Genomic DNA, 142,551 nt, shown 5'->3' with positions numbered 1-142,551 from the left:
AAATAAAAGACTCGTGAGTATGATAACCAAAATAATTAAAAATAACCTTGAGAAAGCCATCTTCTTTTTTCTTCGAAAAATTTGATGATGAATAATTTTTAGAGAAGAAGAGAAAGTTGGAGTGATGGAATGTGTTTGTGAGATCATATTTATAGGGCAAAAAATAGCCGTTGTTTACCATTTATGACCGTTGGGGTACAAAAAAAAAATAAATAAAGGTATGTATTTGTATAATTTTATGATAATAATATGATATATATAATATTAGACGTGTTTAAATAATTATGTATATCATATCATAATATTATAATGAGTGTCATAATTTATTTTGTTTAAAAACCTTATAGGCTTTTATACTTGTCGTATCCCTTACCGGGAGTGTGGGATGTCGTCTTAACATCCTCCCAGGATTTATAACAAGTTTATGAAAAATTTATTTTTATTATTTCTAATAATAACATTATATTGTATATTAAATAAATACACAATAAATAAATAACAGTAAAATAAATATAATTATTTTTGTTACCTTTTTCTTCTGTTTGGAGCTTGGAAAAGTATGTAGGACTTTTAGAGCTTCGTGCTGATAACGTGTTGTGAAAAAGTAAAAATTTATGGTAAAAAGTAAAAATCTCAAACTCTCAAAATTTACCAAACTACACACTTTATAATATTTTTCTCTATACTCAATTGTGATTTTCTTCACAAATGAGAGATCTATTTATAGGAAATCTTTACAAATAATCCAAAAATAAAATACATCATTACCTACATCATCACACACTAATTTTCAATATTTACAACTCTTATTTTCAATATTCAAATATTCAACATTCAAATATTCAACATTCAAATATTCAATACTCACATTTTAAATATATTTTTCAACAATTACGAGATTATTATACTGATACTCCAATCCATTTTATTATTTTTTGTGTAATGTTACGAAAGTAGCCTTACTTAAATATTTGATCACACACACATCTCTGTTGTGATTCACTAGTGGGTAATGCAAAAAAGATTTCGGTTTAGGTAGGAAATGTGTGTAAATATTTTTAAAAAAGACAAAAACTTGTGTGAGACGGTCTCACGGTTCGTATTTTGTGAGACATATATCTTATTTAGGTCATCTATGAAAAAGTATAACTTTTTATGCTAAGAGTGTTACTTTTTATTGTGAATATCGATAGGATAGACTCGTCTCACAGATAAATATTCGTGAGATCGTCTCACAAAAGAACTACTTTTTAAAAAATATTATTAATTTATAAAAAAATACATAATTATTTTTAAAAAATATTTGTTTTTTTGTGCAGAGAAGATCGCGAAAGTTGAAAAGCTTATGATAATGTAATTAGTGACGTTAATAGTGAGGTCAGATTGAGTCATCATTTCTTTTATTTTCTTTTTATTTTATTTTTTGCAAGGAGTCGTGGTTGCTTTGAGTTCTAACCTATTCCTAAACTAGTGTGTGCCATCATTATGTTAAGATTTATTGGAGCACATCACACGCACACATAACATATATATATATATATATATATATATACATACATATATATACTCATGACGTGTGTTCTATAAAAAAAATTGGAGAATACAATATCGGGCTTAGGTACATGTTTCTTTTGTTTACATCGATCATGAGTATGTTATAACAAGATCGAATGTAGGATAATAATCTTCATCGATTCGGATTAGGATCTCTTTCATCCATCATTTATGACTTATATCAAGAGACGGATATGAAGATTGTAACAAAGTTAACAGTATGATTGATCATAACTAAATATAAAATTTTATTATTGCCTTTGAGTTGTATTATGGACTCTGCTTGTCTGCCCTAAAGGTTGCCCACTTTTCATCCATTTCCGTTTCATCTTTCTCACTTTTTTTCACACAGTACAAAGTGTGATATTCGTCTGTTCCCTCGACATCATTGGATTGCACGAGACCACATTTTAAACTTGGTAGGATCCGTGCAGCTTTAATTGATATATCAGTATCCACTGGCTATGAGGTGTGGGTCTGCCCTACTGGCTATTGGTTTTCATAAACACCAGTTGCGCCGTGATTTGGGGAATATATCTCGTAAATGTTATATTTTACTATATATAAAAATGTGACTTTTATGCTTCTATCTTAAATCTTACAAGTTTGAATCTAATAAAGAAAAATCAGTGCCGTTGTCATTTTTTTAAATCCCCAAAAGATAACTTTTTTTGCATGAAAAATTAAATTTATTTGAAAATTTTTAAAAGAAAGTTATAAAAAATCAGAAAATTTTAAATTAGCTTTTTAATTTTACAAATTTAGTTTCCAAATTTTTTTTAACAAAAATATGTATAAAAAACGAAAAAATTATCGACTATATAAACACGCAGCGTGTGGATGCACGCAGAGAGTCACTAGATTGTGCCATATTATTAAGATAGTATAGATATACAGGAGATGCAACTGCTCAATGTGATAAAAGCGTCTCTATATGCAATTGCTAGTTGTCCCATTTCGGACAACATCAATGGATATTTTCAGCATGTCTTTGGATCCATTCATGGTGTGCGCCACACCGACGCAACCTTTTGATAACCTGTCGGTGCTTACAAATTCCTCAACATATTGTTCTTTTGAAACAATTTCTATTAGGGTTCATCCCACTATCTAGACTTAAACGGGTTTAAGTTCGTTAAATAATTAATGTTATGATTAGAAATATGCTGAAAGATGATGAATGAATAAACACTTCGTAATATTTTGTGAGCGACTTGTCAAATCAAGCTGAGTTAGTAGCTCAAGTTCAATTCTTGATCAGACAAGGTAATACAAGCAACTAAAATTGTTTAAAAGTGCAGAAGAAGCTTGTGGTACAAAGTGAAGTTATAATATACTTGAAGCAATAAACTATAAGAATGGATAATCTTAAAAGTAAATAGAGCCGATAATTTGTTTGGGGAAATTCGAAGATAAAGCTTTTGCATCTCCTTTTATTCTGTTTCAAGAAGAACTCTAGTGTAGAATATTTGATGGATACAAACCATTGTACAAACTCACTTCAGTTCGGCGTAGCACTTATGTTGAGTTGTAACTCCAAGCAACTCTTCAACAACCGCAACTTGTCCACAAACAAACTTTTGACATTTTACAAAAGATACACAACTCAAATAAGTTTAATACAAAAGATTGAGTGTGAAACATTAAGATGCAAAAAATATCCTGAAATGATCTGATAAGAATTTGTACTTCGTGCAATAAGATCGATATAATATCTATTGAAAGAGATGCTTAGAATGCTTCAAAAATGCTCGAATACATAAAAGTGTTGTTTCAGTAGTCCAAGCACTCTGAAGCTTTGGTCTCTTTATTGATGTTGGTTCCAACATTAATAAATGTATAAAGTACTTACGAGATTATTCTGGTAATTTTCTCTTTAATTGACCCAATATAAGAAGAAGAGGAAGAAGTTTACTCAAGTAGTATAAAGAAAACCAATTGAAGAAAAGGAACAAGAACGACAAGAACAAAGCATATGGAAAAAACAACACTTGCTCCGGCTCAAACAAGACATCCGCCATTACCAACAGATATAACATATCCGGCAGAGATTAGAGAAAAAAGATGAGCAACCACGCATAGCCAACACATATTATACATTATATAATGCATGCACGTGTTGTATGTTTTTACAGTCGGTTTATTTTATAAAATATTTTGTTAAAAAAACTATAAAAAATATTCGCACACCCTCAAATACCGAGTGCTTAATAATGTCGATCAAGATTTCGGCTAGGTAGATCAACAATCCTCTACTGTTCATTTTAAGCGACCCTTAGAAACACAGATTTGTTAAGGGTAAAGACTTGCTAATTTGATAGTTCAGATTTTCAATTATTTTGAAAATTCATCGAAAATTTGATTGTCCATCAAATTATTAATGATAAAAAAATCAAAAACCAAAATGAGCCAGTAAAATCTTTATTATTATATCATACTTGAGTATCTCATATTAACCACTTTGGTATGCAATGCGAAGCCAAAGTTTATTTCTCAGTCTTACCCTCCATAATTTATGTTACATTATGGTGTGAGCTTATTTATAATATTCATATATCTCTCTTCATCTTCTTCTCATTTTTTCTCAACTTTTTTCTCTATTTTATCTCAAAGCCCACATATTTTTTCCTATCTACACTACAAGAAAAACGCCCAACGACAACGGTGAAAAACCATTGTCGTAACCCTTTTAAAACTGTTGTTAAAAGCTGTGCTGTTAAAAGAGACGCTCAAACAAACACAACGGTTAAAAAGCGTTGTCTTTGCCTGAAAAGACAACAGTTTTTCGCCGTTGTCTTTGACCGCATCATTTAACAACACAGCTTTTTACAACGGTTTGAAAAGACCTACGATAACGGTGAAAAACCGTTGTCTTTTTTCATAAAAAAAACAAAAAAATAATGATAAAATTTATTTTATATTTTTCAGTATTATAAATCATTCAAAATTCGAAATAAAATTTAATATAAAATTTTTATAAATTATTATAAATCACTACATGTTCAAAATTCGAATCATAATTATATGTACATTAAAAAATAGATCTATACATTAATCTTGATAAACTTGGAATCTTCACTTTAACATATATTATCACCCGACTCGAGCTACTACTAAACTGTAAATTATTCAACAAAAACACAAAATCATTAACACAATGCAAGTAAATATAATGTTGAATTTTCTCGAGACAAACATGCTTTGCTATGTTTCTATAACATGGCATGTCGAAGGAACGAACCTGAGCAGGAATTAATAATATTCATATCTCGAGACAAAGATATTTATTTTTTCAAATAATTAAATTATGTGAATAAAGGAAAATCATGTGCGATGGTTACTGGTATCGAACAATGTTTGTGGTTTTTGTCAAATTATTAATAATATTCATATCTCTCTCCATCTTCTTCCAAGTTTTTATCCAAAATCTCTCTATTTTATCTCTAATTTCACTTCTTTCTTTTTTTTCTCTTTTATGGTTTTATTTAAAATATTTATTTTATTCATATCTCTCTCCATCTTTCTTCCCCCTCTACTCTCACATTAAGCAAGTGGATCCCCTTAATTATGTGGGGTTTTCGCTATTAAATAATACATTTATTAATGTATTGAATTAAAATTAAGATTCATGTCCTTGTTCAATAATCTTTTTTAAAAAAAATAGAGATTATATTGAAATTAAAAACTTTAGAGATTTTTTTAATAAAATGTCAACTATTACATAAAACAAGGGATATATTTAAGCATAAAACAACCATAATGTCAAAGTTTAGTTAATATAAAAGGCTCGTACTTAATAATGATTGTGAGACGATCTCACATATCTTTATTCGTCATACGTGTTAACTATATCCATATTTACACTAAAAAGTAGTATTATTGGAATAAAAATTTATAATTTTTCATAAGTGAACCAAATAGAATATATGTCTTACAAAATTGATCCGTGAGACCGTCTCACAGTTATTTTTTTGAATAATGAATGAGTTACATGAAAAATCATCTTTAAAATTAAACAAATAATTTCTTAACTTCAGTGCACTCTAGTTGGATTATCCGCAAGTGCAGTTTTGGTGTCGGATATATTATTTGTGCATAGATAATGTATATAAGTTTCATCAATCAAAGTAATTCATCAATTATATATTTGGATTCTACTCCTATAATAGAAAATTTTCACAAAGCACCCTAATCATCTTGTTGCCTGGATATGGTTTTTTGTAAGATCGATCGATTGTCGCTTTACTAAAAGTAATAGCTGATGGTATTAATTGTGCAACTCAAATCTTTTAAATTTTACAGCATTCAAAACATCACGTTTCGATTGCTCTAACAAATAAAGACAATAATTGCACTCAATGATTTTGATTCTCAAGTTAATCAAAATTAGTTTTAAATGAAATATTTTTACTTCTTTATTTTTTGTTTTTGCATATTTAGTATGTATATTACCATATCATTGATATAATAATGAATATTACTAACATGATATAGAACATTTATATATATCTGAAGTCATGTTACCCAAAAAATTCTGATCTAAATATTCAAAAAAGAATTATTTCACTATGACTATTTTTTTATCGTTTAAACGGAATCCGTAAAAAATATATTTAACACGGATTAATAATTACAATTGTGCACTTGAGGATAATTTTCATATATAATTTTCCGATATGAACCACGACTTTATTCAAATAAATTGGTTTTAACCATTCGGGTTAATCAAACACGATGCAATGATGAAGACAATTTGTTAACGATCGTGCACACACTTACGTATAATATAATATACGAATATTTGTATTATCTATATATATTGCTAAATTTTTAATTTTAAAACTAAATACATATAATAAATCATTTGCTTTAATTTATTGGTGTGACATGAAGCAGTTTTTATTTACTATTATTATTATTTTTATTTTTCAAGGGCAGTTTTCTTTTTTGCCCATTACACGAAGAAAATAATTTAAAAATATATTTTTCCTATATTCATTTTTTTATCAAACAAAATGTAAATTAATTGAAAAAAGATTTGTATTTTCAATTTTTGAAATGGCCTTACCAAATTTTACCTTAATTAAAATTAAAATCCCCCAATTGTATATCATTTTAAGGGATTTTAAACACTATTAATTTTTACACAAGAAAGCTTCCTAATTTTTTTAGGATATCAGCGAAATTTTATTGTAATTAATGATGATAAAGACTAAAGAGTAATAACTAAAAAAGAACAAATGTAAATCTCAAAAAAGTGGATAAAGAATGACGGGATGACTTGCTCTTCCTTATTCAATTTGTTATCTAGGTGTAAATCACTTATTGCTAAAAAAATGAGAGATCAACATTAAGTACATTTACATGGAACAAAACGAGCAGGTGATTTTTGGCTTTTGAGGCATTGAACTATGATAGAGGCACGCGAACTATTCGATCCCCCTCCGGCTAGGTTGCAAGAGATTATGTGTAATTCTCGGTCGTCCCTATACCCATGAGATATGGTATATATTTTTATTGTTTACTTTTTTAATACGATCGATATATATATATATATATATATATATATTATTAGTATAAATTACCTTTATTCCATAATATGAGTTATGTTTTGACAATATTGATCATGAACGTGAATTAAAGAAACCGAATGAGAAAAGATGTGTTATATATGTCTTATAGGAGACAAACATATATGTATATGATTGACATTGAATATGAGATATTGATGAGGAAATGGTGAACAGAAGTGCTGAATATGAAAGCAGTGTATGAATTGATGTGAATGGATGATTGAAGGGAAGAAAATAATATGATAGTAGTTACGTGTTTTAGTATAATAATTTGGATATTGATCCAAATGATATTAGACTACTTTCATTAAAAAGATAAGATATATTGATACAACTTGTATATTGACCACTTTTGCAGATTCAAAAACTAAATTGAAGGTTTAGGACAGATAATGGCGTGCTAGGCGGTTTTGGACGACCACCCCAGCACCCCTTAATTATTTCAGCACTTGTAGGACAACAAGGGTCGCGCTAAGGAGGTGAAAAAAACCACCCCGGCTCCCCTTAACATGAAAAACACGATTTTGGATGCTTATATGCAAGTCATATTTTCCCAAACTCATAAACACGACAAGGACACCAGGGTTCTTCTATTTCTTCATTTATTCCCATCAACTCAAGCATTTTCATCTCTAATTGAACTAGATACTTCATCTACACAGAAATTGGATCTCAAGTATGTAATTTCTGTCTTAATCCTATTTGGTTATATGATGTAGGTGCGAAGATAACTTGAATTAGGTTTGAGGTTGTGATAATATTGTTATTGATGGTTTATTCCATGGAATTGCAGCTTAGAAACATCGTTTAATCGCTTCAATCCATGTTCTTCAAGTAGGGTAAGTGAATCTTGATCAAATTTCAATATCTATAGTTCATAAGTTAACAAAGCAAGTACACACTACACAACCCCCCTCCTACCCAGTCTACTTTTTTGTTCTAAGCAGGTGGATCCCCTTAATTGTGGGATTGCATTAATTAATAATACATTTATTGATGTATTTAATCATAATTAAGATGGTCTGATTTCCATGTTAAACCACCTTTAAATAAAAACAAATAGTTCCTTAATTTCAGAGCACTCGACTTATATTTACCCATAAGCGCCAACTAGCTAGGTGTTTGGAAACATGTTTACCTGCATCTAATCGATTAAAACGTTGATCTAATGCTATAAATTTGATCAGTTCTATCGTTGCCCAAGTTCTCAATTCCTACCGGACAAGTTAACAATGTCTACACAAATATTTCGGTAATATCTATCGTCATATCAGTCTAAATTTTTAGACAAGAAATAATTTATGGCACAAAGATTATGTTTAAGTAAGCAGATTACGGAGATTTTATGTAGCCCGACTCAGAGGATGGTTTTGAAATATTTTTTTTCCCCTATCTTTGTTCCTCCATATATAGGTTTTGATGACTGATTTAGTAAGTGTTTCTATGTATATAGATAATTATTCTTTTTTAAATAAGAAATTTAGTTTATATTTATAAATTCTTAGTTTCATAAATTTAAAAGATTAAATTAAATTATTTCATCGACTATATCATAGGGTCCATACTTTATATATGAGATACAGCTTAAAAGATCCCTCATAGAATCATATACTTAATACTTAGGTGTAAAATTGTCATTTAATTTGCATGACATTTATTGTTGCCTCCAAGAAATGTCAATAAAGTTATATTTTTATATTCGTTTTGGGAAATGATTATGAAAAATATTTCATTTTAAATTATTTTGTTAATACTTTATTCCATATATTCATTTATGGAATTTAACTCTATATTCTTTGTGCAGGAAAAATTGATATATGGCCGATTTAATAAGATGTGTTTATTATTCTAATAATATGTTTAAGATGAACATTTATCAATACAGTCAACTATAATCACTTTAACGAAATACACTTTACAATATCGCATGCTTCACTCTGTGTGATATTTCTGATCTCTCGTGTTATGTATTCATTAACTCGGCGTCAAAAAAATTATTTTTAATATAAAATATTAGGTATTACTAACCTAGTTATTTAATATGTAAAAAGGGACGATAGAAAGTAGAAATCATAATATTTAGTCAGCTTTTAATAAATTATAGTCTTTTAATGTCTATATTTGAATTCATGCTATCGTATCCAAAAGACCATACTGCTTGGTAGTCAACTTTTAAAAATAAAATAAAATAAAATGTTTGCGTAAAATTAATAACCTTTTTTTTTAGTTGCGGCGCCAAACGATTCCCCAAACCTCGCCGGGGATTGCTCCAGGAATCGGTACTTCAGAGTCGCTAGTTATTGTTTGTTATATTATTTGTAAATTATGTTTGTCTTGATTTATTCGTAATTACCATTTAACACAGAGCTATATCTCATTCAAATCAGCAGGAGAAAATTCTAAAAGTCGTTCCGTAGGTTGGTGAAGACATGATTTTGATAATGTAATTAGTCGAAATATGATTTTTTAGTATGATATATTAGTTTTACTTTCGTTTTATTGCTGACGTAATGCTGGATATTGCAAATTTGAAACCAAATTTTGATTTTGTAAGTCAGCTTTAATATTGATTGACAAAAATTTGTGTGAGACGGTCTCACGGGTCGTATTTTGTTAGATGGATCTCTTATCTGAGTCATCCATGAAAAAGTATTACTTTTTATTGTAAATATCGGTAGGGTTGACTCGTCTCACAAATAAAGATTCGTGAGATCATCTCAGAAAAAACCTACTCTGATTGATTTTAATCATTTAATGAGCCGAATTTCAGTCTCAGTAAAATAGATTTGCTTCTTTTCCAATTTTTAGCCAATTTTCTTTTGAACATTTTTTTTACCATAATATTAATATGACGATAGACATCCAATCAAAATTTGATGTGAATTCGTTAATATATGACGTAATATCAATATTAATACGAAAAAATGATTAAAATTACAAAATAAACAAATTTATTGTATTAAAAATGAAATTTGACTAACCAAACCGTTAGAAACAAATTACAAGAAAATTATTTTTATAATCATATATCAAGAAATATTGATTCAAATATATATTAGGTCAGGTTTAAATAAATCCAATCCTAGTTGTATAAAAAAGTATTTTCTGAATTTTAAATTTTGTGAAAGAATCCAAAACAATTATAAAGCTATGAAGCGTAAGACAATATGGTTGAAGATTACATTAATTTAAGCTCTTTTAATTCAATGGTTTAATCATGACACTAATCATGATTACATTATCTTCACCATTCAAACTTTCGACTGTATAATCATTTCTACTCAGATGAACAAATCCATGGTTCCATCATACCTTCGCTTCTCGTTGTAACGTTCTCCGTACCCTTTTCGGGCTGAAGAATCGACGGAGAATCAGAGTAGTTTATGTTCGAATTCCCTGGAAATGATCCGTAGTCTCCATTGACAAGTCCCGTTTGATCTTGATGATCATTACCGTCAGCTGGACTCGATGCTTTGTTCCGATCATTTCTTGGCGCATTTTGATTGGAGGAGATGAGATTTTGGAGGGCGGATACGTGATTTACATGGCCTAAACCTGCACCAAATTCATCCAAGCTTCCCATTTTGATGTTACAGCTATGATCATTTGATGGGAATTCGAGAGGTTTTATGCCATGGAGAAAGGAACCGGAGAAGGGAAATTTGGCGTTGGATTGGAGGAGAGAATTTAGAACGGGGTTCGAAATGTTGTAAAGATTTGAAGTTTGTGGAAATGGTAGTTGAATTGAAGGTGAGGTAATGGTGGATGAAGGTTCAGTCAACAGTGGGGAGGAAGATGGAGCAGAAATAGGGAAGGAAGGCGTTGAGTGGACTTTCTGAGGGAAGGGACGGCGGAGATATGACGGCGGAAGGGCTGAAAAATCGAGTCTGTTTCTTGAAAGTGGACTGCTAAACGGCGGTGCTGGAATCCCGGTGAATTCTTGGACCATGGCTCTGAAATTGGTGGTGTCTGTGGTCAGCACGGTGGTAGGAGCCCGCCTCGAGGCTCTCGATCTCTTCTTTGGATTACGCGCCGCCGCCGGCGGAGGCACATGATGTGCTGCGAAGCCGGAGTTGTCCACCTGGAAAGGAGAGCTCATGAAGGCGGTGGAGTAGGCGGAAATCGGGTCGGATCTTGGCCAGGACATGCTTGGATGTAGAAGAGATGGCGGGGTGGGGTCCGGGTAGCCGGAAATCGGGTCGAACAACGTTGGGCTAGGGAGGAGGCCAGCGTGGGGCACTGTTACTGTAGGATGAATGTTCATGAAGGCGGAGATGGAGTCTTCCGCGGCGGCGCGTGAGTCGTACTCTTCATCTCCACCGCTTGAAGACTGCAGGCTCCCACTGTTGTCCGAATCCATTCTTCTTCTTTTCTCTTCCTTTACCTCCTTTTTTTACTGAGAGAAGATGGGGACAAAAAAAAGCACCATTAATCAAACAAAAAGTTAAAGAATGGGAATAAACAAATAAATTTGCGCTCCATCAAGTAAAGATTTGTGAAGAAAAACATTAGAGGCGAAGCTGCCAAGAAATCAAAAAAGTTTTCAGAAAATACCCATGAATTTAAAGCTATGATCTGCAAACAAAATGAGCTTGGGTGTTTGATCATGAGCTGATATATTCTGAGTTAATAGATCCAAGGTGGAGTCGCCATGAAAGGGGGAACTGTGTTTTGAGAGAGATACAGTGCTTCCAAGTCGAAAGAAAAGAATGGAGGAGCCATCTATTATATACAACAGTTGACCAACTGCATATTTTTTATTTTTATTTTGGCTTAAAATATGGGTATTCAAAATTTCGTATGCATGGTTGATTTCAAGATTTCAAATTTGGATTGTTTTCTTTTCTTTCTTCTTTATAAAAAGTTTTTTTTTTGTATTTATTATGTAAAAAATGATGGGAACAAATGAACTTTAATTTTTTTCATATACTTTATCAAATATCAGTTTTAATTTTAGGCAAAAACTTGTGTGAAACGATCTCACGAGTCGTATTTTGTGAGACGGATCTCTTATTTGGATTATCCATGAAAAAGTATTAATTTTTATGCTAAAAATATTACTTTTTATTGTGAATATCGGTATGGTTGACCCGTCTCACATATAAAGATTCGTGAGACTGTCTCACAAGAGACATACTCTTAGTTTTATATATTTCACTTTTATCGGTATTTTTTGTCGTTTTTCGTCGAAAGTACATGTATTAGATTCATATAATCATCCTATTGATACAAAATCAACGTCACATAAAAAAAATAGTGTATCAAAACTGAAATTTGACAAAATACATTATCAAAATAATAATTTTAAAAAAAAGATCCGAAAAAATAACAAAATATAAATACAATGTATAATCTAAAACTTTAAATTGGATGTCGGGCTGTAACAGATCGAATCAAACTGAATTTCAATAAAATCTTAATGCTAAACTAAGCCTATTCAAACTCGAATACTTATATGGTTTTGGCTAGAACTAAATATTAATATTAGGTTAAACTATGTCGTATTATAAAAAATTTCAGATATGAATTGTTTGAAAAACTTGCGAAACTTTACACCACAAACTGGTTGGAAAGTTCGATTCATTTACACTCCAGATTGATCGGAAGGTTTTCAAGACTTCAAATTTAAGTAGACGAATTTCTAGCAATCATGAACCATGTAAGAATGTTGGAATATCGGTTTTCTCGTATCTAAATTGTAGCGAAAGTTTTAAATTTTATTTTGACAATCAAAATATTTGGACACTCGTATGATTTAAATTGAATAAGCATTCATTAGATGTTTAATAATATACATTTAGTTATATTTGTCACTTGGCACCAACTACACCGGTATTGACAGAATAGCTCTCTTTGTAAATCCGTACGTACGTTCTTCAAGTCTCCTTTCTTCAATCTCCTAATCCGGTCCACGACTGGAAGATTAGTTCCTCTTCAAAATTGCACTAGTAATTTTGAAGAGCTTTTAACGTACGAGAAAAATTCAAAACACAGCCAAAAACTTGATGTCTTTGAGTTGGCCGAATTTTGAGAGAAAATTAGAGAGGATTTTTCGAAAATTTGAGCTTGAATGGAGGTTAGGGTTAATCACCTCCTTTTCTTAATTGTGTATGTTTGACCTAATTTTCATAAAAATAAATTTAGCTTTCATAATTAACATTAGTAGGCTTGATTAATTAATTAGACTAGTCCAACTAGTTTAATTAATTAATCAAACTCCATTAAGACCTTTAATTATTTATTATGCTGTATTTGTACTCCTACAAGCCCATCAAGCATAACTCTCACTGTATATTTAATTTAATATTTAGTAAACTCAACTTTTGAGTTTAATTGAATTTATAAATTCAAATTCTTAAATTTACTGTCTCATAAATTCAACTCATTGAATTTATTATCTCAAAATTTAATTATCATAAATTCAACTCATTAAATTTACTATATCATAATTTTATATAAATTCAATTGAATTTATTCTCTCAACGGGAACAAATGATCCAGTACTTGTGTGACCCTCAATGGTTAAGGGATACGGCTAGCCGTGGGTTCACAATTCTTTGTGATTCGGGACAATTTCCTTTCTTCAGTATTACTCTAATTTGCTCACATTTCATGCACCAACATTTAATCATGAGAATTTCATAAACCATTTTCTGATTAAACTCATCGAATCATGGTAAGAGCGTCTAGTAGCATCACCTCAGGATTCCCTAGGTATCATTGATAGTGCTTGCAAAAACCAATCGATCATGATTAACGTATAGTGTGGTCACTTCATCTCATATATCACGATCGAATTTGCAACCATTGGTTCATCGAGGATTGCATATTAATTCGATAGCTATGCGATACAATCACGAAACATTCATAATGTCGTCGTATGCACAACTAGAGAACTTTTTCCCTAATTTACATCTCACATTCTGGCCAGATATTTCATGTATTATTATTTCGTTAGATTATATAGGATATCCACACCCGTAGGTGAGCGGTGAATTCCCGACTACAATGCACTGGCTCCTACACATTTCGCAATTGCACCCAACCTCGCCACCTTGTGACCCCCGCGGAGTTGATAAATAGTTCAAAACACAATCCTAGTATGTGGAGCCTCGGTGTTGTCTTTGGTCGTAAGGACTAATCATGTACAATCACAACCACAGAATTTTTCCTCTCAATGAATAATAACCACTTATAAAGTCCGAGAGAAGATTTTTCGGTACAATCATCGTTAATTACCCATCTGCACGATCGGACATCTCTATGCCCTTACCATTAAAACACGGTACACAACATCACAAATACTAGTCTCAAGCTCAAGCGGCCTTTATCCTTATTTTAGGTGTCTGAATCATTTAGGTACGGATTTAGAATACACAGTGTTTACAAATGAGTTTCAAGATCGAATTACGATTTATTTGTATTAAAATATAATCAATGACTTGATTTATGCTGATTGCATATGTATACAGATAAAATAAAATGAAACAATATAAAGTAAAATTATATTAAAATAAATATTGTTTATTTCACTTGAGTCAATAAATTCTCCAGCCAAACGTTGACTTGCAAGTCATCTATTCTAACAAAGAACACATTTTGTGCATATCAATTTAAATATTTAATATACAAAATGTTTTTTTTAAATAGAAGACAATAAATTTTCCATATACAATTAAAATTACAAATTCAAGTTTTTTCCTAATGATATTTTATTGTCATATTTTGTCAAAAGGAAGATAATATAAAAGATATAAAAAGAGATTAAAAAAATTAATAATAAATTTACATTTTTTTGTGGGGGTTAGCCTAATTAGAGATATATTGATAGTTGGAAGGTATAAAAGGAAAATAAAGCTAACATCACTTTTCTACGTACAATACCGAAGCTTGCATTTAATTCTCCAAAAAAGTATATAATACAAAAAGTAAATGTCATTTTCACAAGTCAAATATTTAAAGTAATTTATTGATTTATTTATTTCTGTTGAACGTTGAAAATATATATGCTTTGTTTACGTAAAGTTTGTGCTTGCAGCACGCATATAATATATTAATACCATAATATTTTTGAATTTAATACCATATAATATATTAATACATATATATATATATATATATATGTATGTATAAATATACATTACAATGTTAATTTTCTTATTGATAGGGCGAAGGGTTGTTCGTCTCCCGTTTGCCATGTCCATGGTATTCCAGTTCCCATGAGTATGTAGTGTTTTCTCTAAAAAAATTTATAAATTAATAATGTTGGGATCAAGAAATTTTATTAATTAGATAAATATTAATTAATCAAAAAATTAATAATGTATTATTTTAAATAGTTTTTTATTCAATAAACATAAATTGATTGACACAAAAAAGCATTATACTACATCAATGCATGCATCATAATTAATTTAAAATTAATTATCATACATATTTGAAAAAAAATACTAATTGTTTTTATTAATTCAATAATATTCATTATTGATTAATCGGATATAATTTACCGTATAAACAAAAAAATAATATAATTAAATTTCATGAAAACAAATAATATAATTATATTTTATTAAATCTTCTTAGTTATGTTTGTAATTTTAGATAATTATTAATTTATGATATTTAAAGACCATAGTTTTATACGTAGGTCTTTCAAAAAATTATTATTTATTAATTTATCAAAATTATTAATTTAACACACTGACCAAGTCGGGACCAAGAAAAAATTTATTTTAGAAAAATTATTACTTTATAAAAAAATTTAATGCACGTTGTTCTAATGGAAATAAGGGAAGGTCTAAGATATTTGGAATTCGACTTCTCGTCGGCCCACGAAACAAGATATAACTGTCTCTCAACTAAAAAATGTTCGTTCTTAATTTATTGTTTTATCAAAAACTATATAATTATTGATAACATACAACTTTAATCTTTCGTAACACATGAGTCACAACACCATGTATTAATCTCTCAAACAGCGACTTCAATTTTTTTTATCAATAAAAATTTAGATTTATATTTTTCTCTCAGCGTGTTTATCTTTTTAAAAAGAAAAAAAAAATTCAAAAGCCCTCCTCCCTTTTGTTAAAACATGTGATCCGAAGTGTAAGATCATGGGTTTTTTTTTAGTGAAATGAAGATTATTTCTGGAAGGAAAACCTACTCTGGAAAACATGGAGAAGAAACAATGGCTGTTCGTTTCCCTTCAAGCATCCATATAGCAACCGAAACCATTAGCCTAAACTCAAGCAAGCAGCCGAAGAACGAAACAAAGAAGACGAACAACACTCTGGTTCAGCCCGCGAATTGGAATCAATGGATATTCATTCTTTTTTTTATCCTTCCTACTCTAAACATCATTTTGCACCTATGAGGGATCCTATAGCATTGAAACAAACTAGAAACATGGAAAATGCAGCCTTTTATCATGAGTATTTTTTTGGTCCTTCTTCTTCCTAAATTCGACCTAAATGTATTACCTTTAATATTTAAAAAAAAAAAAAAACAATAGAAATTAACATAGTAAAGTCATGCGAGGCAGATCTGCTAGCTGCAGCAAGAACGGCTGAGAATGAATATGACTCTAATATGTCAACTTTATTTTGCTTTGGTTTCAAAACATGGACTCCAATAACTGGATTAAAATACATTAAAATGGTGTCATTGATACATGAAATATGGTCCGAAACAGCTTACGGTTAGGTGTCCAATTTGTGGCCGTAAAAAATCATGCAATCAAATTTGTAAATGTCATTTTGAACCTGTTTGTATGAGATTAATTAAGCCATTTCGAGAATAATTGGATGATTGCGGATTTATGAAAATTCGAGAATGAAAACATCAGGTTGAAAACCATTAGAAATCGCAGAGATTGGAGACATAAAAATTTGGATTTATATCCATCGGATGATATCCTTATTTGACTCAAACTAATTCACCTTGTTAGAATCGGTCCATAAGTTTTAAGTTTTTCAGATCTACTCTGGCAAAAGAGTTTCATCGGTTCTTGTTCAAAAACCAGCTAGGCTTAAGTCTCGAAGAACAGATTCAAACTTATCGAAAGAACCAACGTATCTATTTAGAGAGACGCCAAAGAAGACTCGTTGATCCTGAGAAAGCTGCTTCAATTTATAGAGCATTAAATTTTGATGTGAAGAAAGAAAATGACAGATAAATAAATCTGTCCTGAACACTCATCCGTTCCAAGCTTCAAAGACCAAACTGGTCAGGAAGAACAATAAACACAGAGGTCAAAGCTCGCAAAATTTCTCAGAAAATCTATAAAATGCTCAAATCACCAAATTTTTAAGGTACTTTATGTATTTGCAGCCAAATACTCCTGTTCTTTTCAACTTTTATTGTAAAACTACTGACTTGAACGTTATAGTGTCTTCATACGGCAACCTCGACACCACTCGGGTAATAACCCAAAAAGATCCGTCTTCGGACTTGTTCGAGTATTAGCCGAACATTCGGATCTCCACTTACTATTCAAATTTTCTTTATTCATGGTAATATCATTATTTGACTACATCGGTATTTAAGGTAATCAAAACAACTCTACCATGAATTTGGATTCTAATTTAAATACACTTAAAACACAAATTAGTTTATAAAGCTTGGAACCAAGTAGATTCAATTATTTTTTAGCTTAAAATCTACTATATAATAAAATACCGAAAAGCATCCGGCTTCACTCAATTTTGTACACCTCTAATTGTTGTAATCAAATGCTCTATTCTATACTGAAACATGATGTATTTTTTATTCTACTATACAAATACACGTAGCTATAACAACTTTAATTGTATTTAGGGCTTGCTTATCCCAATTTTTGTGGTTAATATTTACCACTTTAAAAAGGTAATTACTAAACAAATTACACTCTTATTTTTATTTTTCGGTTGTCCCAAATATATAGTTCAGTTTTATATATTTATTAGTTTTTTTTGTGTTTTATATAGAGTAGATATCTTGTGAGACGGTCTCACGAATCTTTATATGTGAGACGGGTCAACCTTACTGATATTCACAATAAAAAGTAATATTCTTAGCACAAAAATGAATAATTTTTCATAGATGACCTAAATAAGATATATGTCTCGCAAAATACGACATGTGAGACCGTCTCACACAAGTTTTTGTCATATATCTATTAACAAAGTTTTAGAAAACGTGATACTATTTTTTGAATAAATTAAATAAAAACAACTTCAGAAATTTATATGTAAATTTTATTTTTTTATGATTTTCTTAATTTATAAATATATATATCAAATCTATCTATTAGAAAGAAATGATTAATTCTTATTCCAAATTTCTACAAAATTAAAAAAAAATAGATTTTTTATGCAGACGATTTTAGGGATTTTTATTCGTGAGATACGTCAAATTTATTTATATTTTTAATAAAAATTATTATTTTTTATATAAAAATTAATATATTTTTCGTTCGTGAACAAACTTCACCGGTAACCGATGCTTCGTATGACAGGTATGGTATAGGCGTGGTTACCAATTGCACATAATTATTTACGCAACTTTGACCAAGTCAAAAGAAAGCACTGGTAAAGCGAATAACTAGCTAGGCTTATAATGAAAGACCTATACAAGAATCTGCTGCCTCTCACTTAATTGTATGAAAAAGAAAAATCATTGCCTTCACCCTCGTACAAATTATCTGACTCTATTTGGCAGCCAAATCATATAATTTTTACACTAAATATAAAATTCATTTAAAAAATTCTATATTTATTTGAAATAATTTATTTTTAAATCAAATATTTACTGATCATTAACATGTTTCCATGTCACTTGTATGTTCCATTAACCTAAAATAATGTAAAATAAAAATAAAAAATGTGCTATTACAATAGCATTTCCATAGTATACAACACTGTTTATGCTATTTTTTACGATCGATTCGGGTAAACACCGATCGTATTTTGGTGGCGTGGCATTTTCTATGTCACACTTTTCTTATTTTAGTATAACAGTTTTCTCGAATCGCTCTAACGAGACTTCTTATAAAGGTGTTTTAATAATTTAATTTGACCCTCCTAAATAACCCTTCTAAAAGCTTTCTTTTTTGTATTGTATGTCATCATTGCCACGTCAGCACCGCATCGGTGTCATATCGTAAAAATGACTAAAATCGTAAAAAGAAAATGAAGATAGAAACTAATTAAGACTGAAATTTGACCAAAACTGTAAAATGGTGAATATACCAGGCTAAATTTCGGGGAACCGATCCATTGTTCCTAACAATTTAGTAGCCGCTGCTTTCTCTAAAGCTGGTTTTACTAGATCTTATAACCTGAAATTTCTACCCAAAGGTTTTCTGGTTATAATTCTCTCATGTGAATCTGACTATGCTCTCCTCTGGTCCAAGAGAATCCAAACCAATCGCAACTTTTTTCCTTCTATTTATATTTTTGCCATGCTTTACAACCTAACTTGTCCAATATATAATGAAAGAAAACGATGCATGCATTGAAGGAAGCTATTTAGAGATTGATGGATCTGTTCAACAACACAACAATGGCGAGAACCAAAAAATTAATGTTTATTAATATCCCATTAATGTATATCAAACTCGCAGAATATTCAACGGGGGAAATTAATTATTATTCCTTTAATATGTATCTCTCTCGCAGAAAATTCAATGGGGTTGATGATATATTTGGATGCTGATGTTACACTGGTTTAAGATTCTTTAATCAGGTACCTTCGCGTACGTCTTGCTTTCTTCGGCGTCACAAGCTGAGATCGGCGAATAAATCGTCGACTTCTGAGAGGAATTTCGAAGGAAGACGCATGTTGTAATTATGGCTAGGGTTGCTGCATTGTTTAATTCGAGGAAAAATAGACTCAAACCGCACACTTTTCATAAGACAAATCCGTCAATTCTTAGAGTAGATCTCTTGTGAGAAGAAGGTCTCACGAATCTTTATCTGTAAGACGGGTCAATCCTACCATTATTCACAATAAAAAGTAATATTTTTTCATGGATGACCCAAATAAGATATTCGTTTGATAAAATACGATCCGTGACACCGTCTCACACAAGTTTTTGCCCGTTTCTTATCGTCACAGATAACATGGACCTTTATTAGACCAAATTGAAAACCCGGATACCTGGGATGTCGAAGACTCATTTCTAGATATATTGTTTACATGTAAACATGCGGATACAAAAACTAACATAGATTAAAAAAATTATATATGTTACAATGTAATAATTCTCATGTTATGAGATCGATTGATATATGACGTCTAGGTTGTTTTACGGTTGAAAAAATCGAATTTGCATTGTTATCATTAGTTATAATTATTGATAAAACGGTTCGCGTACTAGTTTACTTTTAACTAATTAAGCTTAAATCAATTTATGGAAATCTAACTATTGACTTTCAATAATATTTTTTCTATCAAGTACTCTTCACCCTTTTAGAATAAAAAATATTGATATGAGGAATATAAATGAAATTTTTAAACTTACGTTTGTATTATTTTAAAATTGATATTGAGATTAATTTTAGTAGAATATAAATAAAATTATTAAATAAAAGATTCAAAAGGATAAACTACTGGCCATCTTTAGTCACAAGTGTTGAAGAAAATTTTGGGGTAGTCATTATTATTCTTAATTCATTCTTACCAAATCCACAAGCAATGCAATAAAAGCGGGATTTTTTTTATTAATTTAAAAACAATAATAAATTTCAAAATCATGTTAGGTGGTGGAGTTCTGTAAAACTATCTCAAAACTGCGTCCTCCATCAATGGCAGCGGATGTCGCAGAATTTCCAGCGTCTATTTTCATCGTTATCGGATGCTGGAAAATTTTTTTTTTTTTGGCAATTTTAATTTTTCTACTAGGACTTGAGAGTTATCCCTTATTTAATTTAATGGGACTTGATGTCACATAAAGATCACTAATTTGAAAGATAAATAGTATTAAATATTAAACCGATCAACTATATATATATATATATATATTTAAAATATTAGTTAAATTAACTTTCTAAAAAATTCTTGAATTTATTTAAATATGTGTCGGTGTAGTTTTCGAAAAAACAAAGAAAAATATATTGTGTCGCCAATGTCGGTCCATTTATTTTATTTTTACTATTAATATGATTAATAAAAAAAATACTATTATTACTAGTGAAAAAATATTCCAAGTTTTTTAAATAGAAATAATAAAGTGACAGATTATTATTATTATTCCAAATATTATTATTGTTTTTCACAAAAAATTCAAGAATTTTGCATATAGAAAATTAAGATATTTGAAAACTTTCTCATGCATAATTTTAAAATTATTCAATGTTGGGTGCAATAATCGTTCATACTGAGTAGATCAATCGAAATGTGATGTTTGTGATATGTTCGGTTTAAAAGATTTAAGTTGCGTCTTTTGGAAAAACGGCAAGCGCTCGGTCCTATAGTTAATATCAGAGTCAAAGTTACGAGTTCGATTATCATTGATTGGAAGAAGTGCAATTATTGGAAGGAGGATTTTTGGGTACAATAATTGTCCCTACTGAGTAGAGCAATCAAAACTTGACGTTTGTACTGCTGTGCGATTTAAAATATCTGAATTGCACCGTTACCACTAGGTTATAACTTTTGGCAAAGTGTCACGGTGCTACATTCAATATCTATCCATTTATTGTTATTATTATCATTATAAATATTATTATCTTTTTATTTTTTCTAAAACTAAACAAATGCATAAAATGTAGTAATATTTTTAATGAATGACCCAAATAAAATATTTATCTCATAAAATTGATCATTGGGACAATATTATATAAATTTTTATGCTTTTGATATGTGATCTCAAATTTCATTTTATTAAATAATTGGTGTGGCCTCAAAATCTTCAGCATCCACTTCTACCAACAGAGAACGCTTGGTGGCCGCCTAAGGTGGTGGACATTCAATATCTACCGTTATCTAGTTGTTTCATAATTTTTATGTTGCGAGGAAGTCTCTTGTGAGACGATCTCACAAATCTTTATCTGTGAGACGGGTCAACTCTACTGATATTCACCATAAAAAGTAATATTTTTTCATGGATAACTCAAATAAGATATTTCTCTCACAAAATACGACACGTGAGACCGTCTCATACAAGTTTTTGCCCCCTTTCTAATTATATGTAATATGAAAATTTATTCTTATCATAAGAAATGATGTTACGAAGATAGTGCTGGTTTTATTAAATAGGAAATTTTTTTCATTAAATTTTCCTATTTTTGGTTTTGGTCTACTAAGTTTTAAAAGTTTGATTTTGATATACAAGTTTTTAAATTCAATTATTTTTGTCCAATTGACAACATTGGTAGTTCTGGATGGCACATACAAATTTTTCGGTTTCAAATCGACACTCCGATAATAAAATATGACTGAAGGCAAAAAAAATACCAAAGTTATCAAAGACTGGATTGGAACATGTGAGTGTACTCAAATATGAAATGAAGAAGACACTAGGAAAACATAAACAATGAGTTTGGCATTCCTAGCGATCAACCACAGTCAAAATTCAGGGAGCCTCCGGCACTATAGAAACATGCATGTGATCTTAGCTCTTGCATAAACTTTAAAGATTTGTTCCTAAATGGCAGATGCTAAGATATTCTTGAATTTTTTGCCTTAAATACCGCACATTACTCTGCTTTTTACTCATTTACTTTTTCCTGTGAATGGAAAGCAATTTGAAAATGTTCAGAAAATCATCCATCTTGTTATCGGTTGTCTTTTCTTCAACAAAATCAGACCCAAGTGTTGCAACTTGATAGAGATGGCAAGAGAAGCCAAATTTATAGGGTTAACACTAGAAGGCCGAAGACCCAATTCGGGGTTAGAGAAGTCATTAATATTCAAATTCACTAGGTTGGGGGAAAAGGAAGAGAAAAGATGAGATTTTCTGTAATTTTCCTGGTTAATTTAGTTTTAAAATTATCGTATTCCGTAGAATCTATTTTATAAGTTGAACATAATTCATCTTTGTTCGCTACTAAACCAAGAAAATTATTTTGTTCGTAAGCTTGAGAAGAGAACAACCGACAACTAGCATATCCATGGTTCTGGTCCCTTTTGGAAATAATTGATCGTATTTATAGCCACCGTCGTTCCTTTACTTGGAACTCTGGGCACTCTCCGATCTCTCGGACTCCAATATGTTATGATGATGAAGAAGAAGATGTTGGGATTCATGATCATAGAAGTTGGAACAAATCTTTACTTTTGGAACATTCATTGTGATAGAAAATCTCTTTGGATCAAGTGGATTCACCATGTCCACTTATCGAGATGCAACGTTTGGACTTGGACCGTGAAACATTCTGACTCTCCTCTGATTAAGAGAATACTTTTGATTAGAGATGAAATTTTGGTGAAAGTTGGTTCTCACTCTCACGCGGCAGTCACTCTAGATTCTTTGTTCTTGAACGTCTACCCTGCTTATCAGTATTTCAGACCTACCAGACAAAAAGTACCATGGGCTTCTGTTGTCTGGCGCTCCTATATTTTGCCCAAGCATGCCTTCACGCTATGGTTACATGCGCATGGACGCCTTGCCACTCGGGACGCTATAGTTCTCAATCATCAAGAATGGAGCTAATCAAACCATACAAGAAAGATTATTAATAACATGTAAATTACAGGCATCAACTTGTTCACAACATCACACTATTTGACTTGATACACAATAACAAAAAGTTCAAACAGAAAACTAAAATTAAAACAAAAACCATAGAGACCTCATTCGAGCAACAAAATTAACACTATACAACAGGGTGGCTCCACATATGTAACGGTTGTATTTACCAGTACATGATATCACTACATACCAAAGGAAACATCTGAAACAACCTTTGCACCTCTGCTTTTGGCTATGCAGAGTCCAACATGATGCATTATAGCCTATAATGATACAGAAGAACAATAATAAGCATTCACCAGTAACAGTAATATCTCATTGGGAAAGGAGAGTATGTTGTTATAATATCGAGAATCGAGATTATATATGTTCAATATGTCGGGTGAATCAAAATATTACCCTCTGAAACTTGACTAAATGTGTTCATATAATATAAAGCATAATGTATACCAAGTGTTTGTAATACCCAACATGTGTATTGTGCTTCAATATATTCACAAAGAAAGTATTCAAAATTCATTAAGTCGATGGTTTAGTCACATCAAACAATTAACATTTACTTGTTTAATGAAACCAAACCAGGAGATAATCTTTGTTGGTGCAAGCATAGAATGAGAAAATAAATCCAAAAAAGTGAAGATGAAATGCAGTAGATACCAACAAGAGATCAAAAACATCAATAGTCTTAAGCGAGGGGCAACCTTGCTTTACCTAACTTAACATTGACATGCCCTACGTAAAATATATTATGTTTCTGCTGCCAAGTAAACCTTTATAACTTACAAAACATTGTATTTTACCAACATGTATCTGATCTCATGCCAGAATTGACACAGATCTTGCTATTTTGCTTTCTTGTGGGAATCCATAGTGATAGCGACATCTTATGACCTCCCATACAACATATCACCAAATTAATTCTTTCCTGGGTATCTTTTCCCCTAACATTTTGTTTGCCAAAGTTAAGAATCAACTAGACCATAGGAACTCGACCATGTCATCAAGTGTATCAATGAACAATCAAATAATCAAAGATAAGAGAACCAGCAAGGATTAAATCACACTACTAATCTTCCACCCATTCAGAATGTCTCACCTGAGGGTGAGCTGTGGCAACTTTCATATTTCTGGCAACATGTACTGGAAAATCAAAAGTAGCACAACCATGTGAATACACAATTACATCCTCCAGTGGAGAAAGCAGTCCATGGTTTCGAGCAGACAAAGCTGAGCAGACAAAATCAAGAACACAAATATCTGTGCAAATACCTACAACCAAAATCTTAAGAAAGAAAAGAGTAGTGAGAAATGCATATGCCACACTGAGATTAATATATCATATAATCAAGTGATTAGAAATTCCTTTTGTAATGCCAATCACCGATACAAAATGGTTATAACTGTGGTAAATTTACAAGTCAAATCTTTCAAATAGAACAACAACCAAAACTATCATATATCATTGTAAGCATATAGACATTGGATTTAGCAATGGGGTGTAGCAAGACTTACAGCTTTGATTTTATTGGCTTTCACCCAATCAACAAAGACATTGGAACCATCTTTTTCCAATGAACCGATAAATCCATCAATACAATCCTTGTTCCGGATTGTTACATTTGGTTGGTTTTCCAACCACTGCAATTCTGCAAACCATAAAAATAGATTGTTGAAAGGGGAAAAAAAACCCTCCCATGACATAGCAAGAAAAACATAGAAAATAATAGTACCGGGAACCAATTTCGCCTCCTCTGTTCCAGCTAGACAGTGAGGAGGATAAGGCGGCTCCGGAACATCTGGATGATGACTATCAAGCAAAGCATATACAGGCCATTTATTTTCACAGAACACCTTTGCAAGTTTCACAGATTCATCAACCATCTCAGAAATTTGTTTATTCGGTGCTGGAGGAGCCTGTACAATTTAAGATTCAAATAGAAGAATCCCAAAATAAAGTTCATAGACAATCGTACGCCAGATCGTTAAACAAGATAAACATAAACGAAGGTTGTCCTTAAATTACACGAATGATCCTAAACTTTAAATCCACTGTACTCCGCCGTAAATTTGACTCATAAAGTTTCATGACACACAACAATCAAGAACTTATAAGTTCGGCCCATAAAATTGAAAAACAAAAATTATTTAAATGCTGCTAAAAATCATTCTTGTTCTGAAATCATGGTTGGGAACTCCAGAAAAAAAAAACCCGTCAACACAATCAAAAAGATGTGTTAAAAATGACAACAAAATCACCAAAAAACACATGCAAACAAAGATTGAACTTCAAGGGGGGTATGTGGGTTGAAAGGGATAGTTACCAGAGAGCCAGAACCGACGGTGCAGAAGCCATTAATGATGTCAACGAGTACCAAACCGGTCTTATTTTCACCGGAGAGACGAAAAGACTCCTGCTCCAGCGGAAGCTCAGATTTCAACAAATCAACTGCGTGCGAAGAAACCATGATTTGCTCCTTGTTAATTTCTTTGCGCTACAACTACTGAAATTTCTTTTTTAATCTCGAAAGAAAGATTCCATCCAACAACTTTGACTTTTAATTGGGACTCAGATCTTTTGCTTTAGTATATTATATGATAAAATATTCAGTATAATTAGCTGAATCATATGATATGTTTTTTTGTGGAAGATACTTCAAGATCGTGGCTTGTGGGGGCCAACTTTGTTTGTTGTCCGTACGCAAAACTAGCCCACCTCCGAAGACTTGACTGAACACACTAAAATTTTTTCAGAAAAATACAAAATTAACACCACACAAATGCCAAAATATGACATAGAAATACCAAACTCTTTTTCCTTTTGTTTGGTCAAAAAAGATAGATCAAAAACAAAATTCGAGACGAATAAAGTTTTATGTTTTAACAGAAAGAATAAAAGACAGAAGCTTTGGTACGGATCAACAAAATTTATCAACTATTCAAGAAATTGAACAAACCATATGATCAAACACATTAGAAGTCAAAGAAAACAAAATGACACAAATTTCAAGTAATTCATAGGTATAATTTAACAATTTCGACAAAACTAAATGGCAGAAGAATTGAAGATTTCTTCTTGTAAAATCAAAGAAAAGTAAATATTCATTCATCGGTCATGAATGATCCAATACATTGAGATATATATAGAAGATGATGCAAAACTCGAAGTTTTATGATGGAATATATAATTGAGATATGGAAGAACTCAAAAAATAAAAAAAAACAAACATTTTTTCAACAGAATCCTTTACTTTCAATAAAAACACAATGAAGAAAGATTTGAATAAAAAGTAATTAAGCCTTACCTTCCATGACGTCGCACCCCTGTACAACTTGGGAGATCGGAATGTAGATTGAGAAAGCAAAACTTAAAATTTAGAACGTGTAGTGGTTCGCATTCCACTTAGGGAAGTGGAGCCTAGGGTTGGGCGCGAGTCAGGTTTTTGGGTTCAGATATATGAAATTTCGGGTACCCAATATGTCGGGTAGTAAATTTTACTACTCGACACCAACCCGATCATGTCGAATATCCGAAATGATCGGGTATTTTCGGTACTCGAAAAAAAAATTAATTTTTTTATTTTTTTTTGAAAAAATATATATATTTTCACATTTCACAAAAAATCACGTCATTATATCGAGTATGGCTAGTCATTATATCATATTATAACTAGTAAATTACAAAACACATGTATTTTTCATATTTCACAAAATATCATGTCATTATATCATTTTATGATTAATCATTTGTCATTATATCGGGTCATGACTAGCCACAAAAAAAATATATGTATTTTTTAAATGAATAGACGGATAGACCCATAAATTTTTTTTAAAAAAAAATTCGGGTATCGGTAAAATACCCGAATCCGAACCCGAACCCGAAAATTATTTTCGGGTATCAGGTACTCGACAAACCCATTTTTTTTTTAAAAAAAATACCCGACTCGATTGGGTCGGATCAGGTACACGATACCCGAAAATAAACGCCTACCCCTAGTGGAGCCTGTTGTTCCAGTTTCATTAATATTTGGCGAGAATGTTATAAATATTTATGTAATTTGAAAAACAATTAATTCTTTAAAAATAGAAAAAAATCGAAAAACATATTTTTGCAACGATCGCGATAGCCGTGAAATCCTTGTTGCAATCACCGCTTAAAAAAAAACGATGATATAGTTACACAACCATTTTAGACTAGAACTTTGTCGTGGCAGTTGTCGTTCTCTGACCGCAATCCAAACCAATCGTGTAATAATATTTGTGATGGAATTTGATGGGATTTATTAGAATTCGAAATCTAATTTTAACAGTTGATAGAATGATATTTTAAAATATTTGATTTTTTTGTAAAATTGAAAGGATTTTATGAGATTTGAGTTAGAATGACAAAATAAAATTATAGTCTCACTTTTTGAAATTCATAAATATTATTTTCCCAAAATTTATACAATCAATTCACACGCTTTATCCTATACATGAGAAAAGGAACCAAGTAAAAATATTTTTATGTTTAAAAATTCTGTGAATTATTTTTAAAAATAATATATGGGTATTAAATTTTATTAATATATAACATATTTTAAAAAATAAGTAAAATAAAATTTTATAATAACAAACAATATTATTTTTAACTATCAAATTCAATACTATAACATTTACCAAACACCGAAATAGATTTCTAAATCTACAAAAATCCAATTTTAAATCCAAATCTAATTTTTATTCCTCCAAAAATAGTTTTGTTGAGAGGGAACGGATTGGGAAATTATTTCCCGTGTAAACATAATTAATTTATTTGATTTTGGGTCATATCAGTTGGGATATGTAAATGAGTGGGAACACATTTTTTTTTTTTTTTGGGGAGAAGAAACTAATATTGAAGGGAAAGTTTTCTGAAAGAAAGATTCTGGGAGGGGACGAAATGAAAAACCTAACTTTTGGTAAGTTATCATAGGATATGTTGCACTAAAACAAAATAGGAACATACAGTAAGTTGATGTTAGAATTGAATTTTACTTTTTAAGACAAATTTGTTTCACACACGGTATTTATTGAACATGAAAATTACGACTCATGTCTTATGATAATATCACTCCAAATCACAAGATCAAGCGAATGAAATATGATTTTGAACTCTCTCGAGTGTATAACAAAAATAGACTAAAAAATATGAACATGATATTGTTATTATGATATATGCACTTTTCGGCGAGTTCTATGTATGCCGCCAAAAATAAGAAGGAATTATGGCAACAGGTTGGGGAATCTCAATCGAATCTAGGAGAGTCTCAACTTCCTGAACGATAGGAACATTCTGATGGAATTTATGTTCGACATAATAGATTGAAAATCAATGACGATGATACCAAAAAATTTTATGTACTAAAGATTCTGTTTGGTAAACAAAAATTACTCAGTGATTATTGATATAAGATGATCCGAGTAGAACTTCCTGGTTGGGAATGGACCAAGCTGAATCATGTGCGGATGAACAAAATTAGAGGATGTCGAAAGTTTTTCCGGTGTAACTCCTCTGATACTTAATAAGTCCGGATAACAAAGTTAAATGTGCAAGAATTTATCAAGTGCATGTGTAAGCAATGAGTGAAGGAATTAAATTGTAGAAACCACACTATATTTATAGAGTTGAGACTAGATACTTTTCATGGAAAGAACTCTAGCAATACAAGTTTTTCATATGTAAAATAACTCTGGGATGGTAAGTTTCCTAAAATATAACATTTGATGTGATTTTACCTTATATTAGATAATTTATACATTTGAATGACATATCCCCTTATCACGAATGATTTGATTCAAGAGTTTTATATGGAAAAGACTTTACTTGCTTGAATTCGGCTCGACGTACCTTCATTTCGACTGCTCGGACAGTAGCCTTTCGATCGAAAGGTTCCTTCGGAGAACAAGGTAGCTCAGATTCTACTTGGGCCTTTACTCAGGCCTGTCGCATTAACTTTATGCCCATAACCTAACCTATATGAGCAGGCTCGAGTATCCGATGACTCGTACTCAAGTCGGACACATTATGACACGGGTCAGATAGAATTTATGGGGGTATCAAGCGGGATGCTGGTCATGGCCCCGTTCCAGCTGGATATGCACAAGTTTAAAACATGAATATGGAAGAAGCAAGTGCAACGAAACTGGATAATACATTTGAGACCATGTCTGATGCTATTTTTGCTTGTACGAGAGCTTTCATGGAAAACCAGAACAATTCTAAGAAAGAGAATCAATAGACAAATAAAAAGGAGGAGAGTCAGGGAAGTAACCAATCCAAATATCATGACCAGAGATCAGAGAGTTCTCAGACTGGTGATCCAAACCGTCCAATGATTATACTCGTACTCCCTAGTCTATAGCGAAATGTTCACACTGCCGCATAGAAGAGAAGGGATTTTTGGACAAGTTATTTCATGTTAAAATATATTATAATAATTTTTATTAATCAAGTCGAGTTAGATATTAATATTACAAAATTGTTCTCAGTATTAGTTTTTGTACAAATCAAAATAGAGATAAAATAAATGAATTGCAATATTTTGCATAAATAAAGATATATTCTCTCTAAGAATATCCGCTGTATATAGGTGTATAATTTCAATTGCGATAGAATTACTACTTTTCAATACGATAAATCGACGTATATTCCCGAAATATCTGAAATAAATTTTTTAATATAACTAACGATTTTAGGTTTTTAGTTATATGAAATAATTATTTGAAAAAAAAAGTATTGCTAATCGTGAACAACCCATTTAATTTTTTTAGTTATTTATGATGTTTTGAGGAAATTATCAGTAATCCTAACTTCGAAAGCAAAAAATAAAATAAAACCATGTCGTCACCCAAAGTTTAGAATACACATATTTCTTTGCGACAATGACCAATAAGCATTCGTGTAAAAATCCCAGAAAATTAATGGGCCAAAATTTGAAATCCTAACCCGAGTTTTATAATATGAAATAATGCAAACCTTTTCCATGAATCTTTTTTATCCTAAAATGACGGCCCATGGTTTTGCATCGATCGTTGCTGCATGTTGCTTACTCTTTTCTAAGAGTTTATGTGCGACATTTGTTTCGTTAGAAGATAAGAGAATATGGTTGATCATATACTCGTTAGAGCGATCAATTCTTATGCTAGTCTTTATATTCCTTCACATTTCTAACTTTATTTATGATGTTTTGCTTCGTGATTGTAGTGACTCCGTTTTTATTTAATTGAGATTTGAGAAAGGTCCTCCTAAGGGTGGGAACAATTAGGGTTTTTCGGGTTTACGAGTTTTTTTTAATTATCATTATTATTATTATTATTATTATTCCCGAATAATGAACCCAAAATAATTTGGGTATCCGATTATTCGGGTTCTGGTTAGGTTTGGTTCAGGGATTATTCGATTTTTAAGAGAAAATATATTAAATTTAAATATATAGTTTTAAAATTAAAAAATTATCATAAACTAAAATATATCTATTACTACATATTTGATTAATTAATTAATAATGTTATCTATAAAAAATAAAAATAAAAAAACGGGTCCGATCGAGTAGGAAATCACAATCCTGACCTAATATACACAAGAATTAATATGAGACCGTTTCACACGTCAAATTTGAGTGACGAATCAAGTACATGTCCCAACCCATGTAAAAAAAATATAATTTTTCACTTTATGTATAAACCGAAACGATGAACCTCACGAATATAGATTCGTGAGACATACTTCCTAACATATTTATATAGAACTCATATCCCGATTTTTTTACCGGTCAGATTCGGTCTTGGTCTGAACCCAAACCTGAATGGTCATCCCTAGGTCCTATGCCAAGAAGAAGCTTCATAAATCATACCAAAATGAATCTAATTCAATTTCAATATATTAATTAGGGTTGTACAAATAATGAGTCTAGAATTGAGTACTCTTCTAGAAATTTGAAACAGTTATTAAATAATTATGATAAAAAATTGTGGGTCTTATTCGATATACCGTGGATAATGCTGGATCTTTATTTTGACTAAACAAATAAAACAATTTTTTTTTAAAAAAAAAATTAGATTTTACGAAGATTTCATGTGCATCAAACGCCTCGTGACAAAAATTATTAAAAGCAAACAAAAAAGGACAAATAATCGTATCTAATGAAAGATATTGTCCAATATTTATATTATATATATATATATATATATTCTCAAATTATTATTTTCCAAAAAAAGAAAAGAAATAAAGATAGAAAATAATGGAGACTCCCTTAATTTCAATCAAAATTGCCACTAGTTTTTTTTTGCTTCCTCCCCAAAACTCTTACAAATATAATATATCTAAAAATAATAAAATATAGTTGAAAATATTATATAAATAAATAGTAAATAAAAATAATATGATATGGGCATATCGTAAAACACAGAGAAAAATTTGTGGCCTGAAATTTTTTACTAATTTTTATTTTTATGAAAGAGTTAGATTCCATAAATTTGTGGTCAAGAAATATTATTGCCCATACCACACTTTATTAATTATTATACACGTGGCTACAAGTTGTGTTGACGTGGCCGAAAAGTGCAAAACAACGAGTTGCCCCAAACGGTGCTGTGCAACCTTCTTTTGTTTTATATATATATAATATTGATTTTTTTTATCAATAATATGTTTTATAATTAGAAATGATTTGGTTGTTTTTGCACGTAGATGAGTAGGTCTTTTATGAGACAGTCTTATTAATCTTTATTTGTGTGTCGGGTCAACCCTACCGATATTCACAATAAAAATAATACTCTTAGCATAAAAAAGTAATATTATTTCATGGATGACCCAAATAAGATATATGTCTCACGAAATACGACCAGTGAGATCGTCTAACACAAATTTTTACCTAGATAGATATACTAAATATTCTAAAAAGTGTGATTAAATCGGAGGAAAAAGTTTCGATTCGAGCAGAAGTGTGAAAATCGTGATTTTTAGTAAAATTTAATTTAATTTTTTATTTAAACTTTTATTTTAAGTATAAATATTTAATGACCACATAACTAGGGATTTTGACTATTATGTTTTGATAATTTGAGAAATTGCATTTATTCTTAGAATTTATATGTTAATTTATTATTTAATTTATTAATTAACTTAATATAATTAGAACTATAATAAATATTAAAAACGTGTTTTCACGTTTAATATCATGTTAAAACCGATGAAGCTTATAAAGTTTGAAACTTGATCATTACGTTTCACGTTTTTTAAAACATACGCTATAATATATTCACAAATCATTCATTCTAATATAGAACGATTAAAAAAAAATTTGTTATGCAACATACGCAATGAAAATTCCTAAAAAAAATTTGTAGAATTTATATGATATATAAAAATTATTTAATCAGAATTTAAATTTTATATTATTTGTGCTATATATGATGGGGGACCAAGGATGAATTATTATATTGTTACTAAAATTTTTAATTGAATTTTATGTGGGTCCAATTTATCCATGATTTATTATTTTCAATCAGGTTATATAAAATTATTTTTGAGAAATAGTTTGATAAATATGTCGCACCTTATTATCAAATTTTACGTGCTGTGTTTTTATTTGATTTCTCCATTAAATAAAATAGATTTGGGAAACAAGACATGTGCATCTTACTTATTGACAAATATGATATAGTTATATCATATATATATATATATATATATAATATTTTGATAAATAATTTTTAAGTTAATACAAAAGAATGAGGTGTATGTCATTTTACTAGATGTTGTAGCTCTTGAAAACATCTATATAATCTATCTCAACATAAAATTGTCATTGCTCGAAATCCATCTCCTAATTAACAAGTGCATCAACTTGCAACTCATGAGAATCGAAGATGTAAAGTTGGCAGTGATATCAATTATGAAGTCGAACATGTTGTGTTTATGAAAACGTATATTCGATGTAACAATAATAATTACTAGTCATTACACCAAAAGTTATAATTTTTAGTGTAGGACACAACTTTTGGTCAATTTATTATGGCATGACAGAATATCAACATAGAACTACGCATTATTCATAGTTAACATAGTCAATCAAATCATATAAGTCAGTAGTTTGATACAATCTACTACGAGAACTTCCCAAAATATCAATATCGAACTATTATAATGTTCCCAAGAGCTTATGATAATACATATATTGTAAACAATAATAATTATATTACTTTTAAAAAACTGAAAAAGTTTTTTCCCCCTAAAATAATAATATTTAAAACCATTGAAAAAGTAGGGAGAATATGTGGAAAATGTCATCCTCATCCACCAACACTTCATTCTTTCTAATCCACAACTCTGTTTCTTTCATCCACTTTGAGAGGGTTATGATATTTTTGCCGTTGATTTTCATATAAATATCTAAATCAATATTTTTCTAATTCTAATTATACCATTTTTTTTTGGATTTACTTACAAAATATCATATCACTCACTAAAACCCACTTATTTTTAAAGAAACACATTTCACTAATCATTAGATACAACTTGTTTCAGAGGTATCACATCTGAAAACACTAATTTATTGTAGTTAATAAAACATCTCCGAGCTAGTTTCTGTGTCATATAATTGCAATACTCCGACAATGTTTTGAACAAAATCTCCGAACAGAAATGGGAGCATCCATTGAGAACGGAGTCGGAGTCGGAGTCGGAGTCTTGAGTGACGGAAAATGCCTATGTTTCAAGGATGATTTCATTCCATCCTCTTTTATCTTTTCCTCGTTTCTGTAAGGGATTCCGATTCGTATGGCACTTGTAAAATCTCTATACAAAGTTATAGACAATTTAAATAAGGGATGAACAATCGATTTTGTACTACAACCTAATTATGAAGCATTGAGCTATACGCATTAGTATCACATCAACTTCATATTGATGTCACATCAGCGTCATATCGAAAAAATAACAACAATTTCCAAAAAGAAAAAGATAACGGATTGAAACTGAAATATGACAACATAGAGTATCAAAGTCGCAAAAAATGAAAAAAAAATGCTATTTTATTTATATAATGAAGTTTGATATGTTGTTCGCTTATTTGTGAGTACCATTGAGATGAAATAACTCTTTTGGATGTAGAGTTTTGGAAAGATGGAGTGGATGTTGTCGTGACTACAAATAATTTCGTTTGTGGGGATGTAATATATGAAAGAAAAAGGGAATTCTGGTCCCTTGAAAAGATATTCCAACCATAAATAATTAATTGGAGTGGCCCATGCTTGTTTACCATTTAGGGGAAACTACATTTGCCTTTGTCTTCACAGCTTGCGAAACCAATTCATAAAGGTTCAAAATATCCCTACAAATATTTACAATAAATAATGTCAGATTCAGGCAAATTATTGCCATTTTTTCTAAAAAGTCACATGGTCTAAGATGTATGTGATGATACGTTGAAAAACAACTTGATGAATGCCTCGAGTTGAGTCAAGCGTTGAATATTTTCTCTTTAAAAATAATTTGTTTCATTTTGATGTTTGAGTTGTTTCATATTTTCTAGTGAAGTGGTAAAAACGTGCTTTTTATGATTGAAATGAAATCCTGTTTTTAACCAGTTGTCATGAAAAGAAAAAGCGTAAGCAGTCTCAACTATCCATTCAAATCAATTCTAATTTTTGGAGTACAAAAAGTGCAAAACGGAATGCATTTTATCTAATACGAGTCGCATATTAAAAGCTCTTAATCTTTTCACACCAATTCAAATTTATTTATGACAAAAAATTGAGGAGAATATTTAGCATATATTCAAAATATATTTTTCCAACATGATAAATGTTTATATAAAACAACTATTTTTTTGTTCTTTTTTAATTCGATTGAATAGTTTTATGTTTTTGTGATTTTTTAATATAATTTTTTAAATTGATAATTTGTTTTTTATTTTATTTTAAGGGTCATCTTATTCTATAGTTGCTTCCAAAAGAAACCATTATTTTAAGGGCTAAAAATACTTATTTTTACATTTATTTTTTTAGATGGTCTCACAGGTCAATTTTGTCAGACGGATCATCGATTTGACCTAACTTATGAAAAGTTATAATCTTTTTATGTCAAAAATATATTTTTTTGATAATTATGGATTGAATCAATCCATCTAAAAATGCATAAGACCGTCTGTCTCACAATAAATCTACTCATTTTATGCATATATACGTATGTATATGTATATATTTGGATTTTGGATTGAATGTGCCACGTGTTTTGGATAATCTCAGCCACAAAATTTCAAGTGGATTTATTGACCACCAGTTTTTTAAAAAGAAATTATTTTTTATTATTTATTTAGTACTTTTGCCCTTTGAGGCCGTGGCGTGGCACCTCTGCATCGTCATCTTCTTGCCCCAACCTCTTAACCAAACTCCAAGCTATTTCATGTTGTTTTCGTTCTTGGGTTCCATCTTTTTCTCAATTCTCTGCTGGAAAAAATCTGGGCTTTCTTCACTCGAGTGCCTGTTCCCGACTGTATCTTTGGATTGTTTCTTGGCTGCCTCTGTTTCTTCTCTTTATTTCAATCATTTTCCGATGATGACCAACCATTTGTTGTGTTTCTGAAAATTTTCCGCTCCATTCGTTGAATATGGGGAATCAAATAATGTTTCAAGAGCTGCCCTGTTTGTAGTTTGTTGAATCAATCAAGGATGTTCGGAGAGTGATTCAAGATTTATCGAGTTTTCATATCCGAATCAATAAGTTTCCGGGGATATTGGATGGAGATGCCATATTCTTTCATGGATCCAGTGGTGGTCTTGTGTTAATTTTTTTCTAAGATTGATTTCACAGAGACTCTGAATTCACGACTCATCCACCGATTACAAAAAGATATTCGGGATTTTTGGGTCAGAAGGCTGGAGAACTAATGATTCCTGCATTCATGGCGGCAAGTTTAAGCTAATTTAACCCTTTCTGTTCTTTCTGTTAGTGTAACAACATAGACAAGAATTATATGTATTTATATATCTATAGGAACAAAAAAATGGTAGCAATGGTCCAATGAAGGACAGAACTGTTCTAGAGATAGACACACCCTCTGGTCTGGAAGAGAAATTTGGTACCTGGGATGACTTTGCTCCAAAGGTTCATATTCTCCCTAGTTTTATATTTTGGAGAGTTTTCCTTCTTTTTTGGCCCCTTGTTTGACCGTGCTTCAATCATTCAAATAGGCGAGGAAGCCATACACCATCACTAAACATAGAGAAAGATGGACAGAAGAAGAACACGAGAGGTTTCTCGAGGCATTGAAACTTTATGGTCGAGCTTGGAGAAAAATAGAAGGTGTTTCTTTGGTTGAAATTGGTGTTTTTTTAAGCTCGTGTTCTTGTTGTTGTTTTTTTTTTTTATGTATTTTGAGGATATCCTTTTTGAACTTTCTACAGAGTATGTGGGCACAAAAACAGCTGTGCAAATTCGGAGTCATGCTCAGAAGTTTTTCTCCAAGGTCTTACTTGCTGCTTATGCATCAGTTTTTTTAGTTTACAGCTATGTATTTTATAGTAGTGGATTGATGGGAAAGGTAAATGTTGTGTTTAGGTCGAGCGTGATTCGAATTGTGGCGATCCCGATTCGGCGAAACCGATCGAAATTCCTCCCCCAAGGCCGAAAAGAAAACCGATACACCCTTATCCTCGAAAACTGGTTTGTCCAGTCAAAATGGGGATTGTGATACCTGAGAAACCAACAAGGTCTTCATCTCCGAATACGTCCATTTCGGGGCATGAAAACCAATCTCCCACATCTGTGTTATCGGCAGTTGGCTCGGATGCATGTGCTGGGGGGAATCCCGGTATGCCGAATGGCGCTTCCTCATCGGTTTCGTCTGCCCTTGCTCTTAATTCTTGTTCATCAAGTCCAGATGACAAAGTTTCTTTGGTAATTGCTCGATCCGATTTAATCTGTTGATCTAGTAAATGCTTCCTCAACTGAAAAAAGTTTGCTTTCTAACATGACAGGAATTGGAGCTTTTGCCCCAAAACAGTTGTCTCCTCGAAGAAGCAGTAAATGAATCAAATGTGCAATGCTTGAAGCTGTTTGGTAAGACATTACTAGTCACCGATCAACCATCTAATCCTGCCGTGGAGGCTAGAAAATTGGAATTTTTCGAAAGAGCCGAGGGGCGTTTATACTCATCGAATGTAATGCCAGTAAGGTTTCTGCCGAATAATTCGGAGTCACCGCTCTGTGGCGAAACAGAGAACAATATATGCCCTGGGGACGCATCTTCTCTGATTCGTTCCCCATGGTTATCACTTTGTGACAATGTGTCACATTCGACTCACAAGTTGCATAATGTAAAGCCTTTCAGAACCACACAAGAGATGGCGAAGAAAGATGAAGAAAAGGAAGGGTCTTCCACCGGTTCAAATATTGATTCTCTCTCCGTGGAAAGGAAATCCAAAGAGGGTGAACTACAGCCCAGCAAGCAACTCTCGACGAACTCTGGGAATCCTCTCAAGGGTTTCATACCGTATAAAAGGTGCTTGGGAGAAAGAGCACGTATGGAAACTGCTGAAGATGGGAGAAACTGCCGATTCGCCACTGCTTATAAATTCGTAAAGATCTCATCCATATGATAGCTATTCACATTTAGCAATGCTCGTAGGTTCGTGAAATTTTTCGTGTAGTTTCATGTATGTTCACTGAAGTTTTGCAATGACTTCTGTTTTTGTAATTTTTCCCTGGCCTTGCACCAGACGACCCTCCAGTGACATTGCCATGGAGATATATATATATATATATATATATATGATAATTGTAAACTGTAGCTATATGATTGAATATCAAATGTATGCATCTGAGGAATTTTCAATCTCCTTTTACATGTGATGATTGTGTTCATGGTGATGTAAATGTGTATTTTGTTCTGCCTAAAGCACTTGATGATCCTTGAATCACTCTTCCATGATTTATGTAATACCTGTTTATTAACACAATATATTGTTTATAATAAAATAATTTTGAGTTTTTTTTTTTTTGGATCCTATATTTTTTAGTCTTTTTGAGTTTGATGTGTTGGATCATGTGAATCTCCATTTCAATTAGAGCTTTGTTATAAATTTACCAAATCTTCCATCTCTCTGTTTTTTTAAACCTTGCTTAATATTTGATAATGGTACCAACTTTGCTTGAAAACATTTAATCCCCCAAATATATAAGATAAATAAAAACTCGAGGATATAAAATATATACAAATATGATGGAGGGGTTCATAATTTTAAAACTTATCAACAAACCTCCAGGAAAATATATCTAATATTTACATATCATGACTTTCTGTAAATAAATCTTAATTTTTATCATCCTCGTTTTTTTAAGAAAAAAACTGAGATTGATTAATTCGGTTACCAGTCGAATGAACCCATCTCCGATTTGGTCGATTTGTTCGTTGTCAATGAAAAATCCAGGTAATTACATTTGCTCAAAGAAATCGATTTATTTGGCTCTTACAGAACCAAAGTGTTCCAATGCTCACTTCCGGTTGACATAGACCAATTAAAAGTCAGTACTTTATTACACTAGCCCTGAACTTGTTGATTTTGGCAGATACCCCAAAACCTTTAATTTAATTTCTTTTTTTATGAAATTCGAAATTCCTTCACAGCTTCAATTCATATTGAGGTCCTTATTCGGTTATTCCTTAACAGCAAGATATGAGCATAGGAGTATAACCAATTACCATCGCTCACATCACTTGCATAACTCTACAAAACTGAAACAAAAAATACAAAACCCAATTTGAATGTAAAACCGAAATTCTAACTCTGATATTTCAATATTTATTAATCATCAAATCCCAGACAGAAAACATTTGTATCACCCCATAGAAAATTTCACAAGCCAATGGACATTTCCTATTATCAAGCTTCCACATCAAATCCTCAATTCATTTGTCATCCCAGTTTGGGGATCAAGGGGAATTACAACCGTTCACTGCTGACCTAATTCACATACTTCTCAAGTGCAAGTCTATTAAAATGTGATCCTTAACACAACAAACGATCGTAAAGCTGAAGCGTAATGAGACTCTTATTAACATTTCATCTATTTTGCACGCAGTAAGCATACCTGTTGAACTTGGACCAAATACTGACATGTGATCTGATTTGTTACTCGCACTTTATTGAGCGGTATATGTGACGCACAAAAAACAAAGCAGCACGGAAGCCTACAGTTCCAAGCATGAGGAAGAAAGCATAGCATACACAAGCCATGTACCCGAAGAAAAACGAGGTCTGCATGAAACCAGACATTTCTGACCGCGCGTTGTAGTAATACAAGCAGTAGCCATAGATAAACAAGCCAGTAGATCCACCGCATGCAAAAGACCTGATAAGTCAAGGAAATGAGGAATTATCATCACTAAACATTTTTGTTTTCGGAAAAAAACTCCGAAAACATTCTCTCACTCAATTGAAGTTTTGTAGTTGACACCTTGATAAGAGATTGAAAGCCTAATTAATCTGAAAATATGACAGAAGAAGCAGATAACTACGGAACAAGAAGGTGGTAGGACTAAAATCAACAGAAAACTTTTTTAATGCTCTATTTAAATGCGACCAGCCATCCACACGTGCATTCACGATTTGCAGCGTAAATGTGGTCTCACCAATGTCTTTCAATTATTAACTATACAATTTTAGGCTAATAAATGTTTATGCTGGTGAAGAGATGGTTGCACTTTAGTTGCCTTGCTACATAGGACACCCAGAAGAGAGGACATACAGTAAATACAGGTACAATACAAAAAACAATTAAAAAATAATGATGTAGGAACTCTTATTAAAGTTTTGGAAGTGAGGCGGAGCAGTACGTCTTAAGGTTGGGTTACAATGCAAAGCTCACGTGGATCGAGGAAAATGACTTAGGGCAGATTAAATAATCATTATGGTACGCGTATCTCTTTGCCAAAATTCCTTGCATTTATGTTTAATTAATTTTTCAGAAGAGGGGAGAAAAACTCGAACGTGCATTGAAGGCCATTCCAGAAAAAAATATTTTCATGCATATTACGAGGCCAAAATCTGACACAAGCCATCCAAAAATGCTGCCTCAGCATGCAACAAATCAAGTATTAAGAATATTCAATATTACTTTGAAAAAACAGCCAAATAACATACAGTGGCATAAGTCATCCAAAAATGAAGCCTACATTTAATAAATCATGTATTTAAAATATCCAGTATTACTTAAAAAAGGACCAAATAACATACCTCCACCACCACTTGTGATCTTCAGCAGCAAGTTGAAAATAGGTCAATGCCACAGTAATAAATGCAGTGACAATTAGGAGAATAATGAAGACAATGAACAAGATGCTGTAAATGGTGTAAATCCTGTGACCCCACACACTCGCAAATATATAGTAAAGTTCTATGTAAATGGCACTAAATGGCAAGAATCCAGCCATTGCCATTTGAGGAAGGGTTCCACGGTACCAAGGTAGTGGTGGAATCTCTCTAGGATATTTTGTGGTACGACATGGAGCTTGAAACTCAGCCTTGCTATTCTTTCCAGCAATCCCTCCCAATACTAACAAAGGTGATGTAATGAGCGCCCATATGAGAAAAATAACCACAATGGTCCCGAATGGAAGGGCGGCAGTGGCGTGATAAGTAATGGCAACAGTGTTAAGGAAGCAAAAGGTGAGAAACAGTGGCCCACAGAAGAGGCCTCCAGCCAATAATAAATTTCGGACCTGCCAAATGAAGAATTAAATATCAGGTAAAGAGATAGAGCAGTCTGCAACAAACAGAGATCATAACTCACACAGATAAAAAAAAAAATAGGTAATTGTTTTTTTTTTTTTTTTGTTTAGCATTTTGTTTGAAGGATAAGTGATCTGATCTGTTTCTAGAACAAAGGATGGGACGCAGAGTTTCTTATGAATTGTAGCCGACATGCTCATATCCCAACTTGGACGAAAATTTTTAAAACCCGTTAATGCACCAATATATTTCTATGCACTAAACGAATGGAAAGATTGATTGGGTTGACTAACAGGCATACCCATACCGTTTGCTTTTACTTCCACAAGATAATAATGAGATTCATTCCCTATCTGTGCTGACCTGTAACTCACCCTGCAAACCAATGGTTAAACCTAGCCTCCCTTAGACCTCACACACCCACTCCTCACAAAACCCAAAATCACCAGTAAACCTTCTCCACTCATTAACCCTGAGAAGCAGTTAAAAAAATTAGAATATTCAAATGTACACACACAAGTTCTCTCTCGGTTTCAGTTCAACTATCTGCAAGAAAAGATATCGAAAAGTTTTCAGCCTTTCTTAAAACTCAAAATCAACAGAACAAGCCACTTTTTAGTATCCCAATATTTTACAGGTAGTACTTCCCGCCCCAGTCTGTAACCCTAGCCGAGATAAAGTTATAAGTTAGTGCCAAGGCTTTTTGTGTTTAATGCAACTTGAAAATAGTACATTCGATGGCTTTTTGTGTTTAATGCAACTTGAAAATAGTACATTCGATCTTAAGATTCGAAGAAAAGTTTTCCAAAATTTTCAAGGATTAAGCCATTTCTACATTAACTCAAACTCGATGAAAACAAAAAAGAACCGGGATGACTATATGCACTGCCACAACATTTATTCATCTCCCCGAAACTTCAAATAAATGGAATGAAAGACAGAAGGCAAGAAAATCTTCTACATTTCAAAGTTAAGAATCTAAAAGATTTTGTTAATCATATACGTTGGAGTGATTGGATGAGAAAAGACAATTTGCTGAGAGTATCCATGTTAATATTTTATACTACTGGAACTCTCTGTACCCTAATTGCAAGTAAATTTCTCTAATTGGCATGGCAGATGGCATTAAGTATACCCATCACCTAAATGTTAAAATCTGTTTAAGAAGCAGCACCACCCCTGCCCTCCAAAAAAGGGGAACTGTGACGACAAATAGAACGTTTTCTCGCAAAGCTCAATGTTAGTACCCTGTTAACATACATAATGATAGTATGATACACACCTTTCCAAGTCCAAATAGGACAACACGACTTTTTTTAGTGGAAATGTACCTCTTAGGCTTCCTTGACAACACAATTTATCACAATCAAGTTATGATGAACTCAATTCAGGAAGGAAAACAATGAAGGCATTAGTGCTGGAACTCGTTGTACCCTCACTGCAAATAGATTTTTCTAATGCACAAATGGGCATTGGTTTTGCAAATCAACTAAATGTTCAGATCCGTTTAAGAATCAGAAGAACTCAATCCTAGTACCCTGTTAACATACATAATGATACACCACTTTTTCAAGTCCAAATAGGACAACACAGTTTGGAAAATTAAGTGCAAATCAACCTCCTCAGTTTCCTTGGTCACACAGTTGATTGCAATCAAGCATGACGAAGTCAATCCTATGACCTGTTGTTTTCTCAAATGATAAAAATACTTGCACAATGGGCGGGGTTACAACAGAGTTTTAACAGGAGTCAAACTGCATTGCTACATAAAAAGGAAAGCCATCAGCTATTTAAGAGAAAATGCAACGCCAATAAGTTCAAATTCACTCACCCAATTTGTTCCTTCTAACTGGCAATAGAAAGAAGCCGCTGTATATCCAGCAATACCAGATGTAAGAGCATAAATGACAACCAAAGCAGTAAAAAGAGCTCCTCGGTTGTAGGGGTAAAATACACCAACAAGTGCGAGTACGAATATAAAAGTTGTCCTGAACAAGAAAAAATGTTAGTAGGTCAATTATGTGCATCAAACAAATAAAGATCTGATGCCCAGCAATCATCGAAAGCAACTTATATAGATAACTTCAGTGAATCAATCAAGGCAATTCAAAACATCCAAACGTCCTTACAGAGTAAACAACTGAGAGCCACATCCAAGGGAAGCAGCAAGGAGGGACTTGTACTTCGGGAACCTAAAAACATCACCATGAATGTTCTTCCATCCAGTTTCTTCTTGGTCATCAGCTGTTTCTTCATCGTGAGCATATCTTTTGTGGCAAAAAAAGATTTAATACATATATATTACTAGAGGTGGTAATCAGTCATCAATGTCCTGAATGCAAAAGCGGAACTAGTCCTTACTTGACAAAGTCATTTTTGAGAACTCGCATCAGAATTGTAGCCAGAAATCCAGTTAGAAGGAGCACGGTGACACATGAATTGATAATTGAAAACCAATGGATCTCCAAGTGACGACTATGTGTTGAAGATGAGGAGTACTTCTCCATTCTATTCTCAAAAGTCACTTCGGTTTCTTTCCATTTGACTGAGTACATAAAGTCCACGTCAATTTCCCTATCCTCGGTAAGATCCACCAAAGCATTAGAATCAGCACGTGCATTGATCTCGATCACACGATCCTTGTTAAAAAATATTTCAAAATGGAGATGCTTAAAAAGGTAATATTTGTGATCATTGGGATCAGCCTTGCCATCTTTATCAATCTTTCCTATGAAACCCCACAGGGGTAGGTCATCGTAGTACATCTGAAAATAGTATTCCTTTGCAACCGCGCTTCGAAACTCGGCAACTTGTTTCTTTGACAACTTCCTTTTACAGATTATTTCTGGCTCTTTATCAGCTAAAAAGTCAAGCTTGTATGGAGCACCGACCAAACGGTCTCCATTCAGCACTTCACCAAGTGCTTCTGATTTATCTTTCACGCCATCTGCGATCAAGATGTATAGATAAAACAGGAAAATTGGTTTAAACCCAAAAAAAAAGGGAAAAAAAAAACAAAACAAAAATTATAATATGAGATACCTGGAGAACAAAAGGGTAGATCAAAATATCGATATGTTTCACTGAAATAATTGAAAAAACAACGTGAGCGATAACATGAAATAATCAACCATTTACAAATGCCATGATTTAATGAAATTTTATTTGCCAATAATTATCTTTTAAATAACAGAATAACATCCACAAGTCATAATAATCTTCATCAGAAAAACATGAGCAAGTGGCGGTGAACAGTCCCATGCAACCCTTTTTCCCAACTCCAGATAAATTTTATATTCAAGAAGTATTAATAAAATGATAAACCCAAACTCAATTATCAAATCATTCAACAGTATTTGCATGTGCAAGGTCTTCCATTACCCTTATCCTCTCATGGAATGGCATTCTTTCATATTTTTATCTTGTGACTTATTAGATGCATCCTTCTTAAGTCTCTAGCAAACAAGTCAGGTGTAAAGTAAAGGAGAAGATTAACAAGAAATATATATTTTTTGTTTAATTATGAAAAAAAGAACTATCCATTACCTTGATGTACTGTAAACCAATAATCCAAATAACAACAAAATGGGACTGAAGCTAACACCTGAACTACATTTCTATCTTCTTTAAACACAATCCTCTGAAAATAAGGCCCCATTTACAATTTTATCGTTTAAACAGGAGAACAAGTGTCACAACAAATAACAATTCAAATATCCAAACACATTTCCTGAACAGCTGCGAAACGAAACGACATCTCGAGGTTTATAACCTACCAACGACGCTTTCTGCGTCAAAGATCCAGGTTTTACATGACTATGTCTTTTGATGTGGCTTTTTCAATGTATCAGATCGATTTCTCGGCGTAGCGACCATCATGGAATGTTTTTTTTTATAATCTCCAAAAACGGAATGTTCTTTAAAGGATCACAGCGATTTCTCTGCATCATGGAATGGTATCACCTAACATTTTTCGTTGTTGGTACGTTTTTCCTTGTTGGTATTTGGCAGATGACTTCCTTTTCTCAAAATTAACCTTTTTTTAAAAGCCTAATTCGAATCTTTTGAATGAAAAAATACATAAAGTTTTCCACAAAATTTCTAAATATGTTTACTTTATTTCAATAAAAATCGTCTGTGTCACCACGATCGTCCGTTTCAAATATCAATGGAACTAGAACCGAAGCCTCTGCGATATCCTCCACGACTGTGCAGGCGTACCACAGACTCCACACAGCATGTGGAATGATTTTTCCATCTTTTCTATGTACCAACCAAGTCCTCCGTTCCTTTTCACAACTATTTTTCGATGGGATTCCAAGATAAGATCCTTATCCCAGATCCAGAAAATTAAGACAAAGCATAAAAAGAGAATTACCTGAGAACAATAAGATGGGATTCCAAAAAGAAAAAACAAAAAAACAAAGCTATAACCCAGAATAGTCACATTAATTGTAACATTACTCAACAAAACACAGAGAGGAAAAAACACCTGGGATTGTTGAAAGGGCCGACTTTGTTGGCATACAGCGGCACCGGGTCCCCGAGTTTGTATTTGTGATCCGATGCGTCGGATTTAACCCCAACTACGAAGCACAGAAACATCAAAAGTAAGGAGGCGTGACGAATTCCTCCCATTTTAACCCTAACTATCACAACTATAAATTAACGAGCAAAAATATATTAGGGCAGATCTAGATCAGAATCGATTTGGGATTACTTCAGCTCTCGTATAACATACACGCAAAATTGAATGAAACCAATAAGATTTGGGGAATTTCCAAGTTCAATTCATTTGTTGGTTTTTGATTAAATAAGACAACAGCAGGGTTTTGTGTTGCTGCCACTTGACATACTTTAAAATATTATGATTAGATTTTTGTGAGACGGTGTCATAAATATTTATTTGTGTGATGAATCAATCTTATTGATATTCATAATAAAAAGTAATATTTTTAGCATAAAAAATAATATTTTTCATAGATGACTCAAATAAGAGATCCGTCTCACAAAATACGATCCGTGAGACTGTCTTACGTAGGTTTGTGTCTTATTATAATAGATTTAGTAGCTTAACATTGACCTCGGTGGGAAAAAAATGATCAATCGTCAGTTGGTCGAATAAATGAGCATAGGATTAGTTGTAGTATAACATTTTGTTGATTGACATAGTTTACATACACTAATATTTAAGTTTGATATTTATTTGAAACACACCAAAAAAATCACGGCTAACTAGTTGAAATCGAACTCGAGTTGCTTGGCACAAGGAAGATAGTACTCGTAAGCCATTAAAAGTCGAAAACTTAAGAATACGCTTTAGCTAGTCCTTGCGCGGTTGGGGCATATATCGGATTGATGAGTCAAGAATTACAGTAATAATATGGTTCGCAGTGGTGGTGAATTCCTTGGGATGAGTGGTGTTTCGGGTTGTCAAGTTATTGAATTTCTTATCGGAATTATTGGACACATAGTTGTTCCTTGTATGGTTCAGGCACTTTTGGCCTTGCTGATTGAGCTTCACATGCATTGGTTTTGAAAAGTTATCACATTGTTAATCATGGGTTGAGACTTAATCGTAACAAATTCCACCCAAACTAAAAAGAGGTTACCATGCTCTAGGTCCATGACTGAACTGAAATTTTGGTTTAGGGAAGTGAAATCTGGCTAAGGTTGTTGAACCTGCAAGTACGCTATGTGATGTCTGGATGATTGTGATCATCAAATGTATGCTTTTGTGGATAATTGTTGCTAAAAATCGCTACATTGAAAAATTTATATAGATTTCATTCTCGGTGATTATAATAAACTTAAGGTAATAGTGTAGATACAACCAAATCACTGATACTAAGAAACTCGGAAGAGGCAAGAGAAATTAAAAGGCTCGTATTTCACTCCAAACTTATATACAGACCTGAGTCAACTGTGAACTCTACTTTTCTACCATCGACGTTTATATTTTACAAGTAATGATCGCGGCACGTTCATAACATAAAGTAGCGGTAATTTTATAGATACAAATGGACACGAATGGTTTTGTTGCAAATTCAAATAATAGCCAAGTGTACAGACCTCAAATGGCCGTAGCACTCATCACTGCTTCCAAAGAATTCCAAGCATACCCAGCAAACATGCTTCCCACAACGACATTCGATATGGTTGCACCCATCCACCTTCTCGATGGTGAAACCACAAACGGGGCACATTTTCACATAATCTTTTCCCACGCACCACTCTTTCAGAGAAGTATCTGGGTTGTCTTTGAATTCTTTATATTTCTCACATGTCAGATATGGGTGATATTCCAAGTGACAACTAGTACACGTCTCTGCTAGGCAGGATCCACAGACAAATTGAGTACCGGGATGACCAGGTTCTGAAACCCGGTACACTGAAGGGCAGTCAGGCGACGGACAAAACCTGTAGGTGCCACCACTCCCAGCCACAAATGAACCTAAGGAAGCCCGAAAAAGTTCGTCCAATTTCTCACTGGAGAATAAGGATCGTAAATCAGTAAGCAAGATAAGAGCCCCACAATCCTCTTTTGTACACCGTAAAGGAAAACTATCCTGGTTTCTTATCGCAGATTCGGACTGCTCAACCAAACACAAGCGGCAGAACTTGTGACAACAACCCTCCAGTATGTAACAATCTTCGACTTCACACAAGCAAATCGGGCAGGCATCATTATTATTTCTTGGAATTTGCAGTCCACTTCTCTGTGCGATATCATTAATTATTTCTTCGACTTTCTGTTTCAGCTCTTTTGGACCTATTATTGATATACAATGGTGTTTTGCGTCCAAAGAGAACTCCGCCTCAGGAAACTTCTTTTCAAGACCTCGAAGATCTGGCCCAAATTCCTGGACAATTCTCTTCATCATATTAGGAGGCAAAACTCCATCACAAAGTTGGATCTCAAGTTGCTTGGTGTCTCGTAGAGAAAGAAGGGCTTCAACAAGCCTCTGCTGTGCACGCGCAAGCCTTTCCGGAGAGCCAAAGAGTCTTACAGTCATGCTATGCTTATCAAAAAGTATATGAGTCCCAGTTTCGTGCTGAATGGATTTCATAAGCAAAACACCATCTCGAGAAAAAAGAAGCTGAAGAACTGAAGGAGTGATGTCTGGATGTTGTAAACTCTTCCCTTTCATGAGCTGCTCCAGAGGTGATCGTATCTCTGACACGACTTTTGTAGCATTGGCAGATATCTTTACTCGATAAGAACCATTCAGGTTCCTCTCTAGATTACATTCAACGCCTGTGAAAAAGGAAAGTTAAACATCATCCGTTCACAATATCATAAATAGAGATTACTCCAACCTCAATAGGTAATAGATATGATAGGTGGTGAGAGAGACCACACAGGTAGGAAAGATATGATAGGTAGTGAGAAAAACCAAACAGGTAGGAAAGGTTTAGTCTCTCCATATGGCTCTTAAATAACTTCAGAAATGGGGGTGAACTATATGCGATTTACAATAACGAAACTGAAACCAGCTCCCAGGTGAATAGATGTGAAATGGATCATGTTAATTCACATCAAAAATGAGTAAATGTGACAATTAAATATTCAATCCATTGATACACGACTTCTTTCATATATAAAAGTAAAAAGGATAACAAATGCAAAGATGCTACTGAAAATTTACCTTGAAAAATGAATTCAATAACACAAATGAAAAGATACTTGGTGAAATCTAAAAAGTAAAATTTAAGGCCTGTAATAGGCTAACAAACAAGATTGATATCCCTTCATATAAGTATAAATGAATCTCATTCTCCATGTTCAATTTTGCTTCATACGATGAAGTTTTGTGAGGAGCACACACTAAGGAACATTGCCATGAGTATAAAATATCCTTTGATGGCTCCTAGACAAAGTGACACGAAAAATGGACTCGAAAGGGGAGCACTTGCTGGGGATAATGAAGAGAAGCAATATCAAGAAAAATCAACAGACATATATGACTTTTGCGAATGACTTAAAACAAGAAAATAAAATACCATTTCGCCGTTGCACCCTAGCAAGTAAAGAATTCAGCTGGGTCCTGATAACAAAGTAAACAGGTGCAGGACAGGATACAGAGCTATGAAACATTCGCTGACATCGTATTTTCTGCCATGAAAAACAACCAGGTAATACTTTCCCATCAATTTGTTCTAAGGCCTTAGCTGCCTCCAAATGTAAATTCCCATCAAAAGTAATTGTGGCTCGCATGTAGCAATCCTTACGTTTTGGCTCAAAGACCTGAACACGGACAAAATTTCCTTGTGGGTTCCTTCGAGGCATAAAGGGGGAAATTTCACGCATAACTGCTTCTTCACAAGCCATAAGCGAGGGATTATCTATAGCATCGCCTCTAATCAGAAAGAAGTCCAAGATTCGCCTACTTGTTGCTGCACGCAGCACCTGCAATATATCAGCTTCATAAAGTTCCTTATCGAGTCCAGTAATTACAACACTGTCCTTAGTTTTTGTACTCGCTTCAGACCAAGCAAGCCTGTCTGCAATTATGAGATTAGAGAAATCATTAACCATTAAAGCAACATCCTTGGGATCACATTTCACAATTGCTACGCCCCTGCTGTACCTACGAGGCCAAAAAATTTTGGCTCTAACAGCAGGAAATGATGCCATTTTGTTATCACCACCAAAAACGTTTTTAGCAGGAATTACCTTCAGCAAGCCACCACAGAACTCAAAATCACTTAATTCAGTGGCTTTCTTGGCAGCATCAGGTGTCAGAAATGTTACCCTTCCCCATTTTTCTCTTTCTTCGTTATCCAGACCACAGCCTGAGAATCTGCTAATGGCACAAATACCACCAGAGGTAAAACTTTCCAAAAACAAAATGAGCTCTTTATCATTGAGCTTATCAGCCTTTGAATAACATACATCTACTGTCAAAAATCTCTTCTCAAGTTCCAGGTGTTTTATCACTGCACCAGCACCAAAGAGAGCAAATGAAGGTAAGACTTTGGGTCCTCCATTATACAAGCATTTCTCGAAGCATTCATTCTGCAACAACTTTTTTTGATACTCCAACGTATTATTCACTGAATCACACACAGTCTTCATGTCTTGTGAAGAAGCATACAGATGTATCTCATTATGATCAACATTAACTTCAACACCTATACGCTCATCTGCACAAGAAGCTCTGATAGATGAAACAAGATGGCGCACATTGCCGTTCCATTTGCCGCAAAACCTTTTTAGAAGTATACTTCCGAACCCTGACAAAGTCCTCTTTTGTAGCTGATGATTGTCCATCTTCACAAAATCAAAGACCGGAGCCGGTGAAAGGGTTGACAAACATTTAAAATCGAATGCACTAACACAAACCAGATATTCATTGGATGCTGAAAGGATTTCCCCAAAAACTACCCAGGGTGGCCTCTGACCAAAATTCAACAAAGAACATGAAGGATGAAGTTGAAAATGTTTCCCAGATAATGCCACTTGATAGCCAAGCTGATCATATCCAGAGTACATAGCCACATTTTCTGCCAGGGAAGAGAGTATAACATTTTTCAAAATTTCATTATGTTCAGTATTCACTTGGGGATCCCAAAGCCAGTAATTTGGTATAACAAGATTAAGTTCATTCTTTAGGCATGCTTCCAGATCTTGGACAGTGTCCTGGCATCTCTTCATGGACTTCGCATTTATGCTGTTTTCCCAACACCAACTATTTTTCCTTTCCCAAGGTAAAGACTCCCACTCTTTAAAAACAGCAAGCAAAGTGAAGAGATCACCATCAGAATGGCAAAATTTCACCTTCAGGCGATCAGATTTCAACTTGTCTTCATCTGAACCAACCCTGCAAAATATGCTACTAGAATTGGCCATTACAGCAGCAAGAACAAGACCCTCCCTGCGCAAGCCATGTCGGAAGCATTGTAGAATTAATTTACAAAGCCGAGGTTCAATACCCAACTTCACCATCTCACCCCCTTCCAAAGTTAAATTACAAGACCCGTTTATTTCTACAACAGCTCCTAACTGAATAAGGCTTCTGACAGCCATATCTATGGCACTGGGACTAGGTGCATCAACAAAATCAAATTCCTGCACGTTCTTGATGCCCAAAGCAAGAATCCTTAAAACAGCAACACCAAGATGGACCATACGAATTTCCGGTTCCTGATGAGTCTGCATTGACTCAAAGTCATTCTCTGTGTAAAGTCTATAACATGTCCCCGGTTCAGTTCTTCCAGCACGACCAGCACGTTGCTTAGCAGAGCTCTGGCAGATTTTGCAAACCCTTAAAACATTCATTCCACTAGCAGGCTCAAACCTACTTTCTTTTACCAACCCAGAATCGACAACATACTTGACACCTGGAATCGTCAATGACGTCTCAGCAACATTTGTGGTGAATATAACTTTTCTTTTCCCAGGATAGGTCAGAAACACCCGATGTTGCTCGACATGAGAAAGTTTCCCATGCAAAGGTAAGGCAATTGCGGAGGAGGCTTGAAACTTCTCACAAGCCCATTCAACTTCCATCTGTGAGGTCAAGAAGGCAAGGATAGTGCCATCCTTCTCAGTCTTAATTATTTGAGTTACAATCCTCATAACATCAGAAACATACGATGGAACAGATTTAGAAGCAATTAATCCTTCAGATTCACATGGTACATATTTAACATCAACAGGAAAGCTTCTGCCAGGCATATGAAATATTCGACAACCAAAAAAGTAGCTTGCAAATTGGTCGGCATCCGCAGTTGCAGACATAATGACAAGCCTAAGATTGGGCCTTTGAACTAGTAAATTTTTTATCAACGCCAGAAGTAGATCTGTGTTTAAGCTTCTCTCATGAGCCTCATCAACAATAATGCATGATATCTTAGTTAGTTGCTTATCACTCATGTAATGCTGCAACAGGCAATTGTCAGTCATAAAAATGACTTTGGAATCAAATGTCTGAAAAGATGAACGTGACAGATAGTAATCAACTGAAGTATCTTTATAACAACCATGGCTTTCCACTTTAACCCTTTCTGCCAACGAGATTGCCGCAAGTTTGCGGGGCTGAGTGCAAACAATCGACTCATGTCTAGAACCTGCAGAATCAGCAAGAAACTGCACCAACTGTGTGCTCTTTCCCGAACCAGTCTCCCCAACAAGTACAGTGATCTATGTCATACCAACCCAAACAGTTATAAAGAAAAATGACTATTTAAATTAAAAACTTAAATTCCACTATGTGGTAGCCAGATATGTATTTTTGCTTCAGATTTCAATGCAAAAGCAAGAAGAATGCAACATATAACAGCAACCATACAAAAAGTGGCATCATGCTGAAGCTCTCTGTTTGTTACATCAAAAAGTATTTCCAGGAAAATTTAAGACAATCCGACCAAGAAAGTATTACTCACGCAAGGATATGGAATGAATTATAATGGAAATGTCAACTAAGATATGAACTAGAGCTGAAGAAAATACAACATACCCATACATAAGAGGTTTCACTGGAAACATAAATATGATCTGAAACATTTTTTCCAACTTGGCAGGTAATAAATTTTAAACGAAAATAGAAATGATCTGAAACATTTTTTCAATGAAAATCATTTACTTATTACGCACCACTTAAGCTGAGAGCATGCGTTAGGCATTTTACAAGAGATATAGAGAACCTAGAACAGCATGGTAAACCAGGTCTGGCAAGAATTACATATTTTCTGAATTATTAACACAAGTTCGACTTTTCAACATTTTTGCTACACTGTTATGAGTTCCGATTATAGTTGCGATCAAGCAGCAATTTTTTCCATCAATTTCTAAGTAACTAAGTGGAGCCCATGATCATCTCGTCTAATTTATTTATTTACTTATTTATCTTTTTTGCTTTGCAGCAGTGAATTGACAGGCAAATGTAAAACAAATATAATCATCAATATAAAATATTCTAAAGTAAATGCATCACAGAGGTTAAACAATCGAAATAAACATATTACGCTACGCTAACTACCTGCTGGCTTTGTATCTGTTTGAGGATGTCCTGTCGATGGGCGTAAATCGGCAGTCCATCATCAAGCCTCTGGCATTCCCTCATCATCAACCTGTAAATCCTCCCCCACTCAATCTCTGCATCCCAAAAGCGAAAAACAGGAGTTATGGACTCTTCCTCGTCTTCCCCATCGTCCAAGTAACTCACGATGCGCTTAACCCCACTCTTAAACTCCTGCACCCTCTTGAAGATCAAATCCCTTTCATCTTCCAATCCTATCTTTTTTCTCCGCAACTCATTTAAAATTCCAATTCTACTCGGTTTAAGCAAGATATCAGAAACCCTCTTAATATCATGCTCCACATCCCTGAGTTTCTTCATCCATTTCTGCACCGAATTCCCCTCCAACAATCCCTTCAATTTCTCCAAAAACAATGGTCTCAATTTATTGTTCAATTCCGCCTTATCAGAAGGCAGATCAATATTACAAATAACTCGAGGCAAAAAATTATGCCCGTTTCCATTCAATTTCATTTCCCACAACTGAACAACTGTCTCCAACGTCTCACTCCACTGCTCATAAAGAAGCGTCCCCGCAATATGCGCAGACACGAGAACATTAAATTTCTGCGGCTGGTGAGTAATTTTCTGAACAATTTCCCTGGTTTCAGCGTCTTCCATCATGCGCGGACTGTCCTTTATTAGCTGGACGATGAAGTTGGGGCGGGTTGAAAAAGAACCCGGGGGTCGATCGCGGTAGTGGTGAGAAAAAATACGCTCCCCTCCCCACTGCTGGCGCGCTGGTCGACGAAAAGGCGGGTTATTCTGCGGTTGAATTAATCCAGTCCGAGCATGAGACGGCTTCTGGCGGGCATCGCCGGCGGCGAAACTTTCCGGTTTATACATGGTAAAATTCAGGGTTTTTCAGAAAAAATCGAGAAAACTCAAAAACCCTAGAGTGAAGAGAGTGGGTGGTTGAATGGTGAATGTGTCGCAGATGCGTGAACGAACCAAAGAGTCGAGTGCTGCAGAGTACTCCTGGTAACAATCAGAAAGGCGAATATGAATCAACTGTGACGAACTGGGCATAAAAATAAATATGGTGTGTTAATAATACTAGAGAGGCAGAGACATATTGAATTATAATCAGTAGGCTCGGGTAAGCTGGGTCGGATAAGGTACCCGATACCCTAATTATATAGTCATATAATTATGTCTTTAAAAATTAATTTTATTTTTTTTCCAAAATAATATAATTAAATAACTACTTTTATTGTTAAAATTTATTAAGTACGAGACTAAAAGAATTTATTAAAATATACACGTGTGTGTTGACAACATAATTATAAATTTTAACACATATATTAGTCATTTATTTATATGATTTGACGAGAAAAACTAAAATTGATAAATAAAAAAATGATTATATTATTATAATTGATTCAACGAAATATAAAATAAAAAATATCACACACCAATATATAAATGGGCTAAAATTGAAATTTTGTTTTACTTAGAGGACAGCACGATAATAAAGAATTTGGAAGGAGATGAATTTGGGAAAGTAAATATTATTTCACCAAAAGAAATAGAATAATAATATCAAGGACATTACACGAAAATAAAAATAAACATGATTATATCCATATATGTAAATAGCTCGAAAAAAGAAATTAAATCTTACGAAAATTGTTCCATTACGGATTGTGAAAATTTGGTCAGACAAAATCATTAACGGTCTTTGTCGCTTTACTTCTTATCTTGAGACGAAGAAAATATAATTATTTTAAATCGGTTTGTTAGAGTAAAAAAAAATTTCATGAGTAGGTCTCTTGTGAGACGGTCTCACGAATTTTTATCTGTGAGACGGGTTAACCCTATCGGTATTCACAATAAAAAATAATACTCTTTGCATAAAAAGTAATTTTTTTTTATGGATGACCCAAATAAGAGATATGTCTCACAAAATTCATTCTGGAACATTAGCGTGATAACAATTTGTGTTTTACTGACTTGCAATTAATGATTTTATTCTTAGAGCCATAATCATATTCCGCTCTGTAGCTTATTATAGATAGGACCGATCAATCAATCTGAATTATTTATAATAACCAAATAAATAACTCAATTGTGAAAATTAATAAAACAAAAAAAAAAAATGAGATTTGGATTTGGATTTGGAATCCATTGATTTGAAATACTATTGAGATCTTTGGTAACAAATTTAAATGTAATTTGGAATTAGTTTTAACTATTAAATCTAATTTATTTTATATTAAAAATCTTGTATTACTACTTTTTAAAATGATTTGTTTATTAACAATATTTATATAAATTTTCCTCTTTATTTATCGAGGAAAAATTTATTTTGGAACATATAAAAAACATTTAATTGAATAATTTTTTAAATAAATGCAAAACCTATAAAGTTTATCATTAAAAATAAATTTTCAAAATTTTGATAAATTAAATTTTTACTATTAAAACAACAAATTTTTTAAAAAAAATATCTTATTTATAGAACTTTTTAATATAAACATATTTAAAATTGATTTAGAAACAATTTTCTCAAAAATATATGATATAAATGTTTGTTAATTGATAATATATATTTTTGTATAAATGATATTTTATAAAATTTGAGAATAACATTTAAAATTTATAAGCATATCATAAAAGCTTATTAGTAAAAAAAAATATTTCTTTTTATGACACAAGTTCAATGAAATCCCTTTTCAAAAAAAAAAAAAATTCAATAAAATCCAATGAAATCTTATCTATTTTGCAAAGATTTCACATACTTAAATCAAATCTCATCAAATTCCATTTTGAAATTTCATCTTTCATATCATTAAAATGATATTTTCAATTCTAAATCTCACAAAATCTTCTTGAATTCCAGATTCCAAACACAATATTATTTATATGCTCTATTACGAGTAATCAATATTAAATTGTAGATCGACCTCTTCAAAATCTCACGGGAGATCGTTTGATTAACATATTTATCCCAATTTCTGACCGATTGCATTATCATATTTTTAAAAATATTACGTTTAAATAATAAATACTAAATTATAATTATTTTTATGGTCGTTTTTTAAATATCATCTGAAGTTATTCTATTAACAAATTAATCCAACTTGTAATTCATTTCTGACCACAAGTTCGGATGCATTACGAGTAAATATTAAATTGTAGACACTTTTTTATGGTTACGTTGTTTGCACAATATTTTTATGATACGGGCGTATCAGGTATATATATTTGTGCACGTTTTTAAATCTTATGGAAGATCTTTTCGTTAACAGATTCATCTGATTTGTAATTCACTTCCAATCTCGTGTTCGATTGCATTATCATATTCCTCCAAGTAGCAAGGAGGTCTATTAGATTGAAACTTTATTGATTCTCGTTGCTTTCATTTTCCATTTCTAAAAATGATTAAAAATATGAGCAACGACTATTTTCGTGAAATGATATTAGAATTATAATGGTAATCACCACGACCGTCACAGTGAACCATAAACCTTGTTGCTCACGGTTAAAAATAAAAGGAGTTCAACTTAACCCATAAAAAGAGAGGAGTTATAAAAAAAAGGAGAAAACTAAACCTGAAGAAAAAAGAGAGACAAATAGATCAAAGAGAGCATAAACATTCTCGAAATATAAACGAATATGAGTGAAAATTGTATCCTAGATAGAGCTGAAATATTGGCTCCGCCATGAGTAGGGATGTAAATGAATCAAACTGTTTGCGAGCTATTCGAAGCTCCGCTCGATAAAAAGCTCGTTTGAGTTCGTTTGTTAATCATATCAAGCCAAGCTCAAACTCGATTTCAAGCTCGAAAATTTAATCAAACTAAGCTCAAGTCTAAGGATATTTGGCTCGTGAGCTCGCAAACATGTTCGATAATAGGCTCGCGAACATGTTCGATAATAGGCTCATGAGCTCGAGCTCGGCTGGTTTAGGTGGCTCGTAAGCTTGAGCTCGAGCTCGATTCGTTTAGGTGGCTCGTAAGCTAGAACTTGGCTCATTTGTTGAATTGACAAATAAAAATATTAGTATCAATGCAATAGAAGGAATTGAACACAAAACATACAGAATTACATTTTTTTTATCTTTCTTGCATATCATTATACTAAAATATTCTTTAAAACATAATTAATTAACAGAAATACACCAACTTATTATTTTTTCTCCAAAAAATTTACATCACCAAGTCATATACATGTTGAGTAACTTTACAAATTATTATCCTAAAATATTATATTGAATATAATGAATTTATATTGATTAAAAAATAAAATTTATTTGGAACATAGTGAATGGAGTATTAAAGGAGTGAAATTATTGCATTGTTATTTATATGGTGATATAAGTATATAACGAATATTTGTTATCTGGATGCTAGATATATTATTTTGGGATGTTCAATAATAATATAATGAGTTTATGTTTTTTTAGTTGTTATTTTTGTCGTTTTAGTTATTTATGAATGAATTTATATTTTTATGTCTGATTTAAAATTAGTTCATAGATAGATTTAATTTTTAACAAGCTCGAATCAAGCTCAAACTCGAGCTTAATTCTATGCTTTACGAGCTCAAAAACGAGCGAGCTCAAGCCAGGTTCCATATGAGATTACTCGTTATTCTATTCTCATCAAGTGAATTAATTGTGTAATCTTTTATAAGGTAGATTACTCGTTATTGTATAAGTGCTTATACAATAAGTACATTGAACAACATCCCCTAAATTTTCTAAATTGTTATCACTATTTGAATATAAAATTTATAGTTATAATTGTGCACTGTTAATTCTCACGACACCATACATCACTGTAGTTCTATTCGACGAGCAATGCACCATGACTTATTTTCCGACTTCCAGAAGATTACGATGTGGCAGATTTGGTGTATTGCAAATTGGATATGAACCCACACCCAAATCCTCAACTCATGATCATTGTCCATTGATCGGCGCTGCACACTGTTGGAAATTTTTGTAGACCAAGAATTTGCATTTGTCTTCAATTTGGGGTTCATTTCATCTGACTCAAGTTCGCAAAATGTTCCCAACCCCGGTCAGTTTCTAACCATGCTTGTGGCCCCAGTTGGGTTTCTTTATCACTCTGGTGGTGTTAAAAAGACTAGCTTCCTGATGAGAGAAAAGAAAATAGTTCAGCTTTTGATTGGTTATGCTTCTGGGCATTTGATTTCTTTTGCCTCTGGTCTTTCTTGTTCGTGGGTTTTGGGTTTCTTTTCTTTTCTTTTCTTGGTGGTAATAATGGGTGAAAAGGAGTTCCCAGTTGAGATTAAAGGCCATGTTGAGTTTACAAGCGTACAAATTTGTGCCTTTTGGGATTGTTTGTGTGATGGGATTTTTATCTTTACACACAGTCAGATTCCATAAATCACACACACCGTGTAACATACCCTCTTTTGAGCTCCTATCTTCAAGTGGTAGATTGAAAGATCTGATATAGACCATCTGTCCAAAATATTCAGGTGATTTGGGCTTGGAAAAATATTCCCTTTATCATGTTTTCTTGCCTTAGTCTATTGATTCATGGGAATATTATGTTTGAAATCAAGATTCGATCATTTAATTTCTTCTTCAAGTAGTATGATTTATAATTACGTGTTCATTAACTGGGCTGCTGATTTTTTCCCCTTCCCTTTCAAGAAAACAATCAGATGTATACAGGGGAGTTTCAGGCAATGCAAGAAGGCTTAGATGAAGAAGTTTGCGGTGAAGAATCCGGCCATGGTTCGGAGAAGAAGAGAAGATTGGGTGTGGATCAAGTTAAGGCTTTGGTGAAGAATTTCGAGGTTGAAAACAAGCTTGAACCCGAGAGGAAAGTGAAGCTGGCCCAAGAGCTTGGTTTGCAGCCGAGACAGGTGGCTGTTTGGTTCCAGAACCGCCGTGCACGGTCGAAAACGAAGCATTTTGAAAGAGATTTTGACGCTCTCAAAGTGAATTATGATGCTCTTCAGCACAATTATGAAACGCTTCAGTGCGAAAATGAAGTTTTAATCGATGAGGTAACAATCCTTCATGCCTACTGTATGTAAATACGAGTTTGAAATTTTGAGAAAGAGTAGGTGATCATGAATCTTGAGTTCCATAGACAGAATCGGTTTCGATTTCGTTGAGGTGGTTTCATCACTTTAATGTGGTTATTTATGGGCCTTTGTTACGGATCCACCACAACTTGCTCTCATACACCTTGGGTGCTTTCTCCGTCTTTGATTTATGCATTGAGCAGAAGTATGAATGCTATTATTGTGTCGATTCCAGAGAGGTAGAACCATTGAGAAAGTGAATTCTATGGTGGAATCAGATAGGCCAACAAGATACTATATGTGCATAAGCCGTTAGGATATCGATCAGGGGTTCGTATTTCGGTTTGCTTATAAGTGGCATATCAAGTTATTGTATATTGCCATGTTGAGTGAATCAGTTACTTAATGATTGTTTGGAATTTATGTATTGTAGATTAAAGAACTTAAAATAAAGCAAAATGAAGATGGTAGAAGTGAGAGCAATCTTTGTGGAAAGGAAGAGGCATTGGTGTCTGATGAAGACCAAACTAAACTCGAAACTTTGGTCCATAAATCGCCATCTTCATGTGATCAAGAATCCACCACCCAGCAGAACTTTGTAAATTCTGGGGAAGAAAACAATGCATTGATGGTGGATGCTTCATATTTCAGTGATTTGAAAGATGGAAGCTCTGATAGTGCTGATTCAAGTGCAATCTTGAACGAGGACAACAGCAATAGCCCGACTGCAGCAATGTCTTTCTTCATCTGCTGGGATCTTTCACCATATCCAGAATCGCTCCACTTATTCTCTGAATCCAATCTCACTGCTTTCAGGCTTGAAGGCGAGGACGAGTGTTCTTGGAGATGTCCGCAAGGCGAATTTCCAGCTAGAATTTTTGAAAATTGAAGAGCACAATTTTTTTGGTGAGGAATCCTGCAGCACTTTGTTTTCTGATGATCAAGCCCCCATCCTCCACTGGTACAGCTCCGAAGAATGGAACTGAACTTTCAGGTTTTCACAATATCTTGTTCTCCACAACAACAAGAATAAAAGAAGAGACAACCATGTCAAAATAAGGCTAAATGATATACATTTATGTCAAAGTATTTTTGTCAAAATGTTTGAGGAAATAATATAAGTTTTATCTATTATAAATTTTGCACACTATCAACAAATTTTAATATATATATTTTAAATGATTTCAAATATCATTTTCTCAAAAAACAATATATTTAATTCAAAAAATATATTTATGAAAAAATATTTGAAATCATTTAAATATATATATATATATATATATATATATTAAAATTGTGTCAATTATTTCTTTTTGTCATGAATCTCGATTATTTTTTAATATTAAAAACCTGATTTATCATAATTTGATGATTTTATCTCAATTTTCTTTCGATGATTTTTTATTTCATTATTTAAAAATTTATTTAATAAAAAAATAATCTTCTTATATTTATAAAGCCATTCTTCTTGTATATCATGTGTAAATAAAGAATATAAGATTATTAAATATTATTACCAAGAAAAGAGATTTTAAAAATTACAAGTAAAACAAAATTTTTAAATATTTAATTTTTTTAATTATTAAATCCAGTTATTAAATAGCACTAACCAAATATCCCGTTCTAAATCAAAATTCCAAACATACTGTTGAAGAAGAATTTATGTTTTTTGGGTTTACAAAGACTTTGTCGATCCCTGTCATAATCTTAACTTGACATCACAACCGTTGATTAACTAGAGAAAACACAATTAACCTCATTCATTACCGTCAGATAAAAGATAAGCACAAATTTTTTTGACCGTCCGATTTTCCAAGCCGATATATAGCGACTAACCTAGAGCTCATTTGAAATTTGCTCTTTCTTCTCCTACAAATCCAAGAGAAATAGATTACCTCGTGTCCAAGTGAGACGCCGCTTTTACATTTTACTATTGTGAATTCAATTGTTATTGAATATTTTATGGATTACAGGGATGGAATTAGTGTTTTTACATATTCAAATTGAATTTTCGTGATGAGAAATCAAGTTGGCGCAATCTGTGTGGTTAAATTTTTGTTTACATGTTTTATGATTTTGTTGTGATTTGAATTTTACGATCAGGTATTACTCGTCTATACGATTTCTATTTTTGTGCATGGATGGGAATTACAGTGTTTGATTTTCTGGGGTTTTGTTTTTCGTACCTCTAATTCGAGAAGCAGCCGTTTTATTTCTGTGGTTATGTTAAGAAGACTCCAATCTTGGATCTCTTAAATTCTTGTTTTTTTATCACTTCACAATTCCGTGGTTTTGATAAACTAATTTTTCTCACGGTCTGCACGTCGAGGAATCCTTAAAACTTACTATCTTTTGAGGTTTCTGGCGTTCTGTTTTGCTTGGATGAATTTCTTGTTCTAGAATTGTGGATGCAGGATGTTTATTTTGCGATTCTCGCAATAATTAAGTTGTTTTTTTCGTGCCTTCTTGAATTTTGAGTTCAAGTTTATATTCATGCGAGAGACTATTGAGACTCTTTCCATGACATGCTCTGGATATCTTTATGACACTGCAGATGGCCCGTACCAAACAAACTGCTCGTAAGTCAACTGGAGGAAAGGCTCCCAGGAAGCAGCTTGCTACCAAGGTTTCTTTCTTTCTCTGATTCGACTGCTTTCTCATACATGCTTTGTTTCTGGTAATTTTTCATGGGTTTAACTTGGTGTAATTTTTTATTCAGGCTGCCCGGAAGTCGGCCCCGACTACTGGTGGGGTGAAGAAGCCTCACCGTTATCGTCCAGGGACTGTTGCTCTTCGGTGAGTTATCCCTTCTCCCTTCTCCCTTCATTGCAATGATATCTATTGTGTACGGTGTGATTGTTGACTCGAACTGATCACTGATACCAGTGAAATTCGCAAGTACCAGAAGAGTACCGAGCTCTTGATCAGGAAGTTACCTTTCCAAAGGCTTGTTCGCGAGATTGCTCAGGACTTCAAGGTATTATAGAGATTCTTCTGTCACTGTTTGATCACATTTAGAATTATGGCTCGTTTAATTTTCCAAATGTGTTGGCTGATTTCTTGCTTGTGCTGTTGCAGACTGATCTGCGGTTTCAGAGCCATGCTGTTTTGGCACTTCAAGAGGCTGCTGAGGCCTACCTTGTGGGTCTCTTTGAGGACACTAACTTGTGTGCCATCCATGCCAAACGTGTGACCATCATGCCCAAAGACATCCAGCTTGCCCGCAGGATCAGGGGAGAGCGTGCTTAGGCTTTTCTGGTTGTTCTTTAGTTTGTTCTTCTAGCACTATATTAGACCATTTCAAATTTTAGTATTAGTACCCTTGCAGGTTACTGGTATAAGTAGTGACAAACGATCTGTGTTGAATCAGAATTGTGACCTTTTAGTTTTACTTTATTGTGGTATTAACTTTCTTGTCTCTCACACCAGTAAGTGAACAATATTCATCTTTTTCGAAGTTAGGTTGTGGATTTCATGTCTATTATATTGATGTAGCAAATTCTTTCAAGCAAAGACTTTTGTGCATCATGGATTGTTGGATTATCGAAAAAATGCACCCTGAATCTTCCTATATTCTAAAATGGATAGAATGACAATTCTAATTGAATTTCAAGATTATACTAAGTATTGTATAGACATGATTTGAGAATAAAATGGTCATTTTCGTCGCATTCTATCATATCAAGCATGTCTTGATCTTTTGTAAAACTTAAATCAAACATCTAACCAAATAAAGAAGAATTCAATACCTTATCCTCTATACATAAATCATGCCGCGTTACAAATGGATGTATAAAATGTGATTGCCCATATCTCGATGTGGATTTGCGTACATAACGAAGTAATTGGATCGAATCGCAAAGAAGTCATGACACTACCGAGGTATATATATTTTTTATTTAAAAAAAAGGTAAAAATTGACCACACCCATTCTTGTACATCTTCAGAAAAAAAAAATATTACTACTATTTCAACAACTTTTACATGACAGTTGCCTATTTTTATATAAGTTTTTAAAATAATTTCCAAAAGCTCGTCTTCCTCTCATCTCATTCTCATACGATCTCTACCATTGGAAGCACAAAAAACTTCCAAGTCCAGAACTAACACGAGCACCACACCAGAACCAGATTCAGAGAAACGAGTGGTGGCAATAATATTATACCGAAATTCTCCAAAGGAAGAGCACAAAGCACATCGCGCTCACAAGAGCCGCTCTCACTTAATTCATTTATTTAGTACATCAACGTCAAGATATTACATATATGCCAATAGTTTGTGGCGTAAACTTGGTTTCACTACATTATTGAGCAATAGAAACAACCAGTGCTGTAATGGTAGACCAAGGAAAGCTTAAACCAAGAAAATTCTCACAATTGAGGTTTAAAAAACTGACGAGATAAATATCCACAAGCATGCGATCTTATTTTGATACATAATATCTCTTGCGCCGAATAAAACAAGGGGCCAAGCAAAGCCACATAAGAGTACTTGAGTAGATTAAACTAACCTTGATTCAAAAGATTATGTCCTCATCTTTCTGCGCAGCCTGGGACAACATGTTGTGCGCCGAATTAACAGAAATGCCCCTCTTCAAAGAAATTTCCTCTGCTACCTTCTCCTCGGCATAGGCCTTGGCAGATTCACGCTGTCTCTCGAGCTCTCTCCTCTTGTAGCCTTGTATCTTTTTCAGCCTAAAGAAATCCTCCCTTTCCAATTCATCTAGCTCTCCCTTGATGTAACTTATCGTATTCTCTAGTCGTGGCTTTACAACATTCTCCAGGGCATTGACTCTACGATTAGTGGTCTTGATTGCCTCGTCAAGGGTCAAGAATGACGTTTGGAGAGAGGCAAGCTCAACAAGAAGCTCGATAGATTTCACATATGCTGCACGACAAGCTTGAACCTGTTGGCCTCCTCTTGCCAGTCCAGTTAAGGCATTTTTAGTCTCTCCGTCCACGTAGTGTTCAAATTTAGGAAGTTTTACCCCAGCAATATTTTCCTGACGCGATCGCACCTTAAGTGATGCACTTTGGACATTTTCACGAACGATGTGCTTGATATTATCACCAGCCACATATTTAGCTTCGGTAAGGGCAAAAGAAGAAATTTTCATGATATCTCCCATTGACTCTTTTGTTGTGACGATCTTCTTGAGAATTTGTCGAAATTGCACAGTCAAAGCATCACTCTTCTTCTTGAGCAACGCAGTGGCCTCTTGTGGCCCCAATAAGTCGAGCTTTCATAGCTCCGAGCATTGTAACAGTCGGAACAACATTCAAGCGCTGGGTTTGTCCAGACATTTTGTAAATATTTTATGGCTGAAAGAGAAAAGGTAATGGCAGGGTTAATAGTTTAAGCAAACAAAATCTTTTTCTGCTCTCAGATGGACTTGATTCAATTTTGTTATTTTTTTGGGTTGAGGAGGGTGAGGAGGACTTGGTGCAACTATCTTGAGTGTGTCGTGTTTGGATGAAGTAAACAATAAAGTTAATATATAAGTCACACTTGCACAAATCATAAATAAATAAGCATTTTCTGCACATAATATCTCAAATAGAACACTTAAATTATTCAAGAGTAGAAAACTAAATACCTTACGAATTTCTTTCTCAACTAATGTTTATTTTCCCTTCGTACCTGAAACAACAAATCACAAAAACAAAACAATATTCAGAGCAATAATGTTGCAAGTAGCCTCATGTCATTCATTAGGTTATATGCATAGATTGGTATGAAAAAATGACCAATTTTTAATTATGGAACCTTCTCAGAAAGAACAAAAATAAGAGTGCAGTTACAATTTTAAGATAATTCAATTCCAATTGCAAATGTTTCTATTTTGTATAATTAATTATAACTCAATAAAAGAACTTCAAATTCTATTTTTTTTAATACAAACACAAGTGTGACATGTAACCCAAGGCTTCTTAGGTCTTTGGGACCTGACCCTTACCCCTAGACTAATGGATCCTTGGTTCTAAATAAAACTTTTACATTTGTTTAATTGATTTATCTAGATCAAAAAATATTTTAAATTATAGCTGTAGGGCCTGGATTTCCTCAACGAATCGAGGGCAAAAATTGTGATCAACCGAGTTGTTAGAAAATACTGCTTTCTTTTTAAATGTGCCTATTAATTTGTTAATTTCGAATAATTTTTTTCTTAAAAATGCTAATAATCAATTCCATCAGTTCAAGCCTAAGAAAACCACTCATCACGAAAACGCAACCATTTTAATCCACATCCATTAATAAAAAGAATAATAAAAACACAATCAATAAATGTTTTATGAAATTCCTGGGGATATAATGTCCAAACTGAATAAAAAAATGTTGACAAAATAATACCAAGAAATTCTAATGATCCCAAAATAAACAATCATGTCCAAGCCCCACAGATCAAACTCCTAAATCACCGTCTTACTCAGACTGTCTCCTCCACATATTCTACATGCGCATCCAATCGGATCATAATTTGAAAAGATTAAATTTAACAACAGTGAGATAAACTCAGGACGCACCCTTAAATCGGCCACTAAATCGGCCTCAAGGGTAATGACAAAAGCTATCATAAGTTCATAACAACAAATAATAAATACACATGCAAACAAAATGCCAAAATTCAGGAGGAGTCAGAATAACAGATTACAGCTCAAAATTAAATCATGAAGCATGTTGACCAAAGGAAACATGAGGTGACTCACATGCATGATCGTATACGCAACACTTTAGTCCACAGGAGGGCTCACATGATAGATAGAACAGAACTAGAACATAACGGAACAGATGTATGTGTTATGTTGACGATGGGGAAATAATTGATGTCTTGCATGCTTTGTCATACACATAACACGTTGATCATAAACCAAGAAGTAACTCTCATACCAAAACAGAATACTGACATAAAGAATTCCAAGAGATACTGATCAATATGCAGAATTAAATGATGCAGTGCTGAAAAAAAGTCGTAGACTAAGCCAGGACTCGAAGAAAATATATATACCAAAATTCATAGGATCAGAAAGTTCTAATGGTTCAAAAGTATTGATAACTTAAATCATAATATTTTATCAACATCACAAAGCCCTTAAAATATTTCATCTCGCACATAAGAGAACTAAAGTTTGTAAATATCCAAAAAAAACAAACCTCGACTTATTTGTTTCAATCCAAAACGTAAATCAAACTCAGTTTAAAATGCGCTAATTAATCCAAGATCACTCCCAGATTTCATCAAATCTTTTTATCATTTGACAAAATTCACTTTAAGAATATAAGCTATCAAAATCGTTGAATTATAATTTCAAGTTCAAATGACTTTTGGTCCCAAAAAACTCGAAACTTTAAACAAAATACAGAACTTAGTGTAAATCAATGAGCCAAACTCGCATTTATACAAAACATATATATTTCAAGTTTTCGGACTTGAATTTCATAAACAAGATAGTATCAGAAAATATTAAATTTCAAAAATAATCAAAACTAATTATATAACTATAGGTATTAAGAAATTTATGTGATTAAACTTCGGACCAAAATTTCAAATAATTTGTCAATACTCCGACTCCTCCAATTGATTTGAAATTTCATCTACAGTGCTTCTTCCATCTACCCAATTTCATTAAACATCTTAAACGCTAAAATCCCATTCGAATCACGGCTTCCAAAGTTGTTCTTAGGATATATTCCTTAATTATTTTAAAAATTTTAACTTAAAAAAGGTCGTTTGAATCATGATTCTGGACAACCAATCTAAATCAAAATCCAACATTAAAAAAATAATAATATAACATAGGTCTTTGAGTGATTATCTCGAAAGTAAACCAACTTCAGAGCATAAATCCATTGAATCTAAATCCAAAATAAACTACACCACAAAATGGAAGAAAAACTAACCTTGGTTTATGCTAATAAAGATGCCAAACAGAGTGGTTAGAGAGCAATAAGCAAGCGTCTCGATCGGCAAGTGGCAACTGGAATACTTCTCTGATCTAGGTTCTTTACAGGAGATGGGTTTGGAGTGAGGGCTTTTTTAAAGTTAATTTTAAATGTATTTAATATATAAAATTTGAACAGGTGTCTCTGAGATGTATACGTGAGACGTGTCAACCGATATTGTTTTGCAATTAAAATTTAATTTTAAGTATATTAAATTCCGTATGAAATATAATTATTGGTATATTTTTTAAATATTGTTTTTGAGTTTATTTTATTTTTGGAGATCCTCGATTTCAAAAATCCGGCCCCGGCCCGGCCCGGCCCCTGGACATTATCACATACGAGTTCATTCCAACAACAAATACGATATTCATATTGGGCTCAAACATATGGGCCCATGTCTAACTCGATTTGGTATAAAACTTGGGCCAAGAATTCAACTAACCAACCAACAATGGACATTCAATTGTGAGGTAGAAGGATGGATGATTTATCTATCATGTGTTTTTATGATGCATGCCAAACTTGACATAAACTACAAACCATCGAAGCAACATTTCACAAGAACAAAATTTAGCGATAAATCCCAAGCATAGAGGTTCGAGACTTTTTTTAAAAAAATTTGGGAGTGAAATTTTAAAAATTTGTTATAGTTTAATTTATGTGGAAAAAGAATTGAATAAGAAGTGGAGAAATATATACTTAAATTTGCAATATATTCGATGATTTAAAAAACAGTAGGTCTATCGCGAGATGGTATTAAGATCTTTATTCGTGAGACATTCAACTCTACTTATATTTACAATAAAAAGTAATATTTTTCACGGATGACCCAAATAAAAGACGTGTCTCACAAAATTGATATTTGATATCGTCTTACAAGAGTTTTTTATGTTTAAAAATATATGGAAGATATTAACTGGAGTCTTGAAAATACTTTACCAACATACCGAATATTAGTTATTCTGTGAAATAGGTCTCTTGTATGATGATGTTATAAATTTATATCCATGAAACGGATCGATCGTGTCACAATAACTGCAATAAAAATAATTTTTTGACATAAAATTTATTGATTTTAACCCAAATCATCATATATTATATAATATTTTTTCATTACATTCTCATAAAAATTGGTATATTTGCAATGAAAAATAATATTTTGAATATAAAAAAATAATATTTTTCATGTATTTCGTATTTTTCACTCAAATCAACAATATCATACAATATTTATTCACGATATGACTAACGAAAAATGATACTTTAACGGTAAAAATTAATACTTATTTACCCAGATTCTCAAGCTTAATAATTAGATAGATAATAACACGGATTTATAGAGAAGAAATATTAAAATGGGTAAATATGGTTCCAAAAATTAAATTAATATTTAATTGTCATATCTGAATTCCGAATTCACCTAAGAAACTGATTTTTGATGTTAATGTTAATTGTGATTATTCAAATAATATATAAATTAATTATCGGACAAAGTCTAATTTAGAGGCTCCAACTTTCAAATGGGAGCTTCGTATCGCGTGGAATTGTTAAATAAAATGAACGTTTTCCTAGGTCATGCTCGCCGGCACCAAGACAATGTCAACCTTACTAATAAATTCTCGAATTAAATGGACAAATTCGAATTATTTTGTGAGAAAAATTTTTGGCCACGCGATCCTAAAACGTTGACTATTCATATATAAATATAATTATAATTTCACGAAAGATCGATGACACTGAAATTATTTTTTTATGGGGAAGAAATCCGTGGACATTGAGTAAATTTTCGTACTAAGAAATAATTTACAAAATTTTTAGTAAGAAATATCAGACTATTAACTATGGATCAAACGTTAATTTGCTCTATCAATTCGAACATCATTCGATAATGATATTAATTTTAAGACAATTTTTCGTGGGTTTTAATATTAATTGTACTTTTGGTAAATTTTATTATTTCGATGGTACGAAATTAATTATTTTAATCGTTTCATGTAAAGGGTACACTAATATTAAAATATTGAGATTGTTGTGCTCTTCAAGCATGTTACATAAATTTTTATAATTCAATATTAATTTTAATAATATTTTTTATTGAATAAAAAATAAACACATCTCTTCTATCAAGGTAATAAGCATGCTTCGCATGATTTTACATTAGTTTATGAGTTTACTTGATATATATCGAAAAATAACGACTGTTGTAACTTTCGTGTTATCAAACAAAAAATCTCGGATGATATTTTCTCTCTTTGGTTCATGATAAATGAATAACACATGCCTTAAAACATATTTAGAAATTGTGCATTTTACATAACAAGGTAGCTTGGAATAATATCAAAACATATTTACTTCCCATTGTATCCGGATAATGTTTGAGGAGATAAATCGAAAAATATGGTATATAATTATGTTAGGAAAGTAAAATATTTTCGACACGCCGTCACGAACTTACCAAGCCATTAAATTTTGCAATATGTCATATGTTTTTGAAATTGTATTGTGTTACATTATGCTGTAATGTAATAAAATAATTATGTTGGGAAATAATTACAAGTAACATTTGAAAAAAAGAAGAAAGAAAAAATGATTTTTCATTTCCCTTAAATGAAACATTTCCCAAATGGAAACATCACAAGCTTTTACTTTTGCCGTTACGGCAGATTGCCATCAAATACCCGCCAACTTTGGACTTTGTCTTCGAGCGCACAGAATAAAAATTGGTGTTTTTTTTTTAAAAAAGAAAATTTTCAGATTATTTTTCTGATTTTCCTAAGATAGTAAAGCAAATCCACAGCCGAGGAATCGAGAAACAACGCATAATACCAAGATGTTACGTTCCAAATCAAGGTATTTGAGCAGCCTTTGTTGTACCACAGATTTTTTAATGGTATATTCTGAGTGTTACAGAGACTTTATCGGATTTTTTCTGAGCTACATGCTCATAATCTTGATGGGTTTTTTTTGGGTCAATTTTCTTGAATGTTTTTAGTATCATCGAGTTTTTATGTGAGATATTTAAATTTTTCGTTGGATTTTTTTGGTGTTTTCCTTGGGGTTTGTAGATCAGGGTCGATCGATTTTGGCCAAAAGAACAACTATTCATCTGTATTTTCAAGAACCCTTTCTGCATCAAAGCTGTGTAGGGGAGGTGTTTTGGGTTCACAGATTGATTCAAACGCCCTTAAATCTTTAGATAAGAAGCCTTCCAAGAATTCAAATTTAGCCCAGGTATTTAATATCTGATTTTTTATATATATATATATATATATAGTTTTGATGATGTCATTTGTTTAACACCGAAATGGGATTTTGTGGGTGATTTTGTTGTGATTTAATATATGTAGAATTCGATCAATCGAATCATGTCAATGCAACAGCAGATGGGAGAGCTAGAGGAGGAGTTGAAAAGAACTAAAGAAAAGTTAAGTGTTAGTGAAGTAGAAAATGATCGAATTTTCAATGAACTTGAAGGGGCTAGAAAAGAAGCTCGGGAGGCTGATATGAGGGCGAACGACGCTTTGTCTCCTAAAAAGGTAAGGGAACTGAAAATGGAGCTCGAGAATTTGAAGGACGCTGTATCTTGTTCACGAGATGAGTTGCTTATCAAAGATAAAAAGATTGAATATCTTGAACTGGAACTTGAAAGAGCGCAACAATATGAGGTTGCTTTTGCTGAAAATACCGAGTCTTTGAATAGGCTGAAAGAAAAGGAAAGGGATATGATGCTTTTGGTTTCGGAAAATAAGAGAAGGGTTATAGAACTAGAAGATGAATTGGGGAGGGAGAAACATACTGGATCAATGATGGTTGATTCGTTGGCCAAACAGACGAAGCAACTTGAGGCAACCAAGATTGAACTCGAGGAAGCAAAGGGAGAAATCATGTTTCTACGAGATAGGATTGAGTCAGTGGATAAAATTTCGAAGCTAAGTGATGGTAAAGGTACTTGTGATTCGAGCGAAGGAGATGTTAGAGGTGTCGAGTCTGAGTTTCAAGAATCAAAGGAGGGTGAAAAGAAAGCGTTTCTGAAGAATAAGAGTTTAATGGTAGAAATTGAGTCGCTAAAAACTGAACTAAAATTGGCTATTGAGGGTGAGGAAAAGACCAGAAAGGCCATGGAAGATTTAGCTCTGGCACTTAAAGAAGTTGCGACAGAAGCCAACCAAGCAAAGGAGAAACTTAGCATTGTACAACTTGAGCTCGATCATGTTAAAGGAGAAGCCGAACAGTTGAAGTCCATGATACGAAGTACAGATGAAAAGCACCAAAAGCTGTTAGATGAAGCGAAACAAGAGGCAGATTTGCACAGAAACACTGGAGATAGGCTTAGATTGGAAGCTGAGGAAATGCTTTTGGCTTGGAATGCTAAAGAAATTGGATTCGTAAGTTGTATAAAACGAGCCGAAGAAGAAAAAGCTATTGCACAACACGCAAGTAGTAAAATCTCTGAATCCTTAAACGCAGCCGAGAATATGACAAGGGCCGCGAGGGAAGAAACATACAAGTTGAGGGACATTCTTAAACAGGCTATAAATGAATCTAATGCTGCAAAAGCAGCTGCTGGAATTGCTCGGGATGAAAATTCTCAATTGAAGGATTGTCTTTCGGAAAAGGAGGAAGCGTTGCATTTCCTTAGTCAGGAGAATAAACGACTCAGAATCAATGAAGCTGCAGCTAAGGAGAATGCGAAGGAGTTCAAGAGATTGCTTTCCGTGACATCAACAGAACTGAAAGTCGAAGATTTTAAGGAACATAATGAAATAATACATAGCTCACCAGATTCCACTGATCAAGAACGTGAGAGCAAAAATATGAAAAAGACTTTTGGTTTTAATCTTGAAGATTTAAAATTTATGACCGAACCAGATGAGTTGAATGATAGTGTTTTAGATGATGACCCTGAGAAGGCCGAGGCATTGAAAGGCTCAATATTTGATGTCAATGCTGAAACCCCGAAATCTGAGATTCACACGCCAAAATCAGTCTCGTCCCACCAAAGAAGGCACTCTTCTGCTTTTACTGAAGATGGAGGAACACCGTATAGCGAGGATTTTGATCATTCAGATGGTACACACGATGAGTCGGATACTGATAGAAGCTCCAATAGAAGAAGAAAAACAATGTTTCGTCGAATGGGAGATCTCTTGATGATTAGAAAAAGTTTTAGCAGGAAGGAGCCAGGCATTGAGTAAGTAAAGCATTTCCACACATTCTTAAATTCAAATAGTTAAGCTTTTTTTGGACGATATTCTTGTATACGTAGCTCTTACATATTTTATCAAGAAACGAGTATACTTCTATATAGTGAACCATCCTTGGTTCAAGATTGTTGGTTGTTAGTTAGTCCTTGAGGTGTTCTTGGTTTTTCATTGTTAAAAGTCATACATCTGTAGTTGTTAACCGTGTCTAAGATTCAATTGTTGAATGAAGTTTTGGGCATTTCAGTATAATTTGAGTGAATAACTTAAAAATGAAGTTTCTGTCCTGTTCCCATATGTTGCTTTTGTGTGCAAATGCGGAAGAAAATAATAGTTTTCAATGATTTTCATGAAGAAAAGGTTGTATAATCTCTGGTCTTTCTCCTCCAAATCAGTTAGAGATATCAACAAAGAAGAAATGATTTTAAATTTATTTTAGCATTTTCAATTAATATGTAATAATAAATAATATTCTTTTCATATGTATATTATCGATTTAAAAACGAGATTACATGTTAATCAATTGATGTATTTTAAAAAATTTACAAACATGCATACAAACACACATATATAAATATGTAAAGATTAAATGATTTAAATTTTAAATAAGTAAATTTATTTATTAGTATAAATATTGAAAATAATTTCAAATTGAATATGTTATATATGTCAATTAATTATTGGTTCAAAGAAATTAATAAAAAAATAATATGTTATAATTAAGTACAAAATTTATAAAATTCTATAAAAAAAATCCACAAAAGTCTATAAAAATCTTGCAAAAAAGTCTACATAAATCCACATAAATATGTGAGATCAATAAAAATCAATAAAAATCTATCAAATCAATAAAAATCTTATCATTTAAAAAAGTCATTAAAAGTCGTCAAAACTTTGAATTGAATACACCCCACGTAATCTTTATTATATACTAGTGAATGATGTATACATGATGTATATATAAAATAATGACTATTACAAATTTGAATCATGATATAGATCGAGTTGAATTATAAAATTTTGTTATAATTTTTAATTATTATTTGGATAATGGTAATATAAATATGTAATTTGTAAAGATAATTTGTGAATTTTTTAAATGGATTAAATATTGTAGTTATCAGTAAATTATATCAAAAATATTATTTATCTAAATTGATAAAATATTTTCGTAAAAACTAATTGTTGTTGAAAAGTCGTACCAATAAAGTTCTCGACTTTTATATATCACTATTATTACATAGATATCACCAAACTACATATGAGAAAGTGATAAATAAGATGGCTTTGCACCCATGACATCACACAGTAACGAAAGTATTAGAGATGACATCCAGAAAACGAACGATTGAATATGGATTTTAAAAATTCTTTCTGTCAACACTCTTATTAAATAAACACCATATTCGTTTATGTTTGAAGTGTTCCATCAAAACGTAAGAACATTAAAACACGTGAAATTGTGTGTGATGCATATGAGATCAATTTACTTTAACTACGCTCACCCTAAGTTGTCTAAATTCGTGTTTTGATAATGAATTTTAAATTATATGATTTGTTTTGGTTAATAAAAACCAAATGAGTTTCAAATCCAATATATATCAAGTCAAGTAACTCAATAATAATTGTGATAAAGATAAAACAATATTTTTTGTCTTAAATATTTATCTCATTACGATTTTGGTAATATTTATTGTCAAATTTTAATTTTATTATGTTTTTTTATAATTTTAGTTTTTTTTTTTCGACGTAACACTGTTGCAACTAATACGTGTCAGAAAAACTTCACTTATATAGATGATAGGTACATGATCAAAGAACGATGATTTTTTTCTAGAATCGTCTACATCATATCAAGGGATTTATGCCCATTCTCTCATATGGTATTTTGCTTTTTCACACAAGAGATGAACATATTTTAAGCCGTGAAAAATTATGAACTAGTTTTGTTTGCACATATCGCAATAATTTCTTTGTTCATACTCCAATGTCGAAGTAACCAAACTATTTGGGCAAACAACGATCAACAACTACGTATCAGGAAACGAGCAAAATCTGCATTAGTTTTGTGCCTTACGTTAATCAAAACTTTTTTTATTTTATTTTTTCCAAATTAATGTTCAAATATTCAATTTTAAAAAAGAACAAAGAGTATATATAATAAATCAAGAAGGTTTAGGTATCAAAATTTTAGTCCAACAAAGGCTATAAATTAAACTTTCACAGTAATTTTTTTAAAAAAATGGTTGTTCACACTTCATGATGGGTGGAATTTTTTGTTCTAAAAAAAACAAAATGATTTATAAAAAAATAAAGAGAAATATTTCATTACCTGATTTTTATTATACTAATAATGTTTCAACTTTCCAAAGTATTTTAAAAAAAAAATCCAAGTGCGGGGGTGTACCCAGTTCAGCCAAAATTTATGGATTCCCAACAGCTACCACATTGGCATACTGTCCCCCTTTATCAAAAACTTCAAGTGAGAATTAGGACAATGATAATCAAAGGCGTTCCAAACCGTAAACTGGGAGCTTCATAAAGCAGGTAGTTTATCAAGGATATATAAACACAATATAACCGACATTTTGACGGAGAAATTAGTTTTAGAAGAAGAAACAAAGATCTGAGAAATCACAAGACAATGAGGTGAAGACATCTAAAACCAGAGGTCACCAAATTTGACAATCAAGACTAAAAACTTTTGCCACGAGTAGCAATTTTTTTGATTAATTAAAGAAAACTACTACGGAAAGCATAACAATACACCCAAATTGTAAACGACCATAATTTACTACTCATTATCAGGCTTTGCAGATTCCTTAATCTCCTCAGAATTGTCATCCTACAAGAGAGAAATAAGTCATCAGTCCCCATTTACATGATACCCAAACAATCTGGAGGAAGTACTCTGCAAGGAATGAGGAAAACAATCTACCTGCATGTCTGAAGTCCACAAAGTGAGGTTGTCACGGAGAAGTTGCATAATCAGAGTGCTATCCTTGTATGATTCCTCTCCAAGGGTGTCCAACTCGGCAATCGCTTCATCAAATGCCTTAAAGAGTACACAAGTAAACATTGTATCCATGACCCATATTCATAAACTCAAACAAGTAAAAATTAATTTTGGTCATAAAAAGCTAAAAAGGGAGCTTGAATTTTCAATCATATCAAAACAATGTCCTCCCATCATTGCACCAAAGCAAAGAAGATGTTAAGATGTAGCACCTAGAGATATATTATATCTATCATTATATAATAAAGGTAAAATTTTAAGAAAATAACTTTGATCAAACGAAATTTTCGAAAAATAGCCTCCCAAGTACTAAATACATATAACCCTCCCAAGTACTAAATACACTTGAGAGGGTAGTTTTTTTAAAAAATTGACCAAGTGTAATCCTCAATGTTCTAAAAAGCGTTGGGAGATAGGCAGACAACCACCCATAGCCAATCGAGGCGGCCGCCTAGGCAGTTTTTCTTTTTTGTTTAAATCTTTAATTCTTCTTGTTCATCTTCACATTTCTCCAATAATTCCTCTTTATTGCATTCAAACTCAAAATCAATGATATATTCCTCCTCGTTATCCAATATAAATTGATTGAAAAATAAGTCGAAGAATCTTTTTTAATAAACTAAAAAATTCTATATATTAAATTAGGCAGTTGCTTAGGCGGATTTTGAGCCACCGCCACAGCCTAGACAGTCGATTTTGTTAACAGCAACCAGAGACATCGTCTTTATAAAAATCGAAGCGGTCAAGCGCCTAGGCGTCGCCTAGGACCACATAATCGGGTAGGTGGGTTACTGAGCAATGAAGAGGTCCTAGGCAACGCTTTTTAGAACAATAGTGTTCCTTGACTGATAAACAGTTGAACTAGAAATAAAACAAGGATTTGAAAATCACTTGGTTGATTTTTTTGGCACACCTGTTTAGCAAGATTACATGCACGATCAGGAGAATTCAAAATCTCGTAGTAAAACACAGAGAAGTTGAGAGCCAGTCCAAGCCGGATAGGATGAGTAGGGGCCAATTCAGCATTAGCAATGTCCTGCAAGCATGGATGCACACTCATTATTCAATAATTTCAATTCAAAGTACGGAATCTGTGAACCCAGTTATTGTTGCAATTGGAAACAGAGCAGGATCCGTAAAAGGTCAAGAACACATAGGATGTGTTTGACGAGGTTAAAATCAATCCCCAACTTCAGCATAACTCTATAAGGTCTACATTCAAGTAAAACTAATCACAAAAAGTTTTCACAGCCACATCTGCACTAAAATTCTCCCAAGGTGTCACAAGCATAATCAAAGAAATATGTAAAATAAATTGTCAGAGCCACGTTAAAGAGGTCAAAAGATTGGAGTAGATATTATATTCGAATCACCATATAAGGAAGATAGTATATCTTGAATCTCCCTGATCCATGAAGTAATTTTCGTCGTACAGTAAGTCGAGGAAAAATAAATAAATAAAGAAACCCTAACCTGAGCCGACTTGTATGCTGAAAGGGTGTTCTCAGCGGCTTCCTTGCGCTCGGCTCCAGTCTTGAATTCAGCCAAATAGCGATAATAATCACCCTTCATCTTCAAGTAAAACACCTTGGAATCACCGGAGGCCGCGGATCCGATCAGCTTGGTATCAAGCAGCTTGAGAATACCGTCACAAATGTTGGACAGCTCGGACTCGATCTTAGATCTGTAGGATTTGATGGCCGAGACGTGGCCCTCGTTCCCGCGGTTCTCCTCCTTCTGCTCGATAGAGGAGATGATACGCCAGGAGGCGCGGCGAGCACCAATGACGTTCTTGTAGGCTACGGAGAGGAGGTTGCGCTCCTCGACGGAGAGCTCCTCGCCGGAGTCAACGGAGACGACGACCTTCTCCATGAAATCAACCATCTCCTCGTAGCGCTCGGCCTGCTCCGCCAGCTTCGCCATGTACACGTTCTCCTCTCGAGTGGACGCCATTGAGACCTAGGGCTTTGAATTGAATTTCTGGTGTAGTGAGAGAATTTCTTTTCAGATTAACTTCCAGGGGAAAGGCAGCCAAATTTTAAAGATTTCACTATTATTTATATATATTTATTACTTTTATCCTGGGCTGTGGGTTAGGATCATGGGCCTATGTTGGACTGGCCTACATCTCCTGGTGGCCCAAATTGAATTAGTAATAAAATTTAATAAAATGGTATCATTCCATTTTCCTTTTTTTTAAAAAAAAAAAATAAATATAAAATATGTATGGTGAAGCACTAGATAAAGTGATAAAAAATATAATTGATTTTTCCAAAAATTATTAAATTATTTAAGATTAATACTGAAACTAAAACTTCAGCTCCTTTTAGGAAATGTTCGGTTCAGGTTATAAGATGTTTGAGAGCTTATAAGTTCTTAAAATTTCTTTGTTAAGTATTTTAAAAATATTTAAAATAAGTTATTTGACAGTTTATAAGATATTTGAAAAATTAGAGTACCTTAATTTATTTGAAAATATCTCATTTGAATAAATTTAACAATTGAAATCTCACATCTCGCATAATATTATAACATTTAGATAATAATTATATATTTGTAATGATTATTATAACACATATTATTGTAGAATATATTCAATTATCATTGTTCTCAGTTATTTTTCTAAATCAATGATTGATTGAATATATTAAAGATAATATTAGTTTTTTTCAAATAGTAACAAATACATCAATATCTTTAAATTATTTAAAATAAGTTTATCTAAACATTTTTAAACGATGTTTTTATAATAAAATATTACAGCTTATAAGCTCCTAAAATAATTTATAATTTTTTTAAATAAATTTATTCATTTTTTTTTAGTTTTTTCCGTTATTTAATACTAACTAGTATTTAACCCGGACGATGCACGAGATGATATTATTAAAAATTAATTATTATAAAAAAATAATAGATATTTAAATTGTAAAAAAATATAATTATAAAAATAAAAATAAGAAACTATTTTTTCCCTAATTTTGGAAAAAATTCTTAAATATAAATATATGTCGATTAATTGTGTTAGCCTAAGGCAATGACATGGTTCTTATCGTGTTTAAAATATTAATGTCGACCACCAACCTAAATACATATTTAGTTCTTTAATTTTTGAGAAACTATATATATTATTATTTTTTAACATATGATAAATAAATATTTTTAAATCAAATTTAATAAAACTAATGAGAAATAATTTTTTCAAATCATATCACAAATTAAATTGATTGATATAATCAATGCAAAAGTTTTAATGTAGTTTATGTTTTTAATAGAGTTTAGTTTCATTTTAAATAAAAAATAATAAAAGACATATAATACATAAATTATATTGAATTAATATAAAAATGAATTAAATTCAAATTTGAACTAAATGAATTGATATAATCAATGCAAATAATAAATGAAATTATCATTTATTGCACTTACACATTTCAATATTCACGATATATCTTTCATTTTTTAGAAATAACATTTTGACGAAAAATTACTATTTTTGACAAAAACTCTGCTTTTATATAGATATATATATTAAATTTCTAGTACATCTACTAATAATAATAATTAATTTGGTTGGGTTTATAAAATTTTAAAAGCCCATATGTTTCGTGCCATCTAAATGAAGCCCAATCCATAAACTGCGCGCTATATTAATACAAAAGCCCTAATTTGCTGCAGAGAGGAAGCTTTCTCTGGGATTTCATTCCGATCTCTGTGGCCTCTTCGACTTTCGTCGCAGAATGAAGGTTTCTATCTCTCTCTGTTATGTTTATTTTACCTTCGAATGATTTTTGTTACCATTTGTTAATTTTCTGTTCGATTTTGTTAGTTCAATATAGCGAATCCGACCACCGGATGCCAGAAGAAGCTCGAGATTGACGATGACCTGAAACTGTATGTTAAAGTTCTTCATTTATTACTTATCCTCGATAAATTTATTGCGCTTACCTGGGACGTGGCCTTTATCTCTATCAAATTCAATTTAAAGTTTTCGGGTATGCTACAATCATTTGGTCTGGGCTTCATAAACACGATTACCTTAATTGGTTTTTAAAATATTTGCATTAGGCGCTTTCCAAACAACATGGGCTGATATGTCGGAACGTGATTGTACTTTATGTTTTAAGCAGGGAAAGCTAGGTATATATCATTTTTTGTTGCTTACTGAGCTGCCTTGGTTTGATCTGCACTGGACAGGAATTTAGGGATATTCGATATTATGCCCATCTTTGAAGATTGTTAAATGATACGAAGTACATTAGTAGGGATAAATGGCAAATCGGTCTACATCGTGTTACATGTATATGTTCTCCCGTGGGTCAGTGTTAGACTGAAAATCCACATCTGGAACTCAAATTTTAGAGAATTGCGTGAATTTTAGTCATTTTCCATCTTAAAGTCTTCATCTCTATTTAACCTCAGAATATAAGCTCACTAATGGGATAATAAACTCAGCCTTTTTGTGATGATTATTGTTATTACTTTGAGAAAATCATAGTTTCTTTATTTTCATAATTGCAGTCGGGTTTTTTGGGACAAGAGGATCTCTCAGGAGGTCGTTGGTGATGCCCTGGGTGAGGTATGCAGTTTTTCTTTTATGCGAAGTGAAAGTCAGCTTGCTCAGTTCCATCCATGATTTAGCACTTTTTATGTGGTGTGACTTATTTAAATTTTTAATGATGATACCACTAATAATTTTACAGGAGTTCAAGGGCTATGTATTCAAAATCATGGGAGGTTGTGACAAGCAGGGTTTCCCAATGAAGCAAGGTGTATTGACACCAGGTCGTGTCAGGCTCTTACTGCACAGAGGTATGTAGAATTATTTGGATTGCACTTCGCGTTTAGTTTCCATTTTTATCTTATTTTTGAGACCTGCATGTTTGTTTAAACAGGTACCCCATGCTTCCGTGGATATGGTAGGAGAAATGGCGAGCGCAGGAGGAAGTCTGTTCGTGGATGCATTGTTAGCCCTGATCTCTCGGTTTTGAACTTAGTAATTGTTAAAAAGGGTGACAATGAGTTACCTGGGCTGACCGATGTGGAGAAGCCGAGGATGAGAGGTCCAAAGAGGGCTTCAAAGATCCGCAAGCTCTTCAACCTTTCTAAAGAAGACGATGTGAGGAAGTATGTCAACACCTACCGCAGAACATTCACTACCAAGGCTGGTGAGTTACCGTGTCCATTTCTTGGATACAATGATGACTGCTGATAGCTTTTCCAAATAATTTAAATTTTATTTTTTCACCGTTTAACCTATGATTGGATGCTATTGCAGGTAAGAAAGTAAGCAAAGCTCCTAAGATTCAGAGGTTGGTGACTCCCTTGACTCTGCAGAGGAAGAGAGCTAGAATTTCCGACAAGAAGAAGAGAATTGCCAAGGCCAAATCTGAGGCCGCAGAGTACCAGAAGCTTCTTGCTACACGGTTGAAGGAACAAAGGGAAAGACGCAGTGAAAGCTTGGCTAAAAAGCGATCTCGACTTTCTGCTGCCTCTAAGCCATCCGCTGCTGCTTAAGCACGTGTCCCGGATGCAACCATAATCTGGGCTGTGTGATTGTCCGGTGCCGTTTCATATTAATGTAATTTTGACTATTCAGCTCAAATGGTTTTTCCATCTACTGTGCTCTTTTGTTTCTGAGCATCGATTTTGGGATATTTTCTGTTTTTATGTTCGCATAACAGATCCGTACGGTGCCTAATTTCATTCTTGAACTTTACTGTTCATGTAATTTACATTCAAGTACTTCAGGCTCATCTTGTTCGTATATCGTTGGAAAATTTCCAGCATATTGTATGTTTTTGTTTTAAATTCTTCTTCTTTCTTTATTTTTTTTGTTCACGTTGGGGACGGGGTTTTTAGGTCTTGAACTCAAGATCCTTCTGATATCATTTTTTGTTATGTCGACGATATTCCAGCTTAAGTTCCTTTTTGAGCCGTTAAGTAAAAAAATTCAGGGCAAACAAAGACCATGAATGCCTCCAAATCATTCAAACACAGAAAAATGAAGGGATTCCCCAGCTGCAGAGGATCCGTAGTGGAAATTGTGCAAAAGTTCAAAAAACATACCGTAAAAGACGGAAATACAAGACACTAGACTCAAAAAGTTTTAGCAGGTTCTCACTGGAGCACAAACGACTAGAATAGCATCACCTGCATAGAGGTACTTTAAAAATCTAAGTATATAGATTAACTAGAGGAGAAGGCCTATTGTCACTAGATACAAGTATTAAAGAGATGACCAATGTTTTTCACAACTATGAACGACTTCATGAAAGAGTTCAAAGTGCGGCACAAATCATCAGAAGAAAGTAAACCCAATGAGTTTGAAAGTAATAAAACAGTGGGGTTAAGGACAAGGATTAGAGAATTCTAAGTAGACAAAAATGCCGCTTGGCGGGGCCACCAATTCAACCCAATGGGGAGGATAAGCAGTCCATCACACTGAAGGGAAGAGGATGTGTAGCCGAAAACTCAAAATGGGTTGTGGTAGTGGAAAGCAGCTTGTGATCCAAACTTATATGGTGACTAACCCAAGTTCACAGCAGGATGGAATAAGCCGTGGGGGATCGATCTACCATAAACACATGAGGAAACACTAGGGGGCACCCTATCCTTAACATCCTTTGAGATATCCTCCAACTATAGATTTTGAGACCATCAGAGTGGGTATTCAAGAACTCTACGGGCCAAGCCTAAGGCCACTTGACCGTCCGGAATTTCACGAGTTATATCCAAAAATCATTGATTGTGATAATTCTTGATGTTATATAAGATTTTTGCCTTTAACGGGATAAATTCAAAATCTTTGAAAACAAATCAAGATAATGCGCTAAAACGTCTTTATAATTTGGGTTAATTCTCAATCCAGTCTCTCATTTTGTCCTCGTACCCAATACAGTTTCTAAAGTTCTTAAATGTTTCCCAGTTCAGTCCTCGATGTTAAATGAGATATCCACAGTTAATGGAGGCCGGAGTTAAAAATGTGGTTGCCCTAATTCTCCCACATTCGAACTACTCTCCGTCGATGCCTTAATTTCTCAACTGTTTGACCTCATCTTCCATACATTGGTACCGAAGAATCACCGACCCAGTTGGGAAAACGCTATCAAATCAGGAGAATTGCATACGATGATAACATTAGTCATTGGTGTTATTTTCAAGTACTTTCTCCAAAAATGTAACATACTGATACTCGAGTCGATAAAATACATTTTTCGGGAAATTTTTTATAGGTCATTCAAATTAAACAAAACCCACCTTCAAAGATCCATAGACACATGCGTATTATCTATATTATGACAAAAACTTGTGTGAGACGGTCTCACGGGTCGTATTTTGTGAGACGAATCTCTTATTTGGGTCAATCATGAAAAAACACTATTTTTTATGCTAAAAGTATTACTTTTTATTGTGAATATCGGTAGGATTGACCCGTCTCACAGATAAAAATTTGTGAGATCGTCTGAGTTACCTACTCTCATGTTATTGATCAGTAACTAACTTTTGATATAATAATAAAAAAAGTTCTATCATTTAAAAAATATATTTAGCTTTATAAAAATATAATTTTCTCAAGTTGGGCTGGTTTTCCAAAGGGCCCCATAAGAAGTTTATCAAGTTCATTTTTGTGTGGAATTGGCCCGGCCAAACATTTATCATTTACACCAATATACATACAACAGCCGATCGAATCTTCTCGCGAGAGATCGAGTGGGGGGATTCATATGGACGAAGAGGAACACGAAGTTTACGGTGGGGAAATCCCAGACGAAGACGCTGATGCCGACGTTGACATGACCGCTGCCGACGGTGACGCCGCCGCCAAGGTTACGTATATTGTACACGGCTGTTGTATCCAGTGGATATGTGATTGTATGTGTGTCTGATTGGATCTGCGGTGTTTAGGAATTGGACGAGATGAAGAAGCGGTTGAAGGAGATGGAAGAGGAAGCTGCGGCGCTTCGTGAAATGCAGGCTAAAGTTGAAAAGGAGATGGGTACTGTTCAAGGTGTCTCATTTTTCTTTCTTTCTTTCTTCTTTCTTTTTTCTGATTATCAGTTTTGTTATTGTTTGTGGGTTTAATGTTTTGATTAGTTCTTGGACTTGAAACTGGTTTATTAGCTAGGTTTTGGGTTTAAAAAGAAGCTTTGTGATTAATCACAGTGATTTGATGGTAATTAATAATTTGATACTCTCGTGTGGATCATTTGAACTTACAAAAGAATCTTATGTAGGTGTGTGCACCTTTAAAATTGTGCATATCAGTATATCTGGGGGTTGGTGACTCGTAAATATTTTTTGCTGACCCAATACTTGTGGTCTTTTACAAAAGCCGAAATTCGGTCCAACTAATATTTAAATCCGACTTTGCAGTCTACTAAGGTTGTATGGATTGGGAAGTATTTTCTGGTGATCTTTCTCTTTTACAATTTATCATTCTTCAAGTGTAAATGAAATTTGTGATTATTTATTATTGATGTTTGATATAAATTGTTTGAAAAATTTTCAAAATTTTCTCACATGTGATCAAGTTTTGTTAATTCGTGTAATTTTTGCTATATTAATATTGATATTTTCCATTAGTGATGTCCACTAATTGACCATTTTAATGGTAAAAAGTTTCTTACTAGTTTTTTAAATAATGTGTTGAAGGAATGACTAATTTAGAATTCCTATATTGTGGAATAAAGCTTGTTGAATAAGATATAATTTTTATGTCTTATAGAGGAAGATATTTAAGGATTTGTCATTGTCTTACTTAATATCGTTAAAGGCTCGCTTGAAATGCATATTATCTGAATGGACAAACATATAATTTTAGTGGCATATCTAGGTCCCCGATAGCTTGATAAATAAAAATTATCTCGAATAATAGTTTCAAGCAAAAATCAGTTATCTTTAAGATTAGAAATGTTTTGAGGTCAAAATTTGGGAATAAGCTATGAATCTAAATTGCAGTAGGGGTTAATTGGTGTTGAATTATTTGATTTAATTGGACATTAGTTTTAAAAAATTAGCCATCCATATTATTTACTGAATTAAATTTATATAAGCTAGAAAGTTAAATGTAATTTTAATATTATCTTATTATTTGTTTGAAAAAATTATTATATACATTTAGGTATATAAATATGCACGGGCTGTTTAAAAAATCAGAATCCAAACTTGAGAGTCGAGATCAAGCCATAAAGAACTTTTCAAGCTAAAAGCTGTGTGGTTTTGGTAGGCTCAATCAGTTGGTTCTGTTCAGCGGTCTAATTGTGCACCTCTGGTATCCCGGTCTATTCAATCTGGTTATTTTTGGTTATACTGTTGTCTTGAGATGCCCATCCTATTTAGTTGGTGAAGTTGTGACTGGAAGTTGATACCAAAGTTCTGTGTGAAGTTATGGTTTTCTAGAGAACATATTACATAGCTTTACCCTTTAATAATGATCTGTTTTGGATTATGGCTTAGTGACAATAAAAATTTGGTCCATTAACCAAGTAAGGGATTACCTAGTTTCAAAAAGTCTTTTTACCTAAATATTTTTGTAAATGATCTTTGTGGTATTAGTTATGACTTTGTTCAAGTTGTTATCTACAGGGCCCTCGACCAGTAGTGAATTGGCTTTTTATCAATAATAAATATATGTAATTATTCAGTAGTTAAACAAGCTGTTTGAACTATTTGTGAATTTTTACAGAACGGTTTTATAACATCTATCACAACTATTGCATGGTCTTGCAGACCCTGCGAGTGATGCTAACCAGGCGAGCAAGGAGGAGGTGGATTCACGGTCTGTGTTTGTTGGCAATGTGAGTACCGACTACCAAATGTCTAAAATTTTATTTGTGAGTGATGCATTTATCTTCTTGGATCTATATTTCCTCTAATTTTTATTGTGATAATTTTTTACTGAATTTTTACTAATTTTGCATTCATTGTTTTATTGAGACCATTTTTCCTGCTATTTTATCTTTGGTTTGGCGGCAACCTTGTCCAATCTTTTGTTCTGAGAACCAATCTTTCTTTTATAATTTTGCAACATTCTTTGTCGTCCTCTCATTTTTCAACCAAGTATCGCATATGTGCTGTCAACATTTAGTTTCTCGAGGCAAGATAATTATTTATTGCCATTTTTGCTTATTGTTGTGGTAGATGTTTTGAGTTGCATGGTTGATTGAGGAGTTGAATTATAGGGATTCTAGAGTGCATAGTGAAGGCTTCACATCTCCAAATGCCAATTACACTGTTTTTGTTGGCATGAGAAGTGGATAATCAGTGTAGTTTGATGAGCTTGTCAGAAATATTTTAAGGATAAATCCTTTTTAGTCTCTCGTTTTATTTCATTTTTCCGATTTATTCCCTCATTTTTCAATTGTCCCAACTTAGTCCATTTTTGTAATTTTTCCCTATTTAGTCATTCGGTTAACTTCACAGTTAAAAATGACGGAAAGTAAGCATACGACTCAATGATTATTCCCTTTTTAGTCCTTCATTTTCTCGCATTTTCCTGATTTAGTCCCTCATTTTTTTCAAGTGTCTGGATTTAGTCCTTCATTTTACATAATTTTCTCATTTTAGTTTCTTGATAACTATACGGAAAAAGAAAAACAGAAAAATAAGCACTTAACTCATAGTAACTGTTTGAATTAGTCAAAAGCACTCATCTTTGTCATAAAATCGAAATACATCTTTCTTGATGAATCATAAATCAAGCGAATGAGAACTTAACACCCCCCAGGCCATCCCACAGTCACCCAAACTTTATTCTTCTGCTTTTGATGGTAGTTCTCGCCCCTCAATTTTTTATATATACTGACTCAATTTTTCTGTTTTTCAATTTTTCACAATTACATTCATAGATTTTTTAAAAAAACCTACGCGTGTACGTTTCATTTAGTTAAAAAACTAAGACTAAATTGGGAAAAATACATAAAGTGAAGGACTAAGTTGGGACAAATGAAAAACGAGGGACAAAATCGTGAAAGTACGAAGAATCAAATAGGGAATTATTCCCTGAAATTCCGCCCATTTAACACTCAAATTAACGGGAGGACTAAATCCGGAAAACAAACGATAAATGGAGGATAAACTCAGGAAAATTGGAAAATGGAGGACTAAATCGGTTATACGATATGAAACGAGGGGCTAAAAAGGGAATTATCCCCAATAATAATTGTTAATAGGCAAAAGACCACACTTTTGTGTCTTGTAGATTCATGATATTTGTGTAAGATCTCGGAGGAATTTGGTTTTGATCGGGTGTGTTTGGCAAAATGGTATCACCCGAAGCCCAGAGTTGGCACACGTAGCTGCAACAAATGGCATCAATTTGACCAAAACTTGGGAGTTCCACACTCCTCAGAGCTAGCTTCAATTCAGCACCACAATGCCTCTTGTTCTTTCTCTCCCCTTCAGCAATTTATCAGGATCCTCCACAGTCGGGCTCAAAGAATTTTCTGTATCTAGGGTCTCGCGATCCTCATACCCGGTCTGTATTTTGAGATCTCCAGCAACCGCGTCTTCGGTTTCTTCTTCAGCATTGTGGCGAGCTTTCTCAGGGTTAACGATATGTGATTCCTCTCTGAAACTCCAGGCAGAAATCTTAGTATTGCCGTTGAGGAATCCTTCCAGTAGCACTTGTGGTTTGAATTCCATTTTGTCTAATTGATCGATTTTCAGTCCTTCGATCTTTCTCTTCCTCCTTCCCATCCTCAGCTAGGCCGCCCCTTACCACACACATGAATTGCTGCATCATTGTCCTGATTCCTCTTTAAATTTCATATTGTCAGCCACCATTTCTCCCACCTTTGCTTCTGTTGTTTTAAACCTCTGCTGCGACACAAGTTCTTGCTCGTCAAAGAGAAGTACCAGCTTTTTAAGTGCCTCTTATTCGGCATCTGATTCTGTTGTCGTTATCTCGCCCTTCGATCCGGTCCGGCAGGTCGGACCAATTGATTCGTTCACAAATAATTGTGCGAAGAAAACATGAACTTAGCATGTCGAACATTGAATATTGAAAACTAGAACTGAAAATGACAACTCTCCAATTACAATTATAATTCCCCAATTACAATCATGAACTAAAACAGAGAAAATGAGAAAGATACTACCCCCTACTCGCCTTTCACAAGGAAATTCTCAATCTCCTGCTAGCACTCAACAGAAGCAAAAATATGCTGAATGTTTTTCCCTCCAACCCCGCCTTGTATTATTTCCATTTTTTCTCCCAAAAACCTTTCCACTTGCCCAAGTCATGGCTTCTAAAATATTCTTTACAATTGAAATGATAGTGTAGGCTCAAAATATTTATGCCCGTAACAGGGTGAGTCTCCGTTTTTCGTTATTTTGTATGCCACATGTTCTTCATTTTGTTGAAGTGAAGTGCCCCTATATTTAGCATACAGTTGTAGATCTTTCTTCGTTGTTTGTAAATAGAAACAGAACAGTAAACGAGGACTTTTAGATAATCTGTCATTTCTTTTGAACACCTTTATCTGTAGCTGCCATGGGGTTGAAGGTACGATGTTAACAAGCGTCTGCTCATGATGTAGACTACAACTCTGATTCATAAATGTTCTATCATTGTTTGTGAAATTTTAATGCTCAACATGTTTCAAGATCGATTATCTGTGTTATGTTATGAACGTAATATGAATGACTTCTGAACTTGGATTTATTTTATTGCGATTCTTTGATTGGAGATCTTATGGTTTTTTCCTTTGATTTTCATGCTTCTTCAGTTGTTGCCAGATCATGTGTCTCTGTGTAGCATTGGAGCTAACTTTGTATACTGACGGCGAAAAGGACTTCTTGTATCTTCGATTAGGCTTGCCTAAAATCTAGATAGTCCTTGTACTCACATACTTGTAAAATGATGTGTATCCAGAGAAGGGGGAGGGAAAAAATGTATCTGAAGTAATGTTCCCAAAAAAGGAAAAAAGTGGAAAAGAAACAGTAAAAATGTCTCAAGAAAAAAAACTAAGAAAGAAATGAAAAGAAATGAAAAGAAAAAGAAGAGAACGAAGAGAAAAAAAAATGCAATTGAGATGTTAAATGTATCTCTTGGGTTTCGTATTATTCTTAGGTGACAAGGTTTTCAATTACGCTGTGCGGCATACCCCCCTGGGGTCATGTTATTCTTAGGTGACTAGTTTTTCATTTCTATATGTGTAATATTCCCCTGGAGTCATGATATTCGGAAGAAGACAAATGCATGTGCATTTGAAGAGTGAAGGCTGGTGATTGGCATACTCAATTTTTGACCAAGTTCAATTACTGAGGGTGCTGGTGGACAAGATGTCTGAGATTTGATTGGATATAGAACCTGACGTGGTGAGGCGTTACTCTGATGTGGCATTTTTCTTTTTTGTCCCCATTTTACTAGTATCGATGCCCAAGAGCTAATTTAAAATTGTTTTTTGTTTCTTGAATACTGTCTCTAAAAAGTTAAAAGAAAATGAATCAGTCCGTCTCACTTGAGGATTACACCAGTATGCAGAGTATTGCATTACTGTTATTTCCTGAAGCTTTTAATTCCTTGAAGGAAATTAAGAATAATTTGAACCTTGACACTACCTAACATCACATTTACTTTTAGCACAATGCATGTAGAATGAGTTTCAGTATTGTATCTCGGGTTACATGCGCGTGAACCATTTGATCAGGGGAAAGTCAAAGGTGAACTCTATGGCTCCTCCCACTATATTACCAATAGATTAAATTGGTTTACAATCATACCATGAAGATTACTTGTGGTTTGACTCAAAGGTGAACTAACAAAACTGAGATGTTTACAAAAAAAATACAAGTGAAAATTATTCAATCAGTGTGGTTGAATTTGACGTGCGATTCGAAGTTAGTATTTGCTGATTGAGTAGATTGGGGTTTCTCCACATGATTGATGAAAGAGATGGTATGTAATGAATTCACTCGGGGTCACCTGCGCCAGGCTTTATAACTCTCAACTACTACTAGTCCTGAACAAGAATTCATTGGAAGTATTTCGGAGATGAAGATGGAAAAATGGTTTGTGTGCTTCATTACATGAGGCATGGTCTAGATACCTAGAGAATTGGAAAAATTACCCATGGGTACTACTTCACAGCAAATGTGTTTTACTTGCTTGATTTCTTTTTTTCTGTTGAATATGATTACTATTGTATTTTGAATCCTGGACACGTGACCATGTATGACTTTTGGCAAATTCTTTTTTAAATCTTTACAGTAATAAATGCCTTTAGTATTATAAGAGCTGTAAATTATTCACTTGCTTATTTGATGAGCTTTTTTTTTTAATTTTTGTAACTAGAATCGACACGAAAATTTGTAGTTTTTTGTTCAAAGCAGACATTTATCTGTTAATGACTAGTTTTGTTTTGAACTTGTGTTTGCATGGATAATTTTGGGTTTCCTGTTACAGTTTTCCGGATTTGATTATACTGCCTGTTGTTTGTATTAACTGTACGACTCTTAATGTTGATTATACTGCCTGTTGTTTGTATTAACTGTACGACTCTTAATGTTTCTTCTCTTCTGCTCTTTGCTTTTCCTTTCTTGCATAGGAGCAGACTTTTTGTGGAGAAAATCACATTTTCTGAAAATTTTCACTGGCTTGCCACTTAATGAATCTGATATCTTAGGTCGATTATGCATGCACTCCTGAGGAAGTTCAGCAGCATTTCCAAGCATGTGGAACTGTTAATCGTGTTACTATTTTGACTGATAAATTTGGCCAGCCCAAGGGCTTTGCATACGTGGAGTTTCTCGAACAAGAAGCTGTTCAAGAGGCTCTCCAGCTGAATGAATCTGAACTACATGGTCGCCAATTGAAGGTCCTAAAATTTTCCTTGAAAACCATTTATTTTACAGATGATGCACCTAATCTTCCCGAGGTGCTTTTAGTAATCATATTTGTGTTTTGGCTGTATTATAACTCTTCTGTGTACTTCATATTTTATGTTTAAAGGTAATGGCAAAAAGAACCAATGTTCCTGGCATGAAACAATATCGTGGAAGGCGATTCAATCCTGCACTAGCGTATGGATTCAGGAGGCCATATATGCCTCCTAGTTTCCATTCTCCTTATGGTTATGGGTGAGTTGTACCGTCTAATTTGCTTATGTAATCACTAATAATGGATTCAAGATGAGTATCTTATGTTATAACATTGCTGCAGCAAGTTTCCAAGGTTCAGGCGGCCAATGCGCTACATGCCTTATTACTAAATTCAAGTGCATGTCGAAAGTCACTTTGCCAGATGGAGAAAGCTATCTATCCATCCCGCTTACTCGATATTCTGTATTACTTCTAGAGAGGCACTTTGCAAGATGGAGAAAGGTATCCCGCTTATTCAATAAACTATCTTACACCTATCGAGACATTAGAAGGTAGCTCTATCTGGGATACTTGTTCTAGACATCTGAAGGTAGTGCAGTCAAATGACACCTATCGAATACATTAAGCTATCATCTACACAACTTTCGAAATTACTATCATTTTTCGATTTCAGACGGTGGTTGTGTTTACTTACCCATATGACATGGGTGAGCTATGTTTGGAGATTTATACTATTATCTAGTCAAGTTCTTGTTTCTGTGAGGTGGTATTTAAATGAGTTTATGTCGAGAATGTTTTCAGAACCGAGTTTCACCTAAGGTCTCCGACTCGATCAAAATTCGTAATCGTGTAAACCGGGATGTAGAAACACTTGGGACCGAACCGAGGAAGAGGCCAAACATTTGGGACTTAAACGAGTCTTGTTAATTTTAACAATTAAATTGACGGAAAAACTCAGATAAATTTTTGAAATATTTAGTAGTAAACAAAACATTTGGGACCGAACACGCAAAGAGATCAAATATATGGGACGGAAGTGGGTCTTTCCTCGGATATGAGTGAAGATTCATTTTGAAATTTTAAATGTTTTCAAGTTCCACGTGAGTTATTATCAACATTAATTTTTATTTTTTTCTTTTAGTAATCACTTTATATATTTTTAGAGTTTATTTTTAGTGTAATTTCTAATAAATAAGGATTGATATTTGTTCGTTAGGTAGGTCTCTTGTGAAACGGTTTCACGAATCTTTATCTGTGAGACGAGTCAACTCTATCGATATTCACATTGAAAAGTAATACTCTTAGCATAAAAAGTAGTATTTTTTCATGGATGACCCAAATAAAAGATATGTATCACAAATACGATCTGTGAGATCATCAGTTATCAAGAAGTATGGAAAAAAAATTAAAAAGACTTCTTAAATATCACAAGATTGCTTGCATGTTGAGCTCAACCATTCTTGCACTTCTTTCTAATTTTTGTCTGTTTTAATGAGTATTTAGATAAATGGTTTGTTATTTTTCCGATAGATAGTAAATTACAGGACCCCCAATTTTTATTTTTATTTTGAAAAAACAAGACCCCAAATTAAGTATGGATATATTAGTAAAAAAGTCTAAAAAATGTTAAATATGGTACATGTTTATAAATTTTTTATTAACAAAAAAATATGATATATAATTGATATGAATAGATTAAGTATTAACGATTTTCACACTTTTTGAAAACAAATTTATAAAATCAATTTTTTAAAACAAAAACTAGTGTGAGACGATCTCACGGGTCGTATTTTGTGAGACGGATATCTTATTTGGGTCATTCATGAAAAAATATTACTTTTTATGCTAAGAGTATTACTTTTTATTGTGAATATCGGTAAAGTTGATCCGTCTCATATATAAACATTCGTGAGACAATTTCATATTAAACCTGCTCTTTTTTTAAAAGGTCACCAAACATATACAACCTTCCAAAAACATATAACAACCTTCCACAAACCGAAGCATTAATTTCATGGTAGATGGAAGAATCTTTTTTTGAAAAAAAAAATCAATATTTTATTTAATAGGTAGGTAAGACAAATATTTTTAATAGTATGGGGTGGTTACTAGTTGAATTTAATTAATTAGTACCAAAAATAATGACACGTTTAGATTCATGTGTTTTAACTCATAAATGATATTTAAATAAATGCGAGCAACTAAAATAATATTTTCACATAATATGCTTCATAAAGATAAAGTGTAGGTTGATAAACATAAGTAATATTGATTTTGATAATAAAAAAATTGGTTATTATGTTTCTAACCTATTTATCCATGTATAAATTTGCTAATTCAATATGGAAGTTGAAACTTGCATTTTGCCAAATTGAAAATCTGACGAGTTTCAGTGTTTTAATGATATCTCACAGTTCAATCATCCAAATGATCCGTCGCCAAAACGACTAAAAAAAAAACAGAATTTGGCACAAGTTGTATTGCATGTCAGTTGAGCTAAATCGGATATTATCTAAGCAAACTGATAGCACGAAAACAGCAATCAGTTGAATATAAGCAATTGAGGTATTTTTGTCGGCCTGCTCAACTCGATTATCCAAATGAAAAAATTCAGTATGTTTTACGAAGCTAAGACGATGATCTACAAATCATATTCACAAATCAAATTTCGAATCCAGGTATAAGTCACCGATATATGACGACGAAGATACACGTTCAGTTGAGCAAAAATGAATGTTCCGTTGAATTTCAAAGTTTAGTTGAGTGAGTCTTCACCAAAAGACATTAAAAATTGTGTTAGTAGTCTTGCCATAAGAGACATTAAATATTATGCAGATTCTGAGGCTGCAGACTACAATCGAGAGTGTGCTACTGGTTTCGATTAGGCAAGATATAATCCTAAGTTAAAATAGGTTTGTACAAAGAGTTGTATAAATCAAAGTCTTCTAGTGGATTCTTCCCAACGAAAAAAAGGGGTGACATAGGAATTGTTCTTCGAATACCCAAAATATTACAAATCAAGTTTGATAAAATGCTTCGACCAAAATGTTTTTACTTATTCAACTTGCGTATATTTTAGATGTTTTATAAAATATTTAATCGATTTCTACAAAAGATTATTTTGAATGTCTTTCACTTGATTTGAAAATCAAACTCTATTTATTTAATCGATATTCAATATATCAAGAACCGAACTATTATAACTCAATGATTATTTCCCAATCCATCATATCATAAAGTTAGTGTTTTGGTAATATCTTACATGTGTTATTCATGTAATCTATTAAACGGATTGGATAAAAATTACAAGCATTAATTGTATATTTGATATATATTTTTTTGGCGAATTATGTCTGAAACCATATAAGATACTATTGGATCACATATTGCAAAACATTATTTGGCCAACTTTTCTTTATTTGACGAGTAAATATTTACACGATTGAATGTGTTATCCCATATATATATTTGTATACCAAGAAATATAGCACATAATTTTCCTTACTAAATGACAATCAAAACATTATGTTTGGACGGTTGGATTGTTTAAAATATTAGAATTCCATCGTAACAACTCATTATAGTTTTTTTCTTGAAAAATTTACAAACATTTGTATGCTTTACGTTTTCATTGTATTTATTTTCTCAACAGTGTCCAATACATTATTGGCATAAAATTTACAATGTCGCGGGACAAAACTGGTAGTTTGCGTTCAATATTGCTGGATAAACGAAACAATTGGGGCGCAACTGCGGACGGTGAAGATGGATTATAGATTTTAACATCGCTAGAATTTGACTGAATTTGGGAGGATTATTTTTTCGAAAAATAAATTTTGTCCGATGTTATTTTGCTAATTATCTCCTTCAACGATGACTTTTGTCCATCCATATTTGAATGCAACCAAAAGATCTTCTCGGACAGCCGATAATCCCTCAATATGGGTCGTGATTCGTGAATGCACCATGGTCCATGTAAACAGGTTTCCCGAGCCAAACTGATTTCTATATAACCAAAGACTTCAATAAACAATCGCAAAAGTACCAAGATTATCATCGTGAAAATTCACCACAAAAAATATTGAGTTTAGCGAAGATTTTAGCGACAATTTTGTATCTCATCTATCGCAATTAGCGAGGTTTATACATATATATAATTTTGATATCCGTTTAGTTCATATTAAGAGCTTGTTAGCAATTTGAAATTACTTGTTAATAGAAATTTAGAACGCCTGAATAAAATGTGTTATGAGTTATAAATATTTGTAATTGTTTTTTAAAAATGTTTGTTTTTTAATTTTTTCAAAATATTTTTATAATACTTTACAATAATTTGTTAATTCTTACTTTAATTTTTTTAGATCTCCTTTAATTTACAAATTCAACTATGAATTCTATGTTTCAACAAATTATTCCGTGGGTAGAACGATTGGTTGTCATGACATTGGTATTAAAGTCAAGCCACGCCAAATATATAATATTTTTTAAATTATTTTTATAATGTCAAACAAAAGTTTTTTTTTTTTTTAAAATTTTAATTTTAAGATCATTGCAAAAAAACTATCACTGTTGTATTTTTGCAGGTTCCGCACTTACTAATAGCGGATGCGGTCAGGGTGCTACAAGGACTTGCTTTCTTTTATTTTTTATATAAAAATAATAATTAGAAAATAATAATTAGTTATTATAATTTGCATAATTTATAAATAGGTGATAAAATGTTAAATAAAACTTAAATGTATTGGAAGACTCGAGCTATTTAATACTTGGCAAATTTTAGAGAGGTGGTCTCTTGTAAGACGGTCTCACGAATCTTTATCTGTGAGACATGTCAACCCTACCGATATTCACAATAAAAAATAATACTCTTAGCATAAAAAATAATATTTTTTCATGGATAACCCAAATAAGATATCTGTCTAACAAAATATGATTCGTGAGACCGTCTCATACAAGTTTTTGTCAATTTTAGATCATTTCAAATTATGTCATCGTCCTACATTTAAGGAAAAATATTTTATATGCATCAACTGATTTTATCAATTTTCTATGGTCCTCACGACAAACACAATAAATAACATTAAAAACATCGTACTCAATTTTATCAAACAAAATAATCTCTAAAGTATTTAATTCTAAAAAAATTCATATTTGTAAGAAAAGAAAAAGATGTATTATTTCCCTTAATACTAGGTTAAGGTAATTTATACATGATTAGTTATCTTGTGAGGTTGTCTCATATATCTTTATCTGTGAGATATAATCAACCTCGCCAATATTTATAATAATAAGCAATAATTTTGGCATAAAAAGTAATATTTTTTTATGTGTGACCCAAATAGTAGAGTCGTCTCACAAAATTGATTCGTGAGATCATCTCATAAAAGTTGTGTTTATATTTTTATCATTAAAAAAAATTAGCTTAGCTCGCCCATCTTAAGCAAGATCATTTAAGATATATTTAGACCATTTTAAAAATATTAGGCTTAACTATTAAATAAATTAGACCAAAAATTATTGCTGGGCAAAAGCTTGGCTTTGGCCACATTGTATATTTTGGATGTAACTAAAATTCATCATAATTATTATCAAAATTGCATAACTTGTTATAAAGTTAAATTTAATTTAAATTCATGTGATATTTATTCATCAAAGCAAGTCAAAAAATTTTAAATTCATCGTCTTAAAATCTATCAATACAAGGACAACCGAAGTACTATCTCACATTTTATATATACCAGTGCTCCCATGTATTGCGTGTTTATATAATTAATTATTTAAATGCGATAATTTTTGTATTTTCAAATTAATAACTTCTTTTATTATGGGTGATAAATATCTAAAAATTTAAAAATGCAGACAAAGATAGATAATAATTTAAGAAATTTAAAATATTTTTAAAGTGAATAAAATTAGTTAGTTATGATAATTTGCAAATTTAATAAATTAGGTTTTTATGATATATTTTGTTAAATTAATTATATATATAATATACTATATAGTAAAATATAATTAAAGTTGAGATACCTATATTAACTAATTATTAATTAATTTGGTAAAAATTTACTTAAAATTATCATTATACCCTCGTTATATAATTTTATTGTTGGTTTTTTTGTTTTTCTAAAATACTATTTTGTTTAAAATTATTCAATTTATCTTTATCTATATTTTTTAAGAATAGGTCTCATTTGAGAATTGAGATGGTATCAGTGATATTTGTGAGACACATCGACCAGATCCATACATAGAATAAAAAATAATAATTTTGTCATAAAATAATATTTTTCGTTAGCTGGGTTGGATAAGAGATTTTCTCACAAAATAGACGATTTCATTGGAGTTTTTGTAATTTTCTACATTTTTAAATGAGCATATCACTCATAATAAAATAATATGAAAAAATTAGTAATTTTAAAATAACAAAAATTATGAAGTTTACTGTGATACTCCTAAATATATCAAAATAAATATGTTTAATAATAATAATAAACTAAAAAATACTTATATATAGTTTTATATTATATTGCTTCCTATTAGATTTCTTCCTAAGTTGAACAAAATCGATAGGTGTCAAAGTTGACCTTAATACTTGCCAACATTTCAACATATATTCTTGGCGATAAATAAACTTCATTTCGCTCAAAAAAGCACACAAAAATCGATCAAAAGAGTCATAGGAAAATGATGGAAAATGGCTATGAAAATAACCATAAATAAGGAAAAATCTGAAAAATAGAAAAACCTCTTCAAAAATTCTGAAAAAATTCGCAATCCCTCTTAGTCAACCCAAAAATCATTTAGTCTAGAAGATGTATCAAAACTATAAACAAAATCAGAGCAGAAAAATAAAACAGTGAAAAACATAAGTTGTTCAAGTTTAGAACTTGCTCTTCTCAGGTTGCAAGTTCATGCACTTGAAACTTTTGTTTACTTGTTTTATGTTTCAATCAGGGACGTAGCCAGAAAATATTTTCATCCTGGGCTGAATGAATCGATAAACAACATTAAATGATAAAAATCAAATATTTAAAAATTCCATCACGTAAAATTTCCAACTAGTAGGAGACTAGCAGCTCTCATCCTCTTGTTTCCATTTTGGGAGGATGGCTGTGAAAGAAAACCCTCAGGAAATGCTAAAAATAAAAATACAAGGCTAAAATTTTTTTAAAAAATAAAATTAAATCCATATTCCTAATTAGACCCAAAAAAGTAGACTGGGCTGGAGCCCACCCCAACCTTTGGGGTGGCTCTGTCCCTGGTTTCAGTTATAACATAGAAGTTGTTTCTTGTATTGTATTGATTCCATGCATGACAACTGATCGTCCCATAAGTAAACATAAATGCATTTTTTATGAAACAAAATGACATGCTCACTGTTTGAAATTTCAAATTCTAAGCAAAATCGACTACGGTTTTACAAAACCTTTGTATACAAAAGTTGTAGATCTTGATGAACTAAGTTCACACTGAAAGTTCCAGTAGCGCGTGGTGTGAGAAGTTCGGTCACGCGCCTGAATAATGGCGCGTGTAACCACGCACCGCTCCAATGACCAAAATTTTTATTTTCGACATTTCTGCACTTGTTTTAGGCAATAATTTCAAATCTCGGATTTTTAGGATTAGCCTATGAATTTCTACGAGTTGTTTATGAAAACCAAGGTCATTTGCCCATAAATTGTAGAATGTTAACTTTAACTTTGATACTCCCGGTTTCCAAGCATGCATATTGTTTTTGAATTTGATTATAAAATTAAATTTTTCATCATGATGACAGATATATCCAAGATTCGGTCAATGGTCGGAAACAGTAACGAAAGTTTTTTTTTTCAACCGCCAAAAATCTTTGAAGGTCAAAGTGAAAATATGCCATTCGAGCAAAATGAGTTTGGAATTTTGCAAAATTTTCGATAAAAAAATTTTAGAACCCAACAAGATACACCTACTATGAAACTTTAATAATTTTAGAGATGATTTTACATTATTATGATTTTTCTCAATAAAATATTTAGTTGTATACAAACCCAAATTTGACCAAGGTTTGAATTAGGCAAGCCAATCATATAAGTAAACTTATTAACAAATAAATTATCACAAAATTGACAATTATAGGAATGTTGAAGCAATTGGAGTGACAAAACAAATCAATGAGTAAAATAGAAATGTGATGTTTATTACCAGTTTTATTTAATATGACTCGTTTGGCATTTGACCTAGATTTTTATTTTACCGTAATTTCATCAACTACTAATTGTCCTACTTATTGCATCATATTGAGCAGTTCGTAAATTAAGTGATGTAACTATTTGATTGCCTGCATTATTGGCTAATTAAGGATCCATGATTGTAAACAAATGATTGAATGGAGCCGCGATACAGGCCATTGTACTAGAGTTCTATTACACTGGATAACACGACTTTGGCCCTGAAAAATGAGTCTAATCAACAATATATTTCAAATATGTGTATATAGTTCATCTGAACAACATAACTTCAGTCCAACATTATGAGTTTACCTCATAGCTAATATATTGTACGGATTCTATTTGTGTACGCAGGGAAAAGTGCTACATCGAATGATAGTGGGAGTCACATCTTCAGTATATATATTCATTCTAGAATCTGGAACAATCACTGTATATCCTGACATACTCCATTGTCATGTTTCATTGCAATACGTTATAACTTATTGATTATAGTCTTGATAAAATTTTATTTTATTTGGTATATAAATGAAATAATAGATTATTACCTCACTAAGTCCGCAAAGACTTAATATCTATTTTTTTTTTCTATTTACTCTAAATTCCAAATACAGGGGGACATGAGCCACATCGAGAGGAATTTTTTTTAAAAAAGATTAATATGTTAGATTGTCATGTACTGTATTATAAAATAAAATATTGTATGACTGTTCCGATATACTTAAATAAATTGTAATTACGCTTCCACTATTTCGTTAATATTTATATATTTAAGAAGTTGGGACGCGATTCACATTTACATAATTATTTTAACTATATAATCACATAACACATATAAACGAACACTAAGAAGACAATCAACCACCGCCCACAAAATTATTTTGAGTGCATTGGAATCTTTTTTATGAACATTAATTCTTGAGAACAACTCAAATCTCAAAGATATCATCACATGTTAAAAAGCAAATTATTATTATTATTATTATTATTATTATAATTCGTAGATGCAATCTCTTGAAAATGTAGTGGTGGTTGTATAAAATATGTCAAAATTAATTCACATCTACTTCATATTTAACATAAATTATAGTTTGTTAGACAACCAGAACATCACTAAGCCCCTACAACGTGTGGATTAGATCCAATTTCCATAATGTTGGAGATATTCAATTCATGTTATATAAAGAAATAATGCTTGAATTACATAAACTTTCATGAGTAGGTCTCTTGTGAGACGGTCTCACGAATCTTTATCTGTGAGACGGGCCAACCATACCGATATTCACAATAAAAAGTACTACTTTTAGTATAAAAAGTAATATTTTTTCATGGATGACCCAAATAAGAGATTCGTCTCACAAAATACGACCCGTGAGACCGTCTCACACAAATTTTTGCCAACTTTCATATCCGATTATTATTTGTATGGTTTTTTTACATGTTACATTGAAATACATGTTTGGCTCGAAGAATATCTCAACGGAATATGAATAATGTAGCTAGTAAATATGTCGACACAGATAGTAAATGACTTGTTTTAAGTTTGGAATGATATTTGACAATCATTTTCTCTAGCTAATTAAATAATAAACAAAACTCTCGTGAGACTATATAACGAGTCATTTTTTTAGATGAGTTTCTGATCTGATCTAATCTATGAAAAATATTATTTTTTAGTTCAAAAATATTATTTTTTATTATATGTATAAATCTGTTCAATTCGTCTCATGTATATAGATCTTACATGTGAAAAATCATACATGTGATATAAAAAGTAAGATTTTTCATTCAAATCACATATATACACAATATCATTTTGACAAAAAATCAATACTTTTCAATCAAAGCGACATATATTACACAATATTTTTTTCATAATATAACTAAATAAAAAGGTATTTTTATGATAAAAATAATATTTAACACATAAAAATATAACTTTTGATGAGTGATGGCTAGTATTTTATTGAAGAGGAGAACTATACGTGTTGAAAATTGAAAAATTCTAATGCAATTCAAAACTTGCGAGCTATCTTATCTTTGCAAAGTTATATATATATATATATATATATATATATTATTCAAAGAGTCAAATGGCATCAACTACCTCAAAAAGCCACCATCGACACGTGACCTGATATTGGCGCTGCCTCACCAAACCTCACATTGCACCTACTTGGTCTAAATCAGATCTCGCTTAAAATAAAAAATAAAAAACAGATCTAATGATTATATTCCCAATTTATTCATTTATAATTTTTTAAAAAAATTAAAACTTTTATTTTTAGTGGTTTTTTATATATATTTATCTTTAATTTAATTCCAATAATACATACTTTTGATTTTTATCAATAAAGTAATAAATCGTTCAAACTTTTATTCATTGAACTGTTGTTGGTCAAGGTCAATAATTGCCCATATTAAATCATTTACTATAAAATATAAACATTGAATATTAAATTGGTTTTGAGCTACACGTTTTAGCTATCGTAGTAGGTGGTATATTTTTTTAAATTTGTTGTACATTATCACAATATTACAGATTTATTTATCTATTAAAACTCATAATCATATGAGACGATCTCATTAATCAATTTTTTTTAAATAATTTCATCATGATTCATGAAAAAGCGAGACTTTTACGTAAAAAAAAAGGTAGTCATTTTAATTGCAGATATGAATCGGATCGACCTGTTTCACTAATATGGATCCACAAAATCGTCTCACAAGAGACTTGTTTTATTTCGAGACATAAAAAAAAATTCCATATAAATAGTGAAATCAAGAATTTTTAATTTCTAAAACATGAAAAACAAGAAAATCATTTTAGCCTAAAAAATGAGGCAAATTGCATTCATAATATTGTAAATCACAAAGAGATCATATATTTTAAATCACGAGCACATTCATCACATTCTAAGTCATCTTCAACCACAAAATCTATTTTGGTGCAAATTTTACATTAAAATCTTGCGATTTCTGCACCAAATACAGCATTCATCTCAAACTCATTTAATTGAAATCTTACACAAAATGAATATTCTCAAAATATTCTTTTTATTATATATATTAATTATTATATTTTATTTAATATTTTTAATTATGAATAATGTTTATATTATATAATCAATATTATATTATTAATAAATTTAAATAATATTTAAAATTTTTAATATAACTATTTGTAAAAAAATAAAAAATAAAAGAGCAAATTTATAATAAAAAAATTGAAAACCTCGGTGTCAAATTGGCGCAGAGGAAGGAAGCTGCGCTCAAAATAACACTGCCTCCATTGGAAGACAAAATGTTGTACCAAAATCGTGTTTTAACATTGGAGATGCCTTAATGATTACATTCAAGTAATATATGTTTTCGATTTAAAATAATCGAATATAAAATATATATTATATTGTTTTTTTTTTGAAACTTTTATCGAATGCCATGTATCTTTTAAAAATAATTCAAATCAGATTTCAAGAATAAAAACATGGCTAAGCATTATATTTGAAAATTTATAATAATAATAAGCATTATGTTTTATATTAATAATAATAATTTATTAAATATCAAATGAGAAAAAAAAAATCGATTATATATATTTTTGGTTAAGAACAAAATTTGATGTATGACATGAACTAAAAGCTAGCAGTAGTAGTTGAATGGAAAGTACCTACCAAACATGGCCAATTTGTGTTTATTGCATAAATAATTTTTTTTTTGTTTTCTTGTTTTAATTCGAGAGAAGATTGATACAATTTGTGAAATTATTTGGGATTTTGGTGGCAAACTGGCAATGATTTACAAAATTTTTTTTGGCTATAAATAATATATTCTCGTTGCATTTATTTTGTGTAGAGCTAGTCCATCTGCCATTCTTCTCTTTTCTCTCTTTTCATTCAAGATTTCTTGAAGCGAAGGGATAAAAGATTTGAGAGAGACAATCTAATTCAAGAAAATATCATTCTCAGTAATGGCGATTACCAACTCTGCTGCTTTGTCTTCCAAATCTGTTGTTCAACCCGAGATTTTCTTCCCATCCTCCCACACACACCAGAAATCCGCTTCATTGGCTTATAATCCGGCTGCCCGCCGCCACATCTCAGCCGTGCATGCGGCGGAGCCCGCGAAAACACCCGTCATCACCAACAACAAACCCACTGTCCTATCCCCGGCGCCTGCGGACAAGTGGGCACCGGAAACCTGGAAAACCAAGAAAGCGCTGCAGCTTCCGGAGTATCCAGATGAAGCGCATCTGCAGTCTGTTTTGAGTACTATGGAGGCATATCCTCCATTGGTGTTCGCCGGAGAGGTGAGGAGCCTGGAAGAGCGGCTGGCGGAGGCGGCACTGGGAAGAGCCTTCCTGTTGCAAGGAGGGGATTGTGCTGAGAGCTTCAAGGAGTTCAGCGCTAATAATATCCGTGACACTTTCAGGATTCTGCTTCAGATGAGTGTGGTTCTTTCTTTTGGTGGGCAGTTGCCGGTTTTTAAGGTAAAAATTTGTTTTTTTCCCCCCTGCATTTCTTGGACTATCATTCTTGCTACTGCATGATTAGTTGATTGGTTATGGATTTGAAATCCTGTATGTGATTGTGAGGATGTCTTTAGATCTCTGAGGATAAAAAAAATCATTGATCTACTTTTTTGAAGTATTGAGGATCTGAACATCTTCAAGTGATATTCATAATGGGAAGATTTTCCATTTTGTTGTATCTAATCAATTTGATGTAAGGCTTTAAAGCACCAAAAATTTTCATGGCGTAAAGCCTGTATTTCCGAATATCTAATTTTTAAAATGGAATTGTATGTCATGCCATTTCTGTAGGCAGGTAGAAGGTTTGGATTTCGATTAAGGTGATTGATTGCTTCATATGTTTAAGTTTCTTTGGACTACTGGAAAAGTGGAAGAAGAACGAATAGATTTTGGCTATGATTTGTGGATTAGTTGTTTGTTAACTGCTTGATTTGTTAATGTGTCGTGATTCATGTTTGATAATATTAGAGAAACAATGAAAGGTTTGAGACAAATAATTGAGGAAAGAAAAAGGTCAAGATGCTTTTAAAAGAAGAGAAAGTAAAAAAAGGGAAAAATCCCAAGAAAAATGGACCTTACGTTTTCAATAAAATGCATATGCTTATTGTTTTTGTTTTCATGGAAGACGGATTGAACTGTAGGCTTTCGTGTTTATTTGCAAAAGTGCATGTACTAAATAGGCCAATTTTATTTGTTTTTGAACATTATTGTTTTAGATTTATTTAACATTGGAAAAAAAAACCATATAAATCCACATTTTTTGAGGTTAAGATTTTGGATGATGTGTAATAGGTTGGAAGAATGGCTGGCCAGTTCGCCAAGCCAAGATCAGATCAATATGAGGAGAAGAATGGAGTGAAGCTGCCAAGTTACAAGGGAGATAACATAAATGGTGATGCCTTTGATGAGAAATCAAGAATCCCGGATCCTGATAGGATGATTCGGGCTTATTGCCAGGCTGCTTCGACCCTTAACCTTCTCCGGGCTTTCGCTACCGGAGGTTATGCTGCAATGCAGAGGGTGTCACAATGGAATCTTGATTTTGTTGAGCACAGTGAGCAGGGAGACAGGTGTGTCTCTTTTAATAATAATAATAATAATTCTAGAGGATGTTGTGATGTCAGTAAAGAACATGTTTGATTGCGCATGTATGCATCGAAAAGGAAAATTTTTTACTTTTTTGTAGCCTTTGTGGAAACCACTCATGTTTCACAGATTTTTCATCCTTTATATTCTAGATTATCTGTGTGCCATTTTTTCGGTTTTTAGAATGGGGAGTTTCTGTTACTTAATGTCTCTAAGGTCGATTGGTCCAACAGGTATCAAGAACTAGCGCACAGGGTTGATGAAGCCTTGGGATTCATGGAGGCTGCTGGACTTACAATAGACCATCCTGTAATGTCCACAACTGAATTCTGGACGTCCCACGAATGCTTGCTTTTACCTTATGAGCAAGCACTCACCAGAAAGGACTCTACTTCTGGTCTCCATTATGGTTGCTCGGCTCACATGCTCTGGGTCGGCGAACGCACAAGGCAACTAGACGGTGCACATGTTGAGTTTTTGAGAGGAGTAGCTAATCCCCTTGGTATCAAGGTATCCATCTTGTTTAAATGCAATTTATAAAATTTTGCCTTGAATTTTCGTGTTCTCTGACTAACTTTTATGGTAAAATGACATTCCAGGTGAGCCAAAAGATGGATCCGAATGAACTTGTTAAACTCGTTGAGATCCTTAATCCCGATAACAAGCCGGGAAGAATTACTGTAATTGTAAGAATGGGTGCAGAAAACATGAGAGTGAAACTTCCTCATTTGATCAGGGCAGTTCGAAGAGCTGGACAAATTGTTACTTGGGTTTGTGACCCAATGCACGGGAACACTATCAAGGCACCTTGTGGGCTCAAAACTCGTGCTTTCGATGCCATCTTGGTACACTCTTTTCCTCACCTTCTTAGAAGAATTTCATGGACCACTTTCTTGCTAAACTTTTCTAATGTTAATTTTAGAACACTAGCCACAAATTTGTCGGCTTTCAAATGGAATCGACAATATATTATTACAATGAGAAATAATTGTCGCATCTTAAAATAATTCAATTCATGGAAATGGTGGCGGCAGGTTCAACTATGGAAGTAGGTGCATGTTAATCATTTAAGCAGTTGCCCTCCTGATTCACTGCTTTTCACATGCTAGTCACATGTTTGCATTCACTCTCAATTTATTAAAATCTTCTCGAATCTTTCGAATGGTGGGCTCCAAAGTTTGGAATCTTGCATGTTATATTACATGTGCAAGTACTTTTTAAGGACTTTTTGTCTGATCATCTGTTTTCACTTTTAACATATATATCTTATTGGCGCTCTAAGCCGCTTTACAATGGTTAAAAAAGTTGATAATATCTTACGAGATAGTATAGAGTTCGGATTACAGTTTGGAGAATAAATAATATTAGGCTCATGGAAGTCGAATGCAAACGTTAAACTTGCCCCTGGTTAATGAAATAGGTAAACGTTTTTATTTAGGAAAAGCATTCCCTTTCTTTAAAGGCTTGATAAGATGGTGCTTTCCTTTGGAATCTGAAAGCAAAATGATTTAACATGCAAATGAAACATGTGATTTGCAGGCGGAGGTGAGAGCTTTCTTTGATGTGCATGATCAAGAAGGAAGTCACCCTGGCGGAATCCATCTGGAAATGACTGGTCAGAATGTGACCGAATGTATTGGAGGATCAAGAACCGTGACCTATGATGATTTGAGCTCTCGCTATCACACACACTGCGATCCAAGACTAAATGCTTCCCAATCTCTTGAACTTGCCTTCATCGTTGCTGAGAGGTTGAGGAAAAAGAGGATGGCGTCTCAACGTATGCTTTCTTGATTCGAGACATGGCTTCACGAGTCGCGGGGTGTCTCCTATCAGTCGATATTTCTAGGTTATTTACAGAAACACATCTTTCGGCCTTTGAAACAAACGTTGAGGTGAGGTTTCAAGGTTTAAAGCTGAATGCTTTAACAGGTTTCTTGGATGGTGTCTTTGGAGAATAATCTCACTTATTCTAAGCTTGCATTTCATGTATTTATTTCGTGCAACGTTATATTTGTAACTTATAGACCATGTTCTGAACTATTTTGGAAATAAATTCTTTGTTTGGCTAATTCAGCACTTTTCTGCTTTATCGTCGGAATTCAATTTGCATTAATTTGATGGTGCAAGTTTTTGGGACACCAATTAATTTAAAAACATTTATTTTTGTATGATATTTTATTCCACATGACTCATCTAATATGTGTTTCTTAAATCATAAAAAAAATAAAATCAAACGTTATTCTTGCATTTCTATATGTATATTATATATCAATAATCCAACCAGATGCTATCTTTTTTATATCACTTTTATTACTTTCCGAGTAAATTGTGGAGTAAATTGGTTAAAGCTCATGCATCTTGTGTCTGAAGTAGAATAAATTACACTATTTTGGCTCAATGTCGAAGAACAAAACGGATTTCTAACTTCATTGTCCATACAAAATGGTGTCGTTAAGGCATCTTGGAAGGAATAGGTCTCTTATGAGACGATCTCACGAATATTTATCTGTGAGACGTGTCAATTCTACTGATATTCACAATAAAAAGTAATACTCTTAGCATAAAAAGTAATATTTTTTCATTGATGGCCCAAATAAGATATCTGTCTCCCAAAATACGACTCGTGAGACCGTCTGACACAAGTTTTTGCCCTTTGATTCAAATAAATCTTCTGACAAAGCAGATGTCATATTTGATATAAGTCGATGATACAAGTTATTGAGTGAAAATAAACGTATAAATCTTTTCCCAAAGTATGCTAAAAAGCATAAGCAAACGATGTCTGAATAATGAACATGTTTTAATTTTAATAAATTTTGTTAATAGTGCGAGTGGGTAAAAAGATATGACATAAAATTTGACAAGTTAGATTATGATTTTTTTTGATGAGATGTAACATATAGAATTCTAGATAGTGACTGCAAATGTTTTAAAAAGTTATTATAAACTTTTACTTTACAAATTTGCAAAACTTTTTAAAAAAATTAACTTCAAAAAAAATTGCAAACATTAGTTAAAATCAAAGATTAAAATTCTTAACTCGATGATTTATATTAAAGGTGTAAACGAAATGAGTCCACTCGTGAGGTATTCGAGCTAATTCAAAAATATTTGATTGAATTCGAAATATCAACTTCAAGCCGAATTCGAGTCTAAATTATTTTATTCCATAATAAGAGCTGCTTGTGAGGTTTAATGTAATTATAACTATATATTAAATAATATTTTCAACCATTCATAATATTTATTTTCGAGTAATAAATTAACTTTACTTCTCATTGTTTCACTTGTGTTAGCTCTAGACCCATATTTAGGAGATATTTTAAATTTCATTTTGTTGTATCTACAACCGATTAAAACTAAATATGTAAATATATAATATATCTCAATTTTATCCAATTAAAATTCGAGAATGGATAACGACAGATCCTTCGAAGTTTTAAGTGTTTTTGGCCGCATTGAATTGGATGACATTTGGTTGAGTTAGGAATTATAAATACAATTTTAGTGTTTTGCAAAATTAGATTTAAAAAAAAATAGACAAAAAATTGTGTGAGACGGTATCACAAGTCGTATTTTGTGAGACATATCTCTTATTTGAGTCATCCATGAAAAAGTATTAGTTTTTATGTTAAGAGTATTACTTTTTATTGTGAATATCGTTAAAGTTGACCCGTCTCACAGATAAAGATTCGTGAAACCGTCTCACAAGAGAACTATTTTTAAAAATAAAAATAAGACTCATATTTGATGGGATTTCAAAGAAAATCTTTACAAAATTGATAGGATTTCATGAGATCTAAAATTTCAAGTATTTTTTTAAAAAATGTTACGAAATACCATTTATATAATATATATATATATATATATATATATATATTAACACTATTATATATATTTATATATATTTTAGAAAATCGAATAAATAATATTTTTATATTTAAAAATTTCTATAAATTATTTCTTTTTCTTTAAAAATTTCATTATTTTTAATACTAACCTAATTTATCAAAATTTACTAACTTTATTTTTAATCTCATCTTCATAAACTTTATATTTTTTATTTTATTAAGAAAATTATCTACATAAAAAATATTATATGTTAAAATAATTTTTTGTTCTATATATATATATATATATATATATAAATAAGTATTTATATATATATATATTATTAATGAAAAAATTTAAAAAGAAATAATTTTTTAATATAAAGAATTTTATTTTTAATTGTCAAAACAAATTGCAAATTGCACTTTAAAAAATGTTTGTCAACCACCAAAATAAAATTCCAATTTTAATCTGATTCAAATTCCAAATCTCTTTTTTATATATATCCACACACACCAACCGGTGATGTTTCAGGTTGAACCGAGCCATCGCAAATTCACAGTAGTGTCCAACACCGTAATCTAGCAACCTCAGCTCTGCATTGTGCATCCAACATTCCAACTCTCCAAATCCGCAAAATTTTGAAGAAAAACCTCGAAATCTGTGCGAAAAGGCACTAAGAATCCAGCAATCTACCACTGAAATCCGAGTGTTCCATCCCTAACATCGAGCACAATCAGCTTCTACACTCAGCATGAGATGATGTCACTTGCACTTCAAGCCGTCGTCATCAACCAGAATCCCACCATCCTCTATCTCTCTCTGCCCAGAACCCATTTCTTGAAACCCTCGAATTTGCCATTTTCACCCCTGAATTCAAAGACCCAGTTCCCCACTTGCAGGATTTTGACATCCAGCAATTGCCTTTCGCCGGTCAAAAGAATCAGTGCTTCTTTCGAGAAGTCTTACGGAAATGCACGGACACGAGCTAATGGCGAGAGAGCTGCCTCCGCTGAGTTAGATTTCGATGGTTTCCTATCGATTCTCGAATTCATCACCCTCGTTTCCTCCGCCGTGATTTGTGTTTACATTGTGGTAAGTTGTGGATTGCAAAAGGCGGAGATTTTGAAGTGGGTGGGGAGCAAGATTTTGGCGTGGCAGTTCGCGGCTTTGTTCAGTGCTGCGGTGCTTGGGGCTGTGATAAGGCGGCGGCAATGGAGGAGGATTTCTGGGCCTGGGTTTTCGAGAGGGTTGGCTTCTCCTGGGTCTAATATGTTGGAGAGGGTGGAGAAATTGGAGGAGGATCTCCGTAGCTCAGCTACGATCATTCGGGTTTTGTCGAGGCAACTTGAGAAGCTGGGGATTCGTTTCCGGATCACCCGGAAGGCTCTGAAGGAACCCATTGCGGAGGTAATATCATTTACATAATTCTTGTTTGAATTCACCCAATAATTCATCATGGCATTTGGTCAGAAAGCTGTATATTCGTGTTTTGTTTAGAATGGAAATATAATTAGGTGATCAAACTTGTTTCTCTTGTCTGCAACCGATTAGAAGTGTTGAGCTCTCTCTTGACATACAGCCTCTGTGAAATGAATTATATGCACTTCACTTTTATGATATGGATATATTTTCTTCTAAAAGTGGGCTTTTACCGAGCTCTTTGCAAGAGATGAAGTATATTGATAAGAGAACATATGCGACCATTCAAATTTGAAACTTTGGTTTAACTTTTTCCTGGAAAGGATTTTTGATGAATCATAGGTTGCAAGGAAGTGCCTTTTACGGTTGTGGGGCTTGCTACAAAATTTCGCCCCGCTATGCATATTCTTCCCGAAAATTTTATTTATAAAGATAAATTCCTCTGCTGCTCCTTTTTAGGGAAGGAAGGAGAGTGGGAAAGAGTGTATCGGGTAGGTGCTTGCTGTTTGGGGTTTAAAGAAATGTTTTTTGGCTCATAAGACTGTTAAAAACATCTGACTGGATTCAGATGGCAGGATATAGATATTAAGTCCACTTTTTAATGCTTGGATTATAATTCAGCTATAGAAGGAAATTGAGGTCATACATCATACTAAGACTTTCGCTTGGCTTGTTTAAAACTTTTAGAACGTAACGATTACCAAAATCATTCTGATATCCATGGGTCGTGAGGTATATTATCTATGAAAAGTAGGTTCCTTGGGATGACGGCAATTTGATTTTGGTGAATCCGAAATCGCATTGAAAAAAGCAAAATATAGAAGTCCAAATACCTGTTAAGTCAGTTTCTGACTCATGCTGCCTATCACTATTAGAAGATAAGTAAAAACGACATTCCTTAAATAAATTTCTGTGTTTATTCTATCTTTTCCTTTTCCTTTGCCGGTGTCTTGTTGATTGATGTGAACATCATCAGCAAGTGATGTAACCCAAATCCAGTATATATGGAATACAACCCAAGAACCATTATTTGGATGTAAAATCCTGGAGCCATTACCTATAAGAGATAAGAAGGCCACATTAGGTGATGGAGAACTTGATATATAAGTCAAGAATGAATATCTAGAAGTCGTTTAAGTTTGAAAAAATTCTTAGAAGAACCAGAGAAATTATTTTTCTGAAAAATAATTATCTGATCTATTCCAGTTTATACAGGCTGTATTATATCAAGATAAATTTTCCCTAAATATCTGTAAAAGATATGCAGCCTTATGAGTATTATGGATCCATGATTATGATCCCTTAAGAGTAGGAGACATTACCAACTAAAATTCAAAATGAAGTTTCAAAAAATAATCTTAACTAGTGCACCGCGCTTGCGTTGCATGCTTGTACAATATTTTTTATAACTATTATGAAGATTCTTTATAAATAGTAATAGATGTCCTACCGGCACTTGAAGCGGGTCTTGACTCGATTTGCTAGTTCATGTCTTGTCCCCATTATAAACTGTGTAGCAGAGGTGCAAGTATTATCAAGGGATGTTGTAGCGAATGACATAAGGTACTACACTATATCAAACCAGCAGTTATAATGGATATTTCCATTCCTAGGCGGAAACCAAGCATGAGAATGGGAATGAGGTTGGGAATGCATATTCCATTCCCATGTACGAAGCGTGTCCTTAGAGTTTAATGGGTTTGAAGATTTCTACTTCATTAGTGAAATATTATTGACTAGGGTACAAACTAATGCATAACAGCAAATTAATCTCCACTTGCGAGTCTGCATTTGCTTCATCAAGCAAGTGTTGTTTGGTTTTGGATCCACTCAATAAACTGAATCTCAAATGGTGATATTTCACAAGAAAAACTAGTCAAGCAGGTAAGATTTCTCGATTTCCTGCAGCCCTAATATGGAGCTAGAATAGGTTATTAGGTATTGTTTTTGGGGAACTTCAAATTGACGACTCTTCCGTTTATTCGCTTCTTTCAGACCGCAGCTTTGGTCCAGAAGAATTCTGAGGCAACCCGAGCATTGGCAGAGCAAGAAGACATGCTGGAGAAGGAGCTTGGTGAAATTCAAAAGGTTCTACTGGCTATGCAGGTAAATATTGTATATTGCATTCGATGCTGAGAAAATATGATTTCTGCACATCGTTTGAAACAGAAATTTGGCATTTTATGTATTTAAATTAGTTAATTCTTTTAAAGAACTTCCTGTTAAAGTTTTTATTGTAACTCTAAATGACACATGCTTACTCGTTGTACTGCCTTCTTGTGTGACCGTATAAAATTCATGCGAGCCAAATCACTATTCTCCTTTTTTTAAAACTAGTAAATACAGAGATCAGGTAACTTCACTTTGGAGGATGTCAGATAATTTGTTTGGGTGATACATACTTACAAAGCACTCTTATATGACAAGTGGCCCAAATTCTCACTTAAAATTCCAGCTAATGTGGTCCATTTCAACAGATTTATATATTAGTTTATCTTCCAATCTTAAGTAGTGATTAAGCCAATGTAAACAAAATTAGTTTCACTTGAATTGTTGGTTGAAGAATCACGATATTTCCACTTGATAGAATATAGAACTTTTTGTAATTCTTGCTTGCATGTAATTTCTCTCAATTTTGATGTCCCAGTTTTGTGTTTAGGAAGCCCCTCTATTAATATTCTATTTATTACAATAATATATATTGCAGTCAGAAGAAATGGAATCCTCTCCTTGAAAAATAATGGTGGGATGCTACTAACTTATTGCATGTATCTTTGAAAGTAAAATTTAAATATATTTACAAACTTAACATTGTCCATAAAATTACATGGCTAACCAAAATGGCCCATCAAATATGGTCGCTGGAAGTAAAGCTGTTTCTCAAACATTTTTATTGACCTGTGTAAGGCTTTAGTCATCAATATAAATTGATTTATACTGTTAATTGTTTCATTCACATAGAGTTTGATATCCTTCAAAAACGGGTTTAAATGACTCTTTTTAATTGGAGTGGCTGCCATCCTATTCTCATTATATTTCTTTCGACTGGCTAAATATTGCACATCGACACCTTTCTTTTCCAAATATATTTGTTAGTGTGGTTCAAAAGTGTCGTCAACCAGCTTATGGCCTGAAACTTGTACAACGTATTACATATTTCTCAATTTGTCTTTATTTTCTATTTGATCAGTTTACGTGGTGTGTATCACTTTTGCAGGAGCAACAGCAAAAACAGTTTGAGCTCATTCTTGCAATGGGGAAAACTGGAAAGTTCTGGGACACCAAACAAGCAACTATTCAAGACAGGAAATCAACCGAGGCTTCTAAAGCGAAGGTAGATGGATTCCCAAATTCGGAAATCAACCAAATTGAGGCCGTCATTACAGACGGAAGCTAACAATGACAACCGTAAATTTCATTAAAATCATGTGGTTTGCTCTCTAGACGTGTTTGATGGAGGACTCAATCGTGTCCTTTTCATAGCTCGATGGTCTCTACATGATCTGCTTACTTCAACTTCGCTGCCAAGTTGGCATGATTCTTACAACAGCACGTTGTGGAAGAGGGAAATCGAGGAGTGACATTGTTTTGTTCCCAATATTTGAAAAAAAATAAACACTTTGTATCAATAATATGTTTTTCTTTAATGGTTCTCAGGGATCATATCAACTTACCGAATTTGTGTCTCGGCATAGCGTGGTGTTTACGAGTAGGGTGGTGATTCATAGGGGGTATAAGTTGTTCGGTTGTGGCAGTTCTTGTTCTGAGAAAGTTGAAGCCGTGGTTTCGGTTTGCCACGGTTTTTATGAGAAGGGTGTATTCAGAAGTTGTTCGAGGAGCTGGCAAAGCTAGTCACTCCCTGTTCTGATTTGAGTGCAAGAGATGGTGGTGAGTATAGACAGACAAAAGAGAGCCCTGCCCAGAATTCCATTCAGCCGAGAAAGATGTTGGGATTTACAACCTGATATATGGTTCTAGTGCTGTTAACCAAACCAATCCAAACTTAGAAGCTGGATCAAACCTCATGGTTTGGATTGAGTTTTAGTTAAAAAAATAATCAAACGGGAGAAGAAAAATTGGTTTGGTTCGAGGTTTAAACCAAAATAAAAATAAAAAATGGATCGAGCCAAATTGGTTATTAATATAATTTTTTAGTGAGTTATTTATATAATTATGATATATAATTTTATCATTTAATTATGCTTAAATAAATAAGATTAAAATCTTCAGAAAATACTGTAATATCATTTTTACAGGTATTCTTTTTCACATAGAATATTTGTTCTATTGATTATAGAGATTAAGAAAATATGTGGTTAAAATTAATAATATTCCGTGTTTAATTTAATTATTAGAGAGTATTATTTACGCTCCAAAAATATTTATAACAATCCACATTGTATATTTAATTTATTACTTAAAAACATTATCATTGCCATCACTTATCTGATATAAAATGTTGATTTGTCTTAAAAAAAAAACTCGAATGCAAAATTTTCTATGCCAACGACTATAAATTTAATATTTTAAAATTTTAGCAAATTTTTTTGTCATATATAAATACATATAACCTAAAATTGTCGTATATATTTTTTAAATAGCCATAATTCTTATTGTAACCTAAAATTGTCATATAATTCTTATTATATTAGCTCAATATATTCACGACACACACAACGCGTATGCCTCGGTGGCTAGTATAAATAAATATAACCTAAAACAAAAAATCTAAATGCCATAATCATGTGTTTTAACAACCAAAAGTGTCATATATACAAAAAATTAGACCCGTTTTTTATTATGTAAATAAATATAACATAAAATAATCCAACCAATTATGTATTATCCTAAGATTTAATTGGAGGTACAAATATTTAGTTTAATAATATTTAGAATAAAAAATGATATTTTTTTATTTAATAAATATTTATAGCCTCCTAATATAGTTAATTATTCGACGAAGAAGCCACGTGAATATTTATGTTGTAATAAGTAACAATTAGCAGAATCAGCTATGGAAGGGCTGGAAAAGCTGGAGAAAGTGCAGGCCATTCATTTGCTGCGATCGATTGGGATCTCCGACGCGAACCCCCACTCCCTCCGCTTCCTCGGTGATTTTGCGCTCCTTCTTGTAATCACTCCTCAACTTTAATCGTAGAATTATTTTGAATTTCATATGTTTACCGACTGTACGCCATTATTCCGAATCAAGTTAAATATTTCATTTTTGTCGTTACTTTGTTTCCTCTACGTTTGTGTGTCTATGTTTTTTTTTTTGAAGTTCTGTAAATAAGTTTAACTGTTTCAGGGAGTGATTGCAATCGCTATGGTTCTTTGGTTTTGGATTTTTTTTTAAAAAAAAATCAGTGTTTTTTTAAACTTAGCTTCTGCTTAACTTATGCGGACGCGGATTATTCTTTTAAAAAGTGATTCTGAGTCACAAATACCAGCCACTTTTGATTTTTTATTTTTTGTAATCTATAAATTTAATTATTTCTACAAACATAAGCTTTTGCAAATACTTCCTTGGCTTCTTTGTATGATTTTGTTTATTTCTTTCCATCTCTTTGATTTGGTTCCAATCTGCTGAAGTTGGAAAATTACGATGGACTGGACCTTACCTCCAAGTGCCAGTTGATTTTGGAAAATATGTCAAAGGTTTGCAAATTGTTGATCATTTTTCTCTTTGTTCCTAGCAATTCACGAGGTGGGGAATGTGACGTTTTTTTTTATCCCAGATATCTGCTGCATTATCTGGAGAGGAAGGTATCTTGCATATATTCTGGCACCGGTGATTGTGATTGTCTTCCTGCGATCAAGTGAATTGCAAGTTTTATGTTGTCTAGTTGCTCATTTGCTGATTTTAACAATTGTTGTGAATGAAAAATGTTCTTGGATTGAATTACATAAGTGCCCATGTTTTATGGTGTGAAATGCATATGGAATCACATAATTTTAGTTATATTATATGCTGCTTCTTATGAAAACTAAACCTCCCCGACTCTGAATGGAGCAGGTGGCATCTGACTCAGTTAAATAACCGAAATTCTGATGAAGCTTTGATTCCTTCATCCTTGTGTTGTCATCGTATTATTGCCACCACCTTCTCTTTCTGGTTGGTGCAAATTCATGTTTTCCTCTGCTAACCCGTGCGAAGTTTTAGAATCCCATAAATTCATTATTTATCTTTACAAAAAAGGGACTTTGGAGCATAAACGTTGGTGATCTCAATCTAAGTCATTTTCATTACCTATTTATGGGCAGATTTGGGATGTTGAGAGTTCCATGGAGACAGTTAATTCTAAGATTGGATTCTAAGTCATTTTCTTGCCTAGTTATGGGCAGATTTCGGGTATTCTAAGATTAGAAACATATTTTACAATTTTGAGTCAAGGTTCTTCTAACATTGAAGCTTTTCAGGTGGCCACCAAATTGAGAATGCTGTGCGATTTTATCATGATGATAAAGCAAATCTGTGCTCTGTGTGGAGTGTCTATGATGATGTTGCTATGGTTGGGCTGGATGCAATGAAACGTTCAAATTCTTCGCTAGAAGATTTTGTGAGTAACTATTTTTGAATAATCTGGGTGATTGATGACTTTTTCCCCAGCTTTCTTCTTCTATAGAAATTTTTGTTGGCTATCTTTTCTTAACTAAATTGCAGTTCTCATTTTTGGCCATTTTGTTGAGCTGGTAGAACAATGATCTAGATGTAAGCAAAATGCAAATGTCAAAATCTTGATAATGTCATTAATCATGCTTTCCTTTGTACTCATTGGATATAGGATCTTATGATCAAATTCACTATAATTTATATATAAATCTTTGTCGCTAAACCCATGTCCAGGAAAATTGCTGTAATGTTCATGTTTAATTGTTTGAAGTCAACAGTGCAGGTCATATTTTATGTTTCACACAATGGAAGCAAATGAGCCACAATCAATTTTCAGATACTTACCTTTTCTTTCATTCACAGAAAGTTATATTTATCAGGTGAGTTATCCTACTTGTCAGTTAGTCTGTATTACTGACAAACAGGACTCAAGGGATTTTTTATTAAATATGTACATTTGTATAACATCAGTAATTCTTTGGTATCCTAATTTTCAAATGGTACTTGTAATACAGTTGGATGGTTTAAATTTGTATAACATCAGTAATTCCTTCTGTGATGAAGGATTAGTTATGGTCTTTTATTTCATTCTTGTATCCTAATTTTTTAATGGCACTTGTGATACAGTTGGATGGTTTAAATGAGAAATTGCTGCTGTTGTCAAACCATGAAATTCCAATAATGGGCCCAGAGTTTGAGGTGAGTGCTTGCTAGAGCTTGAAATAATATTGTGTAGAACTATCTTAAGCTCCAAATCAGTATCTTGTTGACCTGGCCACTTGTTTATTGAAGTTCAGGTACTTTGTCGAAACCTGGATGGTGAGAAATCTGTAATAAGAAGGTTTCGTAAGGAACCTTTTAGACCACTCTGTCTTGTACTTGAACGCCATGGGCTTTTGACTGAAAGGTTCAGCATTGTATTTGTCATTCATTTTATATTTTCACTCTCTCTTTTTCTCTTTTAAGAGGAAAATTTAGCTTTTGAAGCATGTCATCTAAATCTGCATTTGAATTTTCTCCATGTATAATCAAGAATCAAAGAAGAGTTGAAGTGCGGTGAAGAATATTGGGCTCTTGAAAGAAAGCTTTGTGGTTCCCTGGTGAGCAACAAAAAGGTATGTCTGAAGTTTCTTCCTTTTAAAAAACAAATTCATCAGCAAAAGTAGATTGCATATTGTAGCATGTAGATTGGACTTATCCAACAGAATATTTATGTTCTAAATTTGTTATATCCATCACATGTATGAGTGTTGTTCTGTTGTATATGACTGTTTCTGAGTAGACATAATTTTAGCAGATATCCATTGAAGACGTTACCAGAGCAATCCATCTGAAATCCTTCGATTATCGAGTGCTGAACCTTCTATTGTATCAGTTAAGAGTGGCAATGGTATCTCGATTTCACAATTGCAAATGCCTATTTGCGACCAAATTTTTACTTGGCTTTACAACAATTTTCCTTCAATTTTATGTGATGCTACCTTTTGAACATCCCCTTGCAACTAGACCTACCGATTTACCTGAATTTAGTAGAAAACACAAGATTTGTAAATCATATATTCTTTGGTGACATTGCTGCACAAACTGAGTCTATACTTTGAACACTTTGATTGTATCTCTTTCGAACCTCGTGTGGTTCACTAGGATTTTTCTTTGAAGCTTTGTAGGTAAATGAAGCACATATGGCATTTCTCTCAGTTTCCGAATTGCTTGTGGAGATATCAGATGACCTGTAAGTGATTTCTTCTTATCTATGTTATTTTTATATCTGTTTTAAATAAGATAACGTTTTTGCCATTTAATTATGCATGTGGGAAGCATAAATTTACTTTTTTCATGATGGATAAGAAATACTGCCTCAGGTTTGATTATGAGGTGAGGCCAGTCTTCTGTTTTGCTCATTTTGCCTTTCCATTTCTTGTTTTCACCGTGAAAATTCTTTGAAAGTTGGTATATTCATTTGGTTTCTGTATAGGATGATGTAGCAGAGAATCATTTCAACATTCTGCGAATGTATGTCAGATATTATGGAGCTTCTGCTGCACCAATCAAGCTTGTGAGTGTTGATAATTTGCTTATCTATTCAATGTTATGATGTTGACTTTGAGTTTTTCTTCTCCTGATAAACGATGATAGAAACATATAAACATTGTGCTAAAAGAAATTTCCATAGGCAAAATTTGTAACGGAGCTAGAAGAGAAGTATGATCAGTTGTTAAAAGCATTGGGTTCTGAACTGTGCACGAAGTACCAGAAAAGATGCGAAGAAGCCACTAAAGAAGGTATAAAAGCTAAAGACCCACTGAACTTGGTTTCAACCTTTTAATTATGGCTACCAAGCTCGAGTATATAAATTACACATCATTGAGTGAAATTGCATGTTCTTTTCATCCTTCGTAGGGTGTTGAGCTTTCCATTCTACAGTAATTGGTTTCACTGTTCATTCCAGCGTTGAAAAATCAGAATATTTCTCTCTTTTGTATGCACCGTACCACATTGTCTACCTTTTCGATGTTGATACAAAGTGATTCTTCTAGAAATGTAGGAAACAAAGTTACAACACCCCCTCAAGCATGGGGTGAAAAATGCTATTTCCCTAAGCCCCTTCGTGTCATTTACTCCATCAAATGTGTTTCCCCTGCAATTTTATGCTGCATTCGTTTCAATTCTTCAGGTGGGAAGACTTGTGGACCTCCTCTTGGAACATGGCATATACCACCAGTGATTGAAGATGAGGCTCGCTATCGAACTGCGATTTCTACCATTTCTGGAATGAAAGTTGGCGGGCTTCTATCTTCCGGCAACAACGGTTGATGAGTCCAGTGTGTACTCCATCTGACTTGGTTCCCACAAATTGGATATGTTCTGGTTGCTGAGTTGTACCAAACATTGGTCCGTCCTAATGGATGGTTTGAAATTATAGACATAACCTCCCAAGATGACTTCTTTTGTGACGCCAAACATGAATGTCGATAAAAGGTAGTGTAATGTGTGAAAGAAAAACGTATAATTTGAGATGGATTTGTTAGTTCGAGACGACCAGGCGGAATTTGAGGTATTTGATTCTTCAAAAAATGATTTTGAGTAGTTTTCTTCGGTATTTCAACGAAAATGGTTGAATTTCGAGGGGCAAGCAAACTCCTTTGCAGATTGCATCTCAAATTCTTAAGAACGGACGGTTTTGTCGTTAATGTAATGTAATATAACTACAAGAAAAAGATCAAAAAGCACATCTTTTCCGGTTTAGAACAAGCTTTCAGAAAGCACGAAACATGAGAAAACATTGAGGTAAGTCGAACTTAAATAATGATTAATCATTATGGAAGCATTTTTTTAGTTTTTTAACATTATTTTAGCTAGTTCGGTAAAATAATATAAATATAATAAGTTCAAGACCAAATGAATAAATTTATACTCGTATTCCATGATCTTTTTCTGGAGAAGAATTGCATATTGTTAAATAACATAAAATAATTATATTCTTATAATTTCAATGCTAAAACTAAAAAACTCAACACTTCCATGCTCAAGTCAAATATGCACTTTACTATTTTTTCCCATTTTCATCGTGTGTAATCTCGCTATTCAGAGTATCTAGAATAGTGGTTTAAAGTTTAAACCCTATCAGGTTTTGCCCTTTCTCGGGAGATTCCACCAGATCACATCCATATTTTGACATTAAAGAAAGCTAAGGCAAGAAGTTATAAACTATATCTTATTCCATTGTAGCAAATTAATAGTTAGTATATAACATTGACAGCATACAAGTCAAATCCCATACATATTATAACTTAAAAAGCTTGCATACCACATAATATGTTACTTCATAACCACAATAACTTTAAGGAGATTGAGGCCAATCATACCCAGCATCTACAGCATTAACATCATCATAAAACCACATTTCAACATCATCGATCGGATTTTCGTCTTCCCAAAAATCATCCAACATCTCCGCATAATCGTCATCCATATCTCCGGCCACGAAATCCCATGCCAAATAACCGGAAGAGCCCGAGTAATCGGAGCAATTATCCCACCCATTCATATCATAACAATCTACGACAAGGGGTCCGATCACCTTAAGTTTAGGAAATCTTTTCACAAACTTCTCTTCCAAATTTACATTCCAGCACCCCCGGACATCAAGTAACTCAAGATTCTTGCAGTTCTCAATAACCTTGATTATACTGGATGTATCAACGAGCAAGTAGGCGATCTCGAGATGCTTGAGTCTTGGCATTGTGGATGCGATGGCAAGGGCCTCGTCATCTTGTGAAAGCTTGCCGATCACCTCCAATGGGTGCATTATTCTCCGCAAACTAGTAAGAAATTTACAGTGCTTCCCTACTGCTTCAAGGGCTCGAGCTCCGATGTTGATGCAGTAGCTCAAATCTAAAACCGTAATAAGTGATAACTTCGCAGCAGCTTTTTCCATTATTGCGTTGTTTATTTCACATCTTGGCAATCGTAAAGTTCCGAGAGCTTGTGCACTTGAAACCAAGATGAATCAATTAAGAATAATTCGACACACGAAAGAAATTAGAACACTTACAATTAGTGATTGCACATTAAATTCAATCCTTCTTGAGAAACTTAACTTTAAACCTAAAAAGCACTGACACCATTGAAATATATAAATAACAATCAAGAATTACTAAAGGTGTTGTATTTTCTGCCAATATATATGGCAAGAAGAACCCCTAGTTTCTCATAATTCTAAACAAAAATGGAAACCAGAAACAAGAAAAATGGAAAGTGATGATCAGAAATCACATTTAAAACGCGACACTTACTGATTTGCTATGAACAAGATGCTTTGATCGCTGGCAAGACCAGAAATACTAAGTTTTTGGAGTGAACCACCACTTCTAGCGATCAACATTCGAAGCATTCTGTCGACAATTTCGGGTTTGGCATTTCTGCTCCATTCCTCAATGTCTATCTCTTGCCAACAATAAGGCCCTGACACTGCTCTTCCCCATGACTTACAAACCCTCGGTGCCACCGTAAGCACCTCGCGAAGTGAAAGATTCTTGAATATTAGACCAAGTGCATCAGGTATTAATTCGTCCCATTTTCGAAAATCACCTTCCTCATCCATTTATCTTCAATTTTAACTTCACCAAGTAAATAACCTATAGTAAGAAGAATTGGATACCAAAACTATAATTAACTGACATCAAGAAATGTTTTGTAAGTGGACTGCTAAGACTGAATGAGAACGCACTTTGAAACTTGAAAGGAAGTATCTTTAATTCCAAACATAAAGCTCAAGTAGCATGATACATAAACCATACATAAATTTCCTCCACCATCCACTAATCGCTAGTATAAGAAGTGTATGACACCATTTTCAGAAGAAACAATCTCCGAATGATAAAAAAAATGACTTTGGATCATGAAATATTAAAACTTCTTCAGAAAAATGTTGAAAAGCAGACCTACAAAATCAAAGGTGAAAAGGTAGAGAAAGTGGAAAAGGATGAAAAGCATACACATTTGACAAGACCCATCCAAAGAAACTCACCAACTTGCAACAAATCCAAACCATGGCACCTATTTATTGGCAATTTTTAAACAAATTTTTTTTACCCAAATCAGAAATGCACGAGATTTACAGCACAATTAAGCTAAAAACGGCAAAATAAAACAGGCCCACATTACACACAGCACTGAAAATCAAGAAATGTTTAGATCAACAAAGCTAGATATCAAAAAACACAGCTACCATCCAACTCACAGAACAAACAGAAGCTAAAAATCCAAACTTTCTTCTTCCACACAAATGGAAAATGAAATTTACCTCAGCAAACGCAAAAAGACAGCCAAGAAACCAATTTGAAGAGACAGTTAACAAAAATTAACTCAACACATTAGATTTACATGCAGCGCAAAGAAAAATATCAAAGAAAGAATGTCTCATTCCACCAAAAACAACAAAAGGAAACGAAAACGTGACATGAGAGAGAACATAACCCTATCTTTTTTCCTCGTACACTTGGATCTATGAAAACACGGCGGGTTATCCGCCTGAAATGAAGGGTCCTCAATAATTCTCTCCCTTCCCTCACGGAGATGGAGAGAATAAGTGAAAAAGTGAAAATAAAACAGCAGAAGAAAACAAGAAGAGAAGCGAAAGCAAATATCGTTCGTATCTCGTGTCTGTATGTGGTGAATTGATGAAAGATTTCAAGATTCTTTTGTTTTTTTTGTAAAAAAATTGAACAGATGAAAGATTTCAAGATTCTTTTAAAAAAAAATCAACTTTTTCTTACTGAAAAGTAAAACAAGAAAGCCATATTTATATTTATGGGTAGAATTGATTGCTGATGAAGATTTTAGTGGGTACACATTTTGCTATCAGACATTTTTAATGAAATCTCAACGCCTACTTTGTGTGTCGATCAATACACTGAAACCAGCCGTAGATCTCTATGGAACCTAAATTACAGAAAAATCAGGAAGAAATAATCAGCATTGTTGAATTTGAATTGTATCCACGATTTTCTTTAACAATATCGTAGCGGATTTGAGTTTAGACTTAAGCTAGTCTACATTATATTTAATTATTTAATCTAAGTAACACAAAATAAATCAAGCAAGATATTTGATTTAATCTAAATTAATGTAATAAATAGATTTGATTTTAAAATAAAGAAGTTGAGAGAATCAAACCAGTCTTTCTTAAAACATCGACTTAACAGTTTAGAGATCATAATTAAATTTACGCTATTTTTGTTTAATTTTTTAACATAACAATTGAGATAGCAACAACATGTACTTTTCTTAAACAAAACTGATTATTTGAGCAACATATAAATATTCGAAGTGCAAGAAATGCTCAAGCTGATGCAGCGAAAATATGTGCATGAGAATTTATGGGAATGCAATTGTGAAAAATTAATAAACAAAAGTGAAAAGCAGAATGCAAACTAGACACAAGGATTTTCCCATGGAGATTCGAAGACATAAATCTTTCTACGTCTTTCGTTCTCATTTTTCAAAAAAGATTATGCTAGAAGTTCGATATTTTATATATAATCTTTTTGTACAGACCTAAATTAGATGATGTCATACTATCAATCGGAGACTTCTTAGCAATAACTTTACTCAACATTTTTTACAAGTCAAAAAATCATATACAATACACTTCACATCTCAACAAATCAACATCGTGAACAACTTATGTCCTGGCGACACACATGCTGCAATGGTCTGGGCAAAGAGTCAAGATCCCGTGAGGGTGAGCTAACCCCAAAAACCAGTCCTAAGTTCGGATTGCAGGCTGCAACTCGCCTGCATGTAGCCGGAATCGCTAGTAACCGCCGATCAATCATACGACGATGAATTCATTCCAGGTCCTTGTACACACCGCCCGTCACACTATGATTTGAAAAGAAAAAAGATTGACAGTACAATAAATGTAACCATCGCATGAGACGTTACGATTTCTTGAACAAATATGATGGAAACTTGAAGTGGTGCCTCGAGTGATCTCCTTGAATGAGCTGTAAACGAAGAACTTTGAATACGAGCTTTAATGATGAAAATGTTGCATAATTACGATGTCCTTAACGAATCCTTCGCTTCATATTTATAGAATAAAAAAAATCCAACAGTCATAAAATCTTTAAGTTCGATTTCGTATAAATATTATGCGACATTTGTTTGTTTTATTAGCTCTTATGCTATCATATACTTATGTGACAACTGTTTTGTTCTATATTGTAACCATATTCTTAAGGGAAAGTTGGTGAAAAATTCCTCAATCAAAACATTTCTTTGGATTCACTCCTTACTCACAAAATTGTGACACTATGTCATACAAAATGTGGTACACTTCATGTGAAAAATGTGGTACAAAAAAAGTACCCAAGGACTGAACACAATAAAAATCGACGGCTAAGGCCAATTTCCCGTATTCTTAAATGCACTGTCGAAAATAGTATGAGATCATTTAATACAACTCTGAAATCTGCTTACATACTATTTTTGTCTCTTAAAAGACTACTAAAATATCTCGGATTGATAAATAACTCTCCAGTTTTTGATCGATTGAAACTCTTTAATCAAAAGTGATGTGATGACTTGTATACATAGAATCTGCCGAGCCGAAGATCTTCCGAAAGCTTGAGCAAGATCGATTATTAAGTGAATGAGTTCTTTGAGATTTTTAGAACTGATCCAATCTGCTTTGTCATACCAAAACTGATATCAGCCGATCACAATGATCAACAAGCTACCACGACATATGCTAATGTCGCAATATATTCTTCACATACTTGGGAATAATCAAATCCAAAGACAATGTTTATTTTAGAGAAAATTAATTTCTGAATTAATTATTAGATTATCTTTGGAACTGATTAATCTATTTTAATGAAACAATAAAGTATATATTGTTCAAAACAAGTTGAATAAAACTCATAAAAGAAACTACTCCATCCGTCCCATTCATTTAGGCATATGTATGTTTTCACACAAATAAAAAAAATAAGAAAAATAATACTAAATATAGAAACTTAACTTTATAATTAGGATGGATTTAAAAAAAAAAAGTCAGCCTAAATAAATGATAAGTAAGTCTCTTGATGGTCTCACGAATATTTATCTGTGAGACGGGTCAATTCTACCGATATTCACAATAAAAAGTAATACTCTTAGCATAAAAAATAATATTTTTTCATGGATGACCCAAATAATAGATCCGTCTCACAAAATACAACCCATGAGACCGTCTCACACAAATTTTTGTCATGAATGATAGGGATGAAGTAATAAAATCTCAACATTGTAGCATCAAGTCTCTTGAAAATCAAATCTTGAATGCCTTGAAAATCTTGGGAAATCTTTGCTCAATATTAACTTCTCCACATTAAAATATTCTCACACATTAAAATACCAACCGTTTGTTTGAATAAAATGTGACTGCAGCTATAAATGATTTTTTCACCTGGAAAACTAAATCATTCTTTGTATGATGTCATCAATAAATTTTAAAAAAAAAATTGTTTCTCAAAGTTAGATACATAAATTATATATGTAATTGCTTTAAGAAAAAATTTTGATGGTAAATCAAGCTCTTCGTATCATCTGTTATGTATATATATTAAAGGTAGGACAAAATTTCATGTCAGACAGTCTTACAAATTTATATTTATGAGACAGATCGATATGATTCATATTTGCAGTATGAATTTCATAATATTCGTGTATTATTTTACACACACGTAAATCTGTCTCCGACCGCTAATTTATGTTATAGAGCAAGAAACGATTTATACAATGACCACCACACATTTTAACCCTCAACTGTTAATTAAAGCAGCTAAGACAAATACTTGATTTTAAATTATCTAAAAATAATTCATTCATTTATTTATTTTAATTTCTTTATAACACAAAAGCTTCCAATAATAATTTCTCCTCATTCTCGTTTAGGTTAAAAAATATTAAAATATTAAATTATCGTAAAATAAGTAAATATTTATTCAATATTTTATACAATTTTTTTTGTTTGAAATAAACTATTTTATACATGTTGTATGTACATTTGTGCTAAAGTGAGATTATACTTAACCATCACAATCTACGCCTACAGGGAATCAAATAATTTTAATTCCCATGAATATATAATTTTTCTTATTTAATTAAATATATATTATAAAAATAAATTAATTATAATCATAATTAATAGGCCATTGGGTTGGTATACGTCACTGTCTGGCTCCAATATTTTGCGTGAATTTTATTTTACTTGAACCAAAACTTTGGTCTTCGCATTAAATGAGGGCTCACCCATGGAAACCTCCTGTCTTTCCAAACGATTCTCATATTACATGTTCTTTGGGGATAAAAACTTAGTATTTTTTTATTTAAAAAAAAAAATCAACTTATCTTCTTTTGATTATTTTTTTGAAAAAAACTATTTTTTTTGACGTGTAAAAATAACCGCCTTAAAATTTAGCTAATTACTTCTATTAAGATAAACTTGAAATTCACTCATATGAGCCGAAAATTAATTAATTGAGATTTGGAAGCTACTGATAATCGGATTTATCCAAATAAACCAATTGATTTGTTATTGTGCATTTGAAATCATCATGTTCAAATATTTCGATCCGAATACAATATAAAAGAAAAGAGCACGCAAAGCTCGTGTCCAAGTTTTTGTAAATATTGATGTGCTAAAAATAATTTGAATATATTGATTTCATTTACTCTTCATTTATATATATGTGTATTTGACGGGTAATGACTCAATCTAATTATTCAATTTATTATTGAGGCCCAAATTAATTATAAAAGCTCAAGCCCACTATACACTCCAAAAAAAATTATAAATATGAGAGGATTCTCATTATTCAAGGGAGGATAATTTTATGCTTTTAAATTTTTTAGCTCTCAATTAACATCTTTAAATTGTTTTCTGACATGAGCGTCGGAGTCTCTACGCCGGACAAATCCTGGACGCCTCTGACGTTTTTTCGTGACGCAAGGTGATAACTCACAAAGATTTTTCTCCACTAGCTACTTGGACCGTTTACGAACCTACATAATAATTCGGATAATCAAAATTTTTGGCTACATCAATATTATTCCTGAAAATACTCTTTAATTGCAAAATTTTAATTTTGTTTAAAATGATAAATACCAAGTCGTACTGATATCCACTATTAACTTTGTTGGGCCGCCTTCACCTCTTCTTGGACAGCCATTATTATATTGGCTTTAGTTGGGCCTTACCACAACCATTACTTGTACTTGTGACCATGTTATCTCCCAATAATTTCAATTTATATCCAATTTTTAAATTAAAATTATCAACAAAATATCAATTAAATATAATTATTCTTTCTACCACACTTGTTTTGTGATCCAATGGTCTCTTTTCCACCTACTGGTTTCGGTATAACTTGATCATTTCTGTTTACGTCCACCGAGCTCCATATCCAACTTCGGATCGAGCCCGATCTCGTGTGTTTCAGTTTGACGAGCTCGAGCACTACTTGTCATAGTCGAGTTCAAGCTCAACTCGTATACACTCTATCGGACTCATTCCCTAATTAACTTTCAAGTCCGTAATTCAGATATGTACCAATTGAGTTGAGCTGAACTAGTTTCGAGATGAGTCGGGTTGAACAACTTTGTTTACCTATACGCACTCCAACTTAATCAACTAATTTCATGTTACAATGATTGAAGTATTATGCTTTCTGATAAGTTAAAATTAATAAAATAAACTTTATTTAGTTGAAATGTACCTCCATATCAAGTGGGAAAAAGTTTAAAACTATAATCCCACAAGTAAAACCAATATACAATATTTGTACTGTTTCTATTTTTACTTGATTATGAAACAAAAAATCTTATGTAAAATGATATAAATTTTTTTACCCGATTTAGTTTATGTCGTCGTTGGTTTGTTAGTAACTCACGATCTTGGTCACATAAAAGCACGTATTGGATATTTATCCAGAATTACTATATACAATGTATGTATCTAACAAGGTTAAAACAATGAGTTAGTAACATATCAATAACAATGATGACTAAATCAAGTAAAAAATCGTATGAGACATCATGTTGGTACAAAGTAAATAAGCGATATTAGAACTGAAATGTACAAAGAGTAACTCGCAATATTTTTTCATTGATTGGCTCTTATTGAAAATCTCATGAGACGATCTGATATGAATTTTTGTGTTTCGAAATAAAACGATAAACCATTTCATGAAGTAACTCAAGTCATTAAAAAACTTCAACCCACCATTTTCATCCGCCCAATTTCCAACAATACTATCTCGAAGAACACATTCAATTAATATATTAAATTAAATTTATAGTCCCACGAAAATATTAATTTGTCCCATACACCAAAGTTTGTGAATCATGTGTTGGAATAGTGATTGAAACTTGAAAGCACCTTTTGGTGGACTTGTCACACTTTTCTATGTTGGAACTGTAGCAATCACTTTAATATGCCTCAACTTATTCATGAAATTACAGCCTTTTCCACACAGGAAAAAAAAATTAGTAACAATAATAATCAACCGAAACGGAATCCATTGTCCCTCTCCTCGCTACCGAAGAAAAAAAGGGAACTAAAAGTGTCTTTATTACCTCAATTGGCCGTGATTTTGGGTGGCTAAAGTAGGGTTCTTCAATCACCGTAGAGTTTGAGTTGAGTTGGTTTGGTTCGGTTTGGTTCGGTTCGGTTTTGTATAAAAATTCCGAATAAACCGTATCATATTGGAACAAATCTAAGTCATGATTTTTTATTGATAAATTTAATTTGATTTGGTTTGGTATAGTTTGGATGATTCAATTAAATTTTGAGTTTCATAATAAATTATTACATGAAATATCGCGATTCAGAAAAATTAGCAATTGATAATTGATAGAAATTGAGTGGAAATTGTATTTAATAACGAAATATAATGATTATAAGTAAAATACTATAAATAAAAATAATTATACTAAGTTACGAAATTTTGTAAATTATAAAAAAAACACATAAATTTTTAAGGGTGTGTTTATATTTATTTGAGCTAAAATCTTCAATCAATAAATTATCGATATAATTGTATTGTTACAATGTTCGCTGATAATATTATACAAACTAAAAATCAATCAATATACTTTTATATATCCAAGAAAAATCACACAAAATTTACAAAAACTATTAAATAATTTTTTTATTAGTGTAATCGGTTAGGATTGATTTGGTTCGATTTATTGTTTTAACAAAAACTTGAATCAAACCAAGTGAGATTAATTTTCAAAAATAATTTTCCCGAGTAGCATGTGGGTATGAAAAGCATCTGATGATGTCCGGGATAGATTAAGTGACCTTGAGTGGACAATCTACCGAACAAAGAAGAGTACTTTCTCAGTAAATAATGACTCGAGCCCTTTCCAGGATATCAACATCATTTCTTGATAATTTAACATGAGCTCGGGATTTCGATTTTCAGTTGTTGGTTAACATATTAAGATCGGAATAACTTGATAATTACTAGCGACGAGAGCACACAGTTGCGACATTTCCCGCACGATAACATAATTTAATTTTAGAAGTATAGGAAAGAAAAATGTTTTTACGGCACTGTCGACTATTATAAATACTACCTATATTTTGTAAATTAAATTTAAATGAGCGTTTTTAAAGAAAAAAAGTACACAAAAAATAATATCATGTGATTTATCCCTCTTCGAATCTAGCCCACCTAGTCTTCTTACCGTTAAGGGGGGCAGGTTTTCTAGTGCCGCGACAAATTAATTTTTAATTTTTTTACACCAATTAATAATATATATATATATAGATATAAGACTGGGGTTTTTGAATATTAATTAAAGTTCTATAAAATGAAAAGTTCAAAATGATGAATAAATCCTGACAATATAGTTGTATTTGTGTTCGGTTCCTATCACATCAAATATTTTTTGCAAAATTTTATTCACATAAAAAATGTTTATGCACTAGTTGCGCCCCAATTGTTTTCTCATATCAAATTCGGTACAAAAATTGAAAATATGATATTAATATATGATATTTGATAACAAATATTCTTGATCTAACAATAATATATTATTTTTGAGTACTCAAACATGTATAACAAGTATTGATATTAATGATAAGTCTTTTCTCATGTGAAAATCAGTACAAAACATTAAAATATTTTAATGACAATAATACATGATAGTCAAGTACAAAATATTTTATATGTGATTTTTGAGTAACCAAACATATGTAACAAATATTAAAATTAATTACTCATACATTTATCGGATGAAAATTGATACAAAATATTTAAAATATGATACTAATATATGATATTTCAATATCATTTTTTTTAGATATGATACTAATATATGATATTTGAGCACATAAACAAGTGTAACAAATGTTGATATTAATATAATTGTTCCAGTTTTATATTCAAAATTTTATCTTATATATCATATTTAAAACAGTTAATACTCAAATATCATATATTAGTTCCAGATTTTTCATATTTTGTATCGAATTTCATCCGGAAAAAAACATATATGGGCTCAGGAAGTGCAAAAATCTTTTTTGTGTGAATCAAAGACGAGAGAAAAAGTTTTGATATAACATAGCCAAATACAAATACAACTATGGTGGTAAAAATTTATAAGCAAATCTCCCTCAAAATATCATTATCAGGTCCCATGTTCCTTTCATTAATTATAACAGCAAAGGACTTGTATTTCTGTATCATCAGTGGTCATCGCTAACCTTTTCCTGCCAAACAAGCCTTTCAAAAAACACATGCAAATTCAGAACGCCACGCCACGCCCCACCCAACCCATACTAAAAATATCTCTCTTTTTTTTTCCCCACATTTTCAATTTTTTAAGCCTTGTAAAATTCTTATCAATACGAAATCGAGTCGATTCGAGTCAAATCCGTGATAGAGTAACTCTCCTGAGTTTGAATAGTTCTAACTATAATTCCACAACCGATGATTTTGGTTCCAAGATCGAATTGTTTGAATTCGAGGTTTTGATATGGTTTGAATCCATTTTAATTGGAATTTAATCACACCATTCGTAAGTGAGCAAACCAATTAATAATAGTTATTTATAAAATTATTACTCAATATTGTCAATTTTTAATTTTTGTAGAGAAAACTGTACACTTTGCGATTTTAGTCTTTCACGTCGTCAAATTTTAATTTTAGTATGTTATCTTTGTTTTTGAAAATTTTAATCATATTTCAATGGGATTGTCGATGTGAAATTACACAGGTCGGCAGTTGTATAGTATGATATTGAACAAATTAAATTACTTTCTATTATGTAAAATATATAACATTTTATGTCAAAATAATTATTATTTCACTATATGTATAAACTGGATCGATCTATCTCATAGATTTAGTTACGTGAGATCATTTCATGTGAAACATACTATTCATCTGAATAAATCTTTGTCCACTAAATCCTTGGACCAATTAATGAAATTAACTATAAAAATAAAAATAAAAAACATACACATTTTAATTAAATGAAAATGTAAATGGTTATTAATAATGTGACAACGAAGCTCATGAATATTTGAATAATAAGATATTTGATTGTGAAATACGAAATATTTTAAGATTGAGATATTTGATTGAATGACGCTAGGATGACAACGGAGTAGGACATGAGCGAGTTTGTCATTCACATCCATGCTCCTTGGCCGTTTCTTTTGGATTCTCCTACTTCAAAAATAATAATGTGGCGGTTTCATGGAAATTCCTAAACCCTAACTTATTATTTCTATTATTATTAATAATATTATTATTGAGGTTGGTTCGAGGAAAAGAGTATTTCCAAGGATTCAAAAAATATTTGAATCTTAATCCTAAAATCAGTCCCTAAAACCGTCTTTTTTGGGTTTCTCTACCAAAAAAATTGTCATCTTTAAACAATGTAGATTTTTAAGTCTACGTGAAATTTGAGAAAAATATTTGAATTATCGTATATTTATACGGTAATTCCCCTTGTGTGTGTGATATCTCAAGCAAAGATTGTGGACAACCGGATACGACACAAGAGACAATAGGATGGAATGAACCTCAAGATTCCGAGTGGATAACATAGAAAAGACATCAAAGGCAGGAAAAAAATGCAACAATAATTATGTAATAATAATAAATAACAATGTAATAATGATGATTTAAAAATAGCAAAATCAGTTAATTATTATTAATAATAATATTATTATTGTTGTTGTTTTTGTGAATTATTTATTGAAATTACAGCCAAAATCAGTCTGAGAAAATCAGTAAATAAATAGCTTCTGCACCAATCTGTGTACTTTTCGATGTTCACAAAATAAAATAAAATAAAACATAAAGTACTAAATTAGTAAATCCCCACATTAAATATGGACTGTCCCTCATAAAATCTCAGGGACGCTACAGTGATCTGATATTGATAGTACGCTATTATCAAGAAAAGTTTTATATTCCCCCTTTAAATATATTAATAAATAAATTCCAATCCTTTTTACAAAAAAAAATTAAAAAAAATCAAATCTTTTAGACAGCAATATATAATAATTTGGAATTTGATTCATCATGTTTTTTTTAAGGAATAAAATTATTCATCTCTATAATTTTTATAAAATATTTTATATAAAAATAACGAGATTATGATAAATCCAGTGAGATACATACATAAAATTTATCCAATTTAACAAATTTATCCAAATTTCAATCACGATAATCGTATTATTTTTTACGTCAAAATTACTGTAAAATTTTTTTATTTATTGAAATATAATTTTTTAAACAATTATACTAGTTGATTATGAATATAAACAAACCATCACCGACTTATAAATTCTATTATCCTAATTTTTTTTAAAAAAATCACTTTTATATGAAAAAAGCACAACGTGTGCTCATAATTTATGATTTGGGTGTTTAAGCAACAAATAATTCTTATGTTAAAAAACAAAAAAAAAATCTTTTTTTATCATTAAAAAAAGAAGACAAAAATTTCCAAGTTGTGCAGAGATGATGTACAGTGATCTAGCAATAATTACTCGTACAAGAAAAATTCACAATATCCCAACAACTCATTCAATTTCATGGCGATGGAGATTAATTCAATACAGACAAAAATATTATGAATCGGGTTTGAAGATTCAAGGGTTGTAAAAATGACCGTCGCATCTGCACTTCCACCCTAGTGGCTTGTAATTGGAGTACCTGTTTCCGGCGGACGAAGAGCCCGGGGAGTACTCGAAGTAATACAGAGGACTTGATTGGGAGGCGGAGACGGTTGTGCTCGGCTGGATTCCTTTGTGATTCGGCACCGTTGGCATCTGCACAGCCATGCATGGGTGGCATTGGTTGCACTTGTTGTGACAGCTCGGCGGTGTGGAACCCAACCTCGTCTTCTCCTCTTCCACCACAAGATTCTGCAGAGAAATTCAATATTAAACAAAATCAAACAATCCCATTCTCCCGCATTCACCATGTTCAAAAACAATGAAACCCAATAATTGTAACAATATTTCACGTAAATAAAAGCAGAAATCGGTGGAACAGTGAGAGAGGTTGCTTATGAAGAAAAGGGATAAAAATTCAACGTACGTACCTTGAAAGTGTCCGAAGGTTGCTTATAATTGAGGCAATATGTGGGATAAAGAAGAAAGAGATGGATAATAATTAATGGGATGAGGGAAGTCACAGCCATGGTAGCATTTTTTGTCTCAAGAAAATTCTGAGAAAATCAACAATAAAGAAAGGAAATAAAAAACAAGTAAAGAAAAAATAAAACTAGGTGGGGGTGCTAGGAAATTAAACAAAGATCGCAACTTGTGAAGCAAATCAATAACTTTACAATAATAATATAATAATAATAGTACTCCTACTCGGACGCAGAAGCAACAGAGGAATGAAAGGGGAAATAATAACAGTTTATTACAGAATTTGACTGTAAATTCGAAGGGAGCCGAGCTTTAATGGCGGTAAAAGGAGAGAGAGAGAGGCCGGAGTTGAAAATAACATGACGTAAAAAGGAAGAAGAAGAAGAAGAATGGGAAGGGCCCCGAGAGTCAGCTGAGGCTTGGCTTTACTAGCTGTGTGGAAAGTGAAATGTCCTTGTATAACAAAAATGGTGGGTGTGTCCTGTTGGGGGATATTGGATTTTTTTTCCCTTTCCTATTTTCTATTTTACAGCACACAAATATTCCATCTGACAATATATATATATATATAAAATCCCTTCGTGATTATTATTTCGTTCTCTTCACAAAAAATTATGTTATAATAGTGAATTAATATATTATACACAATCAGTTATAGAGGTGACTATATTAGCTACAAACTAGATCGTAAATGACCAATTAATCTTAATGGTGTAAATTAATCGAGTTATTCGAGCAAGTTGGAATGTTATTTGATTTGAATTTGAAATTAACGAATTCGTGCCAAATGCTAACATGTTCAGATATGTTTCAAATCAAAATTATATTATTAAAGAGATGTTCATGAACCTAATTCATTCTTGTTGAGTAGATCTTGTTGTCAGAATTGTTAATTCATGAAAGTCTTCATGATCTATTGTTAAGAATAATGAATCAGTATTTTCATTAACAACACTTAACCAACTGGCAACCAAATGCGGGCTACTTGTGAAGATAAAAGTACATCGAACTCATATGAAGTTTTACCATGAGCTAATTGAATCCATTGAGCAAATATGAGTTCGATCAAAATTTTCTTTCCTGGAGTACCAAAAACAAACATGACATCATTATGAACATAAAGTCTACGTGTATGAAATACCTAGAATTTTGTTTTCCTACTCATGGTGGTATCAAAACACCGTTATGTCGGGATATTTTATCTATATTTCCAAGAAACTCACGGTTCATAATAATAAAAAAAATAGGTTGATACATTAAATATCTTGTATCCAAAAAACATTTTACGTAACATATATGATGAATAAATAGAAGTTAATATGATTCCAATTGCCATTACAAAAGTAATTATTAGTTTTCTCATCAAAAAATATTTTGGACTAGTAAGTATTTCAAAAGATACTATTAATTCAACAATAAAACTATTCATACCTTGTAATGAATTCTATTATATAAAATATACATGCAAAAACTTATGTGAGACGGCCTCACGAGTCGTATTTTGTGAGACAGATATCTTATTTGGGTTATCCATGAAAAAATATTATTTTTTATAATAAGAATATTACTTTTTATTGTGAATATCGGTAGGGTTGACATGTCTCACAGATAAAGATTTGTGAGACCGTCTCACAAGAAACCTACTCAAATATATATCAAGACGTTGTGCTAGTGTGATCTGGAAACCTTAATAATATATTTTATATATGAAACATTGTGTGCTAAATATTTTCAATAGTTCATGATGTTTACTCAAAAAGCCAAAACCCTAACAAAATTGTAACTCTCACTCATTTTTCCAAATCACAAGCCGCCGTCGCTCATCTATTTCCCTTCAAGATTCATGTTCTTCTTTGGTTTAATCCCGACTCTTACTCTAACATCACCTAGTTCATTTGAATATCTTGCGTGCTCCATCAAATATCAAACACGACGTTGCAAACTACTAAGCTCCTGTGTAAGTTCCCCAACTCTACAAGTGGTATTAGCAGCCTGGTCCTCAGGTTTAAGATTTACTCAAACTAATTTATTTTTGAAAATTTCAGTACTCGGATATTAGAAAAATACAATTTTAGTCACTATACTTTACTACTAAAATGTTTTTGTTCCCTAAACGGCTAAACGTTCTAACTCAGCTCTTTCAGTTCATAAACATTTGGGAATTAAGAATTTCGATGTAATATAAGATTTTGAATATTATGGAGGATTAAATATGTTGAAAGGAATATTATTTGACATTTTGATTAATCACATTATACATTGCAACGACAAATAAATAGCCAACTTCAGTTATACTTTCACCTTCAAGACTAATCGTACACAGATATGACTCTCTACTTGTTAAATTGGTACACAAGTTAGCAATACTTCATGAGGAGGAAACACATGTTGGGTGGTCTAATGGAATGGCGAAATATATGCGGAAATTGTGGAGATTGAAGGTACCGAGCAAGATCTTAATTCACACGCGGTGTGCGATTAATAATGCATGACCAACTTGCACGTCTCTCTAGTGCAGCAAGAGGTGCCCAAGTCGACCCATTTTGTCCATGTCGTCTTTCTTTTGTAGAGGATAATTTTCATGCTTTTGTGAAATGTAAATGTGCGAGAGAGATGTAGAAAACTCCAGCAATTTGGTCACTACTTGCCACATTCAATGCAAGAAATTTTGCAGACTTATCTGTTGAGTTGTGTGTGGAACAGGGCACGATTGATGACCTCGCACCTTTTACTTTGTTATATTGGCGTAGATGGCTTGTTCGAAATCTGCTTGTGTTTGAAAATAGAAATACCGTGAAGCAATGGCAATCTGTGGGGAGACTTTTCCGAATCGTTCCCTTATTTTGGTGTTGGATTTGTTGGGCAAGGCGACGGTGGGACATTAATGTTTGGAATGGTTCCTTGTTTTCAAGGCTTATACTCCCCTCACCTTACAGAACTTTATGCTCTTTGGGAGGGCTGCTGTCTGACTCACCAGGCAACCATGGATTGTAGGAACTGACGCCTCTTTGGTGGTTAAAGCCGTGCATGATACCAAACCTTTTGCGTTTGAGGCCCAAATTGTGACGGAAATACGAAAAGATTGCTTCCGGGTTCGTGGCTCCATAATTCAACACTGCTGCAAATCATGTAGCACAGTTGTTAGCATCTCAGGATATTCAAGTCACTGCTTGTTATTTTGCCGAGTTGTTCGAATTGAGCGGAAGAACACCCAATTTTGGTGGTGTTTAAAATTGCATCGTGAAGCCTCATTTCTAGATTGTGCTTTATTTCTTTTGGCTACCTTCAAGCAAGAGGATTTTGAATATTTTGCTATTCTCTGTTGGGCAATCTGGCATGAAATTTGCAAGGAAGAAATTTACAATAAATATGGACGGATCTTATGCTATGATGGAAAATTTTCGAAAATACAGTTTGGTTGGTTCTTCTGGGAATAATGATGCTCAAATATTTATGGAAGATAAGTGGGTACCACCACTACCAAACTATTTTAGGTTGGATGTTGATGCAGGCTTTGATATTAGAAACAACAAATTTAGTGTTGAGGCGGTGGTGCGTAATACAATGGGACATGTTTGTGGTGTGCAAGCTAGCCCTATCAGATGTCCAGGTTCAATTACTTGTGCGGAGTTGATGGCAATCAGAAGCGGGATGAACTTATGTCTCCAGATTGAGCTATCAAATGTTTGTATATTTTCTGATTCATTGGAAGCTGTTAGGAGGGTCCTTTTATATGTAGAAGATCATGGATCTGCTGGGGTTTCTGTCTTGTAAATCCAATCAATGTTAGAGCTTCCAAATTTTCATTTCGTCAAACATGTGCGACGAAAGGCCGTCGAAGTGGCTCACATTTTAGTTCGCAAAGCTTTGTCTTGTAATAGCTCCATTAGTTGTGTTATTGACAATCTACTCTCGTTGCTTGTAAACATGGTATCTCTGAGACTTTCCGAATTAATGGTATTTTAGTTCATTAAAAAAAAAAAAAAACCGAAGCAAACTACTTTTGGCGACTACATAGCCACATGTAACATATCCAACGCCCCACACACACATTCCATCTATGGCTTCTTACTCCATGCTACTCTTCCCTCCAAATCTCTCCAACCCTCTCGGTCTCTACTCGAGAACCCGTCTTGCCTCCTCCTTCAAAGCCAACACCGCCGCCACTTCAAAAACTACCAGCTGCAGACCATTTTTAGTCGTCGCCTCAGCTTCATCTCGTGCACTTCAAGCTCTGATATTCGATTGCGACGGTGTGATACTTGAATCTGAACACCTCCACCGGCAGGCCTATAATGATGCCTTTGCATATTTTAATGTTCGCTGCCCATCTTCATCTTCCTCGGGTCCGCTCAATTGGAGCCTTGAATTTTATGACGAGTTGCAGAATTTAATAGGTGGCGGCAAACCCAAAATGCGATGGTCCCTTATCTTTTACACCTCTCTTTTATTATTGGTTTATCTGCAAAATTCTAGCTCTTTTTATTTTTAAAAGTTATTTGTTTTTGAGAAATGGGATTTTCTTCTTTGGGCTGAAATATGTCTCACTTTGGTGCGCTTTCTTGAAGGTATTTCAAGGAACATGGTTGGCCAATTTCTACTATTTTCGATTCATCTCCGGAAAATGATGATGATAGAGCGAAGTTAATTGACATTCTTCAGGTTTCGTTTTCTCTACTATTATTTCCCTAGCTTAATTTGATTAAGCTTAAGCTTATTAACTCAAAGACATAATTTTCAGTTTTGAGTGCACTGGCATGGATTTATCCTGGAATGAAAACATTATTTGGGATTTAGAATTTTCAGGTGTTATTTTCTAGTCTACATTAGGTATGCTCTATCGGCACGCTGTATTTTATGTTCTTGAATCAAAATATGTAGCCATTTTGTCCTATATTGAGCTTTGAATCATGTTTCAACGAAAATCTTAATGGAATATAAAGAACAGGAATTGCTGCTTCTGTTTCATAGTTCGACGCCGTCAAATTTTGGGTATAAATCGGATTGTAATGGGCAAATAAATGGTGGAACTAGTGGTATTTTTACATGGAATGAATGGAACATGGCATACAGAATGTATGGCATATGATTTGGATCGAAAATATTCATGGTGATTATTCATTTTGCAACATAAATAGAATTGGGTATCATATTTGGCTATGGTTATGTTCCTAAAATCCTATTACTAGTCATTAATGTAGTTGATTATGCACAAAATCATATTTGAATGGATGACTTGAATCTATTCAATTTTCTTATCTATGTGCTGGAGATTATGCTTGATTTTGAGCATGTGAACTTTATGTAGCAATAAACATTAACTTTATGCATTTATGTTTGTTGTTCCTAGGTTGATATTCCATTAAGATACAATATATGTATTAGTTGTGAGTTTTCCATGAAATCATGCAACCTCTGTGACCGTTCTTTTAAACCATTCTCGGAATGAGCAATGACAGTGGAATTGGGAAGCTTCAATGTTTTGTGGAATTGAAAAATTTCCATTCAAGTATCGATATATTGCTTCGAGGTTCCAATTACTTGCCCAAAATGTTGATTATGTGAAAATGAGTATTTTCTGTGTCATCCAAATCCAGACTTTTTATCGTTAAATATCATTTATACTGGACTTAAACTTTCACTTGTGTGTAGCTACATCCTTATTTCAACAGATCTCCAGTTATTTATGTGTTATTTGTAATTTTTTCCACGCTTCTTATTTAGCTTGTGCATTTTTTATTCTTGCTTTCCATTCTTAATTTCTTTGTTACTGCAATTAAGTTATCAATGTAGTATATTTTGCCTTTTAATAGCTATTGGTTGATGAAATACTTGGTGCAGGACTGGAAGACAGAGAGGTACAAAGAAATAATCAAATCTGGAACTGTAAGAGAACACTTGTAAATGCATGTTGCTCTGTTTATGGATAAATGATGTAATGAACTGATACGACAAAATATCATTTTCTTTCATTTTTTGGTTTGGGATTTCAAGCAATTCATTCAGAGAATCATACTATTCTTTGAATCAGGTTGAGCCCAGACCTGGAGTTCTGAGGTTGATGGATGAGGCAAAGGCTGCTGTAAGATCTCTATGTTAAAATGCAATTTATTTCTGTTCATATAATCATGAAATCGTGCTTGGATTGCTTGCTTATGAAAGTTAACTTAGCTATGAACAATATTTAATCAATTTGCTGCTTTTGAAATATAATGTTCGGAGGACTGAGTCTAACACGATGCGTTGTTTCCTAAGTCTTGATGAGTTCACTTGTCGACATATCTCAATAATTGCCATGTCCCCCTTTCTTTTACAGGGAAAAAAGATAGCTGTTTGCTCTGCTGCGACCAAAAGTTCGGTGGTCCTTTGCTTAGAAAATCTCATTGGAATGGTAAAACTCTAATTTTACTTGTAATTACTACGCTTGCTAGTTCTTGGCCAGCTCTTGCTATCCTGAAAGAGTGCCGTATAAATATTTACAATTGGGCCAGGACTTGCCTAACTTTAGAATAGAATTGAATTATATAGAGTACAGGAATTGGTTGCTTAAGCACTGACTTAGCTTAATTAAATAAAATGGGCAAAGTTGTGGATAAATTAATTTATTCAGCATTTCATTTATAAGAACATGCACGCACATATAAAATTTCCATGTTTGTGTTATGTCATTTCCTTGTCACCATGCCCATATCTACATCAAGTATTTGTGGTTTATTGCTGTTTTGTTCTTATCTTGTTGTAGGAGCGGTTCCAAGGCCTTGATTGCTTCCTTGCAGGTATGTCTCGGTCATGCTTTTCTCTTTAACCAAAATAATTAGCTCTTTCTCAATGATTATCTTGAAAGGACTGGTTGAAGAGCGTTTTAACATCCTCATTTGTTTAATATTTTTGTGCTCAATTAATTGGTTCACATTCTCATTCTGGTATCTTTTAGTGTATAATGTGATTTTGATATGCCATTAACATTTGACACCATATTTTCCTTTGGTTCTGTGGTACTCGCAGCTTTGATAAATAACAAGACATAGAATAATGTCTGTTGATCAAAATAAGTATTGACCGTCACCCTTTTTGCTTGAATGTAGCTTTGTTCTTTTGCCAGGATTAACAATTCAACCAATATATCCGCCCTTTTATTGCGAAAATCAGTCGTTGTGCCATTCGACATTCCATTACCATGAAATGTGATAATTGTTTGGCCTATTTAAGCAAGCTGATTCTGAATTGCTTCGCGGCATTCACTAAGTATCAGTACAACTGATAGATCCCTCGGCACTGCCCTCATACCATAGGTGGAGGATCGACTGTAATACCACTTGCGGGAAAGATGTGAATGTTTTTATAAAAATATTTAATGGACTTCCTTAGTAGCTTGATTCTGTTTATTTCAATCCTGACACCATTTCTTTCCCAAAAAACTGACCTTGGAATGTCAAGCACGTGGTGAAATTTGAGCTATCCATTTGACAACGATTGCTCTCCACTCGTTACTTCTGTAGGTGATGATGTGAAGGAAAAGAAACCCGATCCATCAATTTATATTACAGCCGCAAAGGTAATTAGTGTGGAATTGTTAATTTGTTGTCATGTATACACATTTTTTATGTCTGCCCTCTGATTTCTGCATTCCCTGAGTGAAGTTTTTTATGTTGCGTAGAGGTTGAACGTCTTGGGGAAGGATTGCTTGGTAGTAGAAGACAGTGTCATTGGACTGCTGGTTGATCTTTTTAATTATCATATTTACTTTTCTTTTTTAAAGTAACTACAAATGACGAATTTTGATATGCTTTGTGAGAACTTTGAAGTAGAATTTCTACAACACTCGAGTTCACGCCTTGAAAATTTCTCATAAAACAGTTAAAATCATATTCCACGATTTTTTTACCCATTGAGCCTGCGATGGAACAAAAGCATCTAGTTCTTAAAGAAACTTTCTGCACTGTTTTCGAAATGAGGGGATCTGAAAATTATTTGAAATTTATGCTTTCTAATGCATGAGAATGGTTGAAACAAATGAAAATCACGAGTTTCTAATTCTGAAGGCTATAAGAAATCTCTTGGCTAAGAAACTTCGTTGTATTTAGATTAAGATTTAAGGCATTAAAAAACAACGATTTCAAGAGCATGAAATAGCTGTATCATTTACTTATTTTCTGAGATGAATGTCCGAGCTCCATTCATGCTCCAGGCTGCCACTGGAGCCGAAATGTCGTGCGTGATTTCTTATACACCATCCACTGCTAACCAGGTAAACCATGCATTTTATTCAAGGTCAAAAGCAAGCAACTGTGCACCATAATATATAATCATAAAAATTTGATTTGCATGTCAATCATGTTATAGGATTTTAAAGAGGCTGCAGCCATCTACCCTGACTTGAGCAATGTCCGGTAATCATCTCACTACTCGAGTGCACATTATTTTTCAATTTCACTAACAAATCTTATCCTGGTTATCGTTTTTATTTGTTCAGATTGACAGATTTGGAAGCATTGCTCAAAAATGTTGTTACTGCAAAATAGAGAACCTGCTATGAACCAACCTGTAAGTAATTCGACAGAAAGCATACTTTGATAAACTTCCCTTACATATCATTCATTGAGGGATTATCCATTCACGTTAAGTTGGGAATCACAACCAGTAAAAATAAGCTTCAACTATGATAAATATAGTTCATTCTTTCGCGAATAAATTCAGGGTTTGTCGAAGTTTATGGCTATTCTTACCTCGCGCTGTTAAATATTCAGCGCACTGTTTTTGTCCATCTTTTTTCCCCAGATAGCGCAATACGTTCTTTTATTAGTAACGAGAAACAGTAGTATAAGAGAAGGGTACTAGGCTAAAACATTCCACTGATCACGGTAGAGTTCAAAATCAGGACCTAACTATACACATATATTGAATCGATTATAAAGCCTTTTTCGACATACGTAACTAAGACAAACAAATCGCGTAAAGACTCGAAATGTATGCATTAAGATCATTTTCAATCGGAAGTTGATGTCATGCTCTCTCTTCTCGAAACCTTAATTGGCGAAATGAATGATATTTATTTATTAGAAATGCATCTAATACTTGAAAATGATTTTGAAGTCCAAATAAACTCTTCAACAATG

At 32.8% G+C, this 142,551-nt stretch overlaps 16 protein-coding genes, 1 long non-coding RNA gene and 1 pseudogene across 24 annotated transcripts; 10 read left to right on the top strand and 8 right to left on the bottom strand.

Annotated features, from left to right (window-relative positions):
- Positions 1 to 10,285: 10,285 nt before the first annotated feature.
- On the bottom strand, positions 10,286 to 11,840 carry LOC142531156 (uncharacterized). The gene is made up of 2 exons (XM_075637254.1): positions 11,682 to 11,840; positions 10,286 to 11,523 (listed from the first exon to the last, which is right to left on the bottom strand). Exon 2 carries the CDS (start codon positions 11,485 to 11,487, stop codon positions 10,405 to 10,407), a length of 1,083 nt encoding a protein of 360 aa, XP_075493369.1. The 5' UTR covers positions 11,488 to 11,523; positions 11,682 to 11,840; the 3' UTR covers positions 10,286 to 10,404.
- An 11,917-nt stretch (positions 11,841 to 23,757) lies between these two features.
- Positions 23,758 to 26,410, bottom strand: LOC142531082 (nicotinamidase 1). The gene is made up of 5 exons (XM_075637142.1): positions 26,121 to 26,410; positions 25,530 to 25,713; positions 25,312 to 25,445; positions 24,896 to 25,081; positions 23,758 to 24,062 (listed from the first exon to the last, which is right to left on the bottom strand). Exons 1-5 carry the CDS (start codon positions 26,262 to 26,264, stop codon positions 23,982 to 23,984), a joined length of 729 nt encoding a protein of 242 aa, XP_075493257.1. The 5' UTR covers positions 26,265 to 26,410; the 3' UTR covers positions 23,758 to 23,981.
- Positions 26,411 to 36,154: 9,744 nt separating this feature from the next.
- On the top strand, positions 36,155 to 38,630 carry LOC142531008 (protein REVEILLE 1-like). The gene is made up of 5 exons (XM_075637022.1): positions 36,155 to 36,928; positions 37,015 to 37,126; positions 37,228 to 37,289; positions 37,382 to 37,720; positions 37,801 to 38,630. The coding sequence occupies exons 1-5, from the start codon at positions 36,845 to 36,847 to the stop codon at positions 38,419 to 38,421; spliced, it is 1,218 nt and encodes a 405-aa protein (XP_075493137.1). The 5' UTR covers positions 36,155 to 36,844; the 3' UTR covers positions 38,422 to 38,630.
- Positions 38,631 to 39,570: 940 nt separating this feature from the next.
- On the bottom strand, positions 39,571 to 46,394 carry LOC142530888 (transmembrane 9 superfamily member 3-like). Of its 2 annotated transcripts, XM_075636909.1 has the most exons (8): positions 46,046 to 46,394; positions 44,596 to 44,636; positions 43,915 to 44,500; positions 43,683 to 43,820; positions 43,385 to 43,541; positions 41,059 to 41,543; positions 39,914 to 40,174; positions 39,571 to 39,786 (listed from the first exon to the last, which is right to left on the bottom strand). In XM_075636909.1, exons 1-7 carry the CDS (start codon positions 46,189 to 46,191, stop codon positions 39,955 to 39,957), a joined length of 1,773 nt encoding a protein of 590 aa, XP_075493024.1. In that variant the 5' UTR covers positions 46,192 to 46,394; the 3' UTR covers positions 39,571 to 39,786; positions 39,914 to 39,954. The 2 variants fall into 2 exon arrangements, with proteins under 2 accessions (XP_075493024.1, XP_075492942.1); XM_075636827.1 differs by having other exon boundaries at positions 39,571 to 40,174.
- A 1,023-nt stretch (positions 46,395 to 47,417) lies between these two features.
- LOC142530820 (ATP-dependent RNA helicase DEAH12, chloroplastic-like) lies at positions 47,418 to 54,617 on the bottom strand. The gene is made up of 3 exons (XM_075636709.1): positions 53,538 to 54,617; positions 49,558 to 52,699; positions 47,418 to 48,811 (listed from the first exon to the last, which is right to left on the bottom strand). The coding sequence occupies exons 1-3, from the start codon at positions 54,420 to 54,422 to the stop codon at positions 47,601 to 47,603; spliced, it is 5,238 nt and encodes a 1,745-aa protein (XP_075492824.1). The 5' UTR covers positions 54,423 to 54,617; the 3' UTR covers positions 47,418 to 47,600.
- A 4,041-nt stretch (positions 54,618 to 58,658) lies between these two features.
- LOC142530744 (homeobox-leucine zipper protein ATHB-16-like) lies at positions 58,659 to 60,743 on the top strand (annotated as a pseudogene).
- A 609-nt stretch (positions 60,744 to 61,352) lies between these two features.
- LOC142530669 (histone H3.3) lies at positions 61,353 to 63,055 on the top strand. The gene is made up of 5 exons (XM_075636509.1): positions 61,353 to 61,491; positions 62,140 to 62,211; positions 62,305 to 62,381; positions 62,472 to 62,562; positions 62,664 to 63,055. The coding sequence occupies exons 2-5, from the start codon at positions 62,140 to 62,142 to the stop codon at positions 62,832 to 62,834; spliced, it is 411 nt and encodes a 136-aa protein (XP_075492624.1). The 5' UTR covers positions 61,353 to 61,491; the 3' UTR covers positions 62,835 to 63,055.
- Positions 63,056 to 63,758: 703 nt separating this feature from the next.
- Positions 63,759 to 67,626, bottom strand: LOC142530603 (V-type proton ATPase subunit D-like). Its single transcript, XM_075636447.1, is given in 5 exon segments — positions 63,759 to 64,794; positions 64,796 to 64,906; positions 65,182 to 65,225; positions 66,293 to 66,355; positions 67,485 to 67,626. Coding segments are annotated over 2 exon segments (786 nt in total). The 5' UTR covers positions 64,889 to 64,906; positions 65,182 to 65,225; positions 66,293 to 66,355; positions 67,485 to 67,626; the 3' UTR covers positions 63,759 to 64,101.
- Positions 67,627 to 70,192: 2,566 nt separating this feature from the next.
- LOC142530474 (uncharacterized) lies at positions 70,193 to 72,980 on the top strand. The gene is made up of 3 exons (XM_075636333.1): positions 70,193 to 70,379; positions 70,595 to 70,760; positions 70,877 to 72,980. The coding sequence occupies exons 1-3, from the start codon at positions 70,360 to 70,362 to the stop codon at positions 72,722 to 72,724; spliced, it is 2,034 nt and encodes a 677-aa protein (XP_075492448.1). The 5' UTR covers positions 70,193 to 70,359; the 3' UTR covers positions 72,725 to 72,980.
- Positions 72,981 to 75,248: 2,268 nt separating this feature from the next.
- Positions 75,249 to 77,778, bottom strand: LOC142530544 (14-3-3-like protein 16R). Its single transcript, XM_075636396.1, has 4 exons — positions 77,220 to 77,778; positions 76,660 to 76,782; positions 75,669 to 75,785; positions 75,249 to 75,575 (listed from the first exon to the last, which is right to left on the bottom strand). The coding sequence occupies exons 1-4, from the start codon at positions 77,697 to 77,699 to the stop codon at positions 75,525 to 75,527; spliced, it is 771 nt and encodes a 256-aa protein (XP_075492511.1). The 5' UTR covers positions 77,700 to 77,778; the 3' UTR covers positions 75,249 to 75,524.
- A 1,571-nt stretch (positions 77,779 to 79,349) lies between these two features.
- On the top strand, positions 79,350 to 81,493 carry LOC142530423 (small ribosomal subunit protein eS6-like). The gene is made up of 6 exons (XM_075636278.1): positions 79,350 to 79,489; positions 79,573 to 79,637; positions 80,265 to 80,322; positions 80,447 to 80,555; positions 80,639 to 80,911; positions 81,022 to 81,493. The coding sequence occupies exons 1-6, from the start codon at positions 79,484 to 79,486 to the stop codon at positions 81,258 to 81,260; spliced, it is 750 nt and encodes a 249-aa protein (XP_075492393.1). The 5' UTR covers positions 79,350 to 79,483; the 3' UTR covers positions 81,261 to 81,493.
- A 1,877-nt stretch (positions 81,494 to 83,370) lies between these two features.
- On the top strand, positions 83,371 to 91,326 carry LOC142530341 (polyadenylate-binding protein 2-like). Its single transcript, XM_075636178.1, has 6 exons — positions 83,371 to 83,572; positions 83,652 to 83,754; positions 85,476 to 85,543; positions 90,374 to 90,565; positions 90,700 to 90,827; positions 90,910 to 91,326. The coding sequence occupies exons 1-6, from the start codon at positions 83,471 to 83,473 to the stop codon at positions 90,956 to 90,958; spliced, it is 642 nt and encodes a 213-aa protein (XP_075492293.1). The 5' UTR covers positions 83,371 to 83,470; the 3' UTR covers positions 90,959 to 91,326.
- Positions 91,327 to 102,609: 11,283 nt separating this feature from the next.
- Positions 102,610 to 106,462, top strand: LOC142530172 (phospho-2-dehydro-3-deoxyheptonate aldolase 2, chloroplastic). Its single transcript, XM_075635996.1, has 5 exons — positions 102,610 to 103,262; positions 104,097 to 104,374; positions 104,624 to 104,900; positions 104,990 to 105,235; positions 105,930 to 106,462. Exons 1-5 carry the CDS (start codon positions 102,744 to 102,746, stop codon positions 106,182 to 106,184), a joined length of 1,575 nt encoding a protein of 524 aa, XP_075492111.1. The 5' UTR covers positions 102,610 to 102,743; the 3' UTR covers positions 106,185 to 106,462.
- A 2,276-nt stretch (positions 106,463 to 108,738) lies between these two features.
- LOC142530274 (uncharacterized) lies at positions 108,739 to 113,293 on the top strand. The gene is made up of 3 exons (XM_075636069.1): positions 108,739 to 109,634; positions 111,642 to 111,752; positions 112,864 to 113,293. Exons 1-3 carry the CDS (start codon positions 108,984 to 108,986, stop codon positions 113,041 to 113,043), a joined length of 942 nt encoding a protein of 313 aa, XP_075492184.1. The 5' UTR covers positions 108,739 to 108,983; the 3' UTR covers positions 113,044 to 113,293.
- A 1,332-nt stretch (positions 113,294 to 114,625) lies between these two features.
- On the top strand, positions 114,626 to 119,295 carry LOC142529932 (uncharacterized). 4 transcript variants are annotated; one of them, XM_075635688.1, is made up of 14 exons: positions 114,626 to 114,777; positions 115,239 to 115,304; positions 115,385 to 115,412; positions 116,067 to 116,206; positions 116,538 to 116,639; positions 116,887 to 116,958; positions 117,057 to 117,166; positions 117,293 to 117,374; positions 117,557 to 117,649; positions 117,927 to 117,991; positions 118,122 to 118,134; positions 118,235 to 118,315; positions 118,433 to 118,541; positions 118,934 to 119,295. In XM_075635688.1, exons 1-14 carry the CDS (start codon positions 114,661 to 114,663, stop codon positions 119,071 to 119,073), a joined length of 1,218 nt encoding a protein of 405 aa, XP_075491803.1. In that variant the 5' UTR covers positions 114,626 to 114,660; the 3' UTR covers positions 119,074 to 119,295. The 4 variants fall into 4 exon arrangements, 2 of the variants coding, with proteins under 2 accessions (XP_075491803.1, XP_075491878.1); XM_075635763.1 differs by lacking the exon at positions 118,433 to 118,541; XR_012816027.1 differs by lacking the exons at positions 118,433 to 118,541; positions 118,934 to 119,295 and having other exon boundaries at positions 117,557 to 117,991; positions 118,108 to 118,134; positions 118,235 to 118,316.
- On the bottom strand, positions 115,324 to 116,148 carry LOC142530124 (uncharacterized). The gene is made up of 2 exons (XR_012816035.1): positions 116,027 to 116,148; positions 115,324 to 115,960 (listed from the first exon to the last, which is right to left on the bottom strand). It is a non-coding gene; the product is annotated as an uncharacterized LOC142530124 (long non-coding RNA).
- Positions 119,296 to 119,960: 665 nt separating the features above from the next.
- Positions 119,961 to 122,497, bottom strand: LOC142529756 (F-box protein FBW2). 3 transcript variants are annotated; one of them, XM_075635574.1, is made up of 3 exons: positions 122,066 to 122,497; positions 121,056 to 121,397; positions 119,961 to 120,752 (listed from the first exon to the last, which is right to left on the bottom strand). In XM_075635574.1, the coding sequence occupies exons 2-3, from the start codon at positions 121,361 to 121,363 to the stop codon at positions 120,101 to 120,103; spliced, it is 960 nt and encodes a 319-aa protein (XP_075491689.1). In that variant the 5' UTR covers positions 121,364 to 121,397; positions 122,066 to 122,497; the 3' UTR covers positions 119,961 to 120,100. The 3 variants fall into 3 exon arrangements, with proteins under 3 accessions (XP_075491689.1, XP_075491605.1, XP_075491528.1); XM_075635490.1 differs by having other exon boundaries at positions 122,239 to 122,496; XM_075635413.1 differs by having other exon boundaries at positions 121,056 to 122,497.
- Positions 122,498 to 137,443: 14,946 nt separating this feature from the next.
- On the top strand, positions 137,444 to 142,154 carry LOC142529620 (haloacid dehalogenase-like hydrolase domain-containing protein At4g39970). Of its 2 annotated transcripts, XM_075635233.1 has the most exons (11): positions 137,446 to 137,857; positions 138,004 to 138,097; positions 139,277 to 139,321; positions 139,467 to 139,517; positions 139,752 to 139,826; positions 140,178 to 140,211; positions 140,935 to 140,990; positions 141,093 to 141,152; positions 141,624 to 141,683; positions 141,779 to 141,825; positions 141,909 to 142,154. In XM_075635233.1, the coding sequence occupies exons 1-11, from the start codon at positions 137,496 to 137,498 to the stop codon at positions 141,955 to 141,957; spliced, it is 933 nt and encodes a 310-aa protein (XP_075491348.1). In that variant the 5' UTR covers positions 137,446 to 137,495; the 3' UTR covers positions 141,958 to 142,154. The 2 variants fall into 2 exon arrangements, with proteins under 2 accessions (XP_075491424.1, XP_075491348.1); XM_075635309.1 differs by lacking the exon at positions 141,093 to 141,152 and having other exon boundaries at positions 137,444 to 137,857.
- Positions 142,155 to 142,551: the final 397 nt, after the last annotated feature.

This window comes from Primulina tabacum, chromosome 1 (genome assembly GCF_025594145.1).
Source record: "Primulina tabacum isolate GXHZ01 chromosome 1, ASM2559414v2, whole genome shotgun sequence".
NCBI classification, from domain to species: Eukaryota; Viridiplantae; Streptophyta; class Magnoliopsida; order Lamiales; family Gesneriaceae; genus Primulina; species Primulina tabacum.
Note: the sequence above shows the minus strand (reverse complement) of the source record. Positions and strands in the feature narration are given on the sequence as shown.

Coding starts and splice junctions, on each gene's coding strand:
- LOC142531156 (XM_075637254.1), bottom strand. CDS start 11,487: ATGGATTCGGACAACAGTGGGAGCCTGCAGTCTTCAAGCGGTGGAGAT.
- LOC142531082 (XM_075637142.1), bottom strand. CDS start 26,264: ATGGTTTCTTCGCACGCAGTTGATTTGTTGAAATCTGAGCTTCCGCTG. Junction 25,714..26,120: donor CCGTCGGTTCTGGCTCTCTG/GTAACTATCCCT, acceptor TAAATTGTACAG/GCTCCTCCAGCACCGAATAA. Junction 25,082..25,311: donor AAGCCAATAAAATCAAAGCT/GTAAGTCTTGCT, acceptor TTCTTTCTTAAG/ATTTTGGTTGTAGGTATTTG.
- LOC142531008 (XM_075637022.1), top strand. CDS start 36,845: ATGAAGGACAGAACTGTTCTAGAGATAGACACACCCTCTGGTCTGGAA. Junction 37,127..37,227: donor AGCTTGGAGAAAAATAGAAG/GTGTTTCTTTGG, acceptor AACTTTCTACAG/AGTATGTGGGCACAAAAACA. Junction 37,290..37,381: donor CTCAGAAGTTTTTCTCCAAG/GTCTTACTTGCT, acceptor TGTTGTGTTTAG/GTCGAGCGTGATTCGAATTG.
- LOC142530888 (XM_075636827.1), bottom strand. CDS start 46,191: ATGGGAGGAATTCGTCACGCCTCCTTACTTTTGATGTTTCTGTGCTTC. Junction 43,821..43,914: donor CTCAAAAATGACTTTGTCAA/GTAAGGACTAGT, acceptor TTGCCACAAAAG/ATATGCTCACGATGAAGAAA. Junction 43,542..43,682: donor GGCTCTCAGTTGTTTACTCT/GTAAGGACGTTT, acceptor TTTCTTGTTCAG/GACAACTTTTATATTCGTAC.
- LOC142530820 (XM_075636709.1), bottom strand. CDS start 54,422: ATGTATAAACCGGAAAGTTTCGCCGCCGGCGATGCCCGCCAGAAGCCG. Junction 52,700..53,537: donor AACAGATACAAAGCCAGCAG/GTAGTTAGCGTA, acceptor GGTATGACATAG/ATCACTGTACTTGTTGGGGA. Junction 48,812..49,557: donor TAGGGTGCAACGGCGAAATG/GTATTTTATTTT, acceptor CCTTTTTCACAG/GCGTTGAATGTAATCTAGAG.
- LOC142530669 (XM_075636509.1), top strand. CDS start 62,140: ATGGCCCGTACCAAACAAACTGCTCGTAAGTCAACTGGAGGAAAGGCT. Junction 62,212..62,304: donor GGAAGCAGCTTGCTACCAAG/GTTTCTTTCTTT, acceptor TTTTTTATTCAG/GCTGCCCGGAAGTCGGCCCC. Junction 62,563..62,663: donor AGATTGCTCAGGACTTCAAG/GTATTATAGAGA, acceptor GTGCTGTTGCAG/ACTGATCTGCGGTTTCAGAG.
- LOC142530474 (XM_075636333.1), top strand. CDS start 70,360: ATGTTACGTTCCAAATCAAG. Junction 70,380..70,594: donor ATGTTACGTTCCAAATCAAG/GTATTTGAGCAG, acceptor TGGGGTTTGTAG/ATCAGGGTCGATCGATTTTG. Junction 70,761..70,876: donor AGAATTCAAATTTAGCCCAG/GTATTTAATATC, acceptor TAATATATGTAG/AATTCGATCAATCGAATCAT.
- LOC142530544 (XM_075636396.1), bottom strand. CDS start 77,699: ATGGCGTCCACTCGAGAGGAGAACGTGTACATGGCGAAGCTGGCGGAG. Junction 76,783..77,219: donor CAGCATACAAGTCGGCTCAG/GTTAGGGTTTCT, acceptor CCATGCTTGCAG/GACATTGCTAATGCTGAATT. Junction 75,576..75,668: donor TGTGGACTTCAGACATGCAG/GTAGATTGTTTT, acceptor TCTCTCTTGTAG/GATGACAATTCTGAGGAGAT.
- LOC142530423 (XM_075636278.1), top strand. Junction 80,556..80,638: donor CAGGCTCTTACTGCACAGAG/GTATGTAGAATT, acceptor TTGTTTAAACAG/GTACCCCATGCTTCCGTGGA. Junction 80,912..81,021: donor AACATTCACTACCAAGGCTG/GTGAGTTACCGT, acceptor ATGCTATTGCAG/GTAAGAAAGTAAGCAAAGCT.
- LOC142530341 (XM_075636178.1), top strand. CDS start 83,471: ATGGACGAAGAGGAACACGAAGTTTACGGTGGGGAAATCCCAGACGAA. Junction 83,573..83,651: donor ACGGTGACGCCGCCGCCAAG/GTTACGTATATT, acceptor TGCGGTGTTTAG/GAATTGGACGAGATGAAGAA. Junction 85,544..90,373: donor GGTCTGTGTTTGTTGGCAAT/GTGAGTACCGAC, acceptor CTGATATCTTAG/GTCGATTATGCATGCACTCC.
- LOC142530172 (XM_075635996.1), top strand. CDS start 102,744: ATGGCGATTACCAACTCTGCTGCTTTGTCTTCCAAATCTGTTGTTCAA. Junction 104,901..104,989: donor CTAATCCCCTTGGTATCAAG/GTATCCATCTTG, acceptor ATGACATTCCAG/GTGAGCCAAAAGATGGATCC. Junction 105,236..105,929: donor GTGCTTTCGATGCCATCTTG/GTACACTCTTTT, acceptor TGTGATTTGCAG/GCGGAGGTGAGAGCTTTCTT.
- LOC142530274 (XM_075636069.1), top strand. CDS start 108,984: ATGATGTCACTTGCACTTCAAGCCGTCGTCATCAACCAGAATCCCACC. Junction 109,635..111,641: donor TGAAGGAACCCATTGCGGAG/GTAATATCATTT, acceptor CGCTTCTTTCAG/ACCGCAGCTTTGGTCCAGAA. Junction 111,753..112,863: donor AGGTTCTACTGGCTATGCAG/GTAAATATTGTA, acceptor TCACTTTTGCAG/GAGCAACAGCAAAAACAGTT.
- LOC142529932 (XM_075635688.1), top strand. CDS start 114,661: ATGGAAGGGCTGGAAAAGCTGGAGAAAGTGCAGGCCATTCATTTGCTG. Junction 114,778..115,238: donor GTGATTTTGCGCTCCTTCTT/GTAATCACTCCT, acceptor AATCTGCTGAAG/TTGGAAAATTACGATGGACT. Junction 116,959..117,056: donor TAATGGGCCCAGAGTTTGAG/GTGAGTGCTTGC, acceptor ATTGAAGTTCAG/GTACTTTGTCGAAACCTGGA.
- LOC142529756 (XM_075635413.1), bottom strand. CDS start 121,363: ATGGATGAGGAAGGTGATTTTCGAAAATGGGACGAATTAATACCTGAT. Junction 120,753..121,055: donor ATCTTGTTCATAGCAAATCA/GTAAGTGTCGCG, acceptor CTTGGTTTCAAG/TGCACAAGCTCTCGGAACTT.
- LOC142529620 (XM_075635233.1), top strand. CDS start 137,496: ATGGCTTCTTACTCCATGCTACTCTTCCCTCCAAATCTCTCCAACCCT. Junction 140,212..140,934: donor CCTTGATTGCTTCCTTGCAG/GTATGTCTCGGT, acceptor TTACTTCTGTAG/GTGATGATGTGAAGGAAAAG. Junction 141,826..141,908: donor CCTGACTTGAGCAATGTCCG/GTAATCATCTCA, acceptor TTATTTGTTCAG/ATTGACAGATTTGGAAGCAT.